Source organism: Marmota monax, unplaced genomic scaffold (assembly GCF_021218885.2).
Source record: "Marmota monax isolate L192 unplaced genomic scaffold, Marmota_monax_Labrador192_F-V1.1 WCK01_AAM20220418_F8-fsc00096, whole genome shotgun sequence".
Lineage (NCBI taxonomy): Eukaryota > Metazoa > Chordata > Mammalia > Rodentia > Sciuridae > Marmota > Marmota monax.
In genome coordinates, this window is record NW_026695236.1 from 924,849 (window position 1) to 1,039,540 (window position 114,692).

The window sequence follows — 114,692 nt, forward strand, 5'->3', positions numbered from 1 at the left end:
ATAATTAGACTGCTATTTCCTTATCTTTGTGCTTCAATAATTTATGGACTCCATTGTTGTTCCTTTGTAGTACAGTAACCAATTTATATTCTTACCAAAGTGTATCATATTTCCTTTTTTCTCACTTCCCAACAGAATTTATTGTTTTTTGTTGTTGTTGTTTTGTTTTGTATTCTTGATGATTGCCATTCTCATTGAAGATATATATATATATATATATATATATATATATATATATATATATGGTTTTTTTACACACTCGCAATGCTGGGGATGTAACTCAGTTTTAAAGCACCCCTGGATTCAATTCCCAGTACCAATAAAATAAAGTAAAATAAAATAAATAATTGAGTGTTAAAATAATAAAGGGCTGGGATGTAGTTCAGTGGGAAAACACCCCTGAGTTAGGAAAAAAAAAAAAAAAAAACAAGAAGAAGAAGAAGAAGGAGGAGGAGGAGGAGGAAAGAAAAAAATCCTAGTATGTATTTTCCCAAAGTATTTATAAAGTTGCTATAGGGATTTTGAGAGTAAAAGGATTTAATTTTATTATTCTGTTTTTCAGTATTTTTTTTTTAAATTCTGATGAATTTGTTTCTCATTCTTGTGTAATTGCAAAGTAAAATCTAAATAAGTGTTTGCATTGTTTGGAAGAAAGCAATGATGGTTCACTTGGAGTTTTCAAAACTTGGAAAGCTGACTTTTAACTCTGCCTATGAAATAAGGACCACCTTTCCTGAGAAAATGTATCCAAGTTCCTTCCAAGATGGATCTGATATCAAAGAGAGAAGAAAAGTTCAGGTTTACTGAACTTTCCTTTGACCTCTTCACTGATCTTTTAGTCTTCCAACTAAAACCACCTGGGTACACTTCCAACTAACACCAACTGGGTACATTCTTCACTAGAATCAACTGCCACCATACAAATGAGGAAAAAAAATTGACTTGTTACCAGGAAATGTTCTTCTCAAACCCTGACGTTGTTTGTTTGTTTGTTAGTTTGTTTGTTTCTGATAAATCTTAGATTCAGAAACCCTGAAATCAAGATTGTTTAGAAGTTGCAGGTGGGTGGATGGCAGAAGCCAACAATGGACAATAATTTGCATATTTTCACACAGAACTGAGTCCTAATTTAGGGCTGCTCCTTAATAAATTTCCTTCTGCAGCTCTAACCAAGAAGAGCAGTCCAGCAGCGCTGATCTCCTTCAGTGAGCTCTCATGGGTTCTCCCACCTGAAGCCTACAGCTCGGGGGCTTGGTTAGGCTCGCTGAGCCACAGCGGCATTACAGCAGCTGTTTGGATGCAAGATGTCAAAATCAAATGCAGCATAGTGTTACATAATCTATTTCAGAAAACTTTTAAATTTAACCTTATATTTTTATTTGACCAATAAAATCATATAAACTCATGTAAACATGATACTTTGAAGTACAGACACATTGTGAAATCACCAAACCTATCTAATTAATCTATGCATAACCTATTTATCACATAGCTATTTTGTAATAAGAATACTTAACATCCTCCACGCAGGGTGGTGCAGGCCTATAATCACAGCTGCTGAAGAGGCTGAGGCCAGAGGTCACAAGTTCAAAGTCAGCCTCAGTAACACAGGCCCTAAAGAATGCTCAGTAAGACCTTCCTTGTTTTATTTTTTTAAAAAAAATTGGGGATTTGGATCAGTGGTTCAGTCCCACTGGATTCTATCCCTGGTATGTATGGTTGTATGTATGTATGTATGTATGTATAAATAAATAAATAAATAGATAAATAAATAAATAAATCTACTTGACATCCACTGCCATACTATTTTCCAAACACAGAATATATTATTATTAAATATACTCACCATGTTGGACAATGGCTAAATTCTCCATATACCCTAACCAACAAAAATCCTCAATTACAGTGAAAGCAGCCCACATTAGATATTTCAGTAGATATTAATTTAATCATGAAATTTGAGGGAATGCACCACTTCTTTGAACTAATAGAGCATTTATATATGTACTTGCTTATTTGTTTTTGGTCCTGATAACTGAATCCAGTTAATATCATAACAAGCCAAAAATCAGTGATGGAAAAACAGACAGATTTACTGCACAGCTGCCCTGACACCCAGTAGACAATGTTTGTATTGCAGCTTAAATCAAAGACTATGTGCTTAGTGCTCAGTCATCCATAGGTGTTGAAAAAAGAAGGGTCTAGGTTAAGTGGGTCTAGGTTAAGCATTAATTCAGTATATCGAATTCAGCTCCCTAAGTAACTGCCATTCAAGTCTATTGATTCTCCACCAAGACAAACTGCCAATCCTGAGAAAAGTGCCTCGCTCAGAGCCAGAGCACTGTACCTTCTTTGTTAAAGCAGATTACAATTCTTTGCCCTTGGGTTATTTGATTCTCATTTTCCCCTCTGGAGAGTGTGTGAGTGAGCAGTCCATCCACACTGACAACAGAGGTTCACTGCCCCACAGATGCTCAGTATGGGGAGATTCAGATTCATAATCATAAAAGAATGATTCCATTTCATAAATACCTCACAGGACCATTTCCAGGGGTCTTTGTTGCCATAATCAAATAAGAAATGTTGCTCTAGTTCTTTGTTATAAACTGATTATACATTTTATAACAAATTTTGTATTTGTAAATAAATGATATTAAGTCTTTTAGGATTTTTTGCTGTCTTTTTGTTTGTTTGTTTATTAGTTGTTCAAAACATTACAAAGCTCTTGACATATCATATTTCACACATTTGATTCAAGTGAATTATGATCTCCCATTTTTACCCCGTATACTGATTGCAGAATCACATCTGTTACACATCCACGTTTTACATACTGCCATACTAGTGTAGGTTGTATTCTGCTGTCCTTCCTATCCTCTACTATCCCCCCTTCCCTCCCCTCCCCTCCCATTTTCTCTCTATACCCAATCTACTGTAATTCATTTCTCTCCCTTGTTTTTTTTCCCTTTCCCCTCACTTCCTCTTATATGTAATTTTGTATAACAATGAGGGTCTCCTTCCATTTCCATGCAATTTCCCTTCTCTCTCCCTTTCCCTCCCACCTCTCATCCCTGTTTAATGGTAATCTTCTTCTCATGCTGTTCCTCCCTGCTCTGTTCTTAGTTGCCCTCCTTATATCAAAGAAGACATTTGGCATTTTTTTTTTTAGGGATTGGCTAGCTTCACTTAGCATAATCTGCTCTAAATCCATCCATTTCCCTGCAAATGCCATGATTTTGTCATTTTTTAGTGCTGAGTAATATTCCATTGTGTATAAATGCCACATTTTTTTATCCATTCATCTATTGAAGGGCATCTAGGTTGGTTCCACAGTCTAGCTATTGTGAATTGTGCTGCTATGAACATCAATGTAGCTGTATCCCTATAATACACTATTATAAGGTCTTTGGGGAATAGTCCAAGAAGGGGAATAGCTGGGTCAAATGGTGGTACCATTCCCAGCTTACCGAGGAATCTCCATACTGCTTTCCAAATTGGCCGCACCAATTTGCATTCCCACCAGAAATGTACAAGTGTACCCCTTTTCCCTCATCCTCGCCAGCACTTGTTGTTGTTTGACTTCAAAATGGCTGCCATTCTTACTGGAGTGAGATGTTATCTTAGGGTGGTTTTAATTTGCATTTCTCTGACTGCTAGAGATGGTGAGCATTTTTTAAAGTCTTTTAGGATTTTTTTTTCTGTCTTAATTACAGCTAAAATTTTCTAGAGTGCTTAGTGTGCCCCAGGTAATGCATTAATCCTGGCTCTTTTAATATTCATAACACTTTTCTGAAGTGCTAAAATTATGGAGAAATTAATTTTTCAAAAAAGAAATTAAGCTTGAAACAAAGCAAAAGAAAATCTGAACAATTAAGCTTGGAGAGAATAAAGAGCTCAAGACTACCTAGTCATGTAACTATGTCTTGGGGTTAATTCAGAAAATCAAGTATAGAAGCACTTTATTAAGCTTCTCATTAATATTTTCCATCTCTAAAAACCTGAAACCAGGGTGTTACTTAAGATCTAGGACTAGAAATTGGCTTGGTGCTACACACCTTTAATTCCATAACTCAATAGGCTGAATCAGAGGATTGAAAGTTTGAAGCCAGACTCAGCAATTTTGTGAGATTCTAAGCAATATACAAGGACCTGGTTTCAAAATAAATAACTTTAACAGGCTGGGGATGTAGCCTAGTGGCAAAGCAACACTGGGACCAGTTTCCAATACCCTAGAAAAACAAACAAAAAATAATCAAACAATTGAGAACAAGAAAAATAATTGAGAACAGGAAAAATACTGAAGAATAATTCTGATGCTTTATTGGAAGTAGAATCATTCTTTATTCTTCTAACATGCTGATTTCTATTACTTCATCTTTCTTAGTACAATATAGCTCTGTGTGTGTGTGTGTGTGTGTGTGTGTGTATCTTATTGTTTTCTTATCTACAATTTAAAAAAAAATCAATCCATCAGATTTAGGGCAGATTTTTCTCTTTATGAAATTACCTATGACACTTTGGTTTTATAAAAAACAGATCTTTGGTAGATGCCAAAGAAACACAAATGGAATGAGCTTCACAGTTTACATCTATCGCACTGCCAAGCTCCATCTCAGTTTACAACAAAAGAAACTCCTAAACTTAATTCTGCCACAGGTCTGCTTTTGGTTAACTAAATATTTTTAATTAACTAGAAAAAATTCACCCAAAATTTAGTGTAGGTTTGAGGAGACTTATTTCCTTAATACTTTTGATGATGCTCTACCACTGAACTACATTTCTATAGCTGAGGTCAAATGCATATACCACCATGCCAAATTATTTTTTCCACTGTTGGTTCAGTGGAAAAGAGCACCAAAACAAAAGAGAGAGAGAGAGAGAGAGAGAGAGAGAGAGAGAGAGAGAGAGAGAGAGAAAAGAAGAAGAAGAAGAAGAAGAAGAAGAAGAAGAAGAAGAAGAAGAAGAAGAAGAAGAAGAAGAAGAAGAAGAAAGTAACGGAAAAGCAAGAAATAAAAATAAATCAGAAATTTCAAACTTTAAATATCAGTAGAGGAATTCAAACTTTCAAACTTTAAACATCAGTAGAGGAAGAAATCATTTTTTTTTTAATTGAGATGTTGTTGTTTTAAAACTAACTATTATTTAATAAAACAATTTTTCAGTTAAAATGTCTCTTTGCAAACCCAACTCAAGGAAACTTTCTCGTGTCTGACCCCAAATCTCATCAAAGTTGTTTACTCTATTGTATGAATCTAATCATTGTAATCTCATAATATGATTCACAACTTTTAGAGGAGGTAATCTGTAGTGGGTGTGGTTTTAGGTGAGTTCCAGGTATTTAAGGAGGGTGTTTCTCTGGAGAATGCTTTTTCCTCTAAGGTACCTTTAAGGAGCAGACTGAATTCTCAGCTACTGAGCTTTGGACACCTGAGTGTTACTGACACTGTGATACAGACAGATTTTACTTACTTCCAGATGTGAGTTTTCTTAGAGCAGACTCTGGTGAGTGGAAATTAGAAGAAAGCCTTTTAAGTTTACTTTCTTTCCTAAGAATGGTTTGAATTTACTTTTCAACTTAATTGGGCTTTTTCCAAGTAAAAAACCTACTTTGTTTTTTTCTGTTTTATATATACTGTGTGTATGTGAGTGTGTATAAGTACATGTATATACATATATAATTAGACTATTTGTAAAATATTGGTTTCTGCTAAGTGATCTGAGTAATTTTTATTCTATTACCTTGTGTTTTATTTGATTTTGCAGGTATGAAATGAAATATTTCTGCAGTTTTATAAATTTTAGAATCCATAAATTGCTTAAAATATTCAGTATATTTTATTCATGTAATAGTTTTTATGCACATCAATTTAGATTTTTTTCTTAGTGGGTACCAGATATTGAATTCAGAGGCACTCATCCATTGAGCCATATCACCAGCCATATTTTGTATTTTATTTAGAGATAGGGTCCTATTGAATTGCTTAGTGCCTCCTTTGCTGAGGCAGGCTTTGAACTCTCCATGCTCTGGCCTCAGGCTCCAGAGCCACTGGGATAAAGGCATGTGCCACCATGATTGGCTTAGAATTTTAAGATCTAGATTTGATTGTAAAACCCTTCATGTGAAAGTCCTATTTGCTATCCCTTTAAAATCTCCAATTTCCAAACTAGATTTGAAAATAGTCCAGAAGATGAAACAGACTTGTAGAAGTTTCCCAGTGAGAAATTTGATCACTAGAGAAAAATAGTAGAAATTAGACGAATTGATCATGCTTCATCATGATCAATGATCTCTAAACTGAAGGGTAGTCTCTGGAGAGGAAAACACCATTGTTAACTTATGCTCTCTCTCTCTCACTACTTTTTTATACTGGGGATTGAACCCAGGGCTAATGTTCCCCTGTTTACAGCCTGTTTTGATGTGGTCTCAATAAGGTACCTAGGCTAGCCTTGAACTTAGTTTCTTTTTGCCTCGGACTTCCCAGTACCTGGGATAGTAGGCATGTGCCACTGCACTGGGCTCTCTAGTTGATTTTGTTATAAATAACAATGGGTTAATTGTTGCTAATAATTACTGTAGTATGCATACTCATAATCTCATTATATAAAGGCACTCTGATGGTAAGAACTGATTCTGGTAAATATTATTTTCTTTAATAAGAAGTAATAAAAATTTATTTTTTATTTTTGTTTTTAATTTCCACTTCAGTCCTGGGGCTAAAACTCTGGATCTTACAAGTCCTGGGCAAGTGTTCTACTACTGATTACATCCCCAGTATTACATTCTAATTTTCAGTTTAAAAACATAATTTATTTCTTTATTAGTAATAAGGATTGAACACAGGATGGCTCTACAACTGAGTTACATCCTCAACCCCTTTTTTTAATTTTTTGTTCTGAGACAGGATCTCAATAAATTCCTGAGGTTGCCCTCACATTTTCAATCCTCTTCCCTCAGCCTACAAATAGCTGGGAAAAGAGGCATGCATTGATAAACCTCACTTCATTTTATTTTTTAAAATATATTATTCAATTAAGTTTAGAAGCATAAATTCAACTGTTTGTAGTTTCAGAAGATGGAAGTTGAACCCAACAGTGATTAAGTCAAGCCATCTTCAAGTGAATTATGCTTAATTTTAATTGTCTTTTAGAAAAGTCGATCTATGGGTAGAGAGGCAGAGATCATAGACATTTGGCATAAAGATTAACTGTCTCCATGTTTGTTACCATCATTGAGTCAGAGAGACAAAAAAAAAAAAAAAAAAAAAAAAACAGAGAGAGAGAGTGAGAGAGAGAGATCTTAGATGGGCATCTGGAAAAATCAGCTAATGTAAGTAAGTCTAGAATTATCCTAAAACTTCTTTGTCCCAATATTACACTTGCCCAAATGAATAAGAAAGTTGTTTTTTTAAAAAATAAAGATCATGTTCATCTCATTTTGTCATCTGTGTCATAGAGGAAACTAGGCCTACATATCCAGGTTTGTCTTACAAAAAGTTAATAAAAGATTAGCCATGACTCAAGTGAGCAATCAGGACTGACCAAAGACTTTTTATTGTTTTTATACCATCATCAAGACACAAGAATAACATTCTCTCCTCTCCCTCTTTCTTTTACTCCATCCTCTATATTTTTGGTTTCAGAGACATGGATTCCCATGTCTTGCAAGACTTCCAGAGTGAACTCACACGCTCCATTTGCATGAATTACCTCTTAGAACCTGTCACCATAGACTGTGGACATACCTCTTGCCGACCCTGCCTCTTTCTCTGCTGGGAAGAAGCCCAAATGCCAATGTGCTGCCCTGAGTGCAAAGAAATAGTAGAGAAGTCAGACTTCAGGACCAACATCATGCTCAAGAAGCTGGCTTCTCTTGCCAGACAGGCCACACCTCCCTCTGTCAGCAGGTCTGGGGAGCAGCTCTGCAGGACACATGGGGAGAAAAAGTGGCTCTTCTGTGAGGTGGACAAGAGCCTGCTCTGTTCACCCTGTTCTGACTCACCCGAACATGCGGTTCACAGATACAGCCCAGTGGCATGGGCAGCAGAAGAGTACAGGGTGAGTGATGGGCCTGAAGTAACTTAGAACCTGTAGGGTCCAGATCAAAGAGAGAAATTAAGAACCATGATAATCAGGCAGTTGAGAATGCAGATGGTAGAGGTGGTGATGTTTCAGTGTAAATCATAAGAGGTAAACATGCTGTTTAAATGTTGATCAATTGGACACTATAATCATAGTGCTCATTTCCTGCTCATGAAGGACATTTCCACTAGAAACATTGTCTAAATGACAGAGCATGGTGGCTATGCCAATAATGCTAGCTATTCAGCAAACTGAGTCAGGAGGATCCCAAATTTGAGGCCAAACTGGGCAACCTAGTAAGACACAGTTCTTCTTTCATTTGTTTAAGGGTCTGAGATATAGCTCACAGGTAAATTCTTGCCTATTTTGTGGGAAACATTAGCTTCAATCTCCAGTACTGAAAAATAAATAAAGAAGTAAATATATGTCCAAATATGTGGAATTGGGGCAGCAGTACAGCAGATGGCTAGTACTAGGAACATGGGCTTCTTTTACTGAAGGATGGACCCCTACATAGTGAGGTTATGTAAAAACTACTTTCTCAGGAAATTGATTGTATTATCTATTATCTATGGATTCCTTTCAAAATCTTTTTTTCTTTTGCTTCAAATATCTAAAATAGTAAAATCAATTTAGACTAATTTGTAAAAATCTGACTCTTTTAAACTAAATATCACTGTATTACCAAGCACTATTTTATTCCATTACACAAAATATGAAACCTACAAAACTATCTTCCCTATTACTCAAGCCTATGGTTATGTTGCAGGAAAAACTGCTAAAGAAAATGGATCCTTTATGGCAAATGACCCAGGATATGCAAGATAATCTAAATGAAGAAATTAACAAATGTCAGTCCTTTGTGGTAAGTTTGAAAATGTTTTCATTATTCTAATTAAAATGTTGCTAATTCATTATGCTAATTAAAATGTTGCTGTCAGATAAATTTGAGTTGATATTGAAGGATAGTGTTTTCATCTCAAAAAAAAAAGCAATGATTTCTGGTAATAGTATGAAACACTGGCCAACACAAGCTAATGTGAAGAATACAAGTATATGGGTGTGAATGAGGCATGACTGGTATTCTTTGTCCAACTTTGGAGGTTTGGATAAATCTTCCCAGACACTGAGGATAAGACAGTATTGCACTAGTTAGTTGGAAGGAGAGGAGAGATATTGATTTTTAACTACGAGCAATGTGGAGGTTCTTTTTTTTAATGTTTCATACAGTGTGTATATAAATATTGAAAAATATTTAGAAGAATCAGACAAAGGAACAAAAGAAAAGGAGGAAGATTTAGATAAAAGAGGAAACAACGCATTAAGACATCACAGGGAGATAGCCTGGGACCCCTCAGACATTTTTTTTTTTAAACAGGAGAGAGGCAAGAAACAGAGAAAAAATGGTAGACAGGATTAGTAAATATTTAAGACACTGTGTGAGCATGAGACAAAAAGTATTTGAAATATTTGCTTGATGCTAAGACAATAATATTTGAAGCTTTAAAAAAGTTTTTGAATGTAATCTTTTTAAATGAATATCTCTACAGGACTATGTAGTCTTAAGGAAGAACATGATGAAAGTTCAATATCACATGATGCATAAGTTTCTCCTGGAGGAGGAGCGATTTCAACTGAAGACACTAGAAAGAGAAGCACAGGAGATTTTTCAACAACTCAGAGACAGTGAAATCAGAATGGCCCAACAGAGGGAAAGGCTGAAGGAAATGTACAGGGAGCTGTCTGACATGTGCCATAAGCCTGACATGGAGTTGCTCCAGGTGACCAGGGAGGGTTCATCCTTAGAGAGAGGAATTCTTGTCTGGGCAATGTTGCCTGCAGAGCCCACTGTGCTCAGCTGAGTGACAGGAGCTCCTTTACACCCATCATTGTCCAATCACTTGTTTCCCTATATTCTGGTAATCTTGGAGATTGTAAGTCTTGCAGAAGGTAAATGAGACAAAATCTTGTGTCACTAAGATGACTATACACACAGAGAAATTATCCAAAAACTCAGTAATCAGGGGAAAGTTAATTTTGTTGAGGAAATATTCAGTTTATGTTTCCCAACTCCATCATCACCCTCTGTTCTTCACAAAAGCAGATGAAGATTTTCCCCTCTAATAGGCATGAACAGAAGTTGTTGATAATTTCAGTGCACTATTTTTCAAATAGCTCACTGTTAATTGTAACTGTCAGAGGGGGTCAGATCTCTCCTGGGACTAAGACTGGGAGATGAGTGACACAGGAACCTAGGTCCTGTTGTATCACTGCACAGACCCTTTCTAAGCTCCATCGTTCACCAAGTCTGTCTTCCATGTTTAATGTGGGCTTTGGTATTACCATGAACTCAGGTGACTTTTCAGAGGAAAACGAGAAAAAAAAAATGTTACACACACACACACACACACACACACACACACACACACACTAAAGGACCACAGTACCAGAGAGGATACAGAAGGACACAGTATTAATACTCTCTCTTTCTTTTTTCCTTTTAGGACTTAGGGGACATATTTGAAAGGTGAGTTTTATGTAATAATCTCTGGATTATGAGAAAGTTTTGTTTCTTGAAGAAGAGAAATTTTATGTTTTCAGATATTAACATCTTTGTCTGTGGATATTATTTTTGAAAAGAGGCTCTGAGGTAATATGTACCTTGGTTTCAAAAATGTCCTTATGTATCTGAATTCAACCATACCTAAGAATGATTTGGTGTTCTGGGCTTTGTTTCACCCATTCCTTCTATCCTCTCCAGCCCAGTCCCAATAAACCTTACTAAGGAGATTTTCATAACATATCCCAGAAAAGGATTCAATTCTAGTGAGGTAGAAGGTAAACAAGATAGGAAAGAGTAATACTCCCTAGGATGGGAAAGGGTGGGGGCTTCATTACCATCAGTAACAATGACCAGATCCCATTTCTTCAGGGCACACAGCACATGTTCAGAGGGGAAGGGCTGCCTGAGAACCCTCAAGATCAGTGCTACCAGGCTGTACTAGATACCCTCCATGGACAGAGATGATCAAAGCCACTGGTCCAAGGAACCTTCCCCTTTAGAAACCAATGACTATATTATTGTTGACCTCTGTGGACCAAAGTCCCAAAAGTTGAACAGTCTGCTTTCTCCAAGATATCCAAGATCTTTGCATTTTCCAAGGTTGATTCAGGAATGAAACTCAGTGTTTTTTAAGTTGGATAATGTTTGAGATGAATAAGGAAACTGAATTTTAGTACATTAAATTTAGAAAAAAGTATCATACAATCCCAAGAGAGTTGAATAAAATGTATACCTAATTCACCAACATGGGTAATTTTAACAACATCTTGGATTAAAAGTGGTATCTTTGTAATGATTTTTTGTTTGACCTTTGTTTTGAAAGTGTAACTGGTATCATTCTTTCCAGAATCGAGTTGCTGGAGATGGAGAAGCCCAAGCCAGTGAACCCAGAGCTCTCTTCATTACACATCACTGGAATCTTGGATATGCTGAACAAGTTCCGAGGTAAGTGTGAGCCTTTGGCACTCAGGTTCAAATTTTTTAGTAGGTTCCTCAAATAAAAGGCTTCCCATTTTTAATATTCTGATGTGAAAAATTTCTAACTTTTTTCCTTGTCTAGTCATAATACAATGACCAAGACCACACTTGTTAACTTATAGCTCAGATACACATTCTAGTTATAATACAGACAGTACAAGAAAAGGAACATTATTGGTGTTTGGAGAGTTATTAAGCAACACAATGTTTACCTCTCAGAGCAGCCATCAATATTTTGTGTTTTTTCAGTTTATTCTAATTTTGAAGATTTAAATGTGATATTGGTTGCTTTTAATCTATCCTATATTCCAAGTACATTTATGATATGCAATGGGCAAATAATAATTACTATTTATAAAATACAAGTTTTATTGAACAAAAAAGACTAAATTTCCCATAAATAGAACAATTTAATACCATCAGATGGGTTTCAAAAGAACTGAAAGGTAAGTGATCTGTAAACATGACCCAGCCATGTTTGTGCATCACTAGAGAGGAGGTCTAGATATCAGAAGGCTGAAACCCAAGTTAGATTGGATTCATGGTATCAAAAGATCATGTAAGTCCAAGGTTCTTTTCTTTCAAGTGTGCAGATGTTGCTTTCTGTCAAATTATTTGGTGTTTCATAATGAAACAGGCACAATCATATCAAAGTAGTGTCTATTTATTAATGGTATCAAAACAATTCAAGAAGAGATTTCTACTAAAAAAAGAAAAGAAAAGAAAAAAGACTCTTTGTTTGTGTGACCTGAAACAAACCATCCAAAAGCTGATATTAAATTACCCCTTCACTCAACAAGGAGTACCTTCTGTTTTCTTTTATTTAGCATTATAATTTAAAGATTTCTCAGTGCTAAAGAGGGCATAGGAAACTTTCTCCATACATGAGTTTGAACTCTCTCTGCTCCCTACTGTTCCTTAGAAGAGGTGTAAATAAAGAGATTGATTAGGTAGACAGTTTTTGCCCAAGACATGCAAATGCTCTTTACTTATATGATTTTGTTTTGTTTTGTTTTTGTGCAGTGAATAATGGAACTATTCAAGGATGGGCCAATTGCTATGTGAGCCTTTCTCATGAAGATAGAAATAAGATATTTGGAGATGATGGTGGAACTAAAGATCCCCAGACAGTTGAGAGTTACGTTATATGGAGTGCTGAGGGATTTACCTCCGGTAGACACTACTGGGAGGTGGATGTGGGGAACACCTCCAACTGGATTCTCGGCGTCTGTAAAGATTTTATGACAAGTGACACTTTTGATTCTGAGAAAGCATTTCTCCTATTTTCCTTAAAGAAGAACAACCACTGTAGGCTCTCCACCAACTCCCCACCCTTAATTCAGTATGTACAAAGACCTGTGGGTCGGGTTGGGGTATTTCTAGATTATGACAATGAAATTATGAGCTTCTATGATGTTTACCGATGTTCCCTCATATACAGTTTCTCTCTTCCCATCTTGACCTCACCTCTGAATCCTTTTCTTTTCCTTGATTCTCCATAAAATTTAGGTTTTCCAGGGCATGGTGTCACATGTCTATAATACTAGCTACACAGGAAGTTGAGACAGGAGGGACACAAGTTTTGGGGGCAGACTGGTCATTTAAAGAGAGTTAAAATGGGGAGGGGGTGTGTGTAGCCCTGTATTAGAGCCCTTGTCTAGTAGGTGTGAGGCTCTGGGTTCATTCCATAATCCTGAAAACAATAAATAAAGGAAAATTTTGAAAGAAAATAAGAATTAATTGGTGAATGTCCATATCTGAAGAAACTGTGTTCTTGGGACTACCTCATGTCATGTTACCATTCTACAGATGATATCTGTGGGCTTGTTTTATCTTAAGGAAGTATAATCATTTTATGGTCATAAATTGTGATAACCACATTGAACTTATAAATTTGTTTATTAAATTTTATTTTAATAAAGTGTTGTAAAACCACCACAATGTGATTTGAGGTTAGTTTTCAGTTGCTTCAAATAATTCAATACCCCATCTACTATGGGAGCCCAGGCCTAGCCCAGACTTCCCACACCAGCAAAACTAAGCTTTAGATTTGATGATGAAATAAAACCCTTCCATGACAAGCAAAAGTTAAAATAATTTACAATTAGAAAGAATACAATAGAGAACATCCTGAACAAAATATTCCATGAAGAGCAAATGAAAAACAATGGTGAAAATCAGCAGAGGGTGCACACTAAAGGAAAATCTAGTCAGACAAGAAACCATGTCTGTTAAATACCAAAAATAAATAAAAATAGCTAGAAATACAAATCATGTCTCAATAATAACTGAATGTTAATGGCCTAAACTCACCAATAAAAAGGCATACACTATATGTCAAGATCATTGTAATGTTTTGAGCAACCAATAAAAAAATAAAAATAAATAAAACATAAATATTTAAAAATTTAAAAAAAAATTTAAAAAGACATAGGCTAGCAGATTGCATAAAAAAAAGAGTCAACAATATGCTATCTCCAAGAGACTCATCTCACAGGAAAAGACATCCACAGACTGAAGGTGAAGGGTTGGGAAAAAGCATATCACTCACATGAACTGCAGCAGCAAGCAGGGGTTTCCACTGTCATATCAAATAAAGTAGACTTCAAGCTAAAGTTAATCAAAAGGAATAAAGAAGGACACTACATACTTCTCAAGGGAACCATACACTAACAAGACTTGACAATTATAAATATATGTTCCGCAAACAATGGAGCATCTATGTTCATCAAATAAAATCTTCTCAAGTTCAAGAGTCAAATAGACCACAACAATAATTTGGGGTGACTTTAACACACCTCTTTCATCACTACATAGATGTTCCAGATAAAAGCTGAACAAAGAAACTATAGAACTCAATAATATAATAATCAATAACTTAGACTTAACTGACATATATAGAATATTTCATTGTTCAACAAGTGAGAACACTTTCTTCTCAGTAGAACATGGGTCCTTCTCTAAAATAGACCATATATTATGCTACAAAGCAACTCTTAGCAAATATAAAAAAGTGGAGATACTACCTTGCCTTCTATTAGATCATAATATAATGAAATTATAAATCAATGGTAAAATAAGAAATAAAATTTACTCCAACACCTGGAGATTAATAATATGCTACTTAATGAACAATGGGTTGAAAACACATGAGTGAAGAGATTTAAAAAAATTTAGAGATGAATGAGAACACAGATACAACATATCAAAATCTTTGAGACACTATGTAAGCAGTTCTAAGAGGAAATTTCATTGCATGGTGTTCATTCCTGGAAAGAAGAAAAAGTCAACAAATAAATGACTTAAAATTGCATTGCAAAGCCCTAGGAAAAGAAGAACAAATCAACATTAAAAGCAATAGAAGACTGGAAATAATTAAAATCATAGCTGAAATCAATGATACGGAAACAAGAGAAACAACTGAATAAAATGATAGAACAAAAGTTGTTTCTTTTTTAAATTTTTAAATTGCTTTTATTGCTTTTAAAATACATGATAACAGGTGTTTCTCTGAAAATCAGTAAATAAAATTGACAGACCCTTAGCCATGCTAACAAAGAGAAAGAGAGAAAACTCAAATTGCTAACATACATGAGAAAAAGGAAATATCACAACAGACACTACAAAAATACAGAAGATAATTATAAATTATTTGAAAACTTGTACTATAATAAAAAACAAAAGCATAGACAAATTTTAGAGTCATATGATTTGCTCACATTGAATCAGCATGATATATACAATTTAAACAGATCAATTTTAAGTGATGAAATAGAAGACACCATCAAAAGTCTACCAACCAAGAAAAACCCAGGACTGATGGATACACAGCCAAGTTCTACAACACCTTTAAAGAAGAACTAATACCAATACTCTTCAATTTATTTCAGGAAATAGAAAAAGGGGCAGCACTTCCAAACTAATCCTATGAGGCCAATATCACCCTGATTTCAAAACCAGGCAAAGACACATCAAAAAAAGAAAACTTCAGACCAATATCTCTAAAGAACATAGATGAAAAAATTCTCAATAAGATTCTTGCAAATCAAATACAAAACATAACAAAAAGATCGTGCACCGAGATCAAGTGGGATTTATCCCAGGGATGCAAGGTTGTTTCAACATATGGAAATAAATAAATGTGATTGATGACATCAATAGAATTAAAGATAAGAATCATAAGATCATCTCAATAGACTCGGAAAAAAGCATTTCACAAAATACAGCACTACTTTATGTTCAAAACATAGAAAAACTTGGGATAACAGGAACATAACATCATAAAGGCTATCTATGCTTAGCCCCAGGCCAACATCATTCTAAATGGAGAAAAATGCAAGGCATTCCCTCTAAAAACTACAACAAGACAGGGATGGCCTCTTTCACCACTTCTATTTATCACAGTTCTTGAAACACTGGCCAGAGTAATTAGACAGACAAAACAAATTAAAGGCATACACATAGGAAAAGAAGAACTCAAATTGGCATGACCTGATGATAATATGATTCCATACATAATAGACCCCAAAAGTTCCACCAGAAAACTTCTAGAACAAGTAAATGAATTCAGTAAAATAGCACGATATAAAATCAACTCCCATAAATCAAAGGCATTTCTGTATATCAGTGACAAATACTCAGAAAGGAAACAAGGGAAACAAAAACTACCCCATTTTCAATAGCCTCAAAAAAATGTCAATAAAATAAAATACTTGGGAATCAACTTAACAAAGAGGTGAAAGATGTACATGATGAAAATTAAAGAACCCTAAAGAAAGAAGTCAAAGAAAGCCTTAGAAGATAGAAAGATCTACCTTGCTCTTGGATAGACAGAATTCATATTATCAAAATGAACATACTTCCAAAAGCACTATACAGATTTAATGCAATTTCGATCAAAATCCCAATGACATTCCGCATAGAAATAAAAAAAGCAGTCATGAAGTTCATCTGGAAAAACAAGAAACCCAGAATAGCTAAAACAATCCTTAGCAGGAAGACTGAAGCTGGTGGCATCACTTTTCCAGACCTTAAACTATTCTACTGAGCAATCGTAACAAAAACAGCACGGTGTTGGCACCAAAACAAACTGGTAGACCAAAGGTACAGAATAGAGGATGCAGAGACTAATCCACAAAATCACAATCATTTTATATTAGACAAAGGTGCCAAAAACATGTACTGGAGAAAAGATAACCTCTTCAACAATGGTGCTGGGAAAACGAAATTAAACCCCTATCTCTCACCAAGCACAAAACTCAATTCAAAATGGATCAAGGACCTAGGAATAAAAATCAGAGACCCTGTGTCTAATAGAAGAAAAAGTAGGCCCTAATCTTCATCATGTGGGATTAGGCCCCAACTTCCTTAATAAGATTCCTTTGCCACAAGAATTAAAATCAAGAATCAATAAATGTGATGGACTCAAACTAAAACTTTCTTCACAGCAAAAGAAACAATCTGTGAGTTGAATAGAGAGCCTACAGGTTGGGAGCAAATCTTTACCCCTCACCATCAGATAAAGCACTAATCTCTAGGGTATATAAAGAACTCAAAAAATTAAACACCCAAAACAACAAATAACCCATACAATAAATGGGCCAAGGACCTTACCAGACTTTTCACATGATGTTGAATGATATACAATCAATCAAGAAATATATGATAAAATGTTCATCATCTTTAGCAATTAGAAAAATGCAAATCAAAACCACTCTCAGATTTCATCTCACTCTAGTCAGAATGGCATTTTTTATAAAGACAAACAACAATAAGTGTTGGTGAGTATGTGAGGAAAAAGGTACACTCCTACACTGCTGGTAGGACTGCAAATTGGTGCAGCCAAAATGAAAAGCAGTATGGAGATTGCTCAGAAAATTTGGAATGGAACCACCATTTGACCTAGCTATACTTCTCTTTGGTCTGTATCCAAATGACTTAAAAATAGCATACTGCAGGAACACAGCCACATCAATGTTTATAGCAGCACAACTTATAATAGCTAAACTGTGGAACCAACGTAGATGCCCTTCAATAGATGAATGAATAAAAAATGTGGCATATAAATACAATGGAATATTACTCAGCAACAAAAGAGAATAAAATCGTGGCATTTACAGGTAAATGGATGGAGTTAGAGAAGATGGTGATGAGTGAAAATCAGCCAATACCCAAACAACAAATGCTGAATATTTCCTCTGATATAAGGAGAATGATTTTTAATGCGGTAGGGAGAGACAGCATGGGAGAAATAGACAAACTCTAGATAGGGCAGAGGAATGGGAGGGATGGGTGGGGACTTGGGGTTAGAAATGATGGTGGAATGTGATGGACATTATTATCCAAAGTACATATATGAAGACACAAATTGGTGTGAATATAGTTTGTATACAACCAGACATATAAAAATTTGTGCTCTATATGTGTAACAATATATATGCTGTCATATATAAATAAAAAAATTAATTAATAAAAACAAATTTAAGTCCTATTAACATTAACTCCCCATTCATTCCCACTCCCCAGCACATGGAATTCTCTTAACTCTTTAGGTTTTTATGGATTTGTATATTTCCAGAAAGTTCAAGAAAATGGAATTACATCTGTTGCTCTTTGTGTCTTCTTCTATCATTTAGTTTAAAACTTTCAAGGCTCATTCACATTGCAAATTCTGTGTTATTTACACATTTGGAGCCAAGCTGTAGCAGAAGGATGAAGAGACTTATATATTAGCTTACTAAACAACTGAAAGTAGCTAAGGGTGCTTAGATTGCTCTCCAGTCTGACTTAGTTGGGTAGATCCAGGTATCTGACAGATTATTATTTCTCCAAGTCCTTGTCATTCATCACATCTCAGTTCAAAGGTTTTTCAGGGAAGTCATCCTTGCCTCCATAGACCAGAATAGTTCCTTTTACTCCATATCACCAAATGTATTATACCATCTCCTAATATTCAACAAACTCTCATCAAATTGATAGTTACTTATTACTACTAGACTCTAAATTCCAAAATCGGAGGGTAGTATCTGTCATAGTTACAACCATATTCCCATTATCCAAAATTCAATGGTTAGAAGGTTGTACATGATACAAATGTAGTAAAAAAGTGGATTTAAAAAAAATACAGATTAGTATTAGTAAATACTCTTATAGCATTAAGAATGCTTCCCAAACAATGTAGCTGATAAGTTAGAAGAGAAAATACTAATGAATAATGTCAACAAAGACAAACAATACATTGATTTTCATATTCATAATCTGTTATGGCTTGTATCTGAAAGTCCCTGAAAGGGCCATTTGTTTACAGTCTTCTTCCTGGGATGAGCTGTTGTTTGTTCACCAGTTATACAACCTTTGTGGTATTCAAGATGAAAAATTGTTCCCCAGATGGGTGGTGTAGGACTGGGAGTAAACCTGCTGGAACTTAGGTGCAGATGACTTAGAAGTCTGGAAGATGGGACATGGATTTTTGTCTTGGCAGTAAATGAGACAGATCCCTGAGCCTACCTGAAGTAGGTGCTCAGTGCACTTCCTTGCAAAACCACATCCAATGCAGAAATGTGCCAGTTCAACGTGATTGCTATTGCCTAGAAAAGAGAAGGAAAAACACCTATTGACTGCCTCCTGTGGCCTCTGGCGCCCCTCTTAGTGGTGACTGCTATGCACCTTACTCAAGAGAATAGAGGTAAAAATAGAAGCAGGGATAAGACTGAGAAGGAATCTGAGCTGCTATTCCTAGAGGAGGCTCAGGTCATCCAAATGTGGAGTAAGAGAGTGACGACCTGGAACGTGTCTGGGGAATTGGGCTGAAGAAGCTAAGCGTGGAGTTCAGGAGGAAACGGATTTGCACGCACACTTTGGGTATCACAGTGTATGGTATCTGGCACTACTGGGATAACAGAGCCTTGGTCCTTCAGAAGACTTCCCAGAGAAGCCTGAAATCTGATGGCATAGGGCCATCATTCACAGTGTCCTGAAATCAGCCACCTGATATGTGTTGCCTGGCATGTGGAGATTTTTATGCTAACTTGTAGGTCATGGACCTTTCGCGATTGCATTTGATCACCGAAATTTAAAGATAAGAATATGGATGTGAATGTAGCCTAGCCGTATGCCCAAGCGGAACTGATTGTGGAACCTAAGATTGAAGAGCGATTTTGAAATAGTAGCCTTTGCAGTTGCAGAACCTGACCGCTAGGGGGCAACCGGTTACCTTGACTTTGGAAATGCTGATTTCATTTTTAAGTTTTTGGGGTCACATGTATTCAGAATTCTCTTTTTAACAAATCAAAAACGATATGTGAACTTATGATCACACACATGGATGTTACACTTTGAGTGCTTTATAAGCGCATAAAAAAACAGTGTCAACAATTTAATTTTGTAATGACTTGGAAAAAAGGTAGGGGATGACAATGAAAACATATCTCCACTTTATGATCCGAAGACCTGCGGATGAGAAATATAGTAAAGAAAATGTCATGTTTCCAAATACTTCAAACTGTTACTTTTCTTTGAGGAGGCATTCTATGATATGGAAATATATATATATATATATATATATATATATATATATATATATATATACACACACACACACACACACATATATATATATATATATATATATATATATATATATATATATATATAAGCGTGTGTGTGCGCACATGCGCTTTTAATGGAATTTAGGCTTACCACTTTTACTTAATTTTTGTCATCAGTTCCTCCACTAAAATAAACCTTGGATTGGAATAGTTAGAGCACATCACCACGTTGAAAATTTATGAGATTTTTTTCTTTCTTTCTTTTTTTTAATGGTGGTGGGAATGAATTCAATTCAGTTCCACTATAACCCAGAGCTCCCTAGATTAGGCCATCACTCTACCAATGAGCCCCAGCCCCAGACTTTCCTGTGCAACGGTAAGAGATTCATACAAGCTCGCTGAGTGGGGCACACATGTAATCCCTAACAGCTTGGGGGATGGAGGGAGGAAGATTGAAATTTCGAAGCTTGCCTCCACAATTTAGCAAGGCTGTAAGCAACTTTGTGAGACCTTGTCTCAAAGTAAAAAATATAAAGGACTGGGGATGTGGCTCAGTGGTAAAATACCCCTGGGTTCAATTCCTGCTACCAAAAGAATAAAAAGGCATTCATCCAACATTCAGCTTATGAAACTTACATTCTATTGCTCTCATAAAAACTGTTCAGAGATGAATACGATATGACAGAATAAATCTTCACATAATAAAAACAAACAATGTTTGATTTTAGTACCTTTATCAAGAATCAGTTGATTTTAGATGTGTGGGCTTATTTTTGGGTCCTCTCTTCTAATCCATAAATTATTTTCTTGATAATACAAATTTTTGTACTATTAAGGTTTCTTTTGAGAACAAGGACATGTAATCCTTTTAAATGAATATCTCTGCAGGACTATGTGGCTTTAAGGAAGAACATGATCCAAGTTCAATATCAGATGATGTATCAGTTTCTCCTTAAGGAGGAGCGATTTCAACTGGCAACACAGAACCAAAAAGCAAAGGAAATTTTCCAGCAACTCAGGGACAGTGAAATCAGAATAGCCCAACAGATGGAAAGGCTGAAGGAAATGTGCAGAGAGCTGACTGAGATGTGCCACAAGCCTGACATGGAATTGCTCCAGATGACCATGGAAGGTCCATTCTAAGAGAGAGGAATTCTTGTCTAGGCAATGTTGACTGCAGAGCCCATTGTGTTCAGCTCAAAGACAGGTGTGCCTTCACACACATCCCTACATTGGTCCAATCACTTGTTTCTCTGTATTGTGGTAATCTTGGGAAATTTTAAACCTTTTGTTAGATAATATAGGAAAAAATAATTTTCTTTGTTCCCAGGAGACTACTTGTACAGAAAACTCTGGCTAGGGGAATATTAGCTTCATTGGGTTAATTCTCAAATCAAGTTACCTAATTTACAACCTTCTCTTGTCTTGCCAGAAAGCAATTTCTGAAGATACTGGGGATTTGTCCATGCATAGACAAAGTTGCAGAGTTTGGTAACCAATTCCCATGCTTTCTGCTTTTTATGTGCTTCCTTGTTTGGTTTAAATTGTTGTCAGTTTGGTCAGACTTCTCCTTGAGAATAAAACTGGGAGGTGAGGGACAGGGAACCTGGGTCCCACCACCTCAATGCACAGCCTCTTTCTGAATTCCCTCCTTCTCAGTGTACACCAAGGATGTCTCTCATGGATGAGTTTCTCTTATCAACATAGGCTCTGATTGCTACTTAACAGGGAAAGAAGAAAAACTACTTTCTTAAAACAAACAAACAATACTAAAGGGTTAGGGTTAAGATTAGGGTTAGGGTTAGAACTCTTTTTTTCCTTGCAGGAATTTTAAAGCATGTTGGAAAGGTATTTTTACACCATGATCTGTGATTTCTGAAAAATTTGTTTTCTTGTTGATAGAGAATGTATGTTTTGAATTATTAACATTTTTCTATGTGGCTATTTAGCATTTTGTCTGAAAAGAGGTCTAAGGCAATAGATTTTTGGTCTCAGAAATTTCCTCCTTATGTGGATGAATTTAAATATACCTATTCATTCTGGGCTTGTTTCATTCATTTCTACTATCCTTTTCAGCCCCAGCTAAACAAGATAATAAAGAGTGTTTTTCTAAGGCACGCAGATAACCAATATTCTTGAGAACTAGAGAGCTGGAGCACACTGGAGACACTCTAGTGGGGGGAAAAAGGAAAGAGGAATGTTCCCTAAGGATTGGAAGAGGAGGGGGCTTCATTCCCATCGGAGCAATGTCCAGATCCTGTCTATCAGAGAACACCCTAGGTATAGGCAGAACTCAGAGTGGAAGGGTTGCCTGAGAACCCTCAGGATCAGGGCTTTCATGCTGTATTAGATACCCTCCATTGGCAGAGATGATCAAAGTCTCTGTTCTAAGGAACATTCCCCTTTAGACACCATTGACCATATCATTTGTGACTTTTGTGGACTGAGTCCCAAAAGCTGAACTTCTGCTTTCTGTAAGATACCCAGGATCTTTGTATTGCCCAAAGTCCCTTGAGGAATGCAGGGAGGGAATTAAATTCAATAATTTTAGAAGTTGTATAATGTCAGAGAAGAATAGAGACATTAGATATTAATATAAATTAAGTTCAGAAAAAAATGGTAAAATTTCTTAAATCCATAGAAGTGTAGAATAAAATGTATACTCAATTAACCCCAAATGGAAAAATTTTGTCATTTTTACAGGACTAAATTGTTGTGGATGCGAATGGCTCAGCAAAAGAACCAAAGCTCACATCAGGGAATATCACTGGAATCCTGGACATGCTGAATAGCTTCAGAGGTAAGAAACAGTTGTCTGGCAGTCAGTCCTAAATTTCTTTCTTCAGTGGCTTCTGAAATGAGGAATACCCATTTTCAATTTTAAAATTTTTGACATAAAAGTTGTATATGATTTTCTATAATGTTTGTATCTAGAGGTAAACAAAAATAAATTGCTGCTCCACATAGTGATATGGCTTGACCTACTTCCCTTCCTTCCTTCCTTCCTTTCTTCCTTCCTTCCTTCCTTCTTTTCTTTCTCTCTTCCTCTCTCTCTTTCTCTGTTGTTTTTCTCTCTTTCCATGATGGGAAGGAGCTGTGAGTGCTGCAGAGGTCATAATAAACCTGCTTCACACCTGAGTGAGGCTGAACTCTGCTCTTGTTAGTGAGGATGAGAGACAAATAAAGTAATAATTGAACATAGATCCTCTGCCTCTCACAACAAGGTTACATAGTACCATTTGCTAATTGGAGTTTTGTCTTTCTGCAGTTAATAGTACTGTGAAATAGGAAGTGGCTGACACTACACAGCTGTATTAAGGATGTCAGAGGTGTGACATTTGGGGATGACCAGCATAGTGTACCTGGAGATACCCAGAGAATAGAGAGTTATGCTGCAAGGGGGACCCAGGCCTTCACCTCAGGTAACCACTATTGGGAGGTAGAGGTGCTGAGCTCTTCCAACTGAATTCTGGGCGATTTTAAATATTCCAGAACAATCAATATTGATTAAAGTCTTGATTTTGATGGGCATTTCTCGTATTTTCTTTGAAGAGGAACAGGCATTACAGTCTCTCTACCAACCCCCCCACCCCTAATTCAATATATGCAAAGGCCTCTGGGTAGGGTTAGGGTGTTAGATTATGACAATGGAACTGTGAGCTTGTATGATGTTTACTTCCCTTCCTTCCTTCTTTACCTCTCCTCTGAGCCTGTCCTTTGCCTTGGTTCCCTATGAAGTCAAGTGTCATGAGTACTAATTGGTGAGCTCCCATGTCAGGAAACTGAAGTCCTGAGACCCACTCAAATCAGACAACAAGAGTATGTATGAGATCTGTGGGCACCTGTAACTTTAAGAAACAGTTATTCCATGGCTTCAAAAATAATCTACCACATTGAATGTATTAATTTGCTTACTGAAATTCATTTTCATAAACTTGTTTATTGTGAAGCATTTACTAGAATATCAGAAATAGGTTTAAAAATAATGTTAGTGAGATAAATTCATATAAATTCATGGAGAGCATTCTTCTAATGTGTTTTGCTCATGAATTTTAGCATATCCAGAGTTGTACAACCATTGTAACTATCTAATTCTAGAAAAAAAATTCATCACTTCCCCATAAAATGCCCAATACATTAATATTTACATTCCACTGATCCTCTGTCTTCTGCTGGCAACCTTCAATCTATTTTGGGTTTATTCAACTCCTGCAGCAGGGACTGGGAAAGGCAGGGGATGTTATGAGAAGCCAGGACATGAGAATGAACACATACATCTGACCTGCAATGTGGATTTCACATGTGTCTAGCTGCCGTCAGACTCTTGTCAATTGGTTTCATATTAAAATCTTCAGTGGAGCAATATAAGTTTGTTACTGATGATGAGTGATTAATCTCAGGTTCAACTCATTGTAGTTGGTGAGATACAGTTGGCATTTTTTTAACCAGAAAGCAAGAAGTTTTAAATTGTCAACAGTGTTACCCAGATAACGAAAAATATCTCTGAACACTTGTTTGGGAAAAATAGCCCCACTCAGACTCATCTGGTCATTTGCAGTTCAGCTACTGAATGAAACTTTTGACTAAAAGATTTTTGGAAAACTAGACCCTAAGGTCAATAATCAACCTGCTATTATTAATATGCTTAATAGAAACAACACAAATGTGCAGTCAAAGGCTTTTCAGAATGGCAAGTATGTTATAGCTCAGCTTCTTTGGAACATAGTCTACCACATTGTACCTCCCAATATTCCTTTATTGCAGATTCTTCTAATTCAAAAGGTTTTAAAGTGCAACTGTTTCAGAGATACTCAAGAAACCCAATTTGGAGAAGATGTGACAGGGAAGTGGATGAAGTGAATGACCCTTGACTTGGGGGGAAACTTAGTAGGTGTACTAAGGTTTTCTGTTTTCTCTGAGAAATGAAAAGGGGCTTAACACCCTTTGATCCTAAAAACAGTTCCATGTGGTAGGCAATGTGTGAGCAATGAAATTGTAATTCATGACAACTTAAATCCACTGCAGACTATCAGATCACCATGCTCTCAAGGAGCTCAGGCTCATGGTTTGAAGGAGCAAAAAACTGACAAAGATTGTTAAGACAGATTTTTATGCCAAAATCCTACTAGAACTTTTTTCTCCTCTACAAATATTGTTCCCCACAGTGTGAGAGCCATTTTGTTTGTGCTTTTTGGGTATAGAAAAAATTGGGGTGATAAGGCTAAATGAAAGCAGTACTAATTCTTATGGGCTGTGATCAGTACATTACTCTTGATTGCAAAGCCTCTTTTAGGAACTCAGCCACACATACAGATTTTAAAATCAACTTCTCAATATCCAAACACATGCAAATAAGTGAACAAAAACTCTATTTGAGCCTTTATTAGAATGATCCATTTAAGGAAAATTACCACATTGTGTCTTCTACTCCACAGATATGGGATATCCCTCTGTTAGCTTTTATTTTTAAAAAATTCTCTCAAGATCATTCTACTGTCAGGTGTAACTAATTAAAACAAATTTAAAAAAATTCTCTCAAGCTGCCAGTTGTGGTGGCTCACACCTGTAATCCCAGAAGATTGGTAAGCTGTGGCAAGAGGATCTTTAGTTCAAAGGCAGCATCAGCAATTCAGTGAGACCCTGTTTATTTTTTATGTTCATTCATTTGTACATATTTCCTTAGATTTATTTCTAGATATTTGATATTTTAGTAAGATTTAAATATATTTGGAATTTTATTTCCTACTTTTGTTATTTGTAGGAATAGACTTGATTAAATTTCTTTCTATTTTCCCTAATTAATAGTTTATGGATTTGGGGAAGTTTTATAACCACACAAGCATGTGATATAATAAAATGACCCAAGCACCATAATTTTACAAATTATGGTAGCTCTGTGTGATATAATACATTATAAATTATGGTAGATTTAATTCTTGCTGGTCCATGCATGATTTATTTTTTATGACTCCTTTCTTGTCTAGTTGCTATGACAGAGACACCCAGAACAGTGGTGAACCTGGTTGGTGATAGCAATACCCTCCTGTCACCCACACTCCATATACAAGCTTTCAAATTCTCCATTAAATATGATACTTGGCAGTAAGATTTTATAGGCATTCTTTGTGAGATTATTAAAGCTCACTATTCTTTTTGATTCATTGATTGAAACTTTTTTTTAAATTATGAACCAACAATGAATCATATCAGTTGTTTTTTTCCTGTTTTTGTGGTGATTTATATTCATTCTACTCTCCAATGTTAAGTTACTCTTTCTAGAAAAAATTCCATTTGAACATGACATCTTTGGCCTTAATCTGTAACTAAATTTGATGAGCTAGTAACTTGTTTAGAAATGCTGCATCTATGTTACATGAGAGTCTGTATCATAGTTTTTATTTCTTGTAAAGCCTTTGTCAGACTAAGATATAAAATTTATAAATTGGGAATTATTACTTCCCTTTTCCATTCTCTGGAAGACTTTGTCTAAGTTTGTATTTCTGTCTAAATGTTTAGATGGATTCACTGATATATATCATTGAATTTTTATGAGGTTTGTTTGTTTGTTTTAAAATAATGGTTCATTTTTCTTTAACAAAAATCATACCACTAATATCATCTGTTTTTTGTCAGCTTTTGTCCAATACATTTTTAAGAAATTTGTTCATTTCATCTAAATTGTGAACAGTGTCAGCATACAATTTTTGAAAAAAATTCTCTTACTTACACTAATTTCTGAGGGCATGTGCATTTGATTTTTTAATTCTTGGTCCTAAATTCTTAATTAGAATTCCCCATCCCTTTTTTATATGAGTCCTATAAATTTGACAATTTAATTAATCTTTTTAAGAGACAGATTTTGGATTTTTTGATAGATAGGTAGGTAGATAGATTAGCATTTTCTGAAATGATTAGTAAAATTTTGCTTTAGTTTGTATGACATGGATTTGCTTTTCTTTAATAACTCATCCAGACATTTTCCCTCCTCCCCATCTCCTGCCTATTCCCTGCCCTGCTTCTCCTTTTTTCATATTTCCTCCTTCTTTTTTTTTTTTTCTTAGATGTTTCAGGTTTAGCAGTTATTAAGCACCTGCAGCAGTGGGCTGGCCAAACAATGTGTGCAAGGCTTTCAGGATCCACAGTCACATCACACCTCATAACTCTGCTGTGAAACAGGGGTTACTGTACAGTCCAGAAGCCAAGGCCACCAGTAGGGGGATAGGATCAAGACCTGAATTCAGTTCTTTTTGACTCCAGATTCAATTCAACTTTATTGCATTATTTTAGAAAATATATACATATGAGTTTGTCCCAATCCACACGAATTCATTAAATAAGCTTGATATTTGTTTCTCACTTCTACCCTTACAATAATCTCTTTTTAGAAATTTGGAAGGATATAATTTTAAAAATTGAAATCTGGGATTCAGCAAATGAGTATGCATATACTGTTAGTTCAGAGTCCCCTTTGGCTGGCTTCTGGCCAGTAGTGAGACATCCTGGTGCCTCCTCCCCTTTCCTCCTGCCTAGGTCAGAGCTGCCTTAGAGGTCAACTCTGACTTTCTAGCACAGAAGAAAGGGGACTCCTGGCAATGGAATAAGCAAAAGGAAACCCAAATGTGTTGGAGCCTCTCCCAGTGGCTAGCAAACACTTCTTGGTTTCTCTGAAGAAATTCTTAGTCCTCTCTGGGACACACAGGTGGGATCTGACCCAGGCAAACCAAGGGCATGCTGAAGTCTGGGAGAAAAGCACCTGCATGGTCACCCACTTGAGGACTGGAAGGCTGACTGCATGGGACAGAGGACCCTTTCCTGACCACCTCATCTTAAAGTGCAGGAAAATGAAGTGAAAGGTGGGAAGTGAATTCTCAACATCTAGGGAATGACAAAGAAAGATATAAGAAATCTAGAAAGGAAGATTTGAGTTCAAAAATCCCCACACATGTAAAAGACAACTGAAATGAAGACACTGAAGTGACAGTTGTGTTTTGACACAGAACACAGGGTTCAAAATCTATTCTATGCTCTTTTGGCAGTCACTTCCAGTGGGCAATCATGCCAAGCACTGTGCCTCAAAGGAAGGATCCAGTCAGGCCTTTTATATTTTATAATTGATGCATTAAATATTGTATACTTTCTTCAAGCATTTATTGTTGGATGCATTCTTAATATTAGTCAATTAAAAATATCACCATTATTGTTTTTCTTTAATCCATGTGTTTGCATGGAAACTACCTAGGAGGGGAGAATAGGAGCCCAGTGTTAATAAGGACTGACTGCATGAGGCAGGGACTTGTAAGACCCCAGAAGCTTTCTTTGTCTCCCCTCTTCTCTGCCCTTTGTCACTGGTAGTCTGACACTGAGGGCTGAGTTTTCCAGTTTTCTGCATAAGCTGGTTTCCAACAAGGACTGGAAGGATATTCACTGAAAAACAAGGATAAGTCACTGGGCTTCTCCTTTTCCTGTGCAGGGCACCATCTCCTCCATGCCTGTGTCCACAAGCCTGGCCCAGAGGGTAGGTAATGTCACACTCTCCCTCTCATCTAGGATGGTAGCAGATCCCCAGTGATGCTACTTTCTGGCTTGTGTTTTTCTTTCAGCTCTTCCATCACCAGTGTAACCAATACTTACCATTAAACTGCCTCTGCTTTAAATGCACTGCATGCTTTCATTTTTCTTGGTTAAATTCTACTGATACAGTGCCACTTCATATTTTTTAAATTCTCACAACCACAAGGTATAAAAAAAATGAAGCAGATAACAAATTTCCCTTTAAAAAGTGAAAAAAAAATGCAGTAAATTGTCCTAAAAGTGATTAAGTGTGATCCATCCACATTTATGAGAGGAAAGCATTGTTTCTCCCGATTTCTTGTCAGAGCTTTTAATTTATACATGAGTATGATCTCTCAAACAACACCTTTGAAATAGTGTTTCTTTCAAGCTGCATCTACAAAGTAAGGGTTTTAAAGATCCATAAAATATATTTCATTACCTATGTTCCCAATTGATTCCACATGATTCTCTAATTTACACAATTGTGTCCTTAGCACAATTTTATTTTATTTTATTTTTTTTTGTTTTGATGGAAATTAAACCAAGGACCTTTTACATGCTAGGCAAGCACTCTACCAACTGAGCTATATCCCCAATCCCTTAGTACAATTTTAAATTTCATGGTTAAACAGAAACAAAATAAAAATACTCAACATCTTAAATACCATGGTGAATGTTGGTAATAGACATCAATTTGTGAAAATATTGGCCTGTTAGATGGTGTGGTACATGATAGAAATGGACTCTCACTAACAAAAACTAGTGGCATTCAAATATGTAATTAAGCTAAGATATATTAGAGGAACTTTCTACCTTTGCATGAATAGGAATTAAGAATCCCTTGAGGCCAGTAGCTTTAGCCTTACTGAGGATGCCCTGTTTAAGTCAATAAGCAAAGGAGGATTCTGGAAGGCCAGTGTTGAATGGAAGGAGACAGCGCCTCGAAAATCTTGGCAAGGTTATGCTTGCAGAACTTCAAAGGTCAAGAAACAGAACATCCTTTAACCTACAGAACAGTTTAGATGAATTTTTTTGACTTACTTTTTACAAATGGTGAGTTAAAAGCCTGTATGTATTGTAGAATATGTTTAGCACTTTTTTTTATAATAACCTAGTACTGACTTTCAGTGTGAATGGACAAAATGGTAAATACTCAGCACTTTGAATTTATTAGTCATCTACCAAAAGGTCAGTTTCTGCAAATCCAATGTGATTCAGGACATTTCCTAAGAGGGCAATTAGTCCTGAACAAAATGAATGGATTATGTACATTTTACATATAGAATAAACATGAAAACTCAATAAGAAATTATATAAGATCATAATAATAAGAATTATGGGCTGGGGAAGTGGCTCAAGTGGTAAGATGCTCGCCTGGCAAGCGCAGAGCACTGGGTTCGATCCTCAGCACCACATAAAATAAAAAATAAAGATGTTGTGTCCACCGAAAACTGAAAAATAAATATTTTTTTAAAAAATTCTCTCTCTCCTCTCTCTCTCTCTCTCTCTCTCTCCCTCTCTCTTAAAAAAAGATTTATGAAGCAGTATAAATCATAGTGTGATGGGAATAATGAGTGATTATATTTCAAGTATGGCATTCACAACTACTCAGTTACAAATAACATACTAACCATAGGTATCAGGAATGTAAAGCTCAATGGTAACTTAATGTGGTACCTTTTGGTTTTATGAATGGGCCTGTAGAATAGCTCCATTATTGGCTGGTGTTAAGCAAATTAATTATTCTCACCATGTTTGGTTTTTTTATCTGTTAATTAGTGTATCAGAAATGTGTTATGAGTATTAAATGAGCCAGGATTAATGCATTACCAGCCATATAATAAGTCCCAATTAATGTTTAGCTATTATTAAAATAATAATGGTCTCCAAAAAGATTTACAAAGCCATTAATTTGCTAACCCAAAATTTGTTATAGATCATGTAATTAATTTAGAAACACAGAATTAGAGCAACAGTTCTTAGTTAATCCTGGCCACTGAGACCCCTGGAGACAGTGCAGTGAGGTATTTATGAAATGCAGTCATCCTTTTACATTAAGAATCTGAATCTTCCCATACTGAGAATCTGTGCTGAGATGAAGCACTGTTGTCATTGTGGGTGGGCTGCTCACTCACACCCTCTCCAGAGGGGAAAATGAGAATCAAAGGGCTCAAGGGCAAAGAATATGACCTGATCTAACAAAGAAGATAGGATGCTCTGGCTCTCAGTGGGGCACTGTTCTAGGGATTGGCAGAGTTAGCCTTGGTAGAGAAAAGACAATATTGGAAGATGCCAGTCTATTCAATAGGAAGCTTCAAGTGCAAGAAGCTTCTTGGATAATTTATTCCAAAGTTCTGCTCTAATATTTAATATAGAACCATCTGTATTTTTATACTAATACTTATGGAGGAGAGGACTGAACATTAGCATAAAATTCTTTGAATGAAGCTACACTAGCATGTTGCATGTGTTCATCAGGATGGCTATATAGGGAAACCTTCTGTTTTCCTTCTATAATTTTTGACTTTAGTGATGCGGCCACCTTACATTAAAAACCATGGTTGTTTTTAGCCCTTTCGCTAATTTTACACAGTTTCTTTCTCTCTCTCACACACACACACACAAAGTCAAAATTTTGTTTTGGGTTTGAGGTCAGAATTGTTTTGGCTTGTTCTGAGCAACATACTTATATGTTTTATCTTTGCAATTTATCATACTGTATTATCTTTAATTATTGAGAATTCTCCAACATGACACTAGAAACCATTTCACTACTAGTTTTCTTGGCCACCAGTCTCTTTCTTCATGAATGGACAGATGGATTCCTTTTCTTGGGGTAACAAAATGCATAGTTTGTCACTTTTGTCATTAACAAATATGTTGACAAGCAAGGTGGTATCACTCACATGAACCATATCAAAAGAGCCAGGATGTCTCTCTGCTATGATCACAGCAGGACTTCCCAGGTTAGCACTTCCAGGATCCATACAGATCACTATATTCTTCCATGAGGAGATCAGGATGCAAATGGTGTGAGCATTGTGGATAACCAGACAAGGGATTCTTTTTTTACCTACAAAGATCTTTCTCACTTTCCACAACTTATATTGGAGTTCCTCAGGTTACTACAATAAATAGCAAAGTGATCCCTGGTGTTATAGATCAGATGGACATCATCTCTAGTCTTGACACTACTGATGATGTCATAAAATTATCAGGGTAAGTCACATCAGTCCAGACATTGCCATCAGTCTTAATGAGCTGTCATGCAGACTTTCTTTGCTTCATCTCCCGTCTGGGCATACTTAAGTCTGTTCCATAGGAAATGTGAAGTCCATAGTGATAACAGGAAGACATTCTCTCAACTTTAGTGGACCAGTGGATGAATGAGGAACAAACATATGCTCACTTTATCCTGCATTCACAGCTTTGGAGCTGCTACTCACTTCAGATGTTTCTTAGAAACACAAGTCTTGGCAACTTAGGGAGACCTAGTCCAAAAAATGAAGAATTAAAAAGAACCAGGAATGTAACGCAGTGAGGTAGAGTGCCCCTGAATCCTAGTTTCAATCTCCAGTAGTACTAAAGAAAAAGAGAGAGAGAGAGAGAAAGGGAGGGAGAGAGGGAGTTGGAAACAAAGAGAGACTGAGAAAAGATAAACATAAAATTTTAAAAAGTGATTATGGCTGGCACAAAAGGCACAACAGGTCAGCAAAACGTGGGTTACAAAACTATTGAAAATGGTACTTAATATTTCTTGTTGGATTTAGAAATGTTCATTTGATTATATAAATATACAATATTAATATATATAATATATTATATATTATATTATACATGATTTATAATACAATATTCATATATGTAATAAAATATTAATACAAAAGTAATTATCCTTTGTGGTCCAGAGTGACTACATTAACTAGAAACATGATTAGATCAGAATCTCCCAACAAGCAGGGTCAGGCTTTAGGGCAGAGCAGCTTCATGCATTGTTCCCATGTGCTCCATAACAGGCTGATGGAATTCCATGTGTGCAGTAATGTGATTAGATCTGAAACGGCTGCACCTGACTTGATTTCCTGATACTGTTGGATAAGAGTGTTATTATATTAAGTTTTTCTCTTTACTTTTAAAACTCAGTCCAACTTTTCAATTTCAGAATTACATAATTATACAATAAAAATATTTATTTTCTTCTTTATTTGTCCCCAGGAAGAAAAACAAGAACAAGGTAAACACACACACACAAAAAAAATAAACTCCCACATTTATTTCTTAATTTGTCAATTGATATACCATTCCAATTCAACCTGGGGTTTCTAGAGAAATCTCTTAGGCTACTTCTCTCAAAGTCCCTGCCGCAGCCTGCACGGTGAAGGCTGCAATCGAAATCTGTCTCTTCACTTCTTCCCAGGCCTTGGAAACGTCCACTTTGCTTTCAATATCAAATAAAGCATCATAAATTCCTGGGAATGATTCCCCTGCATACTTGTTGTGGCTGCTTGGAGCATAGATGACATGCCTGTTGAGAGAAAATACTTTGCTGTTAGTTGCACAAATGACATACAAGAAAGAAAGAGGAGCACCATACAATCTTGGATCTCATATTCCTAAATTTATACTTTGAGTAAGTCCTTTGGCAAGCAAACTTATAAGTCCACTAGTTTCCAAAGACTAGTCTATTAAATATGTATAAACTACTTTTACTTTAAATAGATAGCTCAAAGTTGTTCAGACTAACACCAGTAGCAACAAGGATAAACAGCTGCTGATTACCTGGTATAGATTGTGCTTAGTATTCTTCAAGAATTTACCACAATTTTTTGTAAGTCTTTCTTTCTTTTCTTTTCTTTCTTCTTTTTTATTTTTTTATACTGAGGATTGAATCCAAAGGGCTTTTACACTAAGCCATATTCCAGCCCTTTTTCATTTTGCTTTATTACTATTAGTTTTTATTTTAAGACAGAGCCTCACTTAGTTGCTTAGAGCCTCACTAAGTTGCTCAGTTTGGCCTTGAACTTGTGATTCTCCTGCCTCAGACTTCCAAATTGCTGGGATTATAGATGTGAGCCACCACACCTGGCCAATTTTTCTAATTCTTAAAAGTGAATTCTACAAAGTTGCTGTTAGTTTCACAGAGGACAAAACTTACTGTAATTGAATTATTTGTATCAATGCGCATAAAAAATAAGTACTGAGTTTTACTATACCAAACTACCCCTGGCCTTATAACACTGCTGTGATCATTAAATTCCCATTTAAAACCAGCCAACCAACTTTTTTTCTATGTTTTAAAAACTCATATTCTAAATGTGACTGATGCTTAGCTGAAGGCATGAAGAATCATTAAAAACCATTTGTGATGTTTACAAGACCTAGAAAGAAGACTTTCATTGAAGGGGCTAAGCCAGGTCATGTGCTAGCCCTGAAAGAGGATAAGTTGCAAAGTAACAAGGTAAAGTGTTAAAGAGACACAACCATGCTACCATGGGCAAAATGGTCACCCTGTTTGGATGATGCCTTTTCTCCCAACTCCTGACCCTTTGACAGTCCCTACAGGGAAAGGGGGTGCCACTTCTGGCTGTTCCATAACATAACCCATTTTGCAGTACTCACAGTATAGGCAACCTGGGGGCAGTGGGTACTTATCAGAAATAAGCACATTTGACAAAATTTAGGTGGAAAAACCTTTAATAACAAATTTAGGGAGTAAATAAATATATATTTATTACATATTAATGCATGTTTATTAAATTTATTATTATCATGCATATATATAAAAACAATTATATTTAAAATAGAACAAGGGCTAAAATTGTGTAAGAAAATATAAACTTGATTGGAGAGATTTTTGTTTTCTGTTTGTGTCTTTCTGAATCTTTTACATTTCCTAAAATAAACATTTTTTCTTATAATCAGACACAAAAAAATGCTAAAAAGAAAGATATATAAGAATCATATTACATTATTTGGAAACCCAATATAGTATATTTGACACTATACATATTTTGAAATATTCTATTAGCTTGCAAGAAATCAATTTTTATATTTTTTCCACAGTGCACAACATTTTTAAAATGTGATATTAAAGTGAAGAGTCATATTTTCTTTCTTACCTATAGAAAGGCCTGTCTGGTAACCCTAAAGGATCAATGAATGCCCGTTCCAGAAACATCAGCTGATCATTCATAATCCTCAATAATATTAGGCTAAAAAGGAAATTAGTATAGGTACAAGTGAATGAAATTGTATTACCCAGCAAGCAAAAATATTTAAAATTCCTATAATGTGCAAATTAATAACCACAACAGGTAATAATCATATTTTTGATATCTTGTAAAATTCTATTTTGCTGAGACTTATGAAACTATGGAAGCAGTAACTTGTGCCAAAGGAAACATTTGATAGTAATTTTTATGTAAGTGGAAATAGTAAGTGGTAAATCTAAGAAAATGAATTCGGGGAAGGCTTTTTTCACCTTAGGAATATTAATTATCTACTTTGGGAGTCATATCAATATTTAAATGAGACAATTTATAAATGTTCTGTAAGGTGCCAGGCAAATTATGCATATTTTTTAAGTGACATTTTCTTGTTTATTAAGGATAAACCTTCATGAGCATAAGAGATGGTGTCTTTGTGTTCTTTCAAAGGTAGTGGAAAGCCTACAATGTATCCAACAATACCACAGAATTTGCATTGCAAACGCTGGTGGTATGGTTGTTATTGTAAAAAAAAAAAAAAAAAGGATTCAGCATAATCAAAATTAATCTAACAGTCCTAAATAGTTTCACAATGAGTTTTGAATTCAATATATTGCTTGTGTCATAATTTAATTAACAAATTAGAAAAGCAATAATTGTTTTATTCATTGGTTTAATTTGCTCTTAATTTTTATGTTGTTTTTAACAATAACGACATTTAGTAATCACTGTTCTGAATGCTAACATAATACATTATTTTTAATCTTCAGGCCAATCTAATTTTCTAATTGACTTTAATTACTTAATTAAATTGGGGATTGATCAATTGAGGATTGATCCTAGGGGTACTTAGCCACTAAGCCACATCCCCCAGGTCTCTTAATTCTACTTTATTTGAAATTTTTAGACAGGGTCTCACTAAATTGTTTAGGGCATCACTGAGTTACTGAGGCTAGTCTTGAACTGATGATCCTTCTGCCTCATCCTCCTGAGTTGCTAGGATTACAGGTGTGTATCACTGTGCCCAGCAATAGCTCCACTTTATAAATGACAGAACTAAGAATCAATAGCTTATCAAGTTGCCCAAATTTGCAAATAGAAAGCTGTTGAGTGAAATAGGAGGTCACCAATGTTGTCCTATTGGCTGCACTATGTAAACAAAACACAAATAGAAATAACTAAGATCCCATAATTTAGATTTAAGTTATTTACAACATTTATTTTTTATCATAATGAATTCAGTATTTTTGAAAGTATAAAGGAGGCATAGACTTTATCTGTTAGCAGCCCATATAAACAAAGGGGATTAGAGTGAAAGATAATTTCAATATGAAGTTATAGGTTTCTGAATCAAATTCACAAAGCATTGCTGTAAATGCAAGAGGTCATGTGGATCCACACAGGTAAGTACACAAACACACACACTCACTTCTTTTTATTTCTCCTTCTCTTTCTCTCCTTTCCTCTTACCCAACTATATTTCTCTCTCTTGTCTCCATCTCCATCTCCATCTCTATCTCTATTTCTATCTCTCCCTTTCTCTGTCTGGATTTCTCATCTTGTAGCTACCACTAAAAGTCTTCAGAGGTTCTTTGTATAGTACCTGAATTCAACTTGGAGTAACCCTGGGTTGCTAATACTCAAGACAGCTAAGTAAACAGTCTTTTCACTCCTGGAGCATGCCAGCCTCTCAAGGGAGGATCAGAGAATTACATATTTTAAGGTGGACTATTATGTAAACCTGAAGGTACTAGAGTCAACACCTCATGTTCTCTGATGAGCAAAAACATTGATGTAAGAAAAGCAGGGCCAGAAGTGTCTTTTTAGATTTCAAAGTTTCAGTCTAGAAACTCAACATGGACTTTATTTCCTTATTTGACATTTACTGTTATTATATGCAACATACAGGTGTTCCAGGATCCCTAAACATCAAAGAAAGACACACACTGTATCTTAATTATCATAAAAAGGGAACAGGCACAGATAGAAATACTCAAGGATAGTCAAGCTGAGTTCCATCAGAAAACATAATTCAAGCCATGAGGTAGTCTGTCAGATAGAGAAGGAAACATCATTTGTTTTATAGATAGAAAAATCAGTTTTGTAGAATACATGGTGTTGGGATCCCCTTAAAAACGCATTTCTCTTATTTTTTATACATAAAAAACTTGGTGAAAAATATAAAGGATAAAAAATCTTCTCCCTATATATTAGTGTCAATATAACACCATTATTATACTAATTGCTTCCCCCTGAAGTTTTTTGTTTGGTCAAAAATTTAACCTACATAATTTTTATGTTTTTGGTTTAAATCACATTATTATACTCACATATATAATATTTATAATAATCATTTTTGCTTTGCTTTTTGTGTGTGTCTGGTGTTGGGGAATGATTATTTTTAATGGTTATAAAATGTTCAAATTGGTAGAGATCTTTCAGTAAATTCTTCCCCTACTGGGCATTAGGTTGTTTTTATTTATTTGATATTATAATTTTATAATTCTTATCTTTCTCTAGATAATATCTTTTTAATCAAAACTTGAGACTATATCCTTAAGGAAAAAAATAAGTGGAAATGCTAAGTTAAAGTATAAGAACTCTATGCTGAGTCTTGAAATTTGCATAGTTTGCATAGTTGATAGAATTTTAGTATTGTCACATTATCAACTTTAAAATTTTGTTCAAACTGTTTTACATTTATGATTTTACATAGGATTAATCCTAATGTTTAACATATATAAATTTCACGTATATAATGTTTAACATACATAAATGGTTTCAAATTAATTCGTATTCTGGATAAATTGAATTTTACCAGCTGGAGGTGCAGGTGAGGATTTCTGCATGGAGGTAATAACTTCAAGAAGAGGTAGAAAGAAGTTATATTTTTGGAAATAAGAGAATTTGGTTGAAGTGTGATGCACAGACAATGAAAGAGCAAGAGATTAAAAAAAAAAAAGATCTGGGGTAACACATGGTGGACCCTTCAGTGTTTAGGTGGTATGTTGTACCTCATCAGCTGGCAGCAAGAAGACACTGGCATCTCTGAGCAGCACAGTTCACTAAGCAATGTCAGAGATAGGTCTTTAGGAGCTAGGCAACCCTGCACAGGGTGCTGTAGAGTGGACACAAACACCGTCAAAATGTCCCAAAGATGCTTTTGTAACCAAGATGTCAACTTGTATTTCCTGTTAATTATATCCATTATATACATAAATAAATGCAGAACTTACTTGCTTTTGTCTAAATCTTGAAGTCTCTTGCTGAACTTAGAAGCAATTTCTGTAAAATTCTTTACTGCAGAAAACAGTGCATCTGAAATAGAAGTTGGAATCATCAAAAGCTTTAAGAATGTAATTTCTAATGATGTTGTTACATAGGTAAAAAAATGAGAATATAGAAGATCATCCTCTTTTGTGTCTTACAAGATATGAGCAGTCATGACACGAAAAGTACATGTGCACAAGTAAACAGAATACTTCATCATGTAGAACAAAAATAAAAAATAAATGTCCTAAGGAAGGTCATTGCATTTCAGAAATTACTGGAAACATATAAATAATGACATTGGAAAGAGGACGTGCAACATACCAAATGATACACTGTATGTTTTCATTTCCTGTGGATGTTTCATTGAAATATCGTAGATTTTGTCAGCATACTTTTTTAAAACTACAGCATAATCTCGACAGTCAAAAGGAAGCACTATGGAATTGGCCAATTCAAACACCATCCCTCCTCGAACCTGGGCCACGGTGAGGTGATATTTAAATGTTGGATCATAAAATTTTTCCACCAACTCATATGTTTCATAGACACTATGATACAATGGATAGCTGCTGAATTTGTGTGTTTTCTACAAAAGAAACACATATCTCTTGTAAGATAGCTTATAATAAAATACATAGCACTTTATTTACTGTTAATGTTTGACCAATAATAAATAAAAGGAAGTACTTAAATACCTCAATGTGCTACTTAATATGGGTCTACTATTACAGTATTTAAACTCACTCTAGGCTTGTACTAAGTCAAATATATGCATGTGTGACATAAACAATATTATAAAAACATTCTTTTGGAGTCACCTTACAGACTTGTCTTTAACCATAGCAGAGATGTGAAAATGTTTTAGGAGACTGAGGAAAAGTCAAGAAAAATGTTGCATTTGAAAAAAAATAATTTAAGAAGACCGAACTATTAGAAGTAAGTAAATAAACATGACAATATCATATAGGGAAATATGTGGAATTTTTTAAAGACTGAAATTCTATTAAAAAATTATTCTCTGATGAACAGTGTGTGGAAAAGTAGACTGTCTAAGCAGTGAGGGGTTCAGAAGTAAATGTAGAATCTCACTATGGAGAGGGAGGGATGGTCAGACAGGTATAAGGAAAGTCAACAGTATAAGAAAAAGCCAAGAAGGAAGGACTTTTCATCTAGGCACAGTGGTGCATGCCTGTAATCCCAGCAACTTGGAAGGTTGAGGCAATAGAATCATAAGTTCAAGGCTAGCCTGGGCAACTTAGGAAGATCCTGCCTCAAACTAAAAATTGTAAAAAGGGGACTGGGAATGCAGTTCAGTGGTAAAATCCCATGGGTTCTAGCTTCTCAGTACAATAAAAAAAAAGAAAGAAAGAAAGAAAGAAAGAAAGAAAGAAAGAAAGAAAGAAAGAAAGAAAGAAAGAAAAGAAAAAAAGAGAGAGAAAGAAAAGAAAAACTTTCAAACTGCTGATTTATGCCTTTTGATCATTTTCCAAGGTGCTTGAATTTTTTATATTGATCATTTATTTGTTGTTGATAATTTATAAAGATGGAGGTAGATACATATTAAAAAGTAAAAGTTGAAAGACTTTTCACCTGACAAATAGAAATCAAGTGGGACAAGTACCAAACTGATATAAGAAGCTACTAGTTTTAGTTATGAGGTTTTATAAACTATGCATCTATGTTATTTTGATAAAAATAAAAATATAAACTTATAGTAGTAGCAACTACAAAAGGAATGGCATATGACTCATATCTTCATTGTGCATTATGTCACTTGTTTTTTAAAGATTAATCTAATAATTGGATCTATAAGAGATAAAAATAGAAATGTTTATATAGGTATTTATATGGATTAATTTTGAATGGTATTAAAAGTAAAGATATTATGTCATGTGCATATAGCTGCATTCCAACTTTATGTTCTACAAAGCACCGATTTTAACAAAATGATAAATAAATAGAAGGATGGTCATTAGACTAGAAGAAGAGAAATGGGAAAGGAGCAGGGGAGGGCAAGAAGAAGCATTGGGGACTGAAATGGAACAAATTATATTCCATGCCTCTATGACTATATCAAAATGAACCCAAATATTACATATAACTATAATGCACTAATATAAACATTTTAAGAGACAATTCCTATATGACTTAAATGACTTTATGAATGCAATGCCACCAAATAAAACAGAAAATATATTTAATATAACATAAGGAAGTTTGCAGTCAGGAGTACTGGGGCCAGGGGCAGTGAAGAAGGGCTCAGACATCAGATGCAGGACCCACCCCACATAGGACCAGCACTGCCAAGCCCTACCATGTCTCCTTTCTGCCTTCATATTCCTCACCTCCTTTAATGCTTGAGCCACTTTTTGAAGTCAAAATTATTTGTTTGGCTAAAATAGATTTATAAATAATCTTGAAGAATTCAGTGAAAGACAATTACCCAATCTTTAGTATATCGTGCTCTGCCTGAAGCAATTCCGAGTCTTTGGAAGAACACCTCGAAATCATTACCAGACCCCAATTTACTAATCCTTTTAGGGGGAAAAAACAGAATTATTTTAGAGTAATTTTTCATCAATTTTACATTAAAGATCAATTAAACTGAACTCCATCCCTATTATGACACTCTGAAACATGCAGAAAAGAATGAGAGAAACATTAATTTGATCACAAAATATCCAGTTTCATGACTATTTTATAAGTTCCTTTTAAAAAAGATTCCTGAAATTTGAAAATATTTTCCATTAGATTATTTCATTTAACATCTGTATTTGTGGTATGTGATAAAGTGGAATAAGTAACCAGTTTTTTCAGGTAATTCAGATGTAAATTATTCCCTTATTACTTTAAATTATACATGTTGTTGATATCAACATTCTCAAACAACTGAGATAGTTCTTTTCCCTTGCTTGTGAGGATACAACAAATGCAGAAGTAATGCTTGTATTCAATATTAGAGTAACCAAAATATCTGTTAACTGTGTGGTGTTCAGAAAAAAGACAAGTGATAAGGTGATAGAAATATGATGAGAATTACTTTTTACCATTATCTCTATTCTAACTTTATATTTATGTACCATATGCAAGTACCCCTTCTAATAACACTCATTTTTTGATAGCCAACAGATTTAACTTCAAAACACATCTTAATATTGGATTTGAGACTCTTAAGCATTTGTTTTATCTGATCTTAGAGCATTTTGAAATTTAATTTTTAAATTTATGATTGAAAGAAAATATTCTGATATTTTCTAAACAATCCCAGTCAAAAAATCAAATCGAGCAGAAAGCTGGGTTGCTGTTTTGATTACCTGGGCATGCCACTGAACTCAGGTGAAGGACTCTTTTTATTCCAGCTCTCATAAAGAGATTTGCCTTTAAAACCTTCATCAGGGCTTTGAAGCTACACAAATTAATGGAAGAAAGGAAAATACTTTAAAAAATAGATGCAGTAAAACTTACATGTCTGTTGTTAACCAGGGAGTTAATTATAGTTACACAAAACAAGAAATGCAATCTTTATAGTAGCAGTCCTTAAAAACTGTGGAGTTGGGGTGTCACCCAGTGGTCCAGCAAATGAATAAATAAATGAATTACAATAATGAGTTTCTGACATTAAATGGAAATTCTCATGTTTTTATGTATGGGAATGACTACATTAAGAAAAATCCATAAGGTGCATAGAAAAGAAGACTGCATCAAATTATTATCAAACCATTTTCTTTAGAAAATGTATAATTTTGTTTTGTCTACTTTTCTAAATTGGGCTAGGTGACTCTCAAAACCATATATTTTCCCTTTTCTTAGAAAAGGAAAATAAAAGGAAATGAACTGGTTAAGGGAATATATTCTTTCTTAATATTTATATTTTTAGTTATAGGAGGACACAATATCTGTATTTTATTTTTATGTGGAGCTGAGGATCAGGATCTTATATATATATTAAACAGTGTAAAAATATACCACCAAGTAGTTAGTTTACCAGCAAAATTTGAAATACTACAAATTATTCTCCCAAAACAAATAAGAAAATTAAAATTTTTAAGCACTACATACTTCAAGCCTGACCTAGAGAGCAACTTTTTTGCAATTATAACCAGAGGCCACAAATTCAGTTAGCAAACAAAAATAACTGCCAAGTTTCCTTAGCATGTTTTGTGAATTACTTGAATAGGGAAAATTTATGAAATACCAGGTCTCAGATACTTAAATATTGTATGTTGTGCGGTAATTTATAAAACTCCAGCCAAACAATGGAGCTCATAAATGCTAGACTAATAAATGTTTTCAAATTGATTTTTCAATTTCAATAGAAGTTATATGGTTAAATTCCATGCTTTTGAAACCGAAGCTTAATGACATGTATTATAACTTATAATTCCTCCTGAAGAAAATTGTTTTTCTTGGAAATTACATTGTTTATTTCTGATTCTATTCAGTGAACAGGTTTTCTGTTGTCCTTATTGTTTTCTTTTCATTCACTTCAGACAATTAGCAGAAACAAAAATCTTTCATGCCAAACCCCCTTCATTCTTACTAACTTGGATTAGGACCAGAGTTATGGAGTATGAAGGTTAAAGAGATTCCTGTCCTATAGAAATTTAGGTATCCACCTTTCTACCAAGTTCAGTGCCCTCTGTGCTGTGACAATTAAGATAACATTGAGCTATCATTCAGGCTCACTGAGGCCAGGGGATTGGAGTCCAAGGCAAATGTTGAGAAGAAAGTTACTTAGTCTCATCTATCCTCTGCCCCAAAATGATTTGTTGTTTTTAATGCATACTCTGTCTCCATCATTTAGAACATTTGGTTTTCCTGAGTCCTGAATTAATTGGGAACAGTATATTAAGAAGGAGAAACTGGTTGTAAAATTAAGGATTTAAACCATAGGAGAAAGTCCCAGTTCAGCAACTGTACACCTTGGGTGACTAGGGTGGCTATCATTTCTCAACAGTTTCCTCATTTTTAAACAAAATATTGTAAACATAATGCTACATACAGGTTGCCTCAATATGTTGTGGGGGGAGATGGGTAGTATGTAGGCAGCATGTTAGCTGTGACATTCTGTGAAGTGGATTGTTACATTAAAAAAAGATGAGTTATATAAAACAACAATAGCATCATAATGGCACCTCAAGGAAACATTATTTGTAGAAGTTAGATTTTCTTAAGTTATATATATATATTTCTTTTTACCTCTTTTGTTAGATTGTATACCAAGCTATACATCAGTGGTGTACAATCAACTCTTAAGGTGTAGTTTCCTGAAAGACAGAAAAATGATACATTGGTTTTCATTTAATTTCTCTCAGTTGTTTATTCAAAGACCACTGCTAACTTCCTAGATGGAAATGATCCTTTCAAAAACTAAATTTATTTCAAACTCTTGAATGGCTCCTGATCTCACTCTATAAAACCCATCATCTTCATCATGTCCCCCAGCATGGTGTATGAAACAACCCACATCATCTCTCCAAGTTTTTATTTTCCATTCTGCCAAGAGTATTCCCTTGGGGCCTTTGCACACTGCATTTCTCAGTCCATACTACTTATTCCTCCTCTAGTAAGATGCTATATTTTCTGAGAGATATCCTATGGCCATCTTATCTAAAACAGCATGCTCCTTCCACTCCCTATCCTGGCTACATTCTTCCTCTCTGACATTGTTTTTTTTTCCCTAAATTCCTCACCTATCTAATATAATAAATAGTTGTCTTTTTGTTATTTGCCCTCCCAATGGGCCATAAGTTCCATGGGAACCAGGGTGGTCTTTTATTATCTAATATATCCTTAGTGTTTCCAACAGTCAGAACTGTAGCAATTACCCAATAAACATCTGTTGTGAAAATAAACTTGTGAGCTAGCTGCTCTATAGCTGATTCTACAGAGTAGAGGTGGACTCTCCATTCTTCCTGCAGGAGTTGAGGGCTGCTGGGTGAGAGTAAAGGGAAGCAGCCAGGAGAAGTGCTCTTAGAAACCCTCTGAGCACAGGGAGTATCTCCATCGGGGGTGTAGGGAGGTACAGATAGAGAGTTACAACAAAAAGGTGACTCTTCAACTGAGTTTTCTGAACAGAAAGAATTAATTGGACCAAAAAGAAATGATATTCACAGCTAAGAGATCATGTACACCAATGCCCAGAAATGTAAAGACACGCAACACACTCAGAGCATAGCAAGTAGCCTTTATCTCAAAGTTCAAGATCCATGTCTGGGTACAGCAAAAGTTGAGACTTTAAGAACAGTGTCATGTGGAACCCATGGATATGAAGACCAACTCTATTATCTTCTTAGGATACTAAGTAAAATTGTTGACTTCTAAAAAAAAAAAAAAAAAAGGAAAAGAAACAAAGAAAAGAAAGAAAGAAAAAGAACAGTGACAACCGAAGAAGAATTGTTTTTGGAACTTGAAAAGTTGATTTAAAAATTCTGAAATTCATCTGGAAGAAAAAATATGCACATATAGCCAATGTAATTTTTAAAACAGAAGTGTTCTAAGAGCATAGAAGCAGGATAGTTTGGCAGCATTTGTTACAATTCAAATGCATGTATCCCAGGACCAAGTAGTTACACCTGTTGCTCTTTACCCTTCATTCTCCTTACACAGAAAAAAGCTGCAGATGAAGGATATTTTCTGCAACAAGCTGAAACAATCTGACCTTCATTTAGAGAATTGATATATTCCATTGAAAATATTGTAGAAGTTCTTTTTTTGTTGTTTGGCTTTTAGTGAGATTTTTTGTTATTGTTGTCATCCTTGTTGTTGTTTTGGTTTTTAAAGTTAAGTAAACCAATGTTCAATGGCCACATGAAAAGCTTTCTATAAGATGTTGCTGAATTAAAAAGGTAACTTGTAGAACCACTTAGCTATAATATGATACCCCAAACCTGTATGAAGTAGGGATAGGAAATGATATGTAGTGGTTAGAAAAATACAGCTGAAAGAGCAGAGTGTGGGTATAACCTCAACCCTTCACTGGCTTTGTGACCTTGGGAAAGTTAATTTATGTCTGAGTCTCACTTTTGTCTCCTGTACAATGACGATAATAAACCACAGGATCATTGTATTAAATAAATGTTTACCTATAAAGCACTTGAAACAGCACCTGTTGCACTTTTGCTTGAGCTAAATTATATTCTAGATATCAACATGAGGGAAACACCTCCAATGGAAGAATATAGAGAAGGTATTAAGTTTAAGAGTGGTTCATGACTGGAGTTTGCTTTATCTGTAAATTTTGTATCTTAATATAAGAAACTTAAGAATACGGTTTATTGTATTATTTGAGAAATGGGAATTTAACAAAAATTTTAATATAAAACAAAATGAGATTAATGATGATCCAATCACATATTAGATCCTTTCTTCTTAATCCTGAAAACTACAAGAATACAAGGAAGCAATTCCAGGCAGATGTTGTAAATCAGCTAAACCCACTAATTTTAAAAAATATATGAAAAATCAAATCTTAAAAACTACAATGAAAAGAATATTGTTTATTTGAAGACTGTGTTTGGAGTATTCATTCTGTAGGGCACAAATGTTTCATCTGTTCATATATTTTAAGTAGTAGTAACAATAAGAATCAAGATTAACTTTTTTGAACATTTACTCTGCAAGAAGTTCTGGGAGCTCTGCCATCATTAACTCCTTTCACCTTAGTAACTTACCCTTGGAGACAGGTGCTCTCAGTAATCTATTTAGAAGTGAGGAATAGATGCAGAAAGCAATAACCTGAAGTTTCATAAGAAGGAAGTGGCAGGGCCAGGAATAAATTCAGGAAGTCTGTTGTGAAAGGCCAGGCCATCACATTAGTCCAAGAGGAGGAGGAAATGATAGGTGAAATGCACCCCTGTAAATGAACTTAGGACAATGTAGCTCAGACACATGGACAAAGAAGAAGTATAAATGCCAAACTAACTCCATCAAAGTGCTATATTTCAGAAGTTCAGTAGATTAGACAATTGAAAATAAAGGGAAGGGAGGGGGACAGAAATAGCAAAGACAATGGAATGAATTGGACATAACTTTCCAATGTTCAGATACGAATACACAACCAGTGTAACTTCACATCATGTACAACCACAAGAATGAGACCATAATTACAATAAGTTAGAGTCCATGTATGTACAATATGTCAAAATATACTCTACGGTCATGTATATCTAAAAGGGACAAAACTTAAACATTTTAAAAAGTAGAAGCCAAAAATAGATAGATAAATAAGGTACTATATTCCAATTGTTAACATGGCAAATCTACAATAAGTTTGTTCTCCTAAATTTCTAACACATTAAGGAAAATATTCTAAAAGTCCACTCTTCACTTTTTTCTTTCTTCCTTCTTTTTTTTTTTTTCTTTTTTTAGATGATACAATACCTTCATCTTTTTTATTTTTTTAATGTGGTACTGAGGATTGAACACAGTACCTCACACATGCTAGGTGGGTGCTCTACCACTGAGCTACAACCCCAGCCAATCTTCACCTATTTATTTCTTCACTTTCAGCAACCATGCCATAAAAACTTACTTAATGAGAAATTAAGAATCCAGGAGTGAGCAGGCAAGATCCTGCTAAAGAGTATTATTTATTGAGAGAGGCAGTTTATAAAACAAGTAATTACCTAACAATGACATTGATGAGTGCTGCAATGATATGGCCTCCCCTAAAAAGCAACATTTCAGGGGAGACTGTCAGGAAAAGAATTAAGCAGAGAGAGTGTGTTGAAGAGCAACTGAGTACAGAGAGCAGCAGCTGTTGTTTTTGGTCAAGGAGCAGAAGGGATCAGTGGGGTGGAGTGCAGTGACAATGGGCTGCTTCATTGTCATGAAAATCAACTAGAAATGTCTCTTAGTTGGACTCTCTGCCTTTAAAAAAGCATACACATTATTCAAGACCTGTCTCAAATGCTTATCCCCTTTCTTACTGCTGGTCTCAAGTAGATACTATTCTCCTCTTCAAACTGCCAAGAGCAGAATGATTAAATATCCTTTTTAGTACCTGATTATAAGCCAAGACTGATTTATTTTACCATATATGTGATCCATGAACTCCCAAATATAAGACAATTCCTTCCTAACCTCTGATTCCCCTGGATGCCTGGAAAAGTTCAGAGAATTATTCAGTTATGTACTGGACTTAATTTTTGAATTAAAGAAAAACTTAAAAATAAAAACATTTGGTGAAAGATGAAATCTTGGAAATCAGCATTTTTTTCCAAAAGCATATGTGTATTATCATGAGAATAACTTTATATTCTAAATCATAAAACTATGCTCCTGATTTACTCATCAAAAGATATTAGATAAATTTCTGCTATATTTAAGATAATCTGGCATAGGTTATTATCATAGAATGCTGCTTCCCTGAATCAGCACTCTAATAAAGCAAATGGGGGAAAAAAAATTCTCTCACTTAGAGCTCACATACTTTCCAGAGTTAAAGGCAGCAGTGAGACAGACCAGGAGCATATTTCTTAAACATATGTTCAAGGGTTGCTTTCCTGGTTAGGATATAAATTGAATTGCTATCTCTAATACAATCATTTTTTTAATGAGGACAACTACATTCACCTTCTATAGAGGAATCAGCATTAATATAGGCCACTCCACGATCTTGAAGGAGTCTGGAATTCTCCTATCACAAAAAGACAAGAAAAATCCACCTTTAAACATATCAACATATCATATTCTTTGTCATGTTTTGAACAACCAATAAAAAATAAATAAATAAATAAACTGTGCCTTTAAAAAGAAAAAAAAAAACATATCAACATAACCACCCTCACATTAAATATAAATTTCTGAATGAAACAGGCCCATATTCACAAATTTAGCATATAAGACTCTCAAAAGAGAGTTGGCTTCAAAGAATTCAATGAAGGTTACCAGTTAGAAACAACAAACAACTTTAAAAAACTAACATTTAAGATGAAACTGTCCACATATTTATGTACACGGAAAAGAAGTGAATTTCTGAATCATACTGTAGTTTGTCCATAGATAAGTTTAAAAATTCTCTCAGCAAACATGAAATGACATAGGAGACTTTTCAGTGGAAATCTTCCTACAAATATCTCATTATTTAAGTAGAAAATCTTGCCCCATTCATATTGAATGAGCTATTTCAAAATCAGCTTGAAAAATTTAAAAGTTGAATCCTGTAGACATGAAGTCAAGTTATCTTGTAGGATGGCTCCACCTACTGGTAAATGTTGATAATTGAACACTTTTAGAACACTATCAGGAAGTATAGCAAATTTTTTTTGAGATATTAATATAGATTTTGAGTCTCTAAAATATGTAATTTCCTAAGCATTCTGAATATAACATAACAATGAAAATAAATATGTAACTCTGAATGATAAAAATAATTTGAAAGGGGCAAATCAGATCCTGAAAACATTTAGGCTTTTTCTTATACCATCATAAATCTTTCTTGTATAAAGCTTTACCACAGGGCTGGGGTTGTAGCTCAGTGGTAGACAGCTTGCCTAGCATGCGTGAGGCACTAGGTTAGATCCTCAGCACCATATAAAAATGAAATAAAGATATTGTGTCCACCTTCAACTAAAAACAAATATTATATATATAAAAAAAGCTTTACCCCACATTCTATGAAAACACTATTTCTGCTCTCTCCCCCCCCCAAGGAAAATGAAAGTTTACAGTATATCCATTTATTTACTATTATGCTCCCAGAAAATAGAGATAAATTCAGAAAATAGAGATAAATTAATTTCAACAATTAACATTGTATCTCTAAAAAACAAAACTTAGATCTTTAGTGAAAATACTTTTTTCTTGAATTTTGAGCAGGGATTTATTGCTTAAGATGTTTTAAAAAGAAAAAAAAAGCTTGAGCATTTTCTCACTGTATTCACCTGTTATTTTTACAGATTTAACTATTAAGTCCAAAGTGCTTTGTTTTTGTTTGTTTTGTGGTGCTGGATATCAAATCCCCAAACTTGTGCACACAAAGCAAATGCTCTAGAACTGATCTACATCCCAGCCCACTGCTTTGTTACTATGAAATTTAACATTGTAGCAAATTATTCACTAACCTCTGCCCACTCAGTAGAACCAAGAAGACCAAATTCTTCTGCATCCCAGCTTGCAAACAAAATTGTTCTTCTAGGCCTCCATCCTAAAATATATAGGTATATGTATATAAATACTGGGGAAAATACATACTGTACCCAAGACATTATAAAGCCCAAATGGGGGAAAATAAACAAATACAAAAAAAAAAAGAAAAGAAAAAAATGAAAGCTTCATTTGTTGATCAGGAAGGATAAATTTTGAATTTAAGAATCATAATGGGCTAGACTTTGTGGCTCATACTTAAAATCCTAACAGCTCAGGAGGCTGAGACAGGAGAATCACAAGTACTAAGCAAACCTCAGCAACCACGAGGCACTAAAAAATTCAGTGAGACCCTGTCTCTAAATAAAGTTCTAAATAGGGCTGGGAATGTGGCTCAGTGGTCAAGTGCCCCTGAATTAATCTGTAGTAGCACCCCCCCCCAAAAAAATAATAATTTCCTTTTGTAAGATTTTAAAGGTGATTTGTCAAAATGAAATAGCATGATTGAAAAGGGAGAAATAAAGACACAATAATAGTATTAAAAAAGCCATAAAATATTCTAATAAATTTTTGATAACTGGCTATGCATAGGAAGGCTTTCTGTTCTGCTTTCTGTTCTGCAGTTGCCTAAAAGGAAAGAAGATATTGCTAGGTGCAGCCAGTGTTCTGACAACCCATGGAACTGAAAAATCATTTCCAACTCCTCCCTGTGGTTCTGACATCACATAAACAGATGCTCAGTGTCAGCTGACAGTGTGATTACACTCCAGCCTCTGGTAGAATTAGTGAACAGGGGCTCCATTAGCAACAGCAATGCCTGTTGCTGCTGAAATATGTGTAATTCAGTGGGGGAGGTCATGTGGCTGGGCAATAAGACTCTAGCCTCAGAGTTAAAGAAAGATGTTGTTCAAATCTTGATTCTCTCACTTACAAGAGGTGTCATGAGGTGAGTTATTCAAACTGACCAAGTCTATCTCCTCATCACACCAGGACAACAGAGTAAGTGTGAAGTCATTATTTGACTATTGGGGGTTAAATGGAGCAATGCTCAAAAAGCACCTAGTGATCCCAAAATTCTAAGCTGTCATTGTTAGTAAATATTTCATGTGTATTTATTAGGAATATTTATCCTGGCTTATGTTTATATTTCAGTTGCTAAATAAGCTATATTAAGATGTGTCTACACACACATACACACATCCCAAAAAAGAATGCTTATCCTATAGCTGTTGAATTTAACATCCTGTTTTTATCAAGATTTTAACAGCATTATTCAAATTTCCTATTATTATTCCTTATCATTTCATTGTTTCAGCATACTCTATAATTGCCACAGAGATGTTTTGCATTTATCATAGGGATTTTCCAGTGTCATACCAAATCATGAAACTTTAATGTGTGGGAGAGTCAAACTAAGAATTGAACCTAGGGGGGCACTTAATCAGTAAGTCACATCCCCAGCCCTTTTTTACATTTTTATTTAGAGACACAGTTTCGCTTAATTGTTTAGGGCCTTATTAAGGCTTTGAACTTGTGATCCTTTGTCTCAGCCTCCTGAGTTTCTGGGATTATAGATGTGCACCATGATGCCTGACTCAAATCATAAAGTTTTTTGTAATAAGATTAAACACTACTAAATTATTTAATATGTAAATTCAGGTCTCCATTGGTTTATTTTCTTAAAATCTAAGATATTTCTGTGGAGAAGAGAATGGAAAACCCTTGTATTTCATTTTAATTAGAGACAGTATGGTTTTGTGAACCAGTACCCAGAAATTTCAGTCTAAACTCTGATTTTCTCACTGGGCCACACATTACCTACATGACCCTGGGAAAATTATTTAATTCTCTAAACTTGGTTAACTTATCTGTAAAAGAAATACTAAAATAACTACATAAACTTCTCCCTGGTTGTTATAAAGTCAAAATGAGTCATATATATGAGAACACTGTTTCTCAAAGAAAATAAATAGCATGCAAACTAAACATACTTTCACTGTTGTTTTTACTGTTGCTTAAATATAATGTTTGCATCTTATAGCCCTCAGACACCTGGTTTGCAGGGTCAGAAAAGAGAATAGACTTGCTGCTCTCAAGGTATAAAAATCACTTTAAAAATCACTGAAACTACATTTTTTATTTTGGTTTTCATATGAAGATTCTAAAATGACTGAATCAGTGGTTCTAAGCATATGGATGAGAATAGGAGAGAACAGATACCTAACAGGGAGCAGAATCCCATTAGACACCCAGATTAGTATTTCACTGTGCATAGCTTCTATATCCTTAGTCTTCATGACCTGAGGAGTGAGACTGAAGGAGCCCAGGAATTTCTGTTTGCAGCTCTCTGACAGGAAAGCTTTGGTTATGACCTTCTATGGAGGAACCTGGCTACATCTTCTTGGTTACCAAGAGCAGCCAAGAACAGTGCAATTCCTTCATGTTAGATTATCATTTAATTTATGCTACCAATAATATCACAGTCTGTAATAAATTAAAATTAATAAATAAATTATCTAATAATAATGGCTGTCTTCTATTTTGATCAATATATAGCAACAGCTAAGATGGCATTTTCAAATTAACACTACAGAAGACTTAGTTGAGAATTCAAAGAGACTGGTCTTTTATTCTTTGTTTATATTACCTTCCTTTTTCAGTGTTCCAAAGCTCCTCACAATTTCATGAACAACAGCTGCTCCACTCTGAGGGTCAATGCCCCCAAAGACCCATGAGTCTCGGTGACCTCCAAGAATGACATATCTGTCTAGAAACCAACATTGCAAGACTGTGGCTTTAGGTCAAAAATGGAGTAAATTGCAAATGATTCAACAACATCTAAACACGAAGCACTCACAACTCAAGAAAAATAGCAATTTTCTTGAAATCTTGTGCAAATGTGCTGTCTGATCTGATTTTAATGTTTCCTCTATATGAAGAAAGTATGAATGTGATAGAGAAAATGCATACCTCAATATATTACTGTAATCAAAAGTATATGAACTATTATATACATTTATCTTTATCCACCTTTTCAATTCTCTATTACTCTCTCTTACCTTACCACTTTCCTTCCAACATTTTCAGAGTGAAAAAACACAGTTCTGTACTTTCTACTCTTACAAATTTTCAAGGTACAGGTCCTAATTTTTCCTCTCTGAACTTTTATCTCTCATAGTGAAAAGGGAATTGCTCTGTCTACCCAGTTCTCAGGGCAAGTTTCCACATCTGATAAAACACAGATTACTAAGTAGGGGCCCATCATCCCAGGTCTTTATTATTCTTTCAGTCCCAATGTTTAGCACATTGCCCATACAAAATAAGATGCAATTAAGAGCTAGTTATACATTGTTCAGTACTCCCTTATAAGAAGAAGCATATAAAATTTACTTGTATCTATTTTAGTAAGAAATGTATAACCAACTAGTTCCTATGGAACTGAGACGTACTAAACTAAGGCTATATATAAAATATATTAATCAGCAGATCATTTGAAAAACTATGGAATGCATGTGTCTAGATATTGTCAATTACTTTAGTTGTAGAAAATAACATTCTACAAAGAATTCATTAACTTAAGGTTATCTTAGTTTTCTCAGTTTTCCTTTTGTGCAGATGTTTGTAGTCATCATTAAAACATTTCCTTATGTAAAATATGTGGCAAGCAAATCAAGAAAACTAAGAGAAACACCTCAAAAGTCTTTCCCTGCCCATCTTGCTTTAATTCTTTGACTGAAACACTCATAGTTTATCATTCACTTCAGTCATCCACCCAAGCTAGGTCCACTTTTCTTTTCTTCACAACATGTATAACAATACCATATTGCATTTTATATAATTTACCTGGTTCCATGGCTCCTCTGAGAGTACCAATCACATTGTAAATCCTTGTCACTTCACTGTTGGAATGGATGTGCATCTTGACTTTTCTAAAGCAAAGAGAAAGGGTACATTCTCAAAAATGCTGGTTATCAAATTAACACCACAATTTTTAAATATTCTATCATGGTTTAAATTACACTAGCCATTTTTTTCTAGTTGTAGTTGGACACATTACCTTTATTTTATTTATTTTTATGTGGTGCTGAGGCTCGAACTCAGGCCTCGAATGTGCTAGTCGAGCGCTCTACTGTTGAGCCACAACCCCTCTAAAAGTGTGGCCCACTTCAACCTCTAGTTTTGTTTCCTACTGGTGCTATATACACTTTACTTTTTATGTCATTCTCTACAATTTTAGTCTCTTAAAAGATCTGTATTAAAGAGTTAAATTAAAATACTCTCTTAACTGTGTAGAGAAGTTTCCAGTAAAGCCAGGACCCACATTATAAGGCACTTTGAGACCTCCTTTCCAGCTGCTATCTGGTGGTGCTGAGCCACCCATGTGTCTGTTGGACCAAAAAAGGGAAAAAAAAAATCATTATTAGCTGGAGGAAAACTTTTACTTTATTTAACAAGTTATAAGTGTCAATGAATTTACTTTCTTGAGCATTTGTTTACAATAGCTTCTATGAGAGAGGTGTCATGTAAAACATTTTGAATATAATATGCCATTTAATCCTTACTACAAGCCTTATGAAGTAGGTTCCATTATTTTTCCCAATTCACAGATGAGAAGCATGAGGCTAAGTGTGATTAGGTAACATGCACAAAGTTTTGTGCTGATAAGTGGTACAGCTGAGATTTAAATTATTGACTAGAATTTGAACTTTGTGCAACTACTCTCAAGAGTACATGTTAGAAGTGCTCTCCAGAGTATGCTCTGAATAAAAAGCTTGATGTATAACTCTTTGGAATTTTCCCTGATAAATATACTCCCAAATCTTTGTATTGTCTTCTCGTACAAAGTGTGTTTTCACATAACTATCTGGAAAAAAAGGAAGATCAAAGGAAATAATTTTGCTTTAGTCATATGTCCCTAAAAGCTTCATGCTTTTTATTTTATTTTTAATTTGAAAAGGTAGAAGGATTCACATGGACAGCTACTACATGCTATCAGCTCACTGTAATCTTTTAGTAGGAGACTGAGAAAAGTAATATGGTAATATTTATAAAATGGTGTGATTCTTGTCATTTCCCTTCAATACAGCTACCTTTACTGTATCAGAGTAAGGGTTGACTTCTTGGGTTGGGCATGAAATAAAACGTATTTTAACTGAACAGTAGCAGATAGATGAATATGGTCCAAGACAAACTTAGAAAACTGAAAATGCAATGTGAGCAATTTCTACCTCCACTATAAATAGATTTTGATGAAAATCTAGTTGTAGAGCAGAACAGTCTTTGAGAGTAAATACATTCTATTTTCCCCCCTATCTCACTAGGAAGTTTGGCTAATAAATAGAATTTCAAGTAATACGTAATTTATTTTTGTGCAATAAATTTTCACACAAAATCATCTAGTACTATGAAGAGGATTTTTACATTGTTAGAAAGCATAATCCATAATCAAAACAGCAAATATTAAATATGCAAAGAAGTTGTAGGAGGCAAGGGAAGAATATACATATACATGATCATATACAAAATACTTCTCCAATATTATTAACATTAACATTCATAGAAATGAATAAAAGGAAATCTTTTTACTGTAAATCTTTTCAAGTTATAACTTTGTCAATGTATTTCCTTTTCAAAATAAATATGAAAAGCAAAAAAATGCAAATTCATCAAGAAGAAAAATAGGCAATTGTGTATTATAACATAAAAAAGAAAATAAATAGTGCCTTTACTTACAAAACAATAAAATATGCTGTAATGGTGATGGTCCCTCAAGGACAGGTAAACAGACAACAGAACATTTAAAAAAATGGTTTTGTGTAAGAATCTAATAACAGATAAAGGATATATCACACATTCACAAAGAACAGAGGTTTTAGTCAAACTCTGTAAAGATATCAGATAATATGAATAAATTTTGAAAAGATCTCTGAAAGGATTTGATAGATGTTAGATACTCAGTAAATATTTATAAATAGTAGTGACTTAAATCTGTTTCCTATAGCATATTTATTTTTATTTGACCATTTGTGAAACATTTATTGTCTACCTTTCTAAATGTACTTTGTTCTACTTGACAAGGAATGTAACTAGGTATAACACATGATCATTCCACCAATAAGTTCCCAAGTCACTCATAAGGTGGTACATATAAAACCAACTATGATATGAAATAGAACATGACAGATAATATACAGAGTTTTACAAAATAAGCACAAAAAGGATTAATGCAACTTGTTGGATCAGGAACAACTTTCTAAAGGAGATTTCACTTTGTTGTATTTTAAAGGATAAGCAAGATGTAGGAATGGGAAGGTGAAGGAAAAGGCACTCCAGGGACAAGATATAATATAGAGAGGCATGAAGGCAGAGAACTATGGAGCAAGTGTAAGGCTTAGTGACAAGTCTGGCTGGAGTATGATTAAGGTACCTAAGAGAGAAGCTTGAAAAGTACTGGAACTTGGTTCCTGGGAAGATGATTTAGCCTCCTGCTAAATGCAACTAAAATTCCTGTTGGCAGGAGTGTGTAAATGAGACAGAAGATCTCAGAAATTATTATATTCCAAATTAACAAGTGAATTACAACTCCAACAGAGAACATGTGGACTGTAACTTTTGAATCACCTCTTTAAAAGCCCTCTGTCCCTACAGATGGGCAGAATCAGTGTCTGGGACAGGAGTCCCCTGTGTTTCTCCTTTCCTTTGCTAGCAAAGCAATAAACTTTATTTTTCCTTTTTCTCAAAACCGTGTCCCTCATTATTGGATGGGCATCATGGACCAGGATTGAGCTTTCAGAAACAGTTTCATGCATTCTTTCCCTAATTACAAACACAAAATGGGTTCATTTTTAAACTTTTATATAACTTGGACCATCTTATACATTGATTTGAAATTTTCCTTTTTAACTCAATAGTGTATCACAAACATGTTCCATATCATTAAATATTATACAATATTCTTGTATCTATTAGTGACTTCATTTACTACCATAGTCAGTAACATATTTGACTACTTATTGATTGTTGAAGTTTTATTTTGATTATAGAATATTACAAGTTATGCTTACTTAATGTTACTGTCTAAATTCATAAACACTTAGATTTTATTTATTAATATGTTTAGATAAATCCATAGTTCATACTGTACTCAAAAATTGTACGTGATCCTAAATCATAACTGATGTGACAGAGTTAAAGCCCTGTTATGGTTTAGATGTTAGGTGTACCCCCAAAAATTCATGTGTGAAAAAAATGGGATAAAGTTTAGAGATGGATTTTGGGGGTTATAAGAGGTTTAACCTATTAGTGAATTAATCCACTGATAGGAATTAACTGGGTAGTAACTGTTAATCCCTGGAAGGGATTAAGGTGTGGCTAGATAGGGGTTGGTCCCTGGGGTCAGCCTTCCCATTCTGTCCTTGTTAAGCAGAGTGTGATTTTTCTGCCTTCTCTCTCTCTCTCTCTCTCTCCCCCACCCCCATCCCCCACCCCGTTCTCCTTCTCTCTCGCTCTCTCCTTCCCCTTCCTCCCTCCCTCCTTCCCCATATGAAGTCCTGGACCACTTTCCTCTGCCATACCCTTTCTCCATGATATTCTGCCTCAAGCCCCAAGGAATGGAGCCAGCAATCTATGGACTGAGACTGAGTCCCCAAATAAACTTTTCCTCCTATAATTGTTCTCATCAGGTCCTTTGGTTACTGCAGCAAAAAAATAAAAAGCTAACTAAAACATGGGCCAAAAGGAAAAACAAAACAAACCCAGGGTACTTCCTTAACCTCCTCTTAAATTGGACACATACCTCCAAATCTCCAGATATCAGCCTGGTCACCTATATAAATGAGGGCCTTGCGTGCTAGGTCATAAAACGCTTTCTCATAGCTGCTAGAATACAAGGAGTAAGAATGCTTTGTACTCAAAGAAGAAAAAGGACAAACTGGCCAGATGTTTTGGTCTTTACCAACTTCACTTTCAGAAAAATCAGTGGCATCTCCTTTCCTAAAAGGAAAGAAGGGACATTCAGATGGGAAATAAAAAATGGGGCAAGAAAGGGGAAAGCTTTCCAATGCTAGGCTAGACAGTAACATATTTGAAGAATATTCAATAATGAAAGCAGAGAAAGAAAGGGAAGAGAATAAAAACACAATGGAAGTATTTCTCACTTGATTTTATTCTGGGTCCTTCAAGAAAAAAGAAATAAACAACACAGATGAGTAAGAGATTTATTAGGGGAAAAGACTATGATTTACTAGGGGCAAAATGGGAGCTAGGGAAACCTCATAAAGTCAGCAGACTGTGGTGCAGATCTGATGCAAAGTAAAGGAGAAAGGGAAGGAAGAAGAGGAAGATGGGGCCATGGTGCAGCTTCTATTTGAGTTAATTATCAACAGGTCCTCAAGTTAAAGTTTCATATCTGAGGAGTCCTGTGGTTCCAGAACGAGTCTGTCTAAGCACCCTACCACACTCAGCAGTAGATTTCAAAGCATAATGGCTAGAGCAATTGATCAATTATGCTCCCTGCAGTTAGAGATCAGAAAGGCTCCTTTAGGTGACTGGCAAACATTGGATAATCATATAATATAAATCATATAATGTAAATTCCAGAACAAAACCATTATTCTATAAAATCATGATACAATCACATGTGCTACCCATCTCAGAGACAATCAATACAGAAAAAAAAAGTGAAGATAAAACTACCAATCATGGGAAATACCCAAGTAGTCAATTATTTATTCTTGCAAACTTACTCAAGGAGTCTTTGTGCATCATAGTATCCAATTGGATGAACAGGAATATTTGGAAGACCAACAGCTTCTGTAATATCATGCCTATAAGCATATTCTGAAACAACAACAACAAAAAGAAACACATTTCCAATAAAAACTCAATTCCTTTCAAGTGGATCTCTATAAATCATATTGAACACATTCTCATTTTGATCTATTGGAATTCGTTAAAGAAAACTGATAATTCCAAATGTTAGCAAGAACATAAAGCAACTAAACTCTCCTACATTGCTTTTAAGAGTATAAATTAGACAATGATTTGGGATAATTCTTTTGAAAGGGACCTTAAGCAGAAATGTGCACTATGGCACAGCAATTCCACTGCTAGGTATTTACCTTAAAAAGATGAAAACAAATGTGCAAAAAAAAAACCTTACAAAATTGTTTAAATCAGCCACATTTACATCATCTAACAAATTTCTGACCACAGGAGAATAAATAATTCTTGTATAATCCAACAATAGAATGCTATTCTGTTGTTAAAAGGAAAACATTACTGTTATGCAAAATAATATGGAAAATCTCAAATCATTATACTGAGAGAAATATGTGAGACAAAAAAGAGCATCTACTGTCTGATTCCATTTATATGAACATCAAAATGAGGCAAACTAATGTGCAATGCTAGATATCAAAATGTGGTTGCTTTGGGGGGATGAAGTGCAAATTGACTGGGAAAGAGCATAGGAGAACCCTCTGAACATCATAAAAATGTCCTTTAATTTTGGGTGACATGAATGCATACAATTTTCAAAGTTCATTGAACTGGAGTTGGAGACATGGTTCAGTATAGGGTGCTTGCCTAGCACATGAACCAGACCATAAGACCCTGCATTCAATTCCCAGTGCTGCAAAAACAAAATTTAAAATAGAAAAATACATTGAACTGAATTTAAGATCTATGCATTTTATTGCATATAAATTTTACTGCAAAATAATATTATGACATTTATTCAGGCTTAAGACAAATTAGGTCTGTGTTTTCCTTCCCCTCCCCCCCACCAGGTTTTGAAATTATCTAATAAGAAACTTCATCTCAAAAACTTATTATTCTCTTGGGCAGAATGACATAATGACATGCTGTGTAGGGGGCAATGTTTTCAACAAAAGGGGGGTGATAGGTAGATGAAACAAAGTTGACAATATGTTGGTGACTATCTTTGCTTTGGATATGTTAGAACTATTCCATAGTAGAAACTAAAATTAAAAGGAAGTGGTAAACTTAAAGGCACCAAAGGGGTTGAATAAATGCTAGCTTCCAAAGATAACATGGGTTCCCCCCAAAATCCCATCATTTTAATGTGAAGATAATCAACAGAAACATTCCAGTTAATCTCATTTTATTTGGAAGAAGTTACATTTTTTTAAACTTGAGAATAAAAAGGTGGAAAAACCTTAGGCAGATTCATATGGTTTTACTATATGGTAATGTGTATTTTTTTTTTTTTTAAAAGCAAAGAATCTATGACAATGTACCATATTCTCAGAAGACTTACAAAGCAAAACAGTACATAAGCTTCAGAGGAATCCAGGATTTGATGGAAAACCCAGATGAAGAGTAAATATGTAAATGACAAAGATGCTTGGCCAACTAATTTATGCAAATTACACAAATTTAGTTAATTCGCAACTACCTGAACTAAATGATTACATATTTTTGTAAACATGTTCAGATAGTTGAGTACACCTAAAATAATTGAGCTCCTTTTATTAATGTTTTACAAGGTGGCATTTCAGCACAAGTACACAGACTCTGCAGCCAGAGTACCTGAATTAGAATCCCACTCCCTGCTAAGTAGTTGTTTATCTCTTGCAGACAGCTTACCTCTTCTAGTCACAGTTTCCTCCCCTGCCAACAGAGATAATGCCTCCTGGCTTTCGGGGTTGTTGAGGCATGTATAGTGCTGGCATGTAGGAGATACTCCTTCACATCCATCACTGCTATCATCATGCAGCAACAGAGACAAGTGTCTTGGGCTGGGGTCATAGCTCAGTGGTAGTGTGCTCACCTAGCATGTGTGAGACCCTGGGTTCGGTCCTCAGCACCCCATAAAAATAAATAAAATAAAAGGTATTGTGTCCACCTACAACTAACAAAAATATTTTTTTAAAAAGATAGGTGTCTTTCAGGGGTTCTAGATTCTATCTTGTCATTTAAAGATGTTATAAAATTTTCTCTTCTCCTTATCTCTGGTCAATGGTAAAAGCAAAAAAAAAAAAAAAAAAAAATCTGTGCGAACTATGAATTTAGGGTAAATGTACTTGACAATAAAACCAATATAGCCTGAACTTATTTGATAGCAAAACTCACTTGAGCAGATGAGTCTATTTATATTCCATATTTACCCCACTTAGAATCAGCATTCATAGAGTTTGATGCAAATATTGTTTATATACTGGTTTCTGGTGTTCTGTTCCAGCCTCCCAAGTAAGTGTTATGAATTATATGGTATATGTACCATGTTACTTTTTAAACAATTGGAAGTCTGAATTCCAAAACCTATTAGTCACAAGGATTTCAAATAATAAATAAGGAAGCTGAACCAATAATTTTCAGAAACTCTCTCATTCCTAGATAAAATTTAAATATATATATATATATATATATATATATATATATTTTTTTTTTTTCTCAGTCCTTTGTGTCAAAGAAAATCCTTAAATAAAATCACTTTAAAATGTGGCTAAGTGTCCTGTAATGACTGAGGCCTTATCACTCACCATTTGCTGGGTAGCCAGGGGTGAGAGGGTCCCCTGCACCATTAAGATTTAAGACATTTCCGCGCTGGACACCACCTCCAGGAAGATTCCAACCATCTGGATAGGACTGTACACCAGGAACAAAATAGTCTGCGGGGTCTGAGTACAGAATGATGGCTTTGGCCCCTGCCAGCTGGGCGTTTTTAACCTAGGAAATAGAGTGTACTTCACTTATGTTAATTGGTTGCCCCAGATTTGGTAGTAACAATTTTCAAAACTATACGTAAATGAGTAACTGAGCTTTATGTTCAAGCCTTTCTCATTAGGCTTACAACAAAGAACTTATTCAGAGATGTAGTTTTTCTTTTTTCTACTTCAGGTTCTAAAAATGTATCAGTTCTCAGAACAGATTTGGAAAATACCCAGATACTAGTAGTGAGTACTTGGTGTTTCCTTTTGATGCTCTGGAAGTATATAGAGCAAGTAGACTCCTCGGGCAGATTCCTCCTAGTTCTATAGTTGAAAGAGAATATTTTTTAATTTATTTTCCAAAAAAAAATTTTAAAAATTAAAAAGTCAAGTAACATTAATTTAAAACTACTATGTGAATTTTATTTTCTCTTAATATCTATAATAACAATGTATATTAAATTTATTTCAGTAAATATTTTTATTTTTATTTTATTTATTTTTTTTTTTTAGAGAGAGTGAGAGAGATAGAGGTAGAGAGAGAGAGAATTTTTTTTTAATATTTATTTTTTAGTATTTGGCGGACACAACATCTTTGTTTGTATGTGGTGCTGAGGATCGAACCCGGGCCGCACGCATGCCAGGCGAGCGCGCTACCGCTTGAGCCACATCCCCAGCCCAGTAAATATTTTTAGATGTAATATTTAAAACAAAAATACTGAAACAACAAATCTAGTATGCATTTCTAAGTAGGCCACAGGGGTAACTTGCAAGTACAGAAAAATCTATTCGGCTCACCCTGGCTAAACACTGGCCAATTCCAGTGGCCTAGTTTAAAACCACTTCCCATAAGCTAGTAAGTATGTCCTCCCTGTAAGGTGGACATTTATAGAATGTAAGAGGATCATAGTCTTCAAAAGGTTGTAAGGAGATTTTAGATATATTGTATTATACCTTTTCATATTGGAGGAAAAGGAAAGAGATGATATTACCTTATTTCCTCTGAAAACTTTCCCATATCTGGCAATCACAATCTTTCCAGAGCAATTGATTTTCATGTCCCTCTCCAGTTTAAAGAAGTCTTCCGTTCGTGCATAGTTAACATATACTAGATCCCCCTGTTGAGATCAAGAATAATTTATTATAAAATATACAGGTTTCCTGCATGAGGGATATTCAATATCTTTGAAAAAGGAAAGAATCAAGAACATGCAAAAGGATCAGAAAAAAATATGAGCATTAAATAAGACACACAAGGAGAAGTGAATTTCAGTTGAAGCTAATTTGGGCTAGAGACATACAAATTAAAAATAATATTTGTTTTTATGTCTTTTTTTCAGAACATATAAAAATACTGCCCTGGAAAAACACATATAAATATACACACTGCTGCATGCAGTCCAAGGATAAGGCACCCTAGCTAAAGGAGCCCTTGATGACAGCTTTACTCTCTTCAGAATTGTGTTCACAAATAATAACATAATGGGTCTTCACAACTACCAGGAGGAAAATGGCTTGTGTCATTGGGTTCAGTTCTTAGGATAATTATGTGCAAGACATCTTGGAGTCTCAACATTCTGATTTGTAAAATAAACTGTTAGGTTAAATCAGTGATCTTCCAACCTTTTTTTGTTTTACTTTGGTACTCTAGTCACAAAATTGACTTTGAAAAGGAATGTACTTATTCATATATTTAACATGGACATCTAAAATTTTTTCAAGTATCTGCAGAGAATATTATAATATAATATAAACATTAATATTTTAGAAGCAACTTACATAATTTTCTATGTACCCAATGGAATTTAAATAAATATACAGTTATTTACTATTCAACATCATCTACTTAAAGAAAGACATGGACATACTCTAGTGTTAGGACTCCATCATTCGTTTTTCTTCTTGATCTTGTGTTTTGTGCCCCTTTCCCTTCAGCATTTCACTCTGAAGTAAACTGTATTTGCTGTGATTCCCCTTCAGTGAAGACTATCTTGCTTCAGCTGCAGGGAAGATTCCCTGCCTGCGGAGAGCCTTCAGCTGTCAAACCTTCAGGGACTGCCTCAGCTGCAGATGGCCACTTTGTGAGGTCATGTTGCTTTTGGGGTTGTTACACATTCAGTGGATGATTGGTGTAAGCATATACTTGAATACCTCTGTCTAATCAAAGACAATTCCAAAGGGGTTTTCTGGAGCTCTGCATAGGGTTAGTCAAGACTGCCCTTGAGCTAGCACTGCAGTGTGATTCTCCCTCTGCCTAATCCAGCTTCTCTTTCTGTCCTGCCACAGGTATTGATTTCACAAGAATACTCCTTACTTGTCATCTAGTACATTAGATTTAGTAAAAACATCATCATAAATATTTCTAAGTAGTACAAGTACACAAGATTTAAATAGATATGCACCTCAATGAAAATAATGGTATGACAAAGCTTTATCTTAAAAATCTATGGGTGAATTAGTTATTGCTAGAATGAGACAGAGATCAACAAAGTTCTATTCACATTTCCTATGTCCACATATAATTTCTGAGAAACCTTGGATAAGAAAGTAAACAGTTTTGTTACAGAACTGTCACTACATAATACAAACTTCATCCATGGTACAATCCCAAAACCAAATGCTGATTTATCATACACTTTACTTTTAATGATATCAGCTAGAAATTGAATTGGATTCACCTTTATTTTGTTAGATCTGCAAACCATTTAATTTGCAAAATGATCTATTACCTAATTGTTAGAATTGTTTGCTATCTCAACACAGAAAGTAACACTTCCAATTGTTGATTTCTTTGTAGCCCCAGCGAGTCTTACAATGCAGAGAAATACTTCATTTATGTTTCTTTTTTTTGAGGATATGGGTAGAGGATGTCTTTCATTTGTAACACAAGAGAAAAATGATTATAAATAGGAAGGTAGGGCCAGAGTAGCAACAGGACCTCACCACATAGGCTAGTACTCAATTTCACATAGAAGTACACTGGGCAATTGCTGATCTGAAAATATATTTCCTTAAAACAAACACATGCCTACACCTGAAAAGCTTTTGCACACCCCAGTTTAAAGACACTGTCCCAAATGATTTCCTACATCCTATACTTTTATGGTGTTTCTAATTTTCCTTTTTGACTACATTTATCATAGCATATACACAATCAATTTATATCAAATACTAAAATAGTTGCTTCCCAGCTGATTGTTAAGAATTAGTTGACAGATTTGTTGAAGAAATAATTATGTGCCATGGTACAGCAATCTCTGCCCTTGAAGCAACTCACAAAAGTGTGGATGGAAGAAGATAAAAAGACAATAAACATTAAATTTAATATCTAAACAAATTATATGACATATTAAAAGGTGATAAATTCTATAGAAAAATTTAAAAGTTATAGTAATCAAACAGTGAATTAGTACTCATATAGGTGCAATTTTAAACAAAATGGGAAAAAGCTAATTGAAAAGGTGACATGAAAATCTTTGCTTTTATAAGAGGAATTCTTTAAGTTATTATATTTCTTCCTAAAACCAATAAAATATGTATGCATTTCTAAAGACAGCACTATATGTCTGGCTTATAATTGTTAAAAGAGTTTTCTAGAGTATGCTCTTATTCTATTTCAACTGTGGCTAAAAAGCCATTAAACCATTTTATTTTAGGAAAAAGAAAAACAGTGTTAATTATTCTACTTGAAATTTATCCTTAACACCACCAACTTTGGGGAGACTGTTCCTTTAAATATCACTCAATGGTGGAAATTTGTTGATAAATTGCCAGTCTTTCCATAACAAATTATTATGAAGAAGATATTAGAGAAAACATTAGTTTGAAAGTGACAGTAAACTTTGAAAATGAAAACAAGTCTGATAGATATTCCCTCCCAACCTTTCTCAAATGCGGGCTGTCACTGTTGGTTAGAAAAAAGCCTTGTTTTCAAACAATGACCTTCTTATAATTTACACTGTAGCATTGTTCTGTGCCTGTGAATAAATGCAATCTTGCACTGTTGGCTTCAGGTTTTCCCTGTTTCCTCTGAGTATCCATCTCCCCACCCTTGTTTGTGGAGCAGAATTGAGAGGCAAAGTGTGGTTCTGGAGCATTCAGTGACAGCATCACCTAGGACCAAGACAAATCAGGCTCCAGCCCAGATCTATTCAAACCCAGGGTGGGAACAGAATCTTTGTCACAAACTGTTATGACACGCACTGAAGTTTGAGAGCCACTGGATTATGTTTTAGGTTACTATACTTTATGGACATGTCAAATTTCAAACAGACTAAAGCAGAAACTAGATGATTAAAATATACATTCAAAGATAACAACAGTGAAATCTTATACACACATACATATAGACACAATTTAAAGTGAATTAAGACTCTTCCTACTGGGTTACATATGATCCAGCAAAGTGCAAAAGCCAGCAAGCACATCTGATAGTTTAATTTAATTGTAAATTATGTCTCTAAACAGAATAACAGACTCCATTTATCCTGCTGTTAATCTAGAAGAATTTAAGCATGCCTGAAAGAAATAAGTGATAATAATTTTTATGACAATTTCTTATGAGTAGAATAATCATGTCAAAGTTCAAAAATTGTTTGGTGGATTTTCAGTGCTTATATGATAAATCTATGAATAAATCTGTGAATAATTAAGTTATTCTGGTATAAATTAATCTGGTATAATATCCTACTTACAGTGTCCTGCCTTCCCATACAAAGCATAATCTGTTTCTTCTACATAATCTTTTTACTGTTAAATACATTTCACAGCGTTCTTTAACTGCTTCACACTCATCTATCTGATAAGATTTTGGAAGTATACTTATTTCATAGTTATTTCAAATTAAGTTTCTTCATTATGTATTCTGCTATTATATGTAATTTTTCCTTATATATTTAACTCTGATCTGGTAAAATTATTTTTAAATGAAGATTTATTAGTTCAGATTTTTGTATATTTTGGTTTTGCAGATATATCATTATAAATAATGGAGGTAATTAATTTTAAAAGGCCTGAAGCACAAAAATATGTGGAGAATAATTTGACAGTATCAAAAATGAGATTTCTTTTCAACCAGGTACAACATAGATAAAATAACAAAGAGCCAAAAAATTAGAAGATATATGCAATATCTAAAATCATTATGGGATGAATAATTAAAATATTCAAGAAACCCATAAAAATAAAAAGCTCAGAAATTCAACATAAAAATATATAATAATGCTTTCAAAAGTGAAAAAAGATTAGTTAATAAATATGTATGTTTAGAGAAGAGCAATCTCATTTGTAATCAAAGAAATGTTAACTAAAACTTTAACAAAATCGAACAGTTATATGGGCAAAATTGAGATGTTAAAGTTTATACATCCATTTTAGGAAAGAGAAACATTCATACACTGTGAGTGAGGACATAAAGTGCTTAGGATAGGCCTGGAGAAATTAATTATTTCCTACAACCCAGAAATCTGGATGTAATATTCTCCTCATAATATCCTGTCTTCCCATCTGGAAGCACAATCTGTATTTTCTACATAACAGTTTCATTTTTCAATAAATTTCACAGTGTTTTGTTTTTTTTGAGGGGGGCAGGGGATTGAACTCAGGGTCATTCAACCACTAAGCCACATCCCCAGCCCTATTTAGTATTTTATTTAGAGATAGGGTCTCATTGAGTTGCATAGCGACTCGCTGAGGCTGGCTTTGAACTCACAATCTTCCTGCCTCAGCCTCCTGAGCCACTGGGATTACAGGCCAGTGCCACCACACCTGGCTTCACAGTTTTCTTGTTATTGTGCACAGAGAAACTCTCATAGGCCTGTATCTAGACATGTCCGAGACCATTCACTGTGACAATGTTTGGGATAAAGGGAGTTTAGAGACAAATTATATATTTGTCACTAAGAGAATGAGTGTCACTTCTGGTGCCCACATAAGATAAAATAATATGTAACAGTGAAAATCTTTTAACTACTCTGACATAGGCAAAAACAAATTTTGAAAGAACTTTTGAAAGTAGAAACAAATCAAATAAGTCCTAAAGTATAATGTGATTTATGTAAATTGCAAATACCTCCAACACATACAAAGCCATATAGTTCCAAGAACACACACATAACTAAGGACACAAATACATTAGAGTGGAGAAGAAGAATGGGATTGAGAATAAGATTTGAAGTGAAAACAAACTAAAATAAATAAAGGATCTGCACATGTATTCACAATAATAGAGTGGTTTAACCTGGAGAATAAATCTAAGCAACTGTAACAAACCTAAGATCTAAAATATACTGTATTTTCATTGACAACTGTTTTACCCTCTATTTCTATCTCCTGTCAATTATGAAGTAATTTCAATGATTGAAAGCATCTTTATTATGGCTCAATTTTACATAGAATTTTTTCAATAATCTATCATTAAGTATAATGTTAATTATATCATTAAGCATAATGTTCATTTGAAATAAATCTCATCTAACTAATAGAAAATGTTCTGTTCTGTGAAGTTTTAAAATTAAAAATAAATTGTCAAATCAAATTCATTTGAAAATCATAGAAATAATATTTTTAAAATAATAAAAATATGACATTGCCTGACATTAAATCATCCTTATATCTTTTTGACAGTGTCTTGCTGTTTTCCAGACTGGTCTTGAACCCCTGGGCTCAAGAGACCCTCCTGTCTCAACCTCCCATGTAGCTGGGAATACAAGCATATGCTTCTGCTATGCTTATGACATATCCTTATGTTTTTGTTGCAAATCCTAACTGATTGGTAAAGATTTTACAATGTCAGTTCAATTCTAAGTGCAAACATTTTATTTAGGACATTTCCAATGACAGTCAAGCCTTTACCTTTCTATTGAGTGATAACACAATATACCTAACTGCCAATGAGGAACTTGTAAATTTGTCATAAGTACCACAAACTTGAAACATCCAAAATTAAATTTACTTAATGTTAAACATTATATTAGGAGACAGAACATTTTGAGTTACTAAAAAATTATTTTGAATCTTTTCCAGTTTAGCTTTCTCATTGCTGTGGTTTGAATGTCTCCTCCCAAATTCAGGTGTTGAAACTTAATAGCAAAGATAAAAGGATTCAAAGGTGAAACCTTTAAGAAGTGACTGGTCCATGGGATTCTCCCTCATGAATGGGGTTAAGGCCCTTGTATAAGAGGCTCCAGGAAGCATTTGGCTTGCTTGCCCTTCTGTCTTCAGCCATATGAGGCCACTTGTTCCTTCACTCTGGAGGACACAGCAACCAGGTGCCATCTTGGAAGCAGAGAGCAGCCTTCACCAGAAAACCAAATGTCCTGTCACCTTGGTCTGGGATTTTACAGCCTCCACAGAACTATAAGAAAATAAACTCTTCTTCTTTATACATTACCCAGTTTGTGGTATTATGTTAGAGAAGTACAAACTAAGACATTCATCAAAATCTGTGCAAGAATCTGGAGACTTAAATTATAAAATTTCAAATGATACTGATGCACAGTCTATTAAGTAAACTTCATATGATTTTTTAAGAATGGGTATTCATATTCTGAATTTGGAAATGATAACAATATCCTTATTCAAAATTTTTGAAAATTAATCAATATTATACAGTTTTAGTAATGTATGATAGGCATGCAACAGAAATTACTGGAACAACAATTTGGAACAATAAAACGAGCAAACTAATATTAAAACATGAATCTTACAGGCTCTATCTTTAGTGAAAATATCCAGACACAAAAAGTACATGTCATATAATTCCATTTATATGAATTAATAAAATAGGCAAAATTAATGTACAATAGTGAAAAAATCAGAAGAATGATTCACTCGTCAAGAGCTTTGTAATGTTTTGAACAACTAATAATAAAAAAAATTTAAAAAAAAGAATGATTCACTCAATGCTGTGTGGAGTTGATTAAGAAGGAATACAAAGGGACTTTTTGAAGTAATGGTAATACTCTATATACTGAAGAAGTCTGGATTACACAGGTGGATGTATTTGTCAAAAGTCAATAAATGTGTTTTGTGCATCTCATTGTAACACATTTTATCTTAAAAAAGCACCATGAACAAAAAAATCAGCACTTTTTTTCTCTCCTGAGGAGCTCTAGTTTCTCAAATGTGGAAAAGGGTTAATTTGAATTATATCAAAAATCCTCTTATTACCCTTTAAATATTGCCTGCATGTCTGAGGTGACAGGAAGCTTCTTTTTGTCATTTGTATTTTATTCCATCACATTTTACCTCTGGCATTCCTTGTGGAGAAAAGGCACTGAAAGGTGGCACAACATCTGAAATATTTTCATATCCAGGAGGAGGTGGTTCAAATAACGATGTATTGAAAATCTAGAGACACAAACACAATAATCAAAAGCAAATCAGCTGAAGTCTAATTCCTACATTCTAGCAAGGGGAATTGCTTACTATCTTAATTATCTCTGGCAGTTGAGGGGTAACTAATCCTTCAGCATTGTGAAAATACATATCAGATGCTCAGCAATGTGCTAGAAGGTATGAGGAACACATGAAATAAATCAATTCAGACTTTGTCCTCAACATCCATTTAGGGGGACAAAGCTAAAAAAAATGCTTTATCCCCCTAAATTAGCAATAGTTTTTTTGTTTTGTTTTGTTTTTTTTTTTTTTAAGTGGCATTGCATCCCAGTCTGACTTAAATAAAAGCCTAAAATATAGTTGCTTCACAGAAGGCTAATAGTCTATTAACCTCTTGTGATCCCTGAGAGAACTCATAAGAACCAGCTTTTGATTTAGGGGAAAAAAAAGTTTCCACAGATAAAAATGTTAAATTTTAGTGCCCAAATACAAAATAGTAATGTATAGTAATAGTAGGCACTCGTAATAATAGTGCTAAGATAATTAGAAAAAAATAAGTATTAAATTTAAATTTACTTTAATGAGCTTTTACATAATTGAGGATCATACCCAGTAGTATCTGGATACAAGGAACAATATTCACACCAAAAAGAATGAAAACTGTGAAACAAAACATCTAAGTCTTTCTACATGTTACTATTGAATTGAGAAAGAAAAGCAGTAATACTCAGAAGTCACCCCCCAACAACAACAACAAAAGACATGAAAACAGTAATCTAGAATGAGTGCTCAAATCCGTGCTATAGTGTGAAGGCTGAAGGCTCCCTTTTTTTTTTTTTAGGTGATCATTTTGTAAATTTTATTTATTTTTTTTTATTGGTTGTTCAAAACATTATAAAGCTCTTGACATATCATATTTCATACATTAGATTCAAGTTGGTTATGAACTCCCAATTTTACCCCAAATACAGATTGCAGAATCACATCGGTTACACATCCACATTTTTACATACTGCCATACTAGTGTATGTTGTATTCTGCTACCTTTCCTATCCTCTACCATCCCCCCTCCCTCCCCTCCCATCTTCTCTCTCTACCCCATCCACTGTAATTCATATCTCTCCTTGTTTATTTTCCCATTCCCCTCACAACCTCTTATATGTAATTTTGTATAACAATGAGGGTCTCCCTCCATTACCATGCAATTTCCCTTTTCTCTCCCTTTCCATCCCACCTCATGTATCTGTTTAATGTTAATCTTTTCTTCCTGCTCTTCCTCCCTGCTCTGTTCTTAGTTGCTCTCATTATATCAAAGAAGACATTTGGTATTTGTTTTTTAGGGATTGGCTAGCTTCACTAAGCATAATCTGCTCTAGTGCCATCCATTTCCCTGCAAATTCTATGATTTTGTCATTTTTTAGTGCTGCGTAATACTCCATGGTGTATAAATGCCACATTTTTTTTATCCATTCATCTATTGAAGGACATCTGGGTTGGTTCCACAGTCTAGCAATTGTGAATTGTGCTGCTATGAACATCGATGTAGCAGTATCCCTGTAGTACGCTCTTTTAAGGTCTTCAGGGAATAGTCCAAGAAGGGCAGACTTCAAACTATACTACAGAGCAATAGTAACAAAAACAGCATGGTACTGGTACCAAAACAGGAGGGTGGACCAATGGTACAGAATAGAGGACACAGAGACTAATCCACAAAGCTACAACTATCTTATATTTGATAAAGGAGCTAAAAGCATGCAATGGAGGGAGGATAGCATCTTCAACAAATGGTGCTGGGAAAACTGGAAATCCATATGCAACAAAATGAAACTGAATCCCCTCCTCTCGCCATGCACAAAAGTTAACTCAAAGTGGATCAAGGAGCTAGATATCAAATCAGAGACTCTACGTCTGATAGAAGAAAAAGTTGGCTCCGATCTACATATTGTAGGGTCGGGCTCCAAATTCCTTAATAGGACACCCATAGCACAAAAGTTGATAACAAAAATCAACAAATGGGACTTACTTAAACTGAAAAGTTTTCTCTCAGCAAGAGAAACAATAAAAGAGGTAAATAGGGAGCCTACATCATGGGAACAAATTTTTACTCCTCACACTTCAGATAGAGCCCTAATATCCAGAGTATACAAAGAACTCAAAAAATTAAACAATAAGAAAACAAATAACCCAATCAACAAATGGGCCAAAGACCTGAACAGACACTTCTCAGAGGAGGACATACAATCAATCAACAAGTACATGAAAAAATGCTCACCATCTCTAGCAGTCAGAGAAATGCAAATCAAAACCACCCTAAGATACCATCTCACTCCAGTAAGATTGGCAGCCATTATGAAGTCAAACAACAACAAGTGCTGGCGAGGATGTGGGGAAAAGGGTACTCTTGTACATTGCTGGTGGGACTGCAAACTGGTGCGGCCAATCTGGAAAGCAGTATGGAGATTCCTGGGAAAGCTGGGAATGGAACCACCATTTGACCCAGCTATTGCCCTTCTTGGACTATTCCCTGAAGACCTTGAAGGCTCCCTTAAGACCAATGTGTTGTTAACAGTTTGTTCTCCAGAGTGGCACTTATGGGAGGAGGAGTAATCTTTAGGAGATGGTGAGCTGACCTTAGGTCATTGAAGATATGCCTTTAAAGAGGTTATGGGGTACCAACTTCTCCCTTTTCTTTGCTTTCTGGTCATGGGGTTAGCAGTTTGCTCATCCACATGCTCCTGCCATTATGTGCTGCCTTATTCAGAGGCCTGAAGCCAAGGGACCTCCCTCCATACCCCCCCTCATGGAATGGAACTTCCAGAACCAGGAGCTTAAAATAAACCTATTTTTCTATTTTGTGGTGCTGGGGATCAAACCCAGGGCTCTGCATATGCTAGGCAAACACTCTACCCCCAAGTCATACTCCCAACCCCTGAACATTTTCTTTCAGGACTTAATTATCTCAGGTATTTTATTATAGTGACAAAAAGATGACTGGAGTAGTCTGATTTGCCTTAATTGGTTCTATCGGAGCATAGGGATCCATGAAAGAGACATAGGAGTTAAGAGTCTAATGAAGGTCCAAATAGTGGAGTTAATAGGACCCCTGCATAAGGCTAGTCTCCAAAGAAGAATGTTATTTAGGGTTAGCAATAAATAGAAATATATCTGCTCTACAGAAAGTGATGGCTTAGTGTAGAGTGGAAAGAAAGGCACCAGAGAATTCATAGCCCTGCAATTTCCCATTCATGATCCATATGGTACAAAATACCTTAAACTAAAAAATAATATTTTAAAGTAGTACCCGATTTATGAAGTCCCCTGGGACTTGGCAGCAACTATCAGAAAGACTTAGCCTTAAATTTAGGATTTAAGAAAGTTCCACAAAGTTGTGAGAAAGAACTCAGAGTCCCCACAAATCACTAAACACACAAATAGTTACAAAAGAGCCAACAGAAAGAACAAAGTAAAATCACATCTGCAAAGACTACTTTTCTTATATTTATTGTACACACGTTGGTTAAAAGTTAGATGAAAAAAATTAAAAATGATTTGTAGGTTAAAAAACAGACAAATCTGGAGAAAAGTAATGAGTTTAAGAGACAGATCTGAAGGAATGGCCCAGCATACAGCACAGAATCTTACAAATGAAAAATATAGAAGAAATATTAAGAAAACTAAAGAATAAAATGAGAATGATTGGGACACACACAGTTCTAAAAGAAGAAAACAAAAAGAATGTGAAAGAACTAGACTTGAATATTTAATAACTAAGAATATTCCAAAGCTAATAAAAATTATGAACTCTCAGATTTAGGAGTTTCAAAACAGTTTGATTAAAATAAATAAGAAAATAATCTACATTCAACTTGTCATGGTAAAGCCTTAATACTAGGGGCTAGGGTTGTGTCTCAGTGGTAGAGCATTTGCCTAGCACATGTGAAGCACTGGGTTTGATCATCAGCACCACATAATAAATAAAATAAAATTTAAAAAAAAAAATCAATACTAGAATACTGAATATTTAACTTTAACATTTCTCCTTCTTTCACTGATAGAGAAAGTAGACAGAATAAGGATGCATTTAAGGAAAAGGGGATTTCAGTCAGATAATGAACAAATGCAAGTCAAAAAGCAGATATAAAATATTAAATCCCAAAACCAACACACACACATACACACACTTAAAAAGAATGAAATATTTATAAAAGCTTACCATATATTAGTTTCTAAAGGAAACTTCAACCACTGTCAAAGAATTATCGTCCTACAAATCACTTTATCTTATCACAGTATATTTAATCTAAGAATCAGATCAAACTAGACAGTAAGAACAATCTTAAAATTCAGAATTTTTAAAATTCTAAGTAATTCCAGAGTGGAACAATAATAGAAATTAAGAAAACTATTTGATGGTAAGATAGCTAAAGTATTCTTTTTGAAAAGTTGTGAGATTCAGTTGAAGTGACACTTAGAGGGAAATTTGTAGCCTTAAAACTCATATTAAAAATAAGGCCAAATGCCAACAAGGTAAGCTACAAAGAATAGCCATGTAAACAAAACAAAGAAAGAAGAGGCAATTATAAAGTAAGAATGGAACTAATAAAACATAAAACAAAGTCACACAAGAAAAGTTTCCCAAAGCCAAAAGTTTATTCTTTGAATGCATAAGTCAAATTGACGTCTCTCTAAAGATCAATAAGAAAAAATAGCAAATGCATAACAGATAATATTAGGTATGGAAAAAAGCTTATCTACAGCTGCTAGGCAGATTTATTTGTTTGTTTGTTTATTTATTTACTTATTTTGGGCAATATTGGGAATTGAACCCAAGGCCTTGTGCATGCTTGGAAAGTGTTCTACCACTGAGTTCTATCCCCAGCCCAACTATATAAATTATTAAAAGGTAAGAAAGTATTAATAAAAATGATGACCATAAATTTGAAAAGTTAGATGAAACGGAAAATGCAGCTTTAAAAAACTTAATAAACGAGCTGAGCGTGGTGGCACAAGCCTTTAATCCCAGAGGTATGGGAGGCTGAAACAGGAGGATCGCAAATTCAAAGCCAGTTTCAGCAAAATCAAGGTGCTAAGTAACTCAGTGAGACTCTGTCCCTAAATAAAATACAAAATTGGCTTAGTGGTCAATTGCCCCTGAGTTCAAAATAAAATGCCAAGGCCAACTAGTTCTCCATGAAAGGTTAAAGAAAAAGATCATTTAAATATAACAAACACAACCTTTCTCAAAGACTACTATGAACAACTCATGTTATAAAACAAGTATGATCTAGAGATTACAGCCTAAGAAGTAACTTGCAAAAAAAAAAAAAAAAAAAAAAGACTAGACATGTTAGAAATATAAGTTGAATATATATGAACATATGAATTTAAACTCCTAGTACCAGTTCCAGAAATGTAAGGTTAGATTAACATTAGAGTATCACTTAATATTACCATCAGCTCAAGAAAGAAAAATACCTTGCTCATCTCAAAAAAAAAAAAAAAAATGTGTTGATACAATTCAACACATTCACAGCAAGAAGTCTTAGCAACCTGTACAGGAAGCAAATTAACCTGATAAGAGTATAGCAACTATCAAAATTAATGGTGGAACTTTAAAGTCATTCCCTTCAAGACTGGAAGAAATTCAAGGCTACCAGATATCATCACTTCTTTCAATATCATACTCTCATCACTGCCAGTGCAGTATATCCAGGATAGAGGCGCTGGGAGTGAGTCCGGATAATACTGAGACTGATGGGACCTCAAGTGATACTAAATCAACCACTGTGCTAAAATCCCTACACTTTCCAAATTTCCCATATTTTTTTCTGTGATTTGCATAGGGTACAAACTTATCTGTGTCACTGTAAGTCTGTAAAAGAAACTGTAAGTTTGTAAAAGAAACTTGCTAAGGTGCAAAAAAATACATATAGAAGCAAAGCCATATCAGTGAGTCTTCCTGGCAAGGGAGCATTCAAGCTTGCCTCAATTAATTTTTGGAAATCTTCAATATTATGTCACAGTGTGAAGCACTAAATTTCACAGCAACCTCATGAGTTATTCTAACAATGAAGAAAATAATTTTAAGGTCAAGGAAATTACTTACTTGACTGAATTTATTAAAAGTAGAATATATATCAGCCTTAGAACATTAGTCACTTTCTGAAATTCACTAATAGCGTCATATTATGTGTTCTGAGTATAATTTAAACAATTTTGGATTATAAATTTCTATTTACTTTTTGTGACATAAAAAGGCAATGTGCAGTTCAATGTCTGTGGTACGTTATCTATGCATAAACAAAGTGAAACAAAGTACTTATGTAGAGTAAGAACACTGGGTTTCTAATAGGATCTAGAAACTACTAATTATATCTGTTGCCTGTGGGCAGGAAACTTGTCTGTGTTATACAAGAATAGAAGAAATCATACCTTACCACACAGCTCAGCTGTGAATAGTTTGCCACATATAACAAACTACACTAGGAGATAAGAAAGAACATTGGTAACAGAGTAGGGGGATGGCATATAGCTGAATTGACACAATTTATGTAGATAATGCCAGAATTTGAAACAAACTTATACAAATGGAGGTGAATGTCAAAAGAATCAGTGGGTAGTTGAATAGTGATTGCCCTGAAAATGGTAAAATGCAGAGGAAGTACAGTATCCCATAGGACCATGTGATGAAATGCTTGTGTAACTTGTAAAAAATTAAAATGAATCAATGATATAACTTGGAATAAATAAGATGCTTTAGGTAGCTAGCACCATTCAGTAAAGTCTCCAAAATAAAACTTTTATATGATTCTTTGTGTGTGTGTGTGTGTGTGTGTGTGTGTGTGTCCGCGCGCGCGCGCGTGTGTGTGTTTTGCTGTGGATTGAACCCATGGCCTTGTGCAGGTGAGACAAGCACTCTACCAACTGAGCTATATCCTCAGCCCATGATTCATTTTTATTTCATGTGATAGGCTTTAGTAACTTTATAAATGTATGTAATAACAAAAAAATAAATAATGAAATAATAAAAACAATGAACCAGCCAAAATTGGTAAGTGAAGGAAAGACAAAAGAAAAACATTAAGAGTCTGCTATTTTCCGTTTTTATATACTAACAATCCCCAAATTTGATATATCAAGACAGTCTTATATATGTGTGCATTTCTAACATTGTCAATATTTTATTATGTCATTAAATAATTTTCCTTTAAAAGCAAGTTTAAAGGAAAATCAAGTTCATAATTGATTATATAGATATGCCAGCACTTATTCTGTAGATATCATGAAAACCTATGATGTATATTATCATTCCCCATACTTTAAAAATACTTTTAAATTTTACAAAGTTTAATAGCATTTCTTCAAATTTAAATTGTTCACTACTAAAGTTTAAAATAGGTAATATGGAAAATAATATTGGGAAATTATATTAGGAAATTTAGCATGGGATTCTATCAGTGACTGAATAAAACAATATATTAATCCTTTATCAAGAAGAGACTGATATGAGAGGCGTTTAATGACATATTTTGAAAAAAAAATTAATATTAAAATTACATGACATTTTCAGTGCACTTATCAAGCTGGATATATTTGAAGCAATATGTAACTTAGAATACCCAGTAACAAAAGGATTGAAGGAAGCTTTCCAGACTGAAAGAGCCAATTTTAGATATGATTGTCCTAAAACTAAGATGTGGTAAACAGGGGTAGATATTTGAGTTATATTTTATGAGCTTTCTTATTGAACACAAATTACAATAGGAATTGTGTTGATTATGTGTGTTTTCTTCTCTTCCTCCTGTATATGCCTAAATTTGCAAACAATGTTGCATATTCTTTAGAGTAGATAACATCCTGTAGAACTTGCCTCCAAATCATTTCCCCCTCCAAATGCCCCACACAAGTTGTCAGAGATTTGAACACATGGTCCTTTCAGACATAAAAATTCATTGCCTCTTAGCCTTTTGAATAAGATCAAGTGGAAACATGATCATTACAAACCAATAAAACCTGCTAGTGAAAACAGCACACTGGTCAATGAATATTTTAGCAACTCTACATCTATGCAGTGTGTTCATAATTTAAACCTATCAAAAGTGTATCTATTTTAGTTTCTTGGAATTTTATCAGTATATAATATTTGACATTGGTGTACAATACTAAAATACAAAAAATAAAAACAGTAACTATCATAAATCACTAATTTATCAGAATCTTTCCAACATCACATTAAACTCAAACATAATAACAGAGTAGTTGACACTATAATGAGTTATCAAAGATATTACTCACAAACTTCAATAATATTGATTTCTATCAAAATTTGAAGAAGGGAGAGCATATTGTTTCATAGAAGATATTTGAAAAGAATAGACTGGGATGGATGTTTCTTTTATTCCCTTTTTGTTTTTTACCTCATTTCCATCTTCATCAATTATTGAGATGTAGTTTGGATGAGTCTTATTTGGGTAGGACAACAGGACATCATAATGGGCTAACTCAACAGAATCCAGGCCAAATTCTTTCCACTGGGATTGAATTTGCTTTGCAAGCACAAAGTTTTGTTCTGTTCCTGCTAAATGCGGTATCCGTGTAAAATTACTGGTGAACAAAAATTGAAAGTGGTTAGAAATTAATGTTTAATGAGCCTTTATCCCAAATCAACATGATTATAGTTGAATAAGTGCAAGAGGCCAAGGAGAGTTTTCTGCACAGTAAAGAAGTTTGAACTTCAAGTTCTCTCACTTAAAGAGGATCTTCCAAAAAACCTTCCAAGTCCCTTAGCAAATTTTTATCCACAGTTTTGATTCTGTTGCAATTAATATAGACATTTATGTGTTTGTTATGACTATGCATATCTATCTATGTATGTATACGTTATGGTCTTTTTATATAAAATTACATCCTGTACTCACTAGAAAATCCTTCAATCACTAGAGGTACTTCAGATATTTTTTGGATATATGCACTAAGCTAATTTGTAAAAAATAAATGAATAAATAAATATGAGAGGAGAATTTATGCTCTGACAAAAACTAGCTATTCTAATCAACTATATATTAATTGTTTTATTTTAGTTGCTTTGTTTTATTTTTAGTTGCTTTGTAAATACTTTTAAAAATTACTCATTTTCTCTTTTGCTCTATGCTATCTCAGGAAGCATGGAACTAATATTCAAAATATGCCAAACATACTCTCCAATTTCATTCTCATCACAGCAATATTATTATCTCTGTGTTACAGGGATAGAAATGAAGGCTCGGGAAGATTAAGTAGTCACTTAAACCTATTTTAGTATTAGCCAGCAAAAATGCAATTCAAACTCAATTCTGTTCAGCTCCCAAGTCTGTTTTTTACTAAAAAAATACTATCTTTCTCTAAAGCATGAGTCAGCAAACTAATTTCCTCAGGCCAAATCTAGCCTACTGCTGTTTTTTGTATAGTCCACAGACCCAGAATGGTTTTTAAATACCAATAGGTGAATAAAACAGAATAATTTTGTTCAAATACCACTGCCTATAAATAATATTTTATCATAACTTACATGCTTATTTTTAATATATTTTCCATGGCTTATTTGTTGCTGTAATAGCAAAGCTGAGTAGTTATGACAAAGATGTGTTGGCCCACAAAGGCTGATCACTTTACAGAAAAAGTTCACTGACTCCTACTCTGAAGCCTCTGTAATAATGTAAAGTTTAGCTAAGAGTATAATCCTCCCCACATGAAATGAGATGCAAGATCTGCAGCAAACAGAAAACATTGATTTAAAAAAAAACATGCCTATGTATGAAATATCAAAACTTCTTAACAGAATAATACCCAATTATCTATTCATACAATTTTTAAGTATATGCTTACTATAGGAACTTTTTGATGTTTTCAGCTTTCAATTCATCCAAAAATGTTTTCTTCAGACCATTCTGTGGAACAACGTTCGTAGCTTCCTTGGAAGATTTTATATACCATCCTGTAAAATACAAACAAATATAGGAATGAGATATAAGCTTATAGACAAGTCTTATTTTTCTTTTTGATTGTATCTGTCATGTGTAAAACACAAAATATCAATATTTCAAGATGTTAGCTGATATTTTCTGAAATTTAATTTCCTTTGCCTACTTCCACTGAAAAAGCATCATGCAAACATTTAAAAATTACAAAGCAACATGTTTTTATTTCAAATTTCAATAATAATATATTGTTGCTATTTTAAGAAATGTTTTATGAAGTATCAGCACTTGATTTAAATATGGCACTAGGGTTTCAACCAATGAACATAAACTGTACATATTAAAAATAAAGTCCAAATATGGATCCACTTTCTTTCTCTGTAAAGATTCTCTCTCTAGTGACTTCTTGCCTGTTGACCTGGAATAAACATTTAATAATGTGTATAGTGAATTAACTATTTCATATTTCAAGTACATAAATTATTTCAAAAATGTTGAAAAGAACTCAAACTTTTAATTTGCTCTGGTTCTGAAATGAAAACAGAATGCGCTGCGATTTTGTTTCTGGTTGAAATAGGCTTGAGAAGTTGAAGGTCAGAAACCTACAGTGAAACACCAATTTACCCAACATTTCTGCAAGGCATGCAATGTATGCAGGAGGCCAGAAGCAATGCATACCCACATTGTGTAGAGCCCATTAGCCTCTGTGGTTGACTTTTAATCTAAGGGAGAGATGGAATCATGACAGGATTTATTTGGAAAGAGTATACTGATGTGTGACTAAAATTATTACAAACTCAACACCCACTGTTTTCATAATGTTCTCCAATTTTTGATCATATGTATACAAACACACATGCATATAAACAACACATTAAAATACATGATTGGACATGAATGATATATGGTTTTACCTGTTAATTAAATTAAAGGACTTTGATTAGAATGTGGGATCAGAGAAGGATACACTGAGGATGAGATATTTGATATTTGAGTTGGGATCTGAAAAATGAACATGATGAAAAGCTTAGAGGTCTGCAGACGGGAGAGGACAGCAGAGAATATTAAGGAAAACAAACACAATAAAAAACCTATTCTGTGCCAGCCACTGACACTGAATACAGGAATTGGGGTAAGGGCAGAACTAGAAAGAATGAGATGCCTTTAAGACAGATAGGATATTTGACTAGTATGCTGACCTTGCCAGTTCTTAACTCCTAGTTTTCTAGTTGAGAAAATGAAAACTTCATTTGAAATGTATAATTATTGAACATGTATCCTATTTAAGCCCCACAACAACCCTAGGTGGTTACCAATCCCACATGTTAGTTTATGAACAGAGTATATGGCTCAAAAGTCTTTTGAAACTCCAGGGTCACACAGCGAACTAGCAGATGATAGCAAATTTGAATAAACTTAACTGGTTAAGTTTATCTGAATAAACTTAACGTGGACCAGTTAAGGGTCTTCTAAATCCCAGCGAGGGGATCCAGAATTCAGAGTCAGGGCGGACTATCTGTTGATATCTTGGAGTAGTCCTGTTAGGATCATCTCCTTATAGAGGAGAAATGAAGAGCAAAAATAATCGCAGTATGGTGCTAGGAACTTTGCATGCTATTTCGTTTACTATAATCTATAAATTGCAGGTATTATTCTCACCATAAAGTGAGAAACTGAGGTTGAAAGAGACTTGGTAATTTGTTCAAGGTCACTACGAAGTGGTAGAATCAAAATTAGAATTTAAAGACTGAGTCTGCACGTACTGCTATGATTTTCATGTAGAGTTGGATTAAGTCTGTAAATCAATACTGAGGAAACAATACAAAGATTGGTTCAAAGCGCTAGCAATAATTCACCCATTTCTTAAATGTGCCTCTGCTACTCTCTAGGACTTAAGACTGTGAAGACTCCTTTTGCAGTAATACCCCGAATTCTACCTTGCACCTGAAGCATTGCCAGGCACCGAACTAGACGAAAACCCCAAACAGGTAGGAGCCGCTTCAGGCAAAGCTTGGATGACCTCGTTACACAACCGTAAAAATAATGCTACTTGTCCCCAAAAGTATTGAATCTTGCGGGGCGTTCAATTTCAGGTTCAACCCTTCTCCCTGTTCTATACCTTCCCTAAAACGTCTTTAGAAATTAACCCTATAAAGCCCGCAGCAATGCTCCGCCAATCTCGAAGGAACCCTTCCGCCTATTGCCCTTTTCCAAACAGCCCGCCCCAAGGGAAGATGAGCGACAGGACCCCACTGGGCTGTCGCCTTGCGAATCTGGAAACCGCGGAACTGCGCGGGGAGGCTCTGGGGTTTGCTTAGCAAAAGCGCCCCTACCGAAGAGGAAGCCGAGGATAAAGAGGCCGGAGGCCAGCACCAGCGCCCCAGCGCAGAGCAAGCGCGGACGGCGCCCGGGGCCTGCAGCTGAGTCGTTCTCGCGCAGGGGATTCCACATCTCCGCTGAGTGGGGCTAGGCCTCCTGAGACATGAGCCTCCGCCGCGGCCGCACAAGCCGGGTCCTAGCCCAGCAGCCCCGCCCCGCCCCGCCCCGCCATGGGTCAGCCTTCCTCCCCTAGTGCCTGGCCTATCAGTCACCCGCGGCTAGAATTCACTCCCAGCGCTGGGGTTCAGTTCCTCCCTAAAAGTATTGCTCGTCTACTCTGAACCAATCCGTGCGAGGGGTAGGCAAGGAAACCCGGCCTCTTTCGAGAGGCGCTTAAAAAAAAGAAAGTTGCTCCTGGAAATTTGGAGCTCTTGCTTAAAGAGAGGGGCGAATCTGCGAGAGGGGAGCGCTACTTTTCTCTCTCCGCTTCAGTGACTCAACAGAATTCTGCTCCTCCGTTTGCCTAGGAAAATAAATACTGACCTGGCTCCAACCTAGTTGGTAGAAAAGACTTAAGTCATCTCTTAAGAACTTTTTTTTTTTTTCCCAGCTTCAAACCCTACAAAATACTTACAATAATGTGCTGCATAAATTCAAGCAGAAAAGGCTTTATATTTAGATAGGGTTGGCTTCAAAGTCACCTACCACCAAGCTCTTTTTTCGTAACAAATTACATTGTTATTTACAATATTTAGGGTGTGCCCCTCTATTTACATAATAAAACCAACTGAGTATTTATTTATTTATGTATTTATTGAGACCAGGGTCTGACTTTGCTTCTGAGGCAAGCCTAGCCTCCAATTGGCAATCATCCTGACCCATGCACAAGGAATTTATTTGAGTATTTATTTATTTAGTGGTACTGGAGCTCTACCTGAGCCTCAGGTATGCTAGGCAAGGGCTCTACCAAGGAGCTACACTCCCAAACCTTTATAAAATCATTTTTTAGAGGAATGATATTGGAACTTGCTGAACTCAGAGGCTTCATTTTCATATCCTACCTGAATTTGGCCAGTCTTTCAAAATAAATAAGAAATTGTTAATTCACAATGGGGGAGAATAAAGGTACTTTGGACTAGACCTAGGGAAGTGAAGAAGGGAGGGAAGAGGTCATACTATCATACTCAGGAATGATAGCAGAATGAATCTGACACTATTACCCTATGTGCATATGATTGCATGACCTGTGTAACTCTAGACATCATATAAAACTAGACAAATGAGAAGTTATTCGCGACATTTATCTATGACGTGTCAAAATGCATTCTACTGTCATGTATAATTAATTAGAACAAACTAAAAATATAAAAGATAAACAAAAATTTTAAAAATTGTTATTTGTTTTATTAACTGAGAGAAACAATCACACCTAATTCTATTCCCTTTTATATATTCTTAATAATAGTAATGTTATGTAGAGGGAAAGAATATCCATGCTTCATGAAATCAACTATGTTCTTATAGTCCATGAAGAAGACTATGCATTCTCTAGGAATGTATTATAGAAACTTTGCATTTAACAAATTCATGAAGTACAAGTAGGGTTTAATCAGTGAAGATGAGAAGAGACATTAAGGAGTGGGAACCAGCAAGATAGACAAAGGCCCAAAATTTAGTGTATCCAAGGGATAACAAATAGCTTGATTTTTGAAAAAGGAGAGGCAGGATAAAAATAGAGAAAATGGACTAGATTATACAGTGTCTTGGGTACTTTGATAAAGAATTTGTGAACAAAGTGAACAAATATTGGAAATTCATCTGTCAACAGTGAATCAAGAGATTGCCTGATGACCCAGTGAAGAAAAGAGGGAGTTTCTAAAGCCTTTCTAACAAAATTCTACACTTATTATATTTTTTCTAATGTTCCTGGTGTCAAATCTAGTCAGGAATGGCAGAATAACTTGGATTTTACCTAGTAAGCACTTGTTATGATATATTTTATATACATTATTTCATTTAATTATTATAGGAACCCTTCAAGATTTTCAAGCTTGGACAGCGCCCGGGGCCTGTAGCTGAGTCGTTCTTTCGCAGGAGATTCCACATCTCCGCTGAGATGGATATGTAGTAAGATGAATTAAATTATCCAAAGTCACAAAGTTAAGAACTGCAATAATTGTGTCTTACTTCATACCACTGTACAGCCTCCACAGAGCTCAGGCTATTTACTGAGTCTGCTGTAGAATGGGGAGAATCAATGTTCTTGGTGTCATAAGACTTGGACTTAACCTTTACATCTAGTCCTCTCTACACTTCGGTAACCTTCCTTGGATAACAACCATTCAAATAACTTAAATATATCTCCTCATTTGCATAGTCTGGGATCACTCAGTACCATCAAGTACACTTGGGCAGTGTACATGTTTTGAAGGTAAGGTGTGACCAAAACTGAAGCAAATTTCAGTTCAGTATTTAAAAAAAAAAAAAAAAAGATTTTTCAGCAGGGTTAGAACTACCTAGAGCTACCTAGTACAGTTGGCCCTCCATATCTAAGTGTTCCACATCTTCAATCAACCTCACTTAGAAAACATCTGGAAAGAAATGTGTCTGTACTGAACATGTATAGACTTGTATAGACTTTTATTTTGGCATTTTATATATATATATATATATATATATATATATATATATATATGTATAATTTAAATAGCATTTGCATTGTATTAGGCATTATAAGTAATCTGGAGAGATTATTTAACGTATATCATTTTATATGTGGGACTTAAGCATCCTCAGATTTTGCTATCAGCAGGGGGTCCTGGAATAAGTCCACTATGGATGCTGAGGAATAACACTAATTGAATTAATACGCCTCTATGGTAAACAGGATGTGTTTGAGGATTCAGAGAATAAATACCCATTACTCAGATATATAAACCTTATGGAACTTATAGTTTTATAGGGAAGATATACCTTTAACAAGTAATTAATATCTAACATTATGAACACTTTCTATATGGTAGATACTATGTTACATGTTTTATATCTGTTATTTCACTTATTTGTCAGGACTTAACCTAAAAGAATTTGCAACTTCTAGTGGCCAATTATGTAAATTACACAAGATTTTTGTTGTCACATTTAGTATTATTCACCTTTAAAGACAAGAAAACTAAGTTTTAGAGGAATTGATATTTTTCAAAAAAACAACAGTCAGAAGTTTCTTTTTTGAATGTTCCTAGTAAGCATCAGGCCACACTGCACTTCCTTCTTTAACTATCAGGGAAATATTAGACAAGCGGGAATAAAGCCAAACCCAGTGGATACTATCTTGCTTCTTTGAACCAACCCTGACTGTAACACTTCTCACTCTACATTGAAGCTGTGTGTACCTGTATATCTCCCCAGACAGACTCAACTTTTTGAGGTCAGGGACTTTGTTTTATATCTTTCTTAACCATAATTCCCAGCAACCAGAAACTGTTTGATGAATATGGCTCCTTCCTTCCTTCCTCCCTCCCTCCCTCCCTTTCTCTCTCCCTTTCTCTCTCTCTCTCTCTCTCTCTCTCTCTCTCTCTCTCTCTCTCTCTCTCTCTCTCTCTCTTTTTTTGGTATTGGGGATGAAACTACTCAGGGGCACTCACCCACTGAGCCACATCCCCAGCCCTATTTTTTTTTATTTTATTAGAGACAGGGTCTCACTGAGTTGGTTAGTGCATAGCTTTTTGATGAGGTTGGCTTTGAACTCCGGATCCTCCTGAGCCACTGGTGACCTAAACTAAAGGAATATTTGTAGGCAAGTTTTTTGTTTGTTTGTTTGTTTTTGAGAAGTAGAAAATTTAGAGATATTATTTCAGCCACCTGAGCCACTGAGATTACAGGTGTGTGCCATTGTGCCCAGCTGATAAATGTGTTTTCAATGAATGAATGAATTGAAGAAAAACTGATGTTAAAAAGGAAAGTGATCATTTAGTAATTTATCATGAACATCCTATAATAACGAATAAGCAACCTGTTATAACCGTACCTATACCTTGCTTATTAAAAATTTAAGAGTGTCAATTTCTTGTAATTATTCTCCTTAACCACCTATTTCATATATTCTTAATAATTTATGCCCAGAGTAAAAATGAATGTTACATTGGCTTAATAATATCATATTTGAAAGTATCCTAAGTGCACAGGTGCCCTTCTATGTGGAAATTTTATTCCCACCTTCACGTGAATACCTTTTTTCCTTCTTTAAAAATCTTGCTTTAAAAAACCTATGTTGTAAGGCTTTCTTAATATCTACAGATTTTTGAACTTATAACTGATCTCTTCTTCCTGGATTTTTACTGAGGTGTTTTGTTACATATTTTACTCTTATGTCTTTTCAGGATTTAAGATCCTTGGTGCCAAGGACTATATTTTTATCCTGTCTATTTTTCAGAATTAACCACAAGGCTTAGTATATAGAAAAGTGCTTTGGAATTATTGAATTATTTTATGTTAAGTAATGAAGCAATTATGACGTATAAGAAACAATTACTCCTCCTGGGAATCTTTTTTCTGAAAGGAGGAACATAGAACCTAAATAGAAAGATGAATGAGAAAACCAGAAAGCAAAAATTATGTGCCAAAAAGAACAATAAGAATGTGTATTAGGAAAACCATGTGGACTCCTTATTCATAATTTCATATTAATCACAATACTCTTGTTTAAAGAGCATCTTAAGTATTTCATAAGGTAAAATATCCACACACAAGAAATATTGATATTATTTCATAGATAGGTGGATAAGTTAAAACATGACTTTATTGCCCTCTTCTCTTTACTCAGGAAATAGTAGATTCCAATAGAAATATTAAAGAAGGGAAAGATAATTGCTTTAACTACTTGGCCATCAGTTTTTGCAGAATCTCTAGGCTGCAAAGTTGCAGAGTGTGAGGATTGTGCCTGACAGAGTACTTGGACTCTAATATTTGGCACAAAGCAGAGGATCAATAAGCTGTAGCTATGATGTTCCCCTTATGGCTAGCTAAGGTTGACTAAAGTTTCCAGTTAACTCTGTAATGATTCTAAAGTACTGTAGACTCTCTACACTTTAGACTCTTTCCAGCAGCTTTCTTCTTTAACTTCCCTGTCATGCATTTTTATGCAATTTCCTCAGTTTTGCTAAATTATTTTTTTATGAAACAGGGATAACAAAAATTGCTGTTTTATATAGGAGTCAATGTGTTGGCAGTAATCCTGACACTTGGAATCTGTGAGTTTCACATTTCAAACAAGTTTGTATAAAGTCACTATCATATTTGATCAGGTTGTTTCAAGTTGAACATCACATATGTATCTAGAAATCTCCTGAGTTATAATCCAGCACAATATCATTATGGTAACCGAAATTTGAGGAAAACACACTTTCATGAAAACAATGATGAAATACATTCCAAAGAAGAAAATGAGATACACTACCCGTAATATTAAGAATTCTTTCACAAATTGAAAGGGGTGATATCAGTCAAAATGAGAATGAGGAAAAGATAAATCTGTCTTTGTACAAAAATCAACTAAATCAAAGTATTACACTCATTTCTGGGTGTAACAAAAGTAAAATAAATTTGTCTTCTTTTATGTAGCCTCTAATGAGTATTTTCTTTTGAAAAAATGCTTTAACAATGTTAAGAAAAATATACTTTAATATTCATTGGCTGCTTCTTAATTTGTAAACACAGCATTCTGGAACTCTAAAGTGTACAATAAATGCCAGTTTTGCCAAATGAGAATTATAACTTCTCCAAGTGTCTGTTATTTTTTTAATTTCAATCTTTTTACATAAGAGAGCAAGTATACTTGTTTAATGCTCGATCTGTGCATTTCAAAGCTATGCATTTTATTGTATATAAATTATAAATCAAGAAAACTGACTTAAAAGATAGGGACATAGTTAAAATTAGAACAGTTCTTAATGATTCATCTACATTCCACATTTTCAAAGTAATTAGATCTTGTTCCCCTTATGGTTACTTGACCTAAACTAAAGGAATCTTTGTAGACAAGTTTTTTTTGTTTGTTTTGTTTTTGAGAAGTAGAAAATTTAGAAATATTCTAATTCAATGATAAAATGAAATATTAAAAAGACATGAAAAATGTTTGTAGTATTTGAGAAAATGTGTATTTTTCTCTTAATTTTTATTACATTATTTTTTTTAAAATGTGTGCAGAAGCAAAGGAAGTAGAAAACTCAGGTACCATAGCACATCACTTTCCAGAGATTAAAAACAACAACATCTTGGTACTAATCATTCCGGACATTTTTCTGTGCATACAATAGTTTACAAATACAAAATGACATCATGTTACACAGCTTGGTGAATTTCTAAAAAAAATGAATACATTGACGAGTCAACATCAAGAGCAAGAAACAGAGCATCATCCAGAAGTCCTCCTCACATCCAATTTACATCACTACCCTTAATGTTGAAGGGTATCCATTATTCTCCTGTTTTGAATTTTAGGACCAATGCTTACTTAGTATCACAGATTTTTAAAATTTCTGTAGATGGAATAATATACATACTTTTGTGTTTGACTTCTTCAGAACTATGTTGGTGGAATATATTAGTAGTGTGCTAATAAGTTAGCTCTTCAAAGAAGGAAAAAGCCCTGACTTTCAGCATTTACTGATTTCTATAATGCTCATAATCCCACCATTGCTGGTTTCAGGCTGACAATATATGACTGACTGTGCAGTTGGATAGAGATGCCCATAATTGCCTCTTTTAATCTGGTAAGAAGAGACTCCTGTGTACTGCTGGCCGTACTTTTCCATGTGGCAAGAGTTCATCCATTTTAAGTGCTATGGACTAATCAATCACACAATATGCCAAAATTTATTTATCTATTCTCCTCTTGATAGATATTTGGATTGTCACTGGGCATAGTTGCACACACCTGTGACTCCAGAGGCTGAAGAAGGAGGATTGCAAGTTCAAAGCCAGTCTTAACAAAGTGATAAGGACCTAAGCAACTTAATGAGATTATCTCTCAAAAAAGGGGGGGTGGGGGCTGAGGCTGTAGCTCATTAGTTAAGAAAAGTGCACACCTGGGTTCAATACCCCAATACCAAAAAAAAAAAAAAAAATTGGATTGTCTTCAGTTCTTGCATTTAAGAAAGTATGCTTTCTTGAACTTTCTTAAACATATCTTTCAGAGGTCATAGGTATATATAGTTTTAGCTTACACAGTTTCAGAGTTTTATAAAGTGTTTTTGTACCACTTTTTTTTTTTTTTTTACCCAGGGATTGAATTCAGGGGCCCTTGACACTGAGCCACATCCCCAGTCCTATTTTGTATTTTATTTAGAGATAGGGTCTCACTGAGTTGTTTAGTGCCTCATTGTTTCTGAGGCTGGCTTGGAAGTCTGGATCCTCCTTCCTCAGCCTCTGGAGCTGCTGGGATACAGGCATGCACCACAATACTCAGCTTCTTGTACCACTCTTATAAAAGAGTGCACAGCCTTGTGAAACTAATTTGTATTTTCCTGATAATTATAGAGCAGATTTTCCTGGGTTTTGGCCATTTGAAAACCTCTTTTTAATAGTGACTGTCTGTTGAAGGGTTTTGCCAAGTTTTCTATTGGGTATATCTTTGATTTGTGGAAGGTTCTTTTTGTTTTGTTTTGTTTAACCAGAGATTAAACTACTCAGGGGCACTCACCCACCCATTGAGCCACATCCCCAGCCCTATTTTTTATTTTATAGATACAGGGTCATACTGAGTTGGTTAGTGCCTCGCTTTTTGCTGAAGCTGGCTTTGATCTTGAGATCCTCCTGCCTCAGCCTCCCAAGCTGCTTGGATTACAGGCATGTGCCACCAAGAAGCTGGTAAGTTTCTTAGGGCCTCATTTAGTTGCTAAGACTGGCTTTGAACTGGCAATCCTCCCACCTCAACCTCCTAAGTCACCATGATTACAGGCATATGTTACCACACCTGGCAGTAGGAGCTTTTATATTTACTTATGTGTGTAATTTTATAATTTGTTTTACTCAATAATTTATCCTTTCCTATAAGTACATAAATGATCTACTTTATTTTCAGTCCCTTTAGAAATATTTTAATGAATAGATGTGACAAATGGAATATTTCATTCTTACCCACACCAATTTCTATGTATATGTGAGTCACGTAAGTATTTCATATACTGAGTCAACATGGAAGTCCATCTTGAAAAATAGCACCAGAAATTGTGTCAGGAATAAATATTCAAAAAGAAGTAAACCTTAAAGATACTTGAAAAATGAAAAGGAATTCTTCAGAACTGAGAAGGTTGAAAGGGCCTTTATATTCCACAAACAGCAAACTAATCACAGGGTATTAGTGATTATATTGTGATAGAAGCAGGTAACTGTGATTTGTATGAAGCAATGTGAAACATTTGAGATTTGTTTGGAATGCAATAGTAATAAGTCAGCCAGAAGCTCATTAGGAATAAATATTGGCAAAGGCTACTGTTTTTAAGGAAGTTCTGTATAGGAATTCTGAATTAAAAAAAAAAAAAAACATATGAAAACCCAAACTGAAAACAATATGTTTTTTTTATTTGTCTAAAAAAAATATGTTCCTCAAACCTCCTCAGAGAGTATAGTGATCAGTAAAACTAGAATCAATTAAAATGTATTTTCCTGGATGGAGAAGAATGTGGATTGAAGGGATGTATCATTGTTTATTTCAAACCAGAAATGAAAAGCTAGAATCTGCTTTGTTTAAAATATTATTGAAAAGTCATGAACATTCACAGACAAAATATGCAGAATACATTGTTTCAAAGGTATAGCTTTGAAAATATGCATACCTAAATATCACCCTCTCCAAAATAAAAAATAAAATAAAAAACATAAAAGGAACAAAAAACAAATAGATAAATTATACCTACCTCATTTTAAGTCTATTTCAGTCATTCACACCTGAAATTACATGCAAATTGTTCAATTAAACTTTTCTTTACAATCTTTACTACTTTGCAGCAGGCTGCTATCAAAGTTACCAATGACCTCCATTGTGCCAAAGGAGGTTGCCAATTCCCTTTGCTCATCTTTCTTCTTCCCTCTCATTGTGTGTCATGTTGTCACTGCCCACCGCCCACCCCCCACCCCTCCTTCCTTCCTTCTTTTCTCTCTTCCTCTTTCTGTCTGGTTTGTCTGGGCAATGACTAAAAGGCTTCCATAGATCTAATAACACCTGTTCTAACAAAGAGAAAAACTGTGTGAAGAGGGGCCTGAAGTTGTACCTCAGTGGCAGAGCACTTGCCTAGCACATGTGAGGCAAGGTGTTTGATCCTCAGAAACACATAAAAATAATAAAAAATAAAGATATTTTAAAAATTGTGAGAAAAAATATAGATTCCCATCAAGATCAGATGTATTTATACTTACATAAAGATACATTTTAAGTAACATAAATCCAAAGAAAATTAAATCCAGTGATAAAACTACCTGGGTGGAATTGCAGAGTCCTGTGAAAAATATTAGGTACACAAGCTGTAGGTTTGGGCTGTGATATCTGTAAGTCCATTTAGTGGATTGATACACTGATACAAAGAGAATTCATTCCCACCACAATAACAGACAACATTGTCCTCTGTCAGCCCCTTAAGTCAATATGCAAATTCTAACCATCTAAGAGACTATCCCAAAGACTATAATAGTATGCTTCATTTTCAAAGTGGGGAAGCTAATTTACCTAGAATATTTGAATTTAAATAATTGAATTCATTAATTAAAAGAAATTTATACATATTTAGTATATTAAAAATGCATGTTGTTTGAAAGAATTTACCATATTCAACTAGTCTCACTGTTAATGTAAGTTGTATCATTGAATTTGACCTCATCTATTAAATTTTAAATTGAAATGACTTCCTATATTTATATGTACTATATAATCAGAATATGTGAAAGAAGTTAAGATCTTCCATAATTATGAATTAAATTTATTATATTTTTAAGAATTAATTTTAAGTACTTAGGAAGGTTTGTTAGACAGATAAAGTATTTAAATTTAATTATATGAATTTGTAAATTTATAAATCATATTTAAATGTTTACATTATTTAATAAACTGTAGTATAAAATAAGATACAATTATCAAAGATTCCACTAGTTATTGTAAAAGATTACTTGAGTTATAAAAAGAATAAAAATGTATGGTAAACTTTCAGACATTAAAGAAGGACCAAGTTGTTTTTTTGGTTTTCTTTTTAATTTGTAGCTTTAATGGATCAAACACTAATTATAAAAATCAAGGTAAAATTTTGGGTAGTTTTCAATATACAAATCTGCCCATAATGACCAAAAAAAAAAGTACGACACTGTCCTCTCAAACTGATTGGCAATCCTTCTCAATCTTTTTTTTTCTCATACTTTAAGAAGATTTATTTAGAATTATGAATTGACATCACCTTGATTAATGGAATACAAATCTGCCACATATCTTTACAACAATCTTCTAAATTATTTTTAAGATTGTGCTAATGTTTTGGGTTGTGGAAAGTTGTGTTTTTCCATTGTCTTCCTTTTCATCTTATGGTTTGTCCATTTTAATAAACAGCCTTACATTTAAAAATTGTAAAGAAATATGTATCACCAATTTAGCAATTGAGGTGTTCATTTTGATAGCACTGCTCTGTTGCCACTGAGCCCAACCTTGTCCCACTATTTTGGTGTCTACAAATAGATTATCAAATGATCAAAATGGTACACAGTACTGACCTTCTACCTCCCAAGAATTCGAAGAGAATCAAATATGTCTAAGATAGTTAGCAGCCTCATGAACTAAAAAGAGAAAGATGTGAAAGATTTGTAGGGTATACAGGGAATTATTTTTTTTTCACCTCTAGATGGAGCAAGCAAAATAGAAATTTCTGTTTTTCAGGGTTTAGCTGCATGATTTCTAATACTATTCAGCTAACTTTTTCTACACAACCCTGTAAAAGGCATTCCTGATCCTATTGATCACAATTCAATTTAGTTTCTTTTTTATCAGCTCCTCAGTGCCCTTCACCAGACCTGGAGAAGTTGGAGTATCCCAGGCCCTTCTCTTTGGCTCTGTAATCTATTCTATCTCTTGAGGTGATTTCAAACTCTGGGTAACATCGGTATTCTGGCAGAAACTGGCTGGACACTCACCAAATACATTTTGTGTTGTCCTGGACACACAGCTAGACTTCCTGTCTTGGTTCTCTTGAAGGTAAGTATGTTCTCCATGTTACTGTGTGAAAGCTAATAAAGAGAGGAATGATGTATGCTACTTCCAAGTCTATCCCATAAATAGTGCTCTCTCTCTCTCTCTTTTTAAGGTGGATATACAATATTTTTATTTCATTTTTATGTGGTGCTGAGGATCAAACCCAGGGCCTCAAGCATGCTAGGCCAGCACTCTATCACCAAGCCACAACCCCAGCCCTCCCCCTTTCTCTTAATCTCATTCATTTGATTGAACAAAGAAGATCTAGCAGAGGATTCAGAGGCCTTGGAACAGAACAGCTCAGATGCCTAAATCATTGCTAGAGGCCAACAGTAATGCCAAACTGAACTTCAGAGAGGTTAAAAAACAAAACAAAACAAACAACCCCGTTTTTTAGTACAATGAATTTATCTGTTATAGAAGCTGGTGTCACTAAACACAATTGACCTTGATGAAAACCTGCATTTGTTTTTCATGTCTGTTTTCAGACTAGACTTTTCCCTTGAGATTCAAAACTAAATGTGTATTCCATTAGGGTTTCACCTGGAAGTTTGTTGGCACAAAGTTGTTCTACTACCCACTGCCCAACAAATTCACCATCTGACTCTTCCTGTACTTCACTGTTTGCCCTCTTTGAATCAATGAGAATTCTTTCCACTGCTATTCAGGTGAAAACCTAAGTAAGTCATTTTATATTTCCTCTTTTATTCAAACTCAGTTACTACTACTTTAGTTCTGAAAAAGCCCCAAAAGATCATGTCATATTTTGTTTGAAAACTTTTGCCTTTACTCCTTTTTCCCTCTACCAAATAAGGATTAAACTCTTCATCAAGCTGTAAAAATTTTCCCCAAACCTTATAAGAAACTATTCTGCTAGTGGTTACTTGATAACCTTGTGCTTCTAGGCATAGTTAATTGGATGAAGAATAGACATCTGATTCATCACAGAAGGGTCTTTTTATTAAGGTGTAGAATCTAAAGTGGCTGCATGTGTCACCTTCTGCCCACCACATCAATGGGATAACTGAGAAAACAGGATTAACTAGAAAGTAGAATAAAGCAAGTACCCAGAGAGAAGCAGTGACAATAATTGATGTGGAGTACTATCTTAATTCAGTGCCTTTAAAATCTTGGTTCCAACAATTCTTGAGACTCAGTGAGTCTGGCCCTTGTGTTCTGTGAGACATGTGTCCTTATAATGAGCAGGGGACTCTCTTGCTCCCTCTCCTTTTTGCTTTACCTGGAGTTGGTTTCTTTTGCTTGCCATATAAAATCTCGAATAATTAACTCTACAGTCTCATCTCTCATTTAGCACTACTCTCCCGCTCCTTGGTCCATCTGACATCACTTGAACTTGAAATGGCATCTGGGACTGGGTATATAGCTCAGTGGTGCAGAGCTTGCATAGCATGTATGATGAATTGGGTTCAATCCCAAGCACCTTAAGAAAAAATAAGCAAACGGTTTCTTGAGCATTGCTGGCTGCTTTGTGGCATTAGGCATTAAAAACAAAAACAAAAACAAAAACAAACATGTCTCATTTGCCTGTTATGCTTAAAGCCATTTAATTCTCTGAAAATGTTCTAGCCATGGCTCATCTTGAATATCACCTCTACATTGGACTTAGTCTGAATTGCTGCAAGAAGATGTTTTTATCCCATCTTCTGTACTGCCATAGTGCTCTATCTACATGATAGCAGAAAGAACATGATATCATTATTAAAATATTTTGTTTTTAATAGGCTGACCCAAGGGCAGGAATGATGTCCAATTAATTGTGAATGGCTCAAGTGTAGTAGACTAACGAATGAAGAGTGTGTGTGTTTATCAAATGAAGGAAGGAGTACATAAAAGAAGAAACTGTGCTAGACCTACCAATTATTGTTATAGTAGGTGACATCTACTTCAATTCCTTAATTTTTAAAGGATCTTGCTGGTGTGCTGGCTTGTTTGTTCAGGTTCTTCCTTAGTGCACTTCTTTGTATGCTTTATTACCTGTCTGCAATAAAAATTAAGAGGTGAGAGAAGGAAATGTGATCATCAGTTTTTCAAACATGTTATTTCTCTTCCCAAGCATTTTCCCAAGTTTTTATTTTGCTCTTACATTTAGGACTAGGCAATCTAGAGAGTCAGGTTAAATTCCTTGTGTATCTTTGCTTAGAAATTGATGGAAGGTGGATTTAAGGTTAGACATCTGCTGCAAATTAAAATCACTTAAAGTCGCTCTTCTTCCTAGTGTCAGTCATGTTGGATAAATAATTACAGATAATGAAAGTTTCCCTCAGTGATATTACTGTTTTCATTCTTCTACATCTTTTAGAAGGCTCCTTGAAAACCACAATATTGATACCTATATTGACTGAATTATAAACCACAGAGAGAACAATACTTGGAGCCACATGTTTTATGTATTTTATCATATTTAATCCTTATACCAGTCCCATGACTGGATGGGTCCCTTTATATATAACTATAGGTATATACTAAAGTAGAACACATTAGATTTAAAAAAAAAACTATCACCTGGATTCAATAATTAGTTTGATTATACCTTTTTCCTAGTTTGATAGATAGTAAATTTACAGCTTCAAGTGATGATGAAGTGGAACTAGGATTCAAATTAACTATTTCAATTATTTGTTCATCTAGGAAATATTTGTTGAGCATCCCCTGTGCATTAGGACATAGAACAGGTGCAGCAGAGGATGACCATCTATGGTGAAGGGAATTGCAAAAGAAGCAATCACACAAATAAATACATTTTCAAAAATTACTATGAAGGAAATAGAGGATGCAATGAAAAATTAGTCTGGAGCAGTCAAGACAGGTAGACAAAGCTTTGTTTCTTCTCAGGGCCAATAGATACTTTATTCAGATTGGAAATGAGAGACATGTTATTTGAGGCAGAAGTTGCTAAACATACAACTCTTATGATGTAGAAAAGAGCTCAGCATGTCGAAAGAACTGAAATTACCATGAAAGAGTGCCAGCTTTCTCTCTCTGTTTTTTTGTTTGTTAGTTTTCCCTTTATATAGCAGCTCTTTCTCACCCCCATTTTTACCTCCCTTACTGACTGCTAACTTTCCCATATTGATAGAAAGCAGTTTACTTATCAGTTTGGCATTTTAAATTTTATCCCAGTTTTAGTGGGTACTGTTAAAGAGTGTCCTTCCAAAATATCTTCATTATAAGTAATTTATGTTTGTAAGGACTCTTTTGTAGAAGTGGGAATTCATTAAGCAACCATTCCAAGGCTTAGAAGAGGTTGTGAGTTATTACACACTTTTCTGGTTTACATTGTAGTGTTCAATGCCCTCCAGATCTAGAATATTTTATTAGAAATGCCTATTTTATGATTGATGTGTCCACTTTAAAGATGGACTTTATTTTGGTTAAGAAACCCTGATAAGTTCTCATTTTGTCTTCTGCAAAGAGCTGAAGTAAACAAGCGGTATTTGAGCTAGTAGCCAGTAACATGCAAATAAGCTCTTTGAGTCCAATGGGATTACTAGCTAGGACAGCTTTGCATGAGAAATACCTTTAACCTTTCTGAAGTGGCAGGAAGATCCTCTCATTCGCCAGGATTGACCTGTCCCCCATGACTCTGACAATGTGAAGTAATACTAGCATAAACTTTCTCTCTCCAACAGCTGATAATGAAACCAGAATTAAAGACAGGCAGTCAGTGATAGATAGGTAATCAGGTTGGGTAGAAAGAATGAAGGTCATTTGGGGTCTGGGAAGTTGGAGATCACCCCTGAGTGACTGAAAGGTTAATGCCTTCAGAGCCCTTCCTCCACCTGCCCCTGCTCCAACCTCTTGCTAAGGTAACCTATCCCAGGAATTTCCCCTCCCTACAGGGAGTTGTAAAAGTTGTTAATTAAAGTCTCTAGGGATGTTTCCTGCCTGGATCACTCCATGTGGCCCTTCACCTTGCCCATATGCTTCTTACCATTTGGACATCCCACCTGGGCATCCCTTGGGCCTAGTCAAGTACCAGGAGGGAGAGAGATAAAAGGGAAGAGGGCAGAAGAACAAAGAAAGTCTAAAATGTATAAAAGGAGTAGGATACCCTCAGGAGAAATCTGTGTTACTATTTTTTAAATAAAACCTGCTTTTGTGGATTGAGCTGCTATAAACATTGATGTGGCTGCATTACTGTAGTACACTGATTTTAAGTCCTTTGGGTATAAACCAAGGAGTGAGATAGTTAGTCAAATGGTGGTTCTATTTAAAGTTTTCTGTGGAATCTCCATACTGCTTTCCATAGTGGTTGCACCAATTTTTGCACTCCCACCAGCAACGTATGAATGTACCTTTTTCCCCACATCCTTGTCAACATTTATTGTTGCCTGTATTCTTGATGATTGCCATTCTGACAGGAATGAGATGAAATCTTAGTGTAGTTTTGATTTGCATTTCTGTAATTGCTAGAGATGAACACTTTTTCATGTATTTATTAATCAATTGTATTTCTTCTTCTGTTCAGTAGCTGTTCAGTTTAATTCCTTAGCCCATTTATTGATTGAGTTGTTATTATTATTATTATTATTATTATTATTATTTTGGTGTTTAGTTTTTTGACATTCTTTATATATCCTAGAGATTAATGCTTTATCGGAGGTGCATGTGGTAAAGATTTTCTCTCAATCTGTAGGCTCTCTTCTCACATTATTTTTTTCCTTTGCTGAATAGAACCAACCTACATGTCCTTCAATAGATAAATAGATAAAGAAAATATTCAATGGAATATTACTCAGCTTTAAAGAAGAATGAAATTATGGCATTTGCCAGTAAAAGGATGGAGTTGGAGAATATCATGCTAAGCAAAATAAGCCAATCCCCCAAAAACCAAAGGCCAGATGTTTTCTCTAATATGTGGATGCTAATTCACAATAAGGTGTGGGGGAAGTAGCACTAGAGAAGAATAGTGTTACCTTAGATTAGGTAGAGGGAAGTGAAGGTAGGGTAGAAGAGGGTATGTGAGGATAGGAAAGAAAGTAGAACAAAACAATCATTACTTTATGTATATATGTGACTGCATAACCAATATGATTCTACAACATGTACACTCAGAAAAATGAGAAATTATATTTCATCTATATGATATATCAAAGTGCATAAATGCATTCTATTGTCATATATAACTAATTAGAACAAATTTTAAAAATAAATAAATATAGCCTGCATTATGTGCTTGCCTCTGAGTGCTTCTCTAATGTTCAAACTTCAACATGTGAGGAAGCAGAATTCATCACCAATAACAGGTGGTATCAACAATTCAGTTTGTGGTTTCTTGTCCTTCCTGGTGAGAAACTTGGTCTGTCCTATTCCAGCTTTCCCCCTTCCAAGTAAATCAACCAGGGCAGAGAATTGTGGGATGAGGTAAGTTTCTTGGTAGCATTATCTAGAAAGACTGAAATATTATGCCTACAGTCAGAACACACTTTGAAGAGTTATCTTTGATTGGAAATCTTTTTATTATAAGTGTTTTTATTCCAATTAATTTTTTCTTCCTTAAAAATGTTTTAGAACAAATTACTATATACAGAAAAGCTCTAGGTTTGTCCTAGCTGAACTTACAAGAAAAGGAATATTTATAGATCTCAGACCTGGATAACAGGGGAACAGTTTGTCCCTAAGGAGGCAAGTCAACAGATAGGGCCCCATTTGCAAAGCTTAGTAATGAGAAAGTTGATCCAAAGAGGGAATCATGGCTTTCTCTGCAAAATAAACCTTTCCCCTTAGTTCTATCAGATATTTTAAGGACTTTTCTACTACTGTTAATCACAAGAGGACAGATTAAATTGATATTTCAGATTAAAAAAAAAGGGGACACCCATAACCTGGAAATTAAAAGATCAGTGTATTCACCAGTGTACATGCCTGAGTTATGCTCTCCATTTAGAGGTCCTGGGAAGCTTGGCACCATATGTTGGGATGGAATGGGGAGCCAGAAAGGGGAGGAAGCATGACTTTATTAGGGGTGTGGATCCAAGATTCTCAAAAGGGAAGAGTAGTTTTATCACTAGTTAAGGTGTGTGTGTGTGTGTGTGTGTGTGTGTGTGTGTGTCTTCATTCAATAAAACAGTTTTGAGACCATAAAGATTTCTCTTCTCCATTTTCATTATTGACTCTATACTTAAAGTGGAGGATGTTATTGACAGAAACGCCCCCTTGTGGTCAAATATGACCTCTCTTATTAATTAATGCAGCATACAAAACTAATTTAGCCAGTGGCATAGGTGTTTGTGCTGGGTCATGCTTTAACAGCTCATCTTCAATTTGCTTGTTTTTTTAGTAGGTTACTTTGTATTTTTGCTTTCTGGGTACTGGATTCCTGACAGCTAGTTCCAGGTAAGGTTGCCACAGCCCAATATATAGAGAAGTTCTGTAACTCAGGATGTTAAAAATAAGGATTTTTAGAAGACATATTTAGTAATTACTTTCCTTTTGAGAGAAGAATAAAAGCTGTGTACTTTTAAAACACTATTAATCTAAATGTGGTTATGATAATAGATTACCTGTGATACACATGGGGTTTTGACAAAGCCATGCATTGCCACAGCTCCCTCGGAGCACCTGTGGTACTCAATGTGAATTGTGCACCTTGAGTCATTCAAACAGGAGTCCAGGGATCTGGTATTAATATTTTTATCTCTACTTGGTTGGGTTCCTTTTTTTTTTTTTTTTTTTGCCTGCCCCAAATTCCACAAATGTTTTTCTCTATGTATCCTCATACAATATTTTTGTACCACATCCATCTATATTTAAATGTTCATTTGCACTGAAGAGAAACAAAACATGCATAAGCACATAGAGAACCACAATTTTCAAACTTCACTATAAATACCAAGGGGCGTGTACGTATGTGTGTGTGTGTATTGACTATTCCTGGGAGATTTTATTTTCTTCTAATGGATTTTACTTTTCTTAATATAGAAAAATGTCTCCTGTTTGTGTACCTATCCTTCTCTCTTTGTCTCTGTATTTCTACATATCTGTCTCTGTTCCTTTTACTCTATGTGTTTGTCTTTGTGTGTATAAGCATGTGTGTGTATTTTTTTTAAAGAGAGAGAGAGGAGAGAGAGAATTTTTTAATATTTTTATTTTTCAGTTTTCGGTGGACACAACATCTTTATTATTATTAATTTTTTTATGTGGTGCTGAGGATCGAACCCAGCGCCGCAGGCATGCCAGGCGAGCACATTCCCGCTTGAGCCACATTCCCAGCCCCATGTGTGAGTATTTTGATTACCATTCTACCTACATGATTTAAGAATGCAGCTTTCTTCACAGAAAGATCATATAATTAATGGAGGTCTCAAATGAAAAATTTCCCTCCAGTGAACAGAAATGTGGATATTGGGTACTTTCCATATACCACTTAACTGAAATTATTTACACTTAATAGTATGTAATAATTCTAACACCATTTAATGTTCCATAATGTGTTATAGAAATATAATTTGACATATCTTCCCTTTGTTCTTGTTCATTTATTTTTCATTCCATTGTAATTTGTACATCTTTTCTAAGCCACTTCAAATCTATTTTTTGCATTAGAGCTGAAAGTTGTCATTCTTCCTATGCTCCAGCCAGTCCTGTATGTGTCTATTAAGGGTTGGATGTATCCCCTGCCAAATTCACATGTTGAAGCCCTAACACCTAGTTCTTATTTGGTGATAGGACATTTACAGAAGCAGTCAAAGTAAAGAGAGTTCATTGTATGATTCTTAATTCAGTATGGCCAGTGTCCCTAAAAAAAAAAAAAAATGAAATTTATAAGAAAGAAGAATGCAAAGAAACATAAAGACAAAAGGGCAGTTTACAAACCAAGGAGAGGTTCCTGGAACAAATTCACCTTCACAGCCTGCAGAAGAAATCAAACCCACTGACACCTTGATTTCAGACTTCTAGGTTCTGGAACTGGGAAGTGATAAATTTTTGTTGTTTTAAGTCACCCAGTTTGTGGTACTTTATGATGGCAGTCCTAGGAAACTAATAAAGTGCCTCTATTAAAACAATTCATCTTGTTTCCTCCAGATTTATTTTCTTTGGCATATCTGTTTCAGACAGCACTATGCTCTCACAGAGAGAGGGAGAGACGTGGCCTTGCCCTTCACATACTTCACTCTATACTAGTTTTGTAAAGGAAAAGAAATGTGACATGATACCTGCCTTAAGATCCAGTGTTCTATCAAATGTTTGTTGAGTTCCTAATGTAATTATAACCAGCACTCATCATCACACTGTTCAGACCATGCTGAACACAAAAGAAAGTGCCTCCCCTCTCTCATGGAGCCATCTGGGAGATAGTGGGGGGAGCACTAAAAATCTGTACAAAGTATGCAAAATAAGTCACACTCAGAAGGTCAAGGGTCATATGTTTTCTATCATATGTGGAAGCTAGAGAGAAAAAGGGGGGGAAAGGTGGGGAGGGAGTGGTTCTATTGAAAATCAAAGATCAGTAGAGGAAAGGGACAGGGAATAGGAGGCGGGAAGAGAAAGGGGAAGCACTGGGGAGTGATATCAGTCAAATTATATTGTTATATTGTGTGCATGTATGAATATGTAATGACCAATTCCATTCTTATGTACAACTATATTGTACCAATAAAAATGTAGAAAAAACAAGGGTACACAAGGAGAAAATAATTGCATATTATGATAAATGGTATGAAGGAAAATAAGGCAAATCAGGATTTTATGATAGTTTCAGGTCATACAAATATGTGAAAATTGCCAAGTAGGAGAGAAATAGCTGTGTGCAAAGAAGAGGAAGCAGCAATTGCTCTTGGCCAGTGAAGATCTAGGAAGCCCTCCAAGGGAGTACACTCGAGCTAACTCTACAAGATGCAGCAGATTCGACAAAGTACAGCATCCCTTTATGTTCAAAACACTAGAAAAGCTAGGGATAACAGGAACTTACCTCAACATTGTAAAAGCTATCTATGCTAAGCCTCAGGCTAGCATCATTCTAAATGGAGAAAAACTGAAGGCATTCCCTCTAAAATCTGGAACAAGATAGGGATGCCCTCTCTCACCACTTTTATTCAATATAGTTTCGAAATACTGGCCAGAGCAATTAGTCAGGCAAAAGAAATTAAAGGCATTAAGATAGGAAAAAAGAACTTAAATTATCACTATTTGTAGACGATATGATCCTATACCTAGAAGACACAAAAGGGTCTACAAAGAAACTACTAGAGCTAATAAATGAATTCAGCAAAGTGGAAGGATATAAAATCAACATGCATAAATCAAAGGCATTCCTGTATATCAGCGACAAATCTTCTGAAATGGAAATGAGGAAAACCACCCCATTCACAATATCCTCAAAAAAAATAAAATACTTGGGAATCAGCCTAACAAAAGAGGTGAAAGATTTATACAATGAAAACTACAGAACCCTAAAGAGAGAAATAGAAGAAGATCTTATAAGATGGAAAAATATACCCTGTTCATGGATAGGCAGAACTAACATCATCAAAATGGCGATATTACCAAAAGTTCTCTATAGGTTCAATGCAATGCCAATCAAAATTCCAACGACATTTCTTGTAGATATAGATAAAGCAATCATGAAATTCATATGGAAAAATAAAAGACCCAGAATAGCAAAAGCAATTCTAAGCAGGAAGTGTGAATCAGGAGGTATAGAGATACCAGATTTCAAACTGTACTACACAGCAATAGTAACAAAAACAGCATGGTACTGGTACCAAAACAGGCGGGTGGACCAATGGTACAGAATAGAGGACACAGAGACCATTCCACAAAATTACAACTTTCTTATATTTGATAAAGGGGCTAAAAGCATGCAATGGAGGAAGGATAGCATCTTCAACAAATGGTGCTGGGAAAACTGGAAATCCATATGCAACAAAATGAAACTGAATCCCTTCTCTCACCATGCACAAAAGTTAACTCAAAATGGATCAAGGAGGTTGAGATCCAATCAGAGACTCTGCATCTGATAGAAGAAAAAGTTGGCTCCGATCTACATATTGTGGGGTCGGGCTCCAAATTCCTTAATAGGACACCCATAGCACAAGAGTTAAAAACAAGAATCAACAAATGGGACTTACTCAAACTAAAAAGTTTTTTCTCAGCAAGAGAAACAATAAGAGAGGTAAATAGGGAGCCTACATCATGGGAACAAATCTTTACTCCTCACACTTCAGATAGAGCCCTAATATCCAGAGTATACAAAGAACTCAAAAAATTAAACAATAAGATAACAAATAACCCAATCAACAAATGGGCCAAGGACCTGAACAGACACTTCTCAGAGGAGGACATACAATCAATCAACAAGTACATGAAAAAATGCTCACCATCTTTAGCAGTTAGAGAAATGCAAATCAAAACCACCCTAAGATACCATCTCACTCCACTAAGATTGGCAGCCATTATGAAGTCAAACAACAACAAGTGCTGGCGAGGATGTGGGGAAAAGGGTACACTTGTACATTGCTGGTGGGACTGCAAATTGGTGCAGCCAATTTGGAAAGTGGTATGGAGATTCCTGGGAAAGCTGGGAATGGAACCACCATTTGACCCAGCTATTGTCCTTCTCAGACTATTCCCTGAAGACCTTAAAAGAGCGTACTATAGGGATACTGCTACATCGATGTTCATAGCAGCACAATTCACAATAGCCAGACTGTGGAACCAACCTAGATGCCCTTCAATAGACGATTGGATTAAAAAAATGTGGCATTTATACACAATGGAATATTACTCAGCATTAAAAAATGACAAAATCATGGCATTTGCAGGGAAATGGATGGCATTAGAGCAGATTATGCTAAGTGAAGCTAGCCAATTCCTAAAAAAACAAATGCCAAATGTCTTCTTTGATATAAGGAGAGCAACTAAGAACAGAGCAGGGAGGAAGAGCATGAGAAAAAGATTAACATTAAACAGGGACGAGAGGTGGGAGGGAATGGGAGAGAGAAGGGAAATTGCATGGAAATGGAAGGAGACCCTCATTGTTATATAAAATTACATATAAGAGAATGTGAGGGGAAAGGGGAAAAAAAAACAAGGGAGAGAAATGAATTACAGTAGATGGGGTAGAGAGAGAAGATGAGAGGGGAGGGGAGGGAGGATAGTAGAGGATAGGAAAGGCAGCAGAATACAACAGTCACTAGTATGGCAATATGTAAAAATGTGGATGTGTAACCGATGTGATTCTGCAATCTGTATATGGGGTAAAAATGGGAGTTCATAACCCACTTGAATCAAATGTATGAAATATGATATGTCAAGAGCTTTGTAATGTTTTGAACAACCAATTAAAAAAAAGAGGCAGCAGATTTTAATAGAGGATACAGAGAGAACACTGGCACTTGCCAAGGAGTGGAGAAGGACCCCTGGGTCACTAGTAGTTTCTTTTCATGCAGGGCAGAAAAATAGATTAATGATAATGGCAATGATTCTTTTTTTTAAAAAAAAAAAAAAGGTTTATTAAGTACTAGAGACTGGAATGAAAATTATCATTATCTCATTTGCCGTCATATTTTTTTGAGGTGGCTTTAGTCATCTCAATATTTACAGATGAAGATTTTGATCCTGCTGAACCATAGCTTTGAACTTATGTTACTACATTGTAATACATGACAAGGATAATTGTAATTTGGAATGAAGTCTCTGATTCTACAGGTTCAATTGTTTTTCTGCAACAAAGGTCTATCCCCCCAAATGTGAAGTCAGAAATACAGGTTTTAAGCAGATTTAAGAATTGTCAAGTTTATTTTATAGTAAGCAAAAGAGGAAATTGAAGCTGGTTGTGGTGCGGCATACCTGTAATCCCAAGGCTCTGGAGGCTGAGGTAGGAGGATAGCAAATTTAAAGCCAGACTCAGCTATTTTGCAAGACCCTGTCTCTAACAAAATATAAAAATAGTCTGAGGATATTGCTCAGTGGTTAAGTGCTCCTGGGTTCAATCCACAGTACCAAAAAAACAACAACGACAAAAAAAAAAAAAAAGAGGAAATTGAACTTCTGCACAGTAGTCAAAACATTGCACAAGGTAAAAAATTTAAACAGGCAACATTTGGGGAAGTAGAAACCCTTAGCACTTACTGAAGGAAAGATCCATATAAGAAACATAGATTCATTATTTGGAGCCCTCAAAGTACAATAGAAGAGTCTCAGCTTGTGTTTAAAATTTCTCTCTTTATGAGCCACCCCAGGTGATTTCTAATGTGATAAAGCTTTAGACAATATTCTGGACTAGCCAAAGGATGGGGGAGTCCGTGTGAACCAAACTTCTATCTTCACAGCAAAATCTTGGCCTGCAGGGACCAGTTTTTCATTCATGTTTTCACTCCCTTTCTTCCTAGGATCCAAGCTCTTGCTCATACATGCATATGGAAGACTTGAATTGTTGAGTAAAAGACTTTTGTTGGGGAAGAGTAATCAGGATTCTATGGATTAAATAAGAATCCAAATTCAAGAAAACATAGTTTGAACTGAGAGAATATGCAGAGTGAGAGAATGATGACATATGACACAAAAAATATTGAAGGTGAAATCTCTAGTCAATTAATCTTGAGTGATCTACTACTTAGGGTACATGATTGAATTCCTAGCAGGTCTTACATCTGTTGGGTACCTTTTCTCAGCACACTCTGAAAGCACTTTGAAGACAGTGTGTCACCATTAGCAAACAATATAAAGCACCACTTGATGGGATTCTCCACTGGAAACTTGAAGGCACCATTCTCTGCTAAATGCTCTAGGGAGGAATCAGAGAACTGCATTTTTCCATTGAAATAGCAGGAAGCTATGTAGGGCAAAGTGAGGTGGTTTTCTGAGTTGGAAATCTGCTAGAACACAGGGATGTGAATACCTATCTTATCTAAAACATGCTGTAGAAGCCAGTAGACATGAGTGGAACACAGTCTGTCCAATTAAATGCTGGGATCGGTCAGTGCTGGAGAGCTTATTTAAAAGGCCCACATTTATTGACCTCAGTGTAGCTGCCATTCCAATAAGTACCTATTGAAACGGAAAGCAATAGCAAACTTAGGGAATAGGTATTCTTAGCTGGTTGCTAATTTGTTTCCTATATCTCTTGTGTCACTGGAACTTCATGTGGAGAAATTGTCCTTTCTCTTAGTTGACACTTCCAGATCATTTTTCTTAGTCTTCCTTAAAATCTCTCAGCCATGATTACAATATCTTTAGATTTTACTACATATTACCCTTCCTCATTGCTTCAAGTTTTATTATATGTGTCTTCCTATGAGTCTTTCCACTTCCCCTCCCAGCATAAATCTTGGTAAATGTTAATGGACAAAATTACCAAAATTCTGACCCATCAAGTAATTGATATTCTATTCTACATTAGATATTCAGGTCCTGCATTGTGCCCCAGACCTTTGCATTACTGATAACTGTACTGTTGATATTTTAATTTTGAGCACCCTGCTCACCAATCATTGCTTCCTAAATCTCATTGCCTCTACCTTGGCTCCAAACATTCTTTTATACTCACTGTACTTATAATCCATTAGCTGTTATACTTCTTCTTTATTTTATTTTACTTTTTTTTATTTGTTGATGGACTTTTATTTTGCTCATTTATTTATATGCAGTGCTGAGGTTCAAACCCAGTGCCTCACACATGCTAGGCAAGCACTCTACCACTGAGTCATTTATACTCCTAGAATTCCCAGACCTCTTCTTACTTAGTTAATTTTTCATGACTTTTTATCTTTCTGTAAACACCCTCAACAGCCGTGTCCCTCTCTTCTTTCATTGTGTTGGTCTTGTAAAATGTAGGTCCTGCTATTTATTTTCAGTTTTCTACTTACTATGGGTCTGAATCTAGCAGTTGATGTAGCTAAAGAAAAATAGTACTACTGACTGATCTTGTTTAATTTATTTTTTTGGGGGGGGGTTACCAGGATTGAACTCAGGGGCACTAGACCACTGAGCCACATCCCTAGCCCTATTTTGTATTTTATTAGAGACAGGGTCTCACTGAGTTGCTTAGCTCCTCACTAAATTGCTGAGCCTGGCTTTGAACTCTCAGTCCTACTGCCTTCACCTCTAGAGCCACAGGGTTACAGGTGTGTGCCATCGCACCCGGCCTTGTTTAAAATTTTTGACCTTGATTGGACATGCCCCGTGGTACTCTCTGGTGATTCTATTGTATTTTTTTTTATACCTTATTTTTCAGAACCTCTTAAACTGCCTTACTCACTTCATTTAGTTCATGATCTTGCTTCTTATTTTACTGAGCAAATAGATGCAATGGCTAGATAATTCCCACAATCTCCCACCACCACTTTGATGAACCTGTCCTCTCTGCACCCATAAGTAAGTTCTCTCTTCTTTCTTATTACTGTGGCTAACTTCCATGAACCTGTCTAGCAGCACTGATTCACTGGTCTGATTTTCTTTCACTTCAGCAATTAGTCTACCTCTCTTCCTTACTCAATTTCCCATTTTAACGTTACCATCATCTTACAAACATGTTGTATTATCATTCCTTTTATTTTTATATATTTATATTTGTTTTGATTAATTATACATGACAATAGAATGCATTTCGGCACATTGTACACAATTGAAGAACAACTTCTCATTCCTCTGGCTGTACATGTTGCTGAGTCACTCCACTGGTGTAATAATACATGTATATCTCTTTCTACTGTCTCTTCTTTATGTCTGTCTCTTTCTACTGTCCTTCCCATCTCCACAACCCCACCCCTCCAGTGACTCCCCTGTACACAAACCAAAGTTTCTTCATTCTTCCCTCTCCCCTGCTCCACTATGGATCAGCATCCACTTATCAGAAAAAACATTCAGCCTTTGTTTTTTTTAGGATTGGCTTATTTCACTTAGCATGACATTCTCTAGTTCCATCCATTTACCTGAAATGCCATAATTTCATTCTTCTTTAAGGCTGAGTAATATTCCATTGTGTATATGTGCAACATTTTTATTTTACCCATTCATCTTGATCATTTCTTTTAAAATAGCATCCATTCCAGCAGCTCAGGAGGCTGAGGCAGGAGGATCGAAAGGTCAAAACTAGCCTCAGCATCTTAGGGAGGCCCTAGGCAACTTAGTGATGGTCTAAGTGACTTAGCTGTCTAAGTCTAAATAAAATATAAACAAGGGGTGAAGATGTGGATCAGTGGTTGAGCACCTCTGGGTTCAATCTCCAGTACACACACACACACAAACACACACACAAACACAAGAATAAAAACAAAAGCACCATAAAATAACATCTTACTGTCACTTGATTCTTCTGCTTCCCTATATACAAAATCCCTTGGGAATTTGTATATGCACTATGTCTCTTTTCTTTCTTCCTATTCTCACTTCAACCTACTCCAAAAGATCGATCACAGTAAAAATAAAAAGGAAAAAATAAAACCTTTTCTCAAGATCATTCATGATAGACATGATACATAAGTACCATGATATAACTCTTTGTCCTAACTTTTCAGTAGCTTCAATTCAATACTCACTCCCATCTTCTTAAAATACTATTTTTATTCAGCTTCTGGAAGTTATTCTTTTATTCACTTTGGGTGCTTCTTTAGGCTCCCTTTATTGGTTCTTCTCATCTCTCTATTAGAGTTTACTAGAGTTCAGTTCCTAGATTCCTTCTGTTATTTACCAATATTCCAAAGGTAATATCATCCAATCTTAAAATCTCAAGGCTTTATGCCTAGATCATGATAATGATGCCCAAAGCTTAATTTCCCCAAACTCTAGATTCTATGCAATTGTTATTAGACATCTCCACTTGAACAGTTAATAGATACCTCAAATTTAATATATTCTGGCTTGAACTCTTGATGTTCCGCTCCTCCAAACCTTTTCTTCTACATTTTCTGATCTCATTAAATGCCTATTTCTTCCAATTGCTTCAGTAACTCTTGAGTTTTCCTCCAAGCCACTTTTCTCATTTCCTCATGCATCTTTGGGCCATCAATCAAGCCTGTTAATTATAACTTTAAAATGTATAAAGAATCTGTTACTCCTCTTTCACTGCTAACTTTTTTTCAGGTGGCCAATTTGTTTCATGGATAAATAGATAAATGTAGTACTTGACTTTTGGTCCCTCTGGTTGAGTAGTCACTCTCTTCTTGTCAATTATGACCATAGTAGCTGTGTCAGACCAGTTTATGTCATGTCTGTATCCCAAATTCTACAATGGTTTGCCACCAACCTCCTTATAATAGCCAACAATAGCTGGTCCCCATTTCTTTTCAGATCTAATTCCTTGTTTTGGTCAGCTTTCTCTCTGCTGTGACTAAAGGATCTGACCAGAACAATTTTAAAGGAGGAAAAGTTTATTTGAGAGCTCATGGTTTCAGAGGTCTTAGTCCATAGAAGGCTGGTTCTATTTCTCAGGGCTCGAGATGAGGCTGAACATCACGGCAGAGTGTGTGGCAGAAGGAAGCAGCTCTCATCATGGTGATCAAGAAGCAGAGAAAGAGACTCCACTTTCCATATATATATATATATATATATATATATATATATATATATATATATATATATATACATGTCCTAATTCCCATGTCCTCCAGCCACAACCTACCACGTCAGTTACCACTCAGCTAATCCCTATCCAGGGATTAAATCACTGATTGAGTTAAGACTCTTACAACCCAATCAGTTCTCCTTGGAACCTTCTTACATTGTCTCACACGTGAGCTTTTGGAGGACACCTCACATCCAAACCATAATGTTCCTCTACTCTCTCCAGGCCTCACTCATTAGTCTACCATTCTCTTGGGGTTTTTTCACACCTTGTGTATATTCCCAGAACAAGTCTTATCCTCTGATCGATGCCCCTGATTTGAGTCCCTGCTCCTAGTATCCATGTATCTTCCTCCATCACCTCCTGTAGGCTTTTCCTCAAATGCCAATTTTTCAGGGAGGTTTTTCCTGAACCCATATTTAAAAATTCTCACCTTCCTCATTACTATACATTATCATCCCTGCACAATTGTTCTTCACAGTACTTACAGCCACCTAATTTACTACACATTTTACTTATTTGCTTATTGACTCTGCAATATAAACCCTGTGAGGACATGGATTTTGTTCATTGTTTTATTTCCAGCACCGTATGGAAGATCTAACACATAGTGGGCACTAAACAGGTAACCTGACTCAAACACTCAAAGTCAGATAACTCATTCCTTTTCCCAGATATGCTTACTGGGAGCAGGAATAGTATGAGTCGAGAATATTGAGTATACCACTGTGCTATTGATCAGAAGCATATCCTATTTCTTTACAGGATTTACATTGTTAATCAACAATGAAAAATGTCAGTGACAATCATACTCAGGGAATGGATTCATAGATTTTTAGGTGCTTTTTATTATTTTTGAAAGAACGAATAGAGATATTTGGCTTTGTAAGTCACTCTAACAGGGGCAATAGCCAGCATCTCATTGGGGTGGGGAGGGGTTCTTATTCCTGCCGAGGAGAGTGTAAGCTACCCAAAAACTTAAAGTCTCAAATGATTAGTGAAGGACAAAACACAAATAGTCAGAAATATATTTACAAAAGCAAGCCACTGATAGATCTAATTCACATGGGTGCTGAAACTAGAGAAAGGAAAGATGGCTCCGGTGTTTTACTTAAGGGGGTACATCAAAGGCAGGGATAAAGTTTCAAGGGTGGAGTCTTGCAGTCAGCAGGTTGATTGACATCTTGGCAGGTCACACCCGTCTCAGGTGCTGTGTGGGCCACAGTCCGGGCAGTGTAGAAATTCACACTGTTCCTGGGCAATTGACCAGAGAAAATGTCCACTGGTCATTCCCAGACACCAGATGTTTCTATCCATGAGGCTTTGATGCACCGTGACCCACATGCAACCCACGGACAGCTCATGACATCACTTCTTAAGACTAAGTTAAAATGGTCTTATTTCCTTGGAAGCCCACTTGATTTCCCAGAAATCCTGTTACTTCTTCCTAGCATCCTTTCCTCAGGATATTGTGTATACATTTTAATTATAGTTCTTATCACTTTGTTTTACAGTTCCCTGTAATGGGTATATTTCCCCAGCTAAAGCATCAGAATACTGAATAGAGGACTTTCAGCATCTCCGGTGGCTATAACTTCTGTCACATAGAAGATTCTAATTGATCTTTTTTAGAGGGATAATGTAATTTAGGCTCAGATGGCACAAGATTGGCAACAATTTAATGTTGCTTCAAAAAGAGGATTACCAGGAAACAGTGCCTTGTTTAAAGGCTGATAAGGTTCAGGGAAACCATGAAACAACATCTTTACAAATTACCATGTGTTTTCAAAGTTTTGCTTGTGAACTAGTGTTGTAGCTCTGTGGTGGATCACTTGCCTAGCATGTGTGAGGCACTGGGTTTGATTCTCAGTGAAAGAAAGAAAGAAAGTAAGAAAGAGGGAGGGAGGGAGGAAGGAAGGAAGGAAGGAAGAAGAAAGGTCCATCGACAACTAAGAAATATTTTTAAAAGTTTTGGATATAATTATTATAACTACAGAAATATTCAAAACCAATATTGCATAGAAGTTTGCTTACATTCTTCCTATAGCTCGTATTACCCAATTTGGACACCAGATGTCACTAGGAGACTATGACTGATGTTGCTTTTTTGATAAACAAAAGGAAACAAAGACTGATGGAACAAAACCTATTTTCTTGTAGAAACTTTAAAACATTTAACCTGGTTGTTCTTGTATTCTATTTTAAGATGGATTTTGACATAACCTAGTGTTAGGAGAAAGAGCATTGATTTTACTGGGAACTGGGTTTCCTGGGTTTCATCTCCAATTCTGCCATTTTCTAGCTCTTAAACTATCTGGTGTATTTCTTCCCCTTTCTGGACTTTAAAAGATGTCCTCATCTGAAAATAAGAATGGCAAAGGAAGATGATTCCCTCAAACCTTTCTGCCTTAACATCTGATAATTCTACTTCCTTCTCATGTTAATGACCTAAAGAGTGGGACCAGAAGCAGCATCAGCTCAAGGGAGAATCCTGAGGACCTGTTGCACCCACTACTTATTCCAAACACAGTCTCCACCAGATATTGACCTACCCTAAAACTGGAGCACCTTTATGCTCTTTCTGACTTCCACACAGTCTTTATATATTGGCTCATGCATTGTGTGAAATACCTTTTTCATTTAGGGAAAGCTACATTTTTTTTTTAAGCATTGCCCCAAATTTCTTCTTTTCTGGAGGGAGAATGCTGGGAACTAAACAAAACTTCTTTAAGGTGTCATGTAAATATACTTTAAGCAACTGTCATTTTGGGGGGTTTCTCTCTTAGTGTGAAATGAATTATTTATATTAGATATTTCTGAATACCTAATCTGAATATTCTTTTCTTTAACAGATTCTCTGCACTTCCCACCCATCCACCTACCCAAAATACACTCAACTTAATCTTTTATTCATGCTGCTCCACTGCGGCCTGCAATCATAACCTACTTGTAGTAGACTCAGACACTGCTGTCATGTGAATGCCTCATTTATCTCTTGCTGTGCATATTTATGCTACTTTTAGCTGTTTACATTGCACATAGTTCGTTCCATGGTGTGGGCTCTCACATTCTCAATCATTTCCTTTGTAATTCTTTTCCTCGAGATTAAGCCACAGAGTCAGTATTTTTGAGAATAACCCAAATTCAATGGAACCCCTAACATTTAGAGCTTCAATCTCAGTACCAAAATTATATAGACCAAGTATTTTTTGTAGAACTTATGCATTCCTGGAATGTATGCTGAGCATTTACTACGTGTTTCACACTGTTGACTGTTCTGGGGTTTAGACAACAAATAACATGCAGTGTGGCAGAAAGACAGCATGAGATGCATTTACACAGCAAGGGGCGACTGCTTCCATGGAGTTACCTGCATGCACACTGCGAGGCTGGCAGAAGGCAAGCTAGGCTTCAGGGAGGACCTCACCACTTACCCTTGAGCTGACATTCAAAGAAAGCCAGGAGGATTAGATGCAAGACTGACAGAATAAGCCAGGCAAAGGGGGCAGCAGAGGCAAAGAAAAAGAAGTACAAGCCTGCACGTTAAACTGCATGTGGTCTGTGCTTATTAGAAAGAAGAGGAAGGGAGGATTTTTTGGAAGATGAGATTGAATTAATACTAATCTGTTGATTCCTTTTTAAAATTTACAAAATAACCTTCTTGCCTCTTCCTTCCTCTCTGTGTATTCTGATTCTATTCAAGAGTTGGTTTAAGTGTTTCTTAGGGACCTTTCTTTATGATCTATGAAAATTTACGTTAAGTATACATTATGTATAGTCTGTGACACATCGTTACTCTATTTATATGTTTGTTGTTCAGCACATATATTATCTCTCACCTCAGCTAGACAGTGAGTTTCCCAAGGTCATGTTTGTGCTTAGCATTGAATTTTTATGACATGGAAGAATGAAAGAGAGGAAGAAAAGGACACGGGGAGGGAGGAAAGAAAACAGGAACAAAGGAAAAAGAAAGGAGAGGCAGAATGAGTACTTGTACTGGGAGATCAAATTGATGTTTTCTAAGAGCAATGATAGACTCTGAATACACACACACACACACACACACACACAACGTATTTGAGCAGTCTGAATTATGTAAACATTTTAAAATGATATTTGTCAATGTCCAGGAGAAAAAAAAAAATCTCTTGAGATATAAAACAAAGAGGAAACCCCAAAGTTCATGTGTGTATGTTGGGGGGGGGGGCAGTATAAAAAGAGAGAGAATGAAAGGGATGCATAGTTGTTACTAAGCGAGGTAGAAACTGGAGAGGAAAAATGCCTGTTAGAACAATCTGCTCCAAAATAAATCACTGGGCATGGAACTTACTTAGTGTATATAAGTCATATAAAACAATAACCTATTCCAATCTCAGATTCTAGTTTCTAGAGATGCTTAAAAAGATAATGATGTGGGCTTATGTTTTGTTTGTTTGTTTGTTTGTTAATTTCACTGTCATGTTATTTTTTCTAAACTGCTTTTCGGTTCAAGAAAACCTCCTCACAGTGGGAGCTTCTGAAATAGCAAGTGCCAGAGATAGAAAAGCTGCACAGGAGAGATATTAGGAAGGGGCTGAAGTCAGGCTGTAGGTGGATCCCACCTCTTGGGGACTACTGTCTTAGAGCAAGATCCTTTGTTTTTACCCAAGCTTCAGATAGCTTGGCTGTCAAATGCAAATAGTAGTTCCTTTTCTCTGACAAGGGAGAAGCTGTGTGTGTGTGTGTGTGTGTGTAGGGGAGGAACAAAACAAAACCAAAACAAAACAAAACTTACTAAATTTAAAGAGCTCAGCATGTGCTTGACACATGGAAAGTGCTCTGTAAATGATTGCCATGATTATTGTTGACAAATCTTGAGTGGTGAAAAAACAAGAGTCTGGCCTGTAGGTTAGAAAGTACAGGATCTAGTTTTAGCATCAGTGTTAACTTGCCAGAACCTTAGTCACATACATCCATTTTCTCATCACATCAGTGGGGAATTCTGCCTACTGTACCTACTTGGCAGTATCACCTGTGATAATAAATATGAAGCATCACATTCAAGAAATTATTTTTCTTATAGCCTAATTGGAAAAATGTTGGATTCAAGGTCCTTGAAATTGAGCACTTATGCTTCATTTTGCCTGAGCCTAGAACTTATCTACTTGCAAAATATTCGTTCTCTGGTTAATGAAACCAGCATCATGTAGAACTGTGAAAACTACATTGTCTATTTTATGAAAGCACAACAGAACTGAGAGTCTAATTGAAAACCTAGTAATCCTGCCTAGTGTCTTATGGCACTTCACCTTTTTAATGAAAGTCTTAGCAGGTTAGCAACACAGGGTTCCCGTTTTCACTATCTTCACAAACTTCTGCCACTATCAATTGTTA

The 114,692-nt window shown here is 35.2% G+C and overlaps 2 protein-coding genes across 3 annotated transcripts; one reads left to right on the forward strand and one right to left on the reverse strand.

The window, feature by feature from the left end:
- Positions 1-7,644: 7,644 nt before the first annotated feature.
- Positions 7,645-13,122, forward strand: LOC124089371 (tripartite motif-containing protein 64C-like). The gene is made up of 6 exons (XM_046439371.1): positions 7,645-8,073; positions 8,849-8,944; positions 9,630-9,860; positions 10,584-10,606; positions 11,490-11,587; positions 12,644-13,122. The coding sequence occupies exons 1-6, from the start codon at positions 7,645-7,647 to the stop codon at positions 13,120-13,122; spliced, it is 1,356 nt and encodes a 451-aa protein (XP_046295327.1).
- Positions 13,123-32,977: 19,855 nt separating this feature from the next.
- Naalad2 (N-acetylated alpha-linked acidic dipeptidase 2) lies at positions 32,978-81,772 on the reverse strand. 2 transcript variants are annotated; one of them, XM_046439380.2, is made up of 19 exons: positions 81,585-81,771; positions 79,160-79,268; positions 77,713-77,899; positions 69,206-69,307; positions 61,951-62,076; positions 60,791-60,977; positions 58,031-58,124; positions 53,573-53,671; positions 53,130-53,215; positions 51,934-52,053; positions 49,265-49,347; positions 47,775-47,838; positions 43,398-43,465; positions 41,513-41,604; positions 40,642-40,732; positions 38,520-38,784; positions 38,162-38,243; positions 34,839-34,931; positions 32,978-33,244 (listed from the first exon to the last, which is right to left on the reverse strand). In XM_046439380.2, the coding sequence occupies exons 1-19, from the start codon at positions 81,700-81,702 to the stop codon at positions 33,055-33,057; spliced, it is 2,256 nt and encodes a 751-aa protein (XP_046295336.1). In that variant the 5' UTR covers positions 81,703-81,771; the 3' UTR covers positions 32,978-33,054. The 2 variants fall into 2 exon arrangements, with proteins under 2 accessions (XP_046295336.1, XP_046295337.1); XM_046439381.2 differs by lacking the exons at positions 40,642-40,732; positions 41,513-41,604 and having other exon boundaries at positions 81,585-81,772.
- Positions 81,773-114,692: the final 32,920 nt, after the last annotated feature.

Excerpts from the sequence above, each read along its gene's own strand:
- LOC124089371 (XM_046439371.1), top strand. The coding sequence starts at position 7,645 with ATGGATTCCCATGTCTTGCAAGACTTCCAGAGTGAACTCACACGCTCC. Across the intron at positions 8,074-8,848 it reads GGGTGAGTGATGGGCCTGAA|GAAAAACTGCTAAAGAAAAT; the intron begins GTAACTTAGAAC and ends GTTATGTTGCAG. Across the intron at positions 8,945-9,629 it reads ACAAATGTCAGTCCTTTGTG|GACTATGTAGTCTTAAGGAA; the intron begins GTAAGTTTGAAA and ends ATATCTCTACAG.
- Naalad2 (XM_046439380.2), bottom strand. The coding sequence starts at position 81,702 with ATGTGGAATCCCCTGCGCGAGAACGACTCAGCTGCAGGCCCCGGGCGC. Across the intron at positions 53,216-53,572 it reads ACTGGAAACTTCTCTACACA|AAAAGTCAAGATGCACATCC; the intron begins GTTAAGAGAGTA and ends TCTTTGCTTTAG. Across the intron at positions 38,244-38,519 it reads AACATACAGTGTATCATTTG|ATGCACTGTTTTCTGCAGTA; the intron begins GTATGTTGCACG and ends CTTCTATTTCAG.